The sequence below is a fragment of the Leptodactylus fuscus genome, chromosome 8 (genome assembly GCF_031893055.1).
Source record: "Leptodactylus fuscus isolate aLepFus1 chromosome 8, aLepFus1.hap2, whole genome shotgun sequence".
NCBI lineage: Eukaryota > Metazoa > Chordata > Amphibia > Anura > Leptodactylidae > Leptodactylus > Leptodactylus fuscus.
The window spans coordinates 16,921,012-17,065,190 of NC_134272.1; the positions used below are offsets into that span (position 1 = coordinate 16,921,012).

The 144,179-nt window shown below is 42.4% G+C and overlaps 15 protein-coding genes across 18 annotated transcripts; 4 read left to right on the top strand and 11 right to left on the bottom strand.

Annotated features, from left to right (window-relative positions):
• The first annotated feature begins 1,968 nt into the window (after positions 1 to 1,968).
• Positions 1,969 to 27,508, top strand: RHBDL1 (rhomboid like 1). The gene is made up of 8 exons (XM_075285422.1): positions 1,969 to 2,129; positions 9,174 to 9,332; positions 9,935 to 10,159; positions 13,550 to 13,698; positions 21,820 to 21,932; positions 24,279 to 24,379; positions 26,483 to 26,543; positions 26,750 to 27,508. Exons 1-8 carry the CDS (start codon positions 2,091 to 2,093, stop codon positions 27,019 to 27,021), a joined length of 1,119 nt encoding a protein of 372 aa, XP_075141523.1. The 5' UTR covers positions 1,969 to 2,090; the 3' UTR covers positions 27,022 to 27,508.
• LOC142216735 (uncharacterized) lies at positions 4,187 to 9,067 on the top strand. The gene is made up of 4 exons (XM_075284768.1): positions 4,187 to 4,202; positions 6,988 to 7,503; positions 7,788 to 8,281; positions 9,044 to 9,067. Exons 1-4 carry the CDS (start codon positions 4,187 to 4,189, stop codon positions 9,065 to 9,067), a joined length of 1,050 nt encoding a protein of 349 aa, XP_075140869.1.
• A 2,491-nt stretch (positions 27,509 to 29,999) lies between the features above and the next one.
• LOC142216398 (uncharacterized) lies at positions 30,000 to 34,850 on the bottom strand. Its single transcript, XM_075284197.1, has 6 exons — positions 34,769 to 34,850; positions 32,543 to 32,750; positions 32,218 to 32,311; positions 31,629 to 31,788; positions 31,338 to 31,490; positions 30,000 to 30,429 (listed from the first exon to the last, which is right to left on the bottom strand). The coding sequence occupies exons 2-6, from the start codon at positions 32,668 to 32,670 to the stop codon at positions 30,287 to 30,289; spliced, it is 678 nt and encodes a 225-aa protein (XP_075140298.1). The 5' UTR covers positions 32,671 to 32,750; positions 34,769 to 34,850; the 3' UTR covers positions 30,000 to 30,286.
• A 262-nt stretch (positions 34,851 to 35,112) lies between these two features.
• On the top strand, positions 35,113 to 45,710 carry STUB1 (STIP1 homology and U-box containing protein 1). 4 transcript variants are annotated; one of them, XM_075285532.1, is made up of 8 exons: positions 35,113 to 35,305; positions 36,448 to 36,803; positions 37,534 to 37,732; positions 40,420 to 40,585; positions 41,330 to 41,420; positions 41,936 to 41,992; positions 42,129 to 42,245; positions 44,432 to 45,710. In XM_075285532.1, exons 2-8 carry the CDS (start codon positions 36,627 to 36,629, stop codon positions 44,555 to 44,557), a joined length of 933 nt encoding a protein of 310 aa, XP_075141633.1. In that variant the 5' UTR covers positions 35,113 to 35,305; positions 36,448 to 36,626; the 3' UTR covers positions 44,558 to 45,710. The 4 variants fall into 4 exon arrangements, with proteins under 4 accessions (XP_075141633.1, XP_075141634.1, XP_075141637.1 ...); XM_075285533.1 differs by having other exon boundaries at positions 35,121 to 35,160; XM_075285536.1 differs by having other exon boundaries at positions 35,121 to 35,160; positions 36,548 to 36,803.
• Positions 45,711 to 46,614: 904 nt separating this feature from the next.
• Positions 46,615 to 49,976, bottom strand: JMJD8 (jumonji domain containing 8). The gene is made up of 10 exons (XM_075285683.1): positions 49,941 to 49,976; positions 49,317 to 49,459; positions 48,995 to 49,087; positions 48,862 to 48,910; positions 48,684 to 48,780; positions 48,222 to 48,290; positions 47,918 to 48,037; positions 47,667 to 47,734; positions 47,453 to 47,587; positions 46,615 to 46,995 (listed from the first exon to the last, which is right to left on the bottom strand). The coding sequence occupies exons 2-10, from the start codon at positions 49,409 to 49,411 to the stop codon at positions 46,915 to 46,917; spliced, it is 807 nt and encodes a 268-aa protein (XP_075141784.1). The 5' UTR covers positions 49,412 to 49,459; positions 49,941 to 49,976; the 3' UTR covers positions 46,615 to 46,914.
• A 7,358-nt stretch (positions 49,977 to 57,334) lies between these two features.
• Positions 57,335 to 58,918, bottom strand: LOC142217524 (E3 ubiquitin/ISG15 ligase TRIM25-like). Its single transcript, XM_075285807.1, has one exon. It carries the CDS (start codon positions 58,916 to 58,918, stop codon positions 57,335 to 57,337), a length of 1,584 nt encoding a protein of 527 aa, XP_075141908.1.
• An 8,528-nt stretch (positions 58,919 to 67,446) lies between these two features.
• LOC142216736 (tripartite motif-containing protein 75-like) lies at positions 67,447 to 69,066 on the top strand. Its single transcript, XM_075284769.1, has one exon. The coding sequence runs from the start codon at positions 67,447 to 67,449 to the stop codon at positions 69,064 to 69,066; it is 1,620 nt and encodes a 539-aa protein (XP_075140870.1).
• Positions 69,067 to 72,738: 3,672 nt separating this feature from the next.
• On the bottom strand, positions 72,739 to 73,671 carry LOC142216738 (olfactory receptor 1L4-like). Its single transcript, XM_075284770.1, has one exon. The coding sequence runs from the start codon at positions 73,669 to 73,671 to the stop codon at positions 72,739 to 72,741; it is 933 nt and encodes a 310-aa protein (XP_075140871.1).
• Positions 73,672 to 82,388: 8,717 nt separating this feature from the next.
• LOC142217116 (olfactory receptor 1L4-like) lies at positions 82,389 to 83,306 on the bottom strand. The gene has a single exon (XM_075285307.1). It carries the CDS (start codon positions 83,304 to 83,306, stop codon positions 82,389 to 82,391), a length of 918 nt encoding a protein of 305 aa, XP_075141408.1.
• A 5,153-nt stretch (positions 83,307 to 88,459) lies between these two features.
• Positions 88,460 to 89,416, bottom strand: LOC142217117 (olfactory receptor-like protein OLF4). Its single transcript, XM_075285308.1, has one exon. It carries the CDS (start codon positions 89,414 to 89,416, stop codon positions 88,460 to 88,462), a length of 957 nt encoding a protein of 318 aa, XP_075141409.1.
• Positions 89,417 to 100,166: 10,750 nt separating this feature from the next.
• On the bottom strand, positions 100,167 to 101,099 carry LOC142217042 (olfactory receptor-like protein OLF4). Its single transcript, XM_075285206.1, has one exon. The coding sequence runs from the start codon at positions 101,097 to 101,099 to the stop codon at positions 100,167 to 100,169; it is 933 nt and encodes a 310-aa protein (XP_075141307.1).
• A 6,059-nt stretch (positions 101,100 to 107,158) lies between these two features.
• LOC142217118 (olfactory receptor-like protein OLF4) lies at positions 107,159 to 108,082 on the bottom strand. The gene has a single exon (XM_075285309.1). It carries the CDS (start codon positions 108,080 to 108,082, stop codon positions 107,159 to 107,161), a length of 924 nt encoding a protein of 307 aa, XP_075141410.1.
• Positions 108,083 to 111,852: 3,770 nt separating this feature from the next.
• On the bottom strand, positions 111,853 to 112,782 carry LOC142217119 (olfactory receptor 2L3-like). Its single transcript, XM_075285310.1, has one exon. The coding sequence runs from the start codon at positions 112,780 to 112,782 to the stop codon at positions 111,853 to 111,855; it is 930 nt and encodes a 309-aa protein (XP_075141411.1).
• Positions 112,783 to 119,494: 6,712 nt separating this feature from the next.
• LOC142217120 (olfactory receptor 2A12-like) lies at positions 119,495 to 120,070 on the bottom strand. Its single transcript, XM_075285311.1, has one exon. The coding sequence runs from the start codon at positions 120,068 to 120,070 to the stop codon at positions 119,495 to 119,497; it is 576 nt and encodes a 191-aa protein (XP_075141412.1).
• A 5,856-nt stretch (positions 120,071 to 125,926) lies between these two features.
• LOC142217121 (olfactory receptor 2B6-like) lies at positions 125,927 to 126,679 on the bottom strand. Its single transcript, XM_075285312.1, has one exon. It carries the CDS (start codon positions 126,677 to 126,679, stop codon positions 125,927 to 125,929), a length of 753 nt encoding a protein of 250 aa, XP_075141413.1.
• Positions 126,680 to 144,179: the final 17,500 nt, after the last annotated feature.

Below are 144,179 nucleotides of genomic sequence, written 5' to 3' on the forward strand. Positions count from 1 at the left end.
CTACTACCCCCATCAGATATAGCATGGCAAGGCCAGGAGGCAAGTCTGACACTCTCTACGGATGTATAAAGATGGCGGTCAGCCATGACACCCCTTCTATATACCCTCTACATCACTGTCCCTGCTGGAGCATCTGACAGACATGATATAGTAAATGAACATTTGTATTGTGCATAGCAGTAACTAAAACATTGTGCACCATGCCCAGAAAAGCGATGGCACAGATGGCGATGGTTGGATATCACTTTGACACTTTACTTGTATGTGACATAAAAGATAAAGGTACAGAATTTATAAGGGGAGAAATAATATACAGAGAACTATGAGAGGAGCACCCCAATATCCAGGCCAGATTTCTACCATATATTATGTATACGCACCATGATGTTTGAGCAGAACCCCCTGAAGACCACTTTTCAATGGCAATTCTCAGTGTTGCCCTCAGAGTTTCAGCAAAATCGAAACATTGTAATTTATGAAGCTTGTATGGAATGGAGAGGATACATTGTTAATAAAACATACATTGTTGTAGTGACATGGATACATTGTTTTTCAGGGGTCACATGCTAAGAGGAGAGAATACAAGGTTCCTGATGACTGATATATTATTGTAGTGACATTAATACATTGTATTTCAAGGGTCACGTACTGAGCGGACAGGATACATTGTGGATGACTGATACAGTGTTGCAGGGCATGTATACACTGTATTTCAGGGGTCACATACTGAAAGGACAGGATACATTGTTGATGATTTATACACTGTTTCAGGGACATTGATACACTGTATTTCTCAGGTCACGTGCTTTAGGGACAAGATACATTGATGATTGATACAGTGTTGGCATGACATGGATACACTGTATTTCAGGGATCACGTGCTGAAGGAACAGGATACATTTTTCATGATTGATACATTGTTGCAGTGACATGGATACAATGTATTTCAGGGGTCAGATACTGAGAGGACAGGATACAATAATGATTGATACAGTGTTGCAGTGACATGGATACAATGTATTTCAGGGGTCAGATGCTGAGGACAGGATACAGTAATGATTGATACAGTATTGCAGTGACATGGATACAATATATTTCAGGTGTCACGTGCTGAAGGGACAGGATATATTATTGTTGATGATTGATACAGTATTGCAGTGACATGGATACACTGTATTTCAGGGGTCAGATACTGAGAGGACAGGATACAGTAATGATTGATACAGTGTTGCAGTGGCATGGATACAATGTATTTCAGGTGTCACGTGCTGAAGGGACAGGATACATTATTGCTGATGATTGATACAGTGTTGCAGTGACATGGATACAATGTATTTCAGGGGTCAGAGTCTGAGAGCACAGGATGCATTGTTGATGATTGATAGTGTTGCAGTGACATGGATACAATGTATTTCAGGGGTCAGATTCTGAGAGCACAGGATGCAGTGTTGATGATTGATACAGTGTTGCAGTGACATGGATACAATGTATTTCAGGGGTCAGATACTGAGAGGACAGGATACATTGTTGATGATTGATACACTGTTGCAGTGACATGGATACACTGTATTTCTCGGGTCACGTGCTGCTGTGAGATGGAGGGCACGGTGCTGGGGTGTTCAGGTGATTAGGGGGCTGCATCTCCCCCTCCCTCCAGGCTTGGCCCCCGATTCCCCGGCCTGTCATTGGCTGCTGGCTGCCACACACCCCCGTTCTGCCTCATTGGCATTCGCAGGCGGTGCCCGGGCCTGTGTGTGAGGGGATGTGACAGCTCTCCGCCGTGTGTAGACGCGTGCATTGGGTGGGCATCACCTGGCTCTCCGCTGGCCTCAGTGTGCTAGTGCCTGCCTCCTGCTAGCAGTGCCCGCATCCTCCATCACCCGCCTCACCTGCTATCTGCACTGGGCAGGAGGGGGAGCTGTCAATCATCCTCCAGCCTCTCCTGCCCTCCTCTCCGGTGCATGTCCCCCCTTCCTCTCCCGGAGCTCCCCACTCTTTCCCTGTCACCCTGGAGTGGGGGGCTGCTCTGCAGGTAGAGATCCCCCTCCACCACAGTGCAGTGCCCCCCACAACAGCCCCTCTGCGGGTATATGGACAGGAGCTCCCTGCTGCGCCTCATCCAGGGGCAGGTAAGACTGGGGGTGTGGGGGAAGGGACTAAGAGAGGGCAGGGGGTAAGAAGGGGAGAGGGACAGGTAGAGAGTGACAGCATCTACTGAGTGCATGAGAGACAGCTAAAGAGTGACAGCATCTACTGAGTGTATGAGAGACAGCTAAAGAGTGACAGCATCTACTGAGTGTATGAGAGACAGCTAAAGAGTGACAGCATCTACTGAGAGTATGAGAGACAGCTAAAGAGTGACAGCATCTACTGAGAGTATGAGAGACAGCTAAAGAGTGACAGCATCTACTGAGTGTATGAGAGACAGCTAAAGAGTGACAGCATCTACTGAGTGTATAAGAGACAGCTAAAGAGTGACAGCATCTACTGAGTGCATAAGAGACAGCATGTACTGAGTGTATAAGAGACAGGAAGAGAGTGACAGCATCTATTGACAGTATGAGAGACAGCTAAAGAGTGACAGCATCTACTGAGAGTATGAGAGACAGCATGTACTGAGTGTATAGGAGACAGGCAGTGAGTGTCAGCATCTACTGAGAGTATAAGAGACAGGAAGAGAGTGACAGCATCTACTGAGTGTATGAGAGACAGCTAAAGAGTGACAGTATCTAATGAGTGTATGAGAGACAGCTAAAGAGTGACAGCATCTACTGAGTGTATAAGAGACAGGAAGAGAGTGACAGCATCTACTGAGTGTATGAGAGACAGCTAAAGAGTGACAGCATCTAATGAGTGTATGAGAGACAGCTAAGGAGTGACAGCATTTACTGAGAGTATAAGAGACAGCTAAGGAATGACAGCATCTACTGAGTGTATGAGAGACAGCTAAAGAGTGACAGCATCTACTGAGTGTATAAGAGACAGGAAGAGAGTGACAGCATCTACTGAGAGTATGAGAGACAGGCAGAGAGTGACAGCATCTAATGAGTGTATGAGAGACAGGAAGAGAGTGACAGCATCTACTGAGTGTAAGAGAGACAGCTAAAGAGTGACAGCATCTACTGAGTGTATGAGAGACAGCTAAAGAGTGACAGCATCTAAGGAGTGTATAAGAGACATGAAGAGAGTGACAGCATCTACTGAGTGTATGAGAAAGACAGGAAGAGAGTGACAGCATCTACTGAGAGTATGAGAGACAGCTAAAGAGTGACAGCATCTACTGAGTGTATGAGAGACAGCTAAAGAGTGACAGCATCTACTGAGTGTATAAGAGACAGGAAGAGAGTGACAGCATCTACTGAGAGTATGAGAGACAGGCAGAGAGTGACAGCATCTAATGAGTGTATGAGAGACAGGAAGAGAGTGACAGCATCTACTGAGTGTAAGAGAGACAGCTAAAGAGTGACAGCATCTACTGAGTGTATGAGAGACAGCTAAAGAGTTACAGCTTCTACTAAGAGTATAAGAGACGGCTAAAGAGAGACAGAATCTACTGAGAGTATGAGAGACAGCTAAAAAGAGACAGAATCTACTGAAAGTATGAGAGAAACAGAGTGACATTATCTACTGAGTGTATGAAAGGGACAGGAAGAGAGTATGGGCGACAGGAGAAAAGAGACAGCATCTACTGAATGTATGACAGAGAGAGGAGAAGAGAGAGAGCATCTATTGTGTATGAGAGAAAAGAGGAGAGTGACAGCATCTACTGAGTGTATGAGGAGGACAACAAAAGATTGACAGCACCTACTAAGTGTATGAGAGACAAGAAGAGAGTGACAGTATCTGAGTGTATGAGAGAGGAACCCGGAGGAAAGTGACAGCATCTTCTGAGTGTATGAGAGGAGAGTGACAGCATCTACTGAGTGTATGAGAGAGAGAGCGGAAAAGCGTGAGCGCATCTATTGTGTATGAGAGAAAAGAGGACCAGTGACAACATCTACTGAGTGTATGAAAGACAGGAGGAGAGTGACCAGAATTTACGGAGTGTGTGGGTGACAGGAGGAGAGTGACAGCCTCTATTGGGTGTATGAGACAGACAGGAAAAGAGTGACAGAGGTGAGCACTGTGTAAGGTGACTTGAGGAGAGAGATGAGGCCACTGATGAATGTAATACTATGTATTAATGATGAGAGCGATCACTGGTGAGATGACAGGGAGAGCAGCAATACATGTGACAGTAAGGACATGATGAGACAGGTATAATCCCAGAGCTCGTCAGTTTAAAAATAAATTAGATTTTTTAATTTTTCATTATAATATTTTATCTTAGCTATTTTGACTTTGTTTAGTGTGCATTAGTTGTTATTGAAAGTGTCAGCCCAGGGGTGCGAACAGGTATAGCGCAAGGAAATAATCCGGTAATTATGACCTCAGATCTTTTATCTATGAGAAGAACTGAAGAAGTCATCACTGAGAATATGACAATGTGTCTGCATGTAGAAGAACATAACTATTATAATACTGCCCCCAAAGTACTAGAATATAACTACTATAATACTAATCCTATATACTAGAATATAACTACTATAATACTATTCCTATATACAAGAATATAACTACTATAATACTAATCCTATATACAAGAATATAACTACTATAATACTGCTCCTATGTACAAGAATATAACTACTATAATACTGCTCCTATGTACAAGAATATAACTACTATAATACTGCTCCTATGTACAAGAATATAACTACTATAATACTACTCCTATGTACAAGAATATAACTACTATAATACTGCTCCTATGTACAAGAATATAACTACTATAATACTACTCCTATGTACAAGAATCTAACTACTATAATACTACTACTATATACAAGAATATAAGTACTATAATACTGCTCCTATGTACAAGAATATAACTAGTATAATACTTCTCCTATGTACAAGAATATAACTACTATAATACTGCTCCTATGTACAAGAATATAACTACTATAATACTGCCTCCTATGTACAAGAATATAACTACAATAATACTGCCTCCTATGTACAAGAATATAACTACTATAATACTACTCCTATGTACAAGAATATAACTACTATAATACTGCTCCTACGTACAAGAATATAACTACTATAATACTGCTCCTATGTACAAGAATATAACTACTATAATACTGCTCCTATATACAAGAATATAACTACTATAATACTGCTCCTATGTACAAGAATATAACTACTATAATACTGCTCCTATATACAAGAATATAACTACTATAATACTAATCCTATGTACAAGAATATAACTACTATAATACTACCTCCTATGTACAAGAATATAACTACTATAATACTGCTCCCTATGTACAAGAATATAACTACTATAATACTGCTCCTATGTACAAGAATATAACTACTATAATACTGCTCCTATGTACAAGAATATAACTACTATAATACTGCTCCTATATACAAGAATATAACTACTATAATACTGCTCCTATGTACAAGAATATAACTACTATAATACTACCTCCTATGTACAAGAATATAACTACTATAATACTGCTCCCTATGTACAAGAATATCACTACTATAATACTACCTCCTATGTACAAGAATATAACTACTATAATACTGCTCCTATGTACAAGAATATAACTACTATAATACTACACCTATGTACAAGGATATAACTACTATAATACTGCCTCCTATGTACAAGAATATAACTACTATAATACTGCTCCCTATGTACAAGAATATAACTACTATAATACTGCTCCTATGTACAAGAATATAACTACTATAATACTGCCTCCTATGTACAAGAATATAACTACTATAATACTGCTCCCTATGTACAAGGCTATAACTACAAGAACATAAATATATGAATTCTGTTCCCTGTATACAAGTAGATTACAATCATCCCATTTTCTATGACTGCAGATGTGAATAAGTAGGATAATATGTGGTTATAGATTATGAGGGTAAGTACCAGTTATGAGAAGTAGATATAGAAAAGGTCTTGTAGTTGATGTGATAATTTATGGATCCTGCTGGATGTGTCGGGGATATGCAGGCAGTATTGTAATGCGTCTGTATATAGAGGACATGTGGGTGTGTGGTGAATAGAGGCCGGTAGGACTGGGTGAATACAATATCCTTCCATTGAGAAGGTGAACAGATATGAGTGGGAGACTCAGTGCTGGGAGAACAGGTCATGGAGCAGGATGTTGTGTGTGGGGGCGATTTGTAATAGGAATATAAACTTCAAGATGGAGTCAATAGAAGATTCAATCGGAGAAAACAAGAATAGAAAGTCTGCAGCTAAGGAAATAGGAGACAGCAGAACGGTGCTGGAGGGCCACGTATGGCGCTGTAGGGTATACAGAAATGTTTGGCTAAATAATGTATAGGGGTTCTACTGTGTGTAAACTTGCTTCTATTCTACATCGTACACAAGAGCCGACAGATCTTTTATACTATTAATTCTCAGTCTTTACAAGCGAAGTGTCACCTAGTGAGAAAATGTCCCAACTGAGCACCCCCAAAATAGCGACTGACAAATGGTAATAAGAAGGCTTCAATCGGAGCCTTAGTTAATAATCAGGTAATGGCCCTCTCGTTGTCCCCCCATGTAATATAATAGCCCATAGCCCCCTCAGTACTGCCACACACAGGAGTGTCCCTGTCACTGCCTCCACATGTAATATAATGGCTTCCACATGTCCCATAGTGGCCCTTCACACAATATAATATCCCATAGTGGCCCCTAATCAAATAAAAAAAATCCACATACCCAGTATACAGCTGACAGATCCTCTATATACTACACCACACAGGACAGATCCTCTATATACTACACCACACAGGAGAGATACTCTATATACTGCACCACACAGGACAGATCCTCTATATACTACACCACACAGGAAAGAGCACAGGTCCTCTATATACTACACCACACAGGAAAGAGCACAGGTCCTCTATATACTACACCACACAGGAAAGAGCACAGGTCCTCTATATACTACACCACACAGGAGAGAGGACAGGTCCTCTATATACTACACCACACAGGAGAGAGGACAGGTCCTCTATATACTACACCGCACAGGACAGATCCTCTATATACTACACCACACAGGAGAGAGGACAGGTCCTCTATATACTACACCACACAGGAAAGAGCACAGGTCCTCTATATACTACACCACACAGGAGAGAGGACAGGTCCTCTATATACTACACCACACAGGAAAGAGCACAGGTCCTCTATATACTACACCACACAGGAAAGAGCACAGGTCCTCTATATACTACACCACACAGGAGAGAGGACAGGTCCTCTATATACTACACCACACAGGAGAGAGGACAGGTCCTCTATATACTACACCGCACAGGACAGATCCTCTATATACTACACCACACAGGAGAGAGGACAGGTCCTCTATATACTACACCACACAGGAAAGAGCACAGGTCCTCTATATACTACACCACACAGGAGAGAGGACAGGTCCTCTATATACTACACCACACAGGAAAGAGCACAGGTCCTCTATATACTACACCACACAGGACAGGTCCTCTATATACTACACCACACAGGACAGGTCCTCTATATACTACACCACACAGGACAGGTCCTCTATATACTACACCACACAGGACAGGTCCTCTATATACTACATCACAAAGGACAGATCCTCTATATACTACACCACACAGGACAGGTCCTCTATATACTACACCACACAGGACAGATCCTCTATATACTACACCACACAGGACAGATCCTCTATATACTACACCACACAGGAAAGATCCTCTATATACTACACCACACAGAACAGGTCCTCTATATACTACACTGCACAGGAGAGAGGACAGATCCTCTATATACTACACCACACAGGAGAGATCCTCTATATACTACACCACACAGGAGAGATCCTCTATATACTACACCACACAGGACAGATCCTCTATATACTACACCACACAGGACAGATCCTCTATATGCTACACCACACAGGACAGATCCTCTATATACTACACCACACAGAACAGGTCCTCTATATACTACACTGCACAGGAGAGAGGACAGATCCTCTATATACTACACCACACAGGAGAGATCCTCTATATACTACACCACACAGGACAGATCCTCTATATACTACACCACACAGGACAGATCCTCTATATACTACACCACACAGGACAGATCTTCTATATACTACACCACACAGGACAGGTCCTCTATATACTACACCACACAGGACAGGTCCTCTATATACTACATCACAAAGGACAGATCCTCTATATACTACACCACATAGGACAGATCCTCTATATACTACACCACATAGGACAGATCTTCTATATACTACACCACACAGGACAGGTCCTCTATATACTATACCACACAGGACAGGTCCTCTATATACTATACCACACAGGACAGATCTTCTATATACTACACCACACAGGACAGGTCCTCTATATACTACACCACACAGGAGAGAGGACAGGTCCTCTATATACTACACCACACAGGACAGATATTCTATATACTACACCACACAGGACAGGTCCTCTATATACTACACCACACAGGAGAGAGGACAGGTCCTCTATATACTACACCACACAGGACAGATCTTCTATATACTACACCACACAGGACAGATCCTCTATATACTACACCACACAGGACAGATCCTCTATATACTACACCACACAGGAGAGAGGACAGGTCCTCTATATACTACACCACACAGGACAGATCCTCTATATACTACACCACACAGGACAGGTCCTCTATATACTACACCACACAGGAGAGGGGACAGATCCTCTATATACTACACCACACAGGACAGGTCCTCTATATACTACACCACACAGGAGAGTTGTGTACAATGTATAAGGGACATTACTTTAGGGTTAAATGTGGAGCATGTCCTTGAATCTTCACCCCCATATCACACATATAGTAATTGTATTGCGATCACAGGGTCCATTTTCCATTTTTTTGTGATTAATGTTGTGATAGAAATTGGGGATATTTTGGCATAACAAAGCCGTATGTTTTGCTGTGTGCGTTGCGCTGGCTGTATGTTATGCCAGCTGCTTTCTCTTTACAGCTTGACCCAGATAACACGGGTTTTGTATGTGCTGAAACCTTTGCCGCTCTGGTGAACAACCATGAGCTGCCCCTGGACCCTGCCAAACTGGAGATGCTATTTGCCCTTTCACAGGGCAATGAAGAAGGACAGATCTGTTACCCCCAGCTTGTGGACCTGGTGAGTAACACATTGGATCTTCTTTATAAGAGGGCTCACAAACTCAGTCCCAGGAACAAAGTACCGCAACTTTAAGGGGGAAAAAAAGTGTAGTGACCACACAGTATCCTGACCTTAAGCTCAGTTTTACAATCTCACCTTGTGTGTACATGGAGTTCTCTCGGTTCTCTGCCATAGAGGAGAATCTGCTCCATTATCACTCAAACAGCCCTAGAAACATGCAGGACATATATAGAGATATACTGACATATAGTGATATGACTAAAGTACTTGGGCTGTGATAGAAACTTTCTAGTTAGCTTCAGCATAATTCTGTGCCTCAGTTCCTGCTCACTCCCTCCCCTCTCTGTAGACTTCTATAGACCTGTGTAATCTGATACATTTGACTTGCAAAACAATCTGAAACAGAGTGAATGTCAGCAGGGAGGGCAGGAAGAGTCCAATAAAAAGTGAAAAAGACATCTTTCTATTATAAGATATATTACAAAATTTCGTAATAACCAACTCACCTGTTGCTTGCTTGGTTATTGAGTAACATATAAGAACCATACATGTTTGCCGTATTATCTAACAAGGCCTCTGTTACTACCACCACTACACAGATAAGCAGCAAGAGGTCCAGTAGTTTCCGCAGAGCCATCAGCAGCGGCCAGAGAGCTCTACCCCGCGATGTGCTGCTGGATCAGGCTGGGCTGGGCGTCTATAAAAGATTTGTACGCTATGTGGCATATGAGATCCTGCCGGGGGAGATGGAGAGGCGGTGGTACTTCTACCAGCATCGCCCATGTCCACCACCTATATTCATGGCAGCCGTAACACTGACACAGGCAAGTAACCGAGCAGAACTATATATCTATCTCTCCATATCTCCTGCCTTTCTACACAAGGGGGGGGGGGGGAGGTAGATTTTTTATGCCTTGTACACCAGATTTCTTGCTACTTTACCCAAAATGGGGCAGGTTGAGAACATGACCCACCAAATTTATTATCATTTACACCAGAAATCTGATGTAAATAATGCAGGAAATCCACACCAACTATAAGCCAGCATAAATTTCTCTACAGTCACCCGGCCCGGCAGAGGGTACACCTCATTTTTGAGGAGACTTGCACCTCCTACTATATGAATGCACACCCTGTGCCATCAATAGGGTTATAATGCCAGACTTCATAAATCTTCCCCATGAAGTCAGACAGCACCTCCATAGTAAAATATATTGTACACACAACTCAAGTAACAGGACTCTATAAAAGGCGCTAAGACATATGAAACATTAAAGGGGGTTGTCCAGGATATTTGTATTTTTTTAATTAAGCCGGGGGAGGTGAAAAAACAACAACAAAAAAAAAACATTCACCCGTCCTAGGTGCTCTGGTGCTCCATTATGTGCAAGTCCCCACCGCGCGTGACTGCCGAGGCCAACCAGCGGCCTCAGCAAAGGGACAAAGGAGGTCACAGCCGGTGAGGAATTCTGGCAAAAGACGACAGAACATGGCAGCCTCCCATCCACCACAAGTGTGCAATGCAAAAGTCAGCCTCTCCATAGTCACATACACAATATATTACTGCATAGTAATGTACAGAAGTGCACTCTGCTCATTTTGGACTTGCGCTTCTCCCATCTGCCCAGGGCAGTTTTAGGGGCCATTTTTTCTGTATTAATTCGAAAATTAATTAGTACAGTGTTGGCCAAAAGTATTGGCCCCCCTGCAATTCTGTCAGATAATACCTGTGTTCTTCCAGAAAATGATCGCAAGCCCAAACTCTTTGGTAATATCTTCATTTATTTTGCTTGCAATGAAAAAACACAAAAGAGAATGAAAAAAGTCACATCATTGATCATTTTACACAAAACTCTGAAAATGGGCCGGACAGAAGTATTGGCGCCCTCAGCCTAATACTTGGTAGCACAACCTTTAGACACAATAACTGCGCACAACCGCTTCCGGTAACCAGCAATGAGTTTCTTACAAGGCGCTGCTGGAATTATAGACCATTCTTCTTCAGCAAACTGCTCCAGGTCCCCCCTGAGATGTGAAGGGGGCCTTCTCCAAACTGCCATCAAGAGATCTCTCCTCCCCCACAGGTGTTCTATGGGATTCAGGGCTGGACTCATTGGTGCCACTTTACAAGTCTCCAGGGCTTTCTCTCACCACCATTTTCTAGTGCTGACCTGAAGTGTGTTTTGGGTCATTTTCCTGCTGGAAGACCCCTGACCTCTGAGGGAGACCTCCGCTTTCTCACACTGGGCCCTACATTATGCTGCACAATGTGTTGGTCGTCTTCAGACTTCATAATGCCATGCACATGGTCAAGCAGTCCAGTGCCAGAGGCAGCAAAGCAACCCCAAAACATCAGGGAACCTCCGCCATGTCTGACTGTAGGGACCGTGTTCTTTTCTTTGGAGGCCTCTTTTTTCCCTGTAAACTCTATGTTGAGGCCTTTTCCTACTTTTGTCTCCTCTGACCAGAGAACATTCTTCCAGAACGTTTTTGGCTTTCTCAGGTAACTTTTGCAAACTCCAGCCTGGCTTTTTTATGTCTCTGGGTAAGAAGTGGGGTCTTCCTGGGTCTCCTACCATACAGTCCCTTCTCATTCAGACACTGATGGATAGTACGGGGTGACACTGTTGTACCCTCGGACTGCAGGGCAGCTTGGACTTGTTTGGATGTTAGTCGAGGTTCTTTATCCACCATCCGCACAATCTTGCGTTGAAATCTCTCGTCAATTTTTCTTTTCCGTCCACATCTAGGGAGGTTAGCCACAGTGCCATGGGCTTTACACTTCTTGATGACACTGCGCACGGTAGACACAGGAACATTCAGGTCTTTGGAGACGGACTTGTAGCCTTGAGATTGCTCAGGCTTCTTCACAATGTTGCTTCTCAAGTCCTCAGACAGTTCTTTGGTCTTCTTTCTTTTCTGCATGCTCAATGTGGTCACACAAGGACACAGGACAGAAGTTGAGTCAACTTTAATCCATTTCAACTGGCTGCAAGTGTGATTTAGTTATTGCCACCACCTGTTAGGTGCCTCAGGTAAGTAACAGGTGCTGTTAGTTACACAAATTAGAGAAGCATCACATGATTTTTGAAACAGTGCCAATACTTTTGTCCACCCCTTTTTTATGTTTGCTGTGGAATTATATCCAATTTGGCTTTTTGACAATTCTTTTTGTGGTTTTCCATTGAAGACAAATTAAATGAAGATAATAATACCAAAGAATTTGTGACTGTTATCATTTTCTGGAAGAAAATGAGTATTATCTGACAGAATTGCAGGGGTACCAATACTTTTGGCCAACACTGTATATACTTGCCCATAGTTCACTTTCTGGGCCCAGGCTCAAGAGAGGTAAGTCTTACATAATTTAGGTTCCCATGTAAATGAGGTTGCCTTGTTAGAGCAGATGGGCTCTGACATTGTTATCACATAGCGTACTGGGAACCTCACACTTATATACACAGAGGTGGAACTTAAAACTCCTTGGCCCCAATGAAAAATCTTTAACCATGTGCTGTCTAGAATACTGGAGTCTTGATATATTGTAGAGAGGTCTTTTGGCCTCCTGAAGCTCCAGGGCTACCTGTGCACCCCCTATGGCTACATCCCTGTACACCGATAATGACTAGGGCGGTAATTCAGTTTAACCTTTATATGCTTATTGTCTGTATATGTCTTAGCGCCCTCTACAGTACTGCTGCACGTTCCGTGTCTCTTTATCTACCTCTCTCTCTCACATCTCTAGGATGATGATAGCCCCAGACATAATGGGGTACCTTAATTCCTTATTTTGCTTTTTTGAAATGATTTTTCTACTGCTCATGGCACATTGTACAAAAAAAATTGGGTGGAACATTTGCGTAAGATGACCTGAATAGCCCAATACATGTGGCATGACTTATATCAGGACCTGGCAGAATTCACACTTGATCCGCTCCTACTCTAGCTCACCAATCCATGCCTCTTAATAATGGTGGGGCATCTGATGCCCGCAGACCATTGGTGTCCCTAGTAAGTCTCCTGTAAAGCTCTTGTCCGCGACTCCTTGCACATCGTTCTGAACAGATCTTATGTGGGTTTTTCAGGAGATCTATGGAATGACCGCAGGGATTGTATAGTATATGAAAGAGATACAAAAGTAGCCCTGCTACCTAAGGGGTTAATAGTCCACTGGCCTTCTTCTGCTGTTCTTAGGTCTGTCTCATCCACTCTAGATCATTGTGTTCCTGTGTTACGGGGTCAAACTGAACAAGTGGGTATTACAGACGTACCACCCGGAGTACATGAAGAGCCCCCTTGTCTACCACCCAGGACATCGGGCAAAGGCTTGGCGTTTCCTTACTTATATGTTTATGCATGTGGGGTAAGTGGCAGCCTCGGCTATCTTAGCATGTTGTTTTTGGTATTAGGAAATGTCCCAGGGGTGGGATGTAATAGAAAAGTGAAAACTACAACTCTACCATGGAATGTAGTCAGCAAAGTTATTATTTCCCTTCACCCACCTTGCAAAAACTGGGGGAGGCTTAAAAAGCTGAAATTGTTGCAAAGCATCATGGTCTCTTATTTTGTAACTATAAGAAATGGATATACGGGGATGAAATTCCCACAGTTCTGATATTGATGATGTATCCTAAAGATAGAACATAAATATAATGACCCAGAAAACCCTTATAATAATAATAATAAATGTTATTTATATAGCACCAACATATTCCGCAGCGCTGTACAATTGGTAGGGTTCAAATACAGACAGAAAGATACATTACGAAGTAATAGTCACTTCACACAATGGGACTGAGGGCCCTGCTCGCAAGAGCTTACAATCTATGAGGTAGAGGGGGTGACACGAGTTAGCAGGGGCGTCATTACTTATACAGAGGTCAGACAGTGTTGTAAAAGAGGTGACTGTCATTACACAAACATAAAACTTTATGAGCCGTCAACAGTCGTGTCCTGTAACATGTGGATGGAGCTTGGACAAATAAAGTTAGCCTGAAATGGCATCATATCATGTGGGGTAATGTGGGAGCAGGGACAGAGGAGGGTTAGATTTTGGGGATTCTAATGATGGTACGGAAGGGTTTACATTAAAAATTGTGATCGGCCTGTCTGATAAGATGCGTCTTTAATTTGAGCTTGAAACTGTAGAAATTTGGAGTTAATCTGATTGTCCGGGGTAGAGCATTCCAGAGAAGTGGTGCAGCTCGGGAGAAGTCTTGTATGCGGAGTGGGAGGTTCTGATAATAGAGGATGTAAGCGTTAGGTCATTGAGTTAACGGAGAGCACGGGTTGGGCGGTAGAGGAAATGTATGGAGGTGCGGCATTATGGAGAGCCTTGTGGATGAGAGTAATAACTTTATATTTTATTCTATAATGAATAGGCAGCCAATGTAGTGACTGGCACAGACCAGAGGCATCGCTGTAACGTCTAGCCCGTCTAGCGGGCCTGCTGCCTAGGAGTTATAGTAAGGCCTGAGACTGCAATGGATATATCAGGGACAGATCTATTAGATGGTGGAAACAGTAGTAGTTCAGTCTTAGAGAGATTTAGTTTCAGATAGAGTGAGGACATGATATTTGAGACAGCAGAGAGACAGTTGCTGGTGTTCTGTATGAGTGCAGGGGTGATGTCATGGGAAGATGTGTATAATTAGGTGTCATCAGCATAAAGATGATACCTGAAGCCAAATCTGGCGATGGTTTGTCCAATGAGGGCTGTGTAGAGAGAAAAGAGCAGGGGGCCGAGGACCGAGCCCCGAGGAACCCCAACAGCAAGGGAAAGCGGGGAGGAAACAGAGCCTGCAAATGATACACTGAAGGTGCGGTCTGAGAGATAAGAGGAGAACCAGGAGAGCGCAGTGTCATTGAGGCCAACTGAGCGGAGCATAGTGAGGAGGAGTTGATGGTCAACAGTGTGAAAAGCTGCAGAGAAGTCCAGAAGAATAAGAGGAGATAAGTCACCATTGGATTTAGCAATTAGGAGATCATTGGAAACTTTTGTGAGAGCTGTTTCAGTACAGTGCAGAGCGCGGAAACCAGATTGTAAGGGGTCAAGCAGAGAGTTGGCAGAGAGATAGCGGATTAAATGAGAATAGACCAGGCGTTCCAAGATTTTAGAGATGAAGGGGAGGTTAGAGACAGGTCGATAGTTAGCAGCACAGGATGGGTCCAGGGAGGGTTTTTTCAATAGCGGGGTTATAACAGCATGCTTGAAAGAGGATGGGAAGATTCCAGAAGAGAGGTTAAATATTTTAGTAAGGTAAGTCGTGACAGCAGGCGACAGAGACTGGAGAAGGTGTGAGGGGAAGGGGTCACTACTGCAGGTTGTAGGGCGAGATGAAGAAAGTAGCTGGGAGACTTCCTCTTCTGTAACAGGTTCAAAAGATGAGAATGGACAGTCTGAAGTGCGGTTGGTGAGGGGATCAGTACTATGGTAGTTGATGGGATCAATGCCACCTGGGGCTTGGGCAGTTATTTCCTGATGGATCTTATCAATTTTATCATGAAAATAAGTGGCCAGGTCATCAGCACTAAGGTCTGAGAATAAGTGGCCAGGTCATCAGCACTAAGGTCTGTGAATAACAAAAACTGCACACCAAGTCATAGCCACCAGCCAATCTCCAAACCCTGCATGTATTTGTACATTGTTATTAGGTCACCCCAATAACTCTCTAAAGTGAATAATCCCAGTTTGTTACCCTCTTTCTGTCCTCCAATCCACCCATTCCCCTAATTGTCTTGGTCACTCTTCTCCATTCTCTCTAGTTCAGTCATGTGTCTGTGATTTGTATAGACATAACCATGTTCTAGTCATGAGAATCTATATCTCTTTTGATGCATCCCATAATTTTATTTGCCTTGGCAGCAGCTGCCTGGCACTGATCACTATGGGTAAGCTTACAGTCTTTTTCAGTGGCAGTCTTACCCAGTATATTACTATTAAGTACATAAGCAAACATTTTATTTCTTCGACCACAATGCATAACCTTACATTTGTCTACTTTAAACTTGATTTGCCAAGTCTCGGCCCCCCATGCTTCCAGCTTCCTTAGATCTCCCTGTAATATTCTTCTATCTGCCTCGGTTCTGAGTTTAGTATCATCTGAAAATATGGACACCCTGCTCTGTAAACCTCTAGCAGGTCATAAATAAACATATTAAAACAGGAGAGGACCTAATACTGACCCCTGTGGCACCCCACTGGTGACTGTGACCCTTCTAATACTGACCCCTAAGACACCCAATGGTGACTGTGACCCCTCCAATACTGACCCCTGTGGCACCCCATGGTGACTGTGACCCCTCCAATACTGACCCCTGTGGCACCCCACTGGTGACTGTGACCCCTCCAATACTGACCCCTGTGGCACCCCACTGGTGACTGTGACCCCTCCAATACTGACCGCTGTGGAACCCCATGGTGACTGTGACCCCTTCAATACTGACTCCTGCAGCACCCCAATGGTGACCCCTCCAATACTGACTCATTTGGCACCCACCCATCCAGTCTGAGTCTTTACCATTAGAAAACACCCTATATTTCCTATCACTGAACCAGTTGTGATCCCAAAAGCCTATTTTTTCCCCCAGGCCTGGTACTTTAATATGATAAATTGTTAATACCGGTATCCCATTGGCGGGGGTCTGACACCTGTCACCCCCACAAATCAACTGCTAAGCAGCAGCACTTGGGTGAGGCCCACTTCCACTTCACAAGCCATGTAACCCCATGTTCCATGCACAGCCACCATACAATGTATACCACTCTGCTTGGTAACTAGTGAAAAGGCCTCAGTCTTTGTTGAAAGTCGCAGTCTCTATAAGCTGCTGACTGGTGGGGGTGCCGACTGTATGACCCCCAAATGATCCGATTACCATAGTCCTGGAATATTCCTGCTTTATAAGACGTTAACTAAGCTTAAACATATACAAGAATACAACCGTTACGAGCAGCCACCCTGCTTGCTGATGGCTTCCATATATCAGGTTTTTTTTGTTATTTTTAGAAAGCCACTCCCTAAAGTGTAAACCAGCGATATTGGTGTATGTAAAGGTGCTGGACCTGACGGGTAGCGTTACACGGTTCGGGTATCGTCTCCATCAGAATCTGGTTTCCTCTCCTGCAGCTTTTGCTGAGGGATGGATGTTTCATTAGGCAGAGATACGGCGTTAAATAAATCTGCTTGGAGATACAGGAGATATTTTTCTGTGTGATTTCTGCATCTCCTTGGTAACCAGGTACTTGAGATTGTACGTTCGGGCTCTATAGATGTGTTTTGATGGATTCTGGTGCATTAAACATCAATCCTATTCTATGAGAAATGTGGCGCTACCTCAGTAAATAATACAAAACATCAACAGCGGCAGTCGGAAATCTGCAGAGCAAAGTGGGTGGAAAAGAGATCGTAGTAATGGTCAGGACTCGACTAAAAAGTCACGATGGGGGTCACAGACAGGGGGTCACAGGTCACCTGGCCACGCTAGGGCTGGATAAACTTCTCTGGTCTCCTTTCTGATCCCCTTTGATGGCTGTCAGTCTGTGCACTGTATTGTATTCTCCCGGTCATCTGGTGGAGTGAGAGGAGTTATAATACACAGCCTTCCACTGTCAGAAAGGAGGAGATTAACCCTTTAACGGCTCAAATATCAATTGGTCAGCAGAAGATAGTCAAGGAGGGAGGATGTGGGGGCGTCTGTGGCACGAAAGGGGGCACAGACATGTGGTGAAGAAGTCTGCACGGTGGTCTGGGCTCAGAGAAGAAAGGGGAAACGCTAATGCGGATGGGAGTGAGCGATGCTTGTAAGGCACAGGAAGGTTCAAGCTGAGCTCAAGCACCAGGGCTTGGGAAACATGAATATGTTCATCTCCAGTATATAACCCACTGAATAGATAGCCCGCCACGGTTTACCGTGTGGGTGTAAGACCCTTAATAGAATCTTGCACAAACCTGGATTACACAACCTGAAGGTGACCCAGAGGAAGGCACCATGCACACAACTGAGTGTGCCTTATGGGGGAAGGTCTGACCACTGAGACCCCCACAGTCCTGAGAACGGGGATCTTTCACCCCCACTTCCCATTTAGCCTGACCTCACCCAAGCGCAACTGGTGGTGGACGGTGTGCGGCTATCTTCAGGGCTCGCAATGAAGTAAATGGAAGCACTGTCCGCCACCAATGTGCTTTTGGGATCTGTGGTGGTGTTAGCGGTCAGACCTCCACCAATCAGATATTTATCCTATAGATAGATGCAGATAGATAATGTCGCTGCAGTCTATATGGCGGTGAATTGTTCATACATCTCCTGTGTGTAATTCCCATTTCTCCTCGCTCCCATCATTCCCTTCTGCTTTACTGAACCACCCAGGGCCTGTTCTGCGCATTGATCCCAAGGCCGTAGTTGTGGTTGCCATGATAACAGAAGAGCATAACTGTGACATCCTAATTATAGGCCTCGCAGTGGTTCCTCCTCATCTCGGAGGTGCCAGCAGTCTTATTACAGTAGTATTATAATCATCACCACCGCTCCGATTGACCCGGTCACTCACTAGTCGCCATTATAAACACACAGAAATGGAGGCTTGTATACTGGGACCCAGTTCAGGACTACAATGCAGTTCAGCCTGGTAGGGTCTACCTGAGCAGGGGCAGACACAAGTACTCTCTTCTCTACTAGATGGCGCTCTGGAACGTTCTCTATTTTTAAAGGACTTTCTGACGGAGCTTGGAGATCAGCCATCAAGTAACACTGCTTCATTGTCCGATCACATGGCCATAAAGATGTCAGCCGCACATCGCCCCGCTAAAGTATCGCTGACAATATGGAAACTGTATTGAGTCAAGTCAATATATTGAAGGGTTTCTCCAGACAAAATGTGTTGGGGGGGCAGTAAAATATCAAAAGAAACAATATTCACCTTCAAAGACAGCAGTGCAAAGTGTCTTGTGCCTTATACGGATGACCCCTTTAATGAGATGGGTTGTAAAAAGCAATATGAGAATCAGATTGACAGCCAAAACATATGGGAAGAATATGCAAATCTGTCTTCCATGATGTAATTAGGAAATCAGGTGCCTCAGTGTTGCAAACCAATAGAGGGCGCTCACTGGAATGTGCAAGCCTGTCTTCCCTGATGTAATTAGGAAGACAGAATCTCAGTGATAAGGCCCAATAAAGGCTTCTCCCTTTAACATCATGCTCGACCTTCCAATAGTCTTCTCCACACCGGGCTGACGAGATGCAATAACATCGAAACGGCCGTCCTCGGTTGATAGACTATACCTGGTAATAATCCCAGCATCATTGCAAAACAAAGGCCTCTTGGAAGGCTGAGCATGATGTTATAGGGAGCAGCCTTTATTGGGGTATCTCACAGAGATTCTGTCTTCCTAATTACATCAGGGAAGACAGGCTTGCACATTCCAGTGAGCGCCCTCTATTGGTTTGTAACACTGAGGCACCGGACTTCCTAATTACATCATGGAAGACAGATTTGCATATTCTTCCCATAGTCCCTTGCAAAGTGGAGTGCTAAAGGCTTAATAAGTCTCCACACACCTAAATGGTGGTCTCTCCCTAAGGAGTGACGATACCCCCCTTAGCCAAAACATAGTAACAAAAACCGCATGATAACAATGGAAGATCTGTCAGTGGCAGCTTGCTGATGGTTTCCAGGTAGCAAGGGTTTTATTGTTACAAAACGATTGGAAAACAGCAGAAGAAGTAGAAATGACACAGTAGAATAATGATGGATTTTATACCAGCAGGTCCTTGGGTCGGTATTATTCTTAGGTGAAGCGTCCCTTTAAATTTCAGGCATTTTTCTCACTCTAAAAAGGCGATAGCGGTTTGCTACATCTTGTATTTAATGCAAATAATGCCGCCTTATTTTAGAAATACTACCACATGCCACAGTGAAAAGATATTTCCGAGGGAGCGATGGCGACGATTGTTCTGGGCACTGAGCCAGTAAATAAGCTTTAGTCTGACGCTTCGAGGCAACGCCAAGAGTCATTTTAATGGGGCGCGCTATAACAAAACTCCTGAACCTTAAAAGGGTTTTACTCAGCAAAGCCCTCGCCGCTCGCAGAGGATCAAACGGGCGCAGATCGACGATTAATAGAGGTTTCTGTGACTCGCAGCAGCTTCGCTTTCAAGGCATTTGTGTTTGTTATTTTGGTTTCAAACAAGCGCCGCATTAATCCGTGCGTTGGATCGTGGAGTCACGGAAAGTTCTAGAATATTCCATCTGGAAGTAATAAAACATTTTACATGGAAACGAGTGTTGAGAGAAACAGGGGTGCTAAATACACCAAAAATAGTACAGGCGGGCACCATATCTTGGTGGAATATTCTGACATGTATATATATCGTCCACATGATGTGCCTCGTCAATTACAGAACTGATTGAACAACCTGACTTTTGGTACATGGAGCGGCCATTTTAGTGTTTATAAGAGTTGTCTCAGTCTGTGATATTGATCTCCACTTTCACGTCACAGATTGGTGACATCACATCCATCAGTCACCTTGCCATGGTCCCCCTCAGTCCCATTCAAATGAATGGGGCTGAGCTGTAACACTAAGCACAGTAGTGAAGAGGCCGCAGTAATAGACATCACAGTCCCAGACAATCCCTTTAACACAAATGAATAGAAAGAGAAGAATTATCAAATTTGCTCATAGCAACCAACTGGCAGTCTTGGAAAGCAAAAATCTCATGGGTTGTTTTGGGCTTACATATCAGTATGCTCAACCCTTCGAGTAATGTCCAATTTCACTCTAGGACAATCAGAATTTGCTGGGATCATTACTGAAAATTAAGGACAGTTCCGGCAAATTTGGAACCGTTACCAGCTATGCGCAGGCATTGGCTACAATCGCTGCTCTAAAAGGGGAGGAGTTATTCTGACAAGTAATTCATATTTAAATTCCTGCTATGATTAGCACCGCCCTTTCATTTAGTATTTGCTTAGGAAAGACCATGATGCTTTGCACTGCTCGGCCACTTTCCAGTGATGCCCCCTTCTACTGCTCTATGGGGGCGCGGACAACCACTGTTTTCTGGATCAGAGTACTTGGGTTGTTGTCATATTGACCAGAGGTTACATTGTAGTGTCCAGTATAGTCGGTTCCATCGCCAGTAGTGTGTATTATCACAGGTACATCAATGAGGTTTCCTAGTAAACCGGATTGTGATAAAGTACGCTATGTATTTCATCAGCTTTAAATAGATCCCATTATTCACATTTTTCCTGTCCTCATTTGCCTTACATATAAAAGCCTTATAATGCAGACGTGGATGACTCTTTTTGCAAAACATTTTTAGTCACCGACTAAAACTGCAACAGAGACCCCTGCTGGCCGTATGTTATCAGCCACATTCATCAGGCATCTGAATCTACTCACTATAAACAGTGTATCTTACATATTCCTAATCCTGAACCTTTTCATATATATGTTTTCGGCTGTTTTGTTCTTGCAGTTTGGAGCAGCTTGGTTTTAACACCCTCCTACAGCTAATGATCGGCGTTCCTCTAGAGATGGTTCACGGGGTCCTGAGGATAAGTTTCTTATATCTGGCCGGAGTGCTGGCAGGCAAGTCTGTCATTCTACCAATATCAGTGTTTACACAAAGTAGCAATACTGTCTCCTATGTCCAAAAAGATAACTACTATAATACTGCCCCCTATGTACAAGAATATAACTACTATAATACTGCTCCTATGTACAAGAATATAACTACTATAATACTACCCTATGTACAAGAATATAACTACTATAATACTGCCCCCTATGTACAAGAATATAACTACTATAATACTGCCCCCTATGTACAAGAATATAACTACTATAATACTGCTCCTATGTACAATAATATAACTACTATAATACTACTCCTATGTACAAGAATATAACTACTATAATACTACCCTATGTACAAGAATATAACTACTATAATACTGCTCCTATGTACAAGAATATAACTACTATAATACTGCCCCCTATGTACAAGAATATAACTACTATAATACTGCCCCCTATGTACAAGACTATAACTACTATAATACTGCCCCCTATGTACAAGAATATAACTACTATAATACTGCCCCCTATGTACAAGAATATAACTACTATAATACTGCCCCCTATGTACAAGAATATAACTACTAGAATACTGCCCCCTATGTACAAGAATATAACTACTATAATACTGCTCCTATGTACAAGAATATAACTACTATAATACTGCTCCTATGTACAAGAATATAACTACTATAATACTACTCCTATGTACAAGAATATAACTACTATAATACTGCTCCTATGTACAAGAATATAACTACTATAATACTACTCCTATGTACAAGAATATAACTACTATAATACTACTCCTATGTATAAGAATATAACTACTATAATACTACTCCTATGTACAAGAATATAACTACTATAATACTACTCCTATGTACAAGAATATAACTACTATAATACTACCTCCTATGTACAAGAATATAACTACTATAATACTACCTCCTATGTACAAGAATATAACTACTATAATACTGCTCCTATATACAATAATATAACTACTATAATACTACTCCTATGTACAAGAATATAACTACTATAATACTGCTCCTATGTACAAGAATATAACTACTATAATACTGTCTCCTATGTCCAAAAAGATAACTATTATAATACTGCCCCCTATGTACAAGAATATAACTACTATAATACTACTCCTATGTACAAGAATATAACTACTATAATACTGCCCCTATGTACAAGGCTATAACTACTATAATACTGCCCCTATGTACAAGAATATAACTACTATAAATACTGCCCCTATGTACAAGAATATAACTACTATAATACTGCTCCTATGTACAAGAATATAACTACTATAATACTGCTCCTATGTACATATACTGCTCCTATGTACAAGAATATAACTACTATAATACTGCCCCCTATGTACAAGAATATAACTACTATAATACTGCTCCTATGTACAAGACTATAACTACTATAATACTGTCTCCTATGACCAAAAAGATAACTACTATAATAATGCCCTATGTACAAGAATATAACTACTATAATACTGCCCCCTATGTACAAGAATATGACTACTATAATACTGCCCCCTATGTACAAGAATATAACTACTATAATACTGTCTCCTATGTCCAAAAAGATAACTACTATAATACTGCCCTATGTATAAGAATATAACTACTATAATACTGCTCCTATGTACAAGAATATAACTACTATAATACTGTCTCCTATGTACAAGAATATAACTACTATAATACTGCTCCTATGTACAAGAATATGACTACTATAATACTGCCCCCTATGTACAAGAATATAACTACTATAATACTGTCTCCTATGTCCAAAAAGATAACTACTATAATACTGCCCTATGTATAAGACTATAACTACTATAATACTGCTCCTATGTACAAGAATATAACTACTATAATACTGTCTCCTATGTACAAGAATATAACTACTATAATACTGCTCCTATGTACAAGAATATGACTACTATAATACTGCCCCCTATGTACAAGAATATAACTACTATAATACTGTCTCCTATGTCCAAAAAGATAACTACTATAATACTGCCCTATGTATAAGAATATAACTACTATAATACTGCTCCTATGTACAAGAATATAACTACTATAATACTGCTCCTATGTACAAGAATATGACTACTATAATACTACTCCTATGTACAAGAATATAACTACTATAATACCGCTCCTATGTACAAGAATATAACTACTGTAATATTGATCTATATACAAGAATATAACTACTATAATACTACCTCCTATGTACAAGAATATAACTACTATTATACTTCTGCAAGGGACCAAAATATTTATTATAGCTTAAATGTTTTCTTTTTCCCAGGATCCCTTGCTGTTTCAGTCACAGACATGAGAGCGCCCTTAGTTGGAGGCTCAGGCGGTGTATATGCACTGTGTTCTGCCCATCTCGCTAATGTTGTTATGGTAAGTTAATCGGTGCCATTACTTCATCCGCCATATAAACATTTCTCAGATTCAAGCCGTATTTTGTCGTACAAAATGGCTGCCACCCTCCAATCCTGTAAGATATATCTAATAACATGACTGAATAGGTGGCCTTGAGGCAAATCAATGTGCTACGCTCGATATATGTGACCTCCATAAATATGGCCGTGTTCTTGTCAGATAGTTTAATGTAAACTAAAAAAAAAAAAAAATAGAATTGCAGGATGAATAAAAGGCTCGGCTTTCTCCTGCTGCTATCAAGTGTCCCGTGTCCCCGACTGTGACACTCTTGACAAGAGGGGAGGTGACAGCTTGACAGCAGAGAGACGAAGGGCGATGAGCAAAGCTGACAGTGCACAGAGCAGGGCCAGGGTTTTGTGGATTATTATCCTACACGGGAGTGGACCTGCAGCATACGGGATAGGGTTATGTCATTACTTGGAGGCTTCTCCGTCTCCTCACGAGATGTCACTCTCCATAGTAAGACGACCTAATAGCAGGACGTTTGACGATGGCAAATGATTGTGGCCTAGTCACAGTTGCCATAGCAACTACATCCTGACCTAAATTCAGTTAAAAGGGGCATTCTGGCTAAAAAATGACTTTCTGACATGTTATAGCGCTGTGTCAGGAAATATAAACAGCGACCCCAGATCGGACATCAAAGGGGCCAGTCCTGCGGTCAATGAGCTGTTGAGATTGGAATTGATGTGGATCTGAGGTGACAGATTCCCACTGACCTGCCACTATGACTACTGGCCATACATGGCAAAAAGTGCATGATGTGACTCCAGTAAGGCCCTCTTGTACTGACCTCTAAGTAGAAGAATATAACTACTATAATACTTCCCTCTATGTACAAGAATATAACTACTATAATACTGCTCCTATATACAAGAATATAACTACTATAATACTACTCCTATGTACAAGAATATAACTACTATAATACTGCCCCCTATATACAAGAATATAACTACTATAATACTGCCCCCTATATACAAGAATATAACTACTATAATACTGCCCCCTATGTACAAGAATATAACTACTATAATACTACCCTATGTACAAGAATATAACTAATATAATACTACTCCTATGTACAAGAATATAACTACTGTAATACTGCTCCTATGTACAAGAATATAACTACTATAATACTACTCCTATGTACAAGAATATAACTACTATAATACTGCCCCCTATATACAAGAATATAACTACTATAATACTGCCCCCTATATACAAGAATATAACTACTATAATACTGCCCCCTATGTACAAGAATATAACTACTATAATACTACCCTATGTACAAGAATATAACTAATATAATACTACTCCTATGTACAAGAATATAACTACTATAATACTGCCCCCTATGTACAAGAATATAACTACTATAATACTACCCTATGTACAAGAATATATCTACTATAATACTACTCCTATGTACAAGAATATAACTACTGTAATACTACTCCTATGTACAAGAATATAACTACTATAATACTACTCCTATGTACAAGAATATAACTACTATAATACTGCCCCCTATGTACAAGAATATAACTACTATAATACTACCCTATGTACAAGAATATATCTACTATAATACTACTCCTATGTACAAGAATATAACTACTATAATACTACTCCTATGTACAAGAATATAACTACTATAATACTGCCCCTATGTACAAGAATATAACTACTATAATACAGATTCCCACTGACCTGCCACTATGACTACTGGCCATACATGGCAAAAAGTGCATGATGTGACTCCAGTAAGGCCCTATTCACATGACAGTGTCAAAAAGCCCCCCAAACAGACATGTTATATCCTTGCTCGTTTTGACAGATACAGAAATAGACCTGTGAACTCACCCATGAACCTATATGGGTTTTAAAATGGCCACGTGACAATTCAAAAAAATTACATCATACAGTCATTTTTTAGGGTCATGTAAATACAGCTGTTGTGTGCATAGGGGCTTATTCTGTATGGGCGTGACCTTCATTTACTATATGATGGTGCGTTCGTTTCCAGTAACATGTCGCATTTCTCCCTGGTAGAATTGGGCTGGGATGCGCTGCCCTTACAAGGTTCTCCGAATGGTCCTGGCGTTGGTCTGCAGTAAGTATTGACTATTCTGGTAAATGTTTAACCCTACAGCATTGTGCACTGAACCACAAGAGACTGTCCTACCAGAAATACGGACAGTTAAAGGAAGTTGCACCGACTCATCCCTTAGCCTGCATTATTAATCAGATTTTAATAACATTTAGGCGGAGGACACCTTTAAGTCCAGGAATTAGTCACACTTTTCTTTTCCTTTACAGTGAGCTCGGAGGTGGGACGTGCGGTCTGGCTTCGTTTTTCCCCTCCATTACCAGCAGCTGGTCCCCAGCCCAGTTTCATGGCGCACCTGGCGGGCGCAGCTGTTGGGGTCAGCATGGGATTGACCATTTTGCGCAGTTACGAGGAGAATCTTCAGGATCAGTGCGGCTGGTGGGTGATCTTGCTTTGCTACGCCACCTTCCTGGCCTTTGCTATTTTTTGGAATGTGTTTGCTTATGACCTGCTTGGCGTCCAGATCCCGCATCCTCCATGACCTTCACCACCGTACACATCTTAACCTTGAAGGACTTATTTTGGTGCTGATTCAGAATGAACTTGCCTATAGACAAATGGCCGAAGCCTCCTCCAGTAGGATGGAGCTTGACAGGGGGAGAGTGGGATGATGGGGGACAAGAGTGACCTTCTTTCCTCTGTCAGTACAGCAGAGTGATGTGATGTTTGCTATGTATATACGTGGTCAGGTGATTTTTATAATCAGATTTTTTTTTCGTTGCCTGTAGATTAAGCTAAGCAGTAGATGGGTTGTCATCAGGTAAGTATGCGCCTAGATATTCATCTCCAATACCGAACTGTAGGGTGACTTCTACACTGTGAAATCATAGCGGATATGGGTTTACTGGCCCTTTAATGCAGCGAATGTGTAAAACGATGCAGCGGGCTTCAGTACAATTCACCTATGATGGTGGTTGTTGTGACGGTAGCATACACTGCCCACTAGTGTTTGATGGCAGTAATAAATATGGATCGCTTATTGGGTTGTAGGGTCGAATGGTCAGATCTCATACTAGACTTTTGAAAAGTTTTCCGCTCCTTTAAGAACAAATCCTCCTAAAAGTAAGAAAAAATCCTCGAGTTGCTTTTTTTTTGCATCACCGTGTGGTGACCATTTTCCATCCAGCTGGGGGTTGCAGTGGCGGTCATATTTATAGTCACCCGGCGCTAATATTTCTTGGGATTTTTTGATTTAAAGGGGGCATGCACTTTTAATAAATGCCTATAGTTCTGAACCACTTGCCTGGGGTCAGCCCGGGGCACTTAAAGGGGGTGGTTATTAACATGGAAGCTGATAAAGGCTTTTTGGAAGCAGTAACCATTGTAACGACAGCGTGTCTTAGAAGATTTTATCAGTTTTTCTATTGTTCTTTAATTAGAAGCCTTATTATGCTTCAATTTAAAGGAGAACACCACTTTTCGGCAAAGAAAATGACTTCGCTCATCTTATTTTGAGCAATCCTCTAGTCACATCCAGAGCTGTGATCAGAATTCTGCTCAGACTCAATCGGTAGGTCACCAAACCACTGTTTGTTGTCAAGGGGCAACAAAAAGACTCGAGAGCAGCTCTGGATGTGAATAGAGAACAAAATACTAAAAAACTCAAAAACCGTAAAGCCGGATAATTTTTTTTTTTTGCGGATTAATAGAAGTTGCGTTTCAAGGTACGGCCTGATGATAACCCATCTCTGCCATTTTGTAGCACTCACAAAGTTGCCTCAGTTTTCAGCCTCTCCTTATAACGACCCCACCAAAGAGGAAAATGGCGCCAATCTCTCTGCAACTTACCATTCTGACAGAAGACACTTGAATGTTCATTGGCTCTAAGAACTTTTCTCGATCTGCACGAAAAATCCTGTCACAGTAAGATTTTATCTCGTATCGGCCTAGAAAATGGGAAGAAATTCCAGTCATTCCATATCGTAACATAATACAGATAGGAGATAACGAATATATATATATATATATATATATATACCTTACCTTGCATTTTGATGTCTGTATGGAAATTAAGACTTCTGACGGCCATTTGCGATGGTGGCCATTTTGAGGAAAAAACAACCTCCGCTTTTTGTGCCTCACGCATGGAATTGTACTTGGAGCCCAAAGCAGCCAATCAGAACCTGCGTTTCATCTTTCCCACTGCAGGTCAGGAATGAAAGCTGAGCTTTTATTGGTTGTGACTGGAAACACATTCACAGCCTCAATTTTTTTTTTCTTTACAATTGCCTTGTTGCCCACAGCAACCAATCACAGTGCAGGTTTCATTACTCCTGAAATGAAAGCAGTTTCCTGATTGGTTGCTACAGGTAACAAAGGAGAGAGGCGCACAGAAGAGGAACTGGCGGCCATTTTAAACGAGACAACCAAAATAAGCTCTAGCGGCAGCCATTTTGAACACTATGACCATGTGCAAGATTTAAATTATACATAAATTATATGAAAATATACGTATTTAAGGAAAAAAATTTATTTATTTCAGAGTAGACAATTAATACAGATAATAAGACTAATTTACTGAGCAATATAGAGTAGAGAGATCGTTATAAATCCTACACATATATCTATTCTCTAGAGTATACTATAACAAAGGCGTATGGTGTCGCCATATAAACTGGCCCCGCTGCAGTCAACCCTTAATGTGTCTCAAGTGCCAAAATCCTATATACACTGCGGCCGAGGAAGTCCTGAGCACAGATGAACCCCCAGTACTTTCTACAATTGATGACGGCGATTGTGCCACCATGTTTTTTGGTTCTTTTTATATTGGAAAGATTGTACAAGGTAAATAAAGATGGCTTAAAAAAAAAAAAAAAGACTGAATAAAATCAACATGCTGTACATGACTGACCCGAGGCTTTCCAGTTATTCTCCAGTCACATCCAAAGCAGCATTTACAATTCTGCTACTTTTACTGCTCATGCACCTCACCACTGGTTCAGGGATATGTCTTGTTTGGCATCATCACTACATCTCCCACAATGCAAAGAAGCAGAATTACACAACTTCCAAGTAATCATATATAAGCTCAAAAGGGTTATCTGGATAGGTCAACGATATCAGATCAGTGCGGTCCAGTTCCTGGCACTTCCACGAATCAGTTTTTAAAGGGGCCACGGTGCTGTACATTGTGTAACTGCTAAGCCCCCCATTCACCTGAGTGGGACTGAGCCGCAGAAAGGCTATGTTACCGACGAACGTGACGTAAAAGGTGAAAAGAAACCGTAAGCTGTTTAATCAGCTGATCGTAAAGTGTTGCGGTAGTCAGACCTCCACCAATCTATTATCCTAAGGATATTTAAAGGGGTTATGTCATAGAAATTTTTATAGGATAGGGAATAAACACCTGATCTGTAGGGTCTGACTGATCCCTAGAACAGGGGAGTTTTGTTCCCCGCAGAATATTCAGTCTGACCACAACCAGGCTGAATGTAGATGTGATTGGTGGTGGATGGTGCTCCCATAGAAGAGTATGGAGGGGACAGAGATAGCCTAAGAGACCTCGTCACAGGTTGTGCACAGACCTAACTTAAGTGTAAATATCCAAGAAAAGATTGTACCGCTCTGCCAACCATCTACAACAGTTGTGTGTTATCATGTCTCACAGAATCCGCTAATGAAGCGGGGACCCCACTATTATAAAGACATGTTATAGGGGCCACAGGGAAAAACGCGTTTATAAACTGCAAGACAAACATAATGATGGTCAGTAGTGCACATTCTGCTCCTCAGTCCTGGTCCACATATCAGTGCCGTGTCTTCAGTTTCTTGACAGGTCTTTCATTGTCAAGTTCAATGGACTCCAGCAGTTGAGGGCACAGTTTCTGGCCTACTTTCCAGGTCCACAGGCACAGCTCCACACGGTGAGGAGTCCACTCTTCTTCAGAAGCTGCAAAATATAGCTTATTGATGGTACTGAGAAATAACGTACTAATATATATACCAATGTATTGAATAATAGCCTGCATTATACTCCAGAGCTGCACTCCCTAGCCTGCTGGTGCAGTCACTGTGTACATACATTACATTACTTATCCTGTACTGATCCTGAGTTACATCCTGTATTATACTCCACAGCTGCACTCACTATTCTGCTGGTACAGTTACTGCGTACATACATTACATTACTTATCCTGTATTATACTCCAGAGCTGCACTCACTATTCTGCTGGTACAGTCACTGTGTACATACATTACATTACTTATCCTGTATTATACTCCACAGCTGCACTCACTATTCTGCTGGTACAGTCACTGTGTACATACATTACATTACTTATCCTGTATTATACTCCAGAGCTGCGCTCACTATTCTGCTGGTACAGTCACTGTGTACATACATTACATTACTTATCCTGTATTATACTCCAGAGCTGCGCTCACTATTCTGCTGGTGCAGTCACTGTGTACAAACATTACATTACTTATCCTGTACTGATCCTGAGTTACATCCTGTATTATACTTCAGAGCTGCGCTCACTATTCTGCTGGTACAGTCACTGTGTACATACATTACATATACTGTACTGATCCCAAATTACACCCTGCATTATACTCCAGAGCTGCGCTCACATCTTGTACAGAATGAAAAATTGCAGAAACATAAGACTTTTTTTTTGTTTTGTGCCATCATATATGGGGTAGGGAAGATGTCAGTTTCATAAATCTGCCACATCAACCACACACATTACAATATATAATAGTGACTGCAGCTCTGGAATAAAATGCACAGTGTAACTCACTGGACTAAGCCTGGCACCTTGCTTTACACTGCAGCTCCTTTCGCCTCCTTCTCACCTATGGTCAGCGCTTTAGATTTCTTTTGTAGCTCCTCCAGGAACCTCAGATAGTGTTTCAGGTTATATTGTATAGGCGACATTCCAGGAACACTCTCCACAGCCTCATCTGCCATGAAAGCCGCCAACTCTGGGGCGCCAGCCGATAGGACCGCTAGATTGGAAGAAGACAGAAGTTGCCTGGGCACAGTGTTACATGCACATAAATCCTTAAAATTATTAGGTTGTGCTATTAATGGGTTAATGTTACCCTGGTGATCGATCCAGAATACCCGGCACGGTGTGGACTCACCAGAAGCTGTGGCTGGTCCGATACCCTTCAGCTGGCAGAGCTCATCAATGGCGGCAGATACACTGGGGAGAAGCTGGAAGGCCTTCTTGGTGGTGCTTTCTACCATACTCGCAGAGTTAGACGCCGCCAGCTGCTTTAAGCGCGGTCTGAACTTTCCTCTCTGTTCAAAAGATTTTTTTTTTTTTATAAGTTCAATCACAGTACTTAAGTTGCACAGTTGTCACTCATCTTTGCAAGGCTCCTGAATGGGGACCCTGGCACAGTGGAGATGAATCACTGAATTACAAAGACCACTCAGGAGCCCAGGAAAGCTGTAAATATGACTTGTAGCAGAACTGTATTGTGATATTTCCTTAGCACACCTCATTCACATGCCTCAGTGTTCAGCCCGAGGGGCTTCTGATTTTTAATGGATGACATCTATTCTGTTTCGTTCCTTTTTCACTGAGCTGCACAGGACATGGTGCCGTTTTTTAGAGCCCTCTCAGACTGAACAAGCAGTCATGTGCATGGAGCCTAACAACAATAGGCAGACTTGCTATATAGAAGTATTTGATGAAAACTGGATTGATTTGTTTTTATAGCTTACCATTAACTTCCACTCCATGAGTTTCACCAGTTCCTCCTGAGTTATGGACTTCTGCGGGCGTGTGGCGATGAGCGCAGGCAGCTCCTCCTGATACCTGGTGTCAAATAGATTATCATATATCATTTTACATCATGTCATGTGTTGCAACTAGAAAAATTCTACCTTGCCAGAATTGGCTGATAATAGGGAGCAATAGCTTGTTTTCCGTTACAAGGCAAACAGATGATACATTCTTATATATTGGTAACAAGGCTGCATCATGGCAGGAGCCTGAGCTGACAACATGGCCGCCTGTATCTGACACAGTCTTCGTTCTGTCACTCACCATTTGTCCAGCTCCAGTAACTGTTTCTGTTTTGTCCCTTTCGCGGCCACGACCTCCCAGTACATATCAGACACCTGCTTCCATGTTTGTGGATCGCTACTCTGGAACAGACTGGATGTGGACGCCATTTTACTTGCGATGTATATATATATATATATATATATATATATATATATATATAACTACGATATCCTTGAAAGGCAAAAATCTGGAAAAAAAAAAATCACAAGAGAGGTTACACCATATATACAGGAACACTAAAGGTAGTCACGACACTATGGCGGAGGGGGGGGGGGGGGGAAGCACGACACACTGTTAAGCAGAATACCAAACATTATCCTAGTTGCCGTTAATGGATCCAATGGCTTTAATCTTGTTTGACTACTGTGAATACTCAGGACGGCTTTAACCAAAGGTGACAACTTTTGGCAAAAAATATCGAGTCAATGAGAAGGCCACATCTTCTCACGTGAATGTGGCTCCATTACCATAAAGGACATTTACGGGTCTTATTAATGGATGATCTACTCTTAGGAAGATCAACATGGGACTAACACATCTTTGGATCGGCTGCTTAACAGGCATGTTGATGTCATTTTCACAAGCACATGAACTGTTCACAGCTCTGTCCCTTTCAAGTGAAAGCTGCAATACCAAGCACAGCCACTGTACAATGTACGGCGCTGTGCCTGGTAAGTAGTGAAGAGGCTGCAGCACTCGCCCAAACACTGCGGCTTCTTCATACAGGCGACTGTCAAGTATCAGGCGTCCACTGATTGTCCTAAGGACAGGTCATCTTTCAGGGTCTATCTACAGGACACTCCATAAATGGCTTATGTGGCTACCACCAGAGAACTGCCCCTATTTATGGAAATGACCCACCCCCCTCTAACATTGCACCCAGCCTCACCCAATCACATATCAGTTTACATTTTGGAAGATTTGTCACAATTGAATATTTTGTGGCTCCCCATTGACTTCAGTTAAAGGGATTTTTCAGGACTTACCTACTGATGACCTATCCTTAGGAGTGGGTCTGACAACCAGCACCCCATTGGTCACATGGTACAGCGGCAGCTCAGTCCTATTCAAGTGAATGGGGATGAGCTGCAAAACCAAGCAGAGCCATTATACCAGGGGTCCTCAAACTGTGACTTCTGTCTGGCCCCGCCGACAACACCGGCAGGTGTGCATTTATAATGAAGCTCATGTGGAGCTCAGGCCAGGCCATGGAGCGCACTTCACTTTACCTGTTGGAGGGCACCGCTCCTGATGTCTGTGCAACCTGCTCTGCCTCCAGCCCACTGTTTAAAAAGTTTGAGGACCCCTGCATTATACAATGTACAGCACTGTGACTGATATTCAGTGAAGTGGCTGCAGCTCTCACCCGAATACTGGAGTCTCTTCAACCAGCTGATTGGTGGGCATAGGTCACCAATATGTAAGTCCTGGAAAACCATGTTAGGTCGGGGCCCCACACAGCAGAAACGTCGCAATTTGGCAAAGTCGCTGCATTTTACAGTACCTGAAAGGACGGGATACTGGCTGATCTGGCTCGCTATGTGGGCCTTAGCCTCATAGTGCTAATGTGATGTTCACACTTACACTGCTGTCTGCTCTTTGGGTTCCCGTCATAATCCCCGGAAAAACTGCACAGGGGACGGCTTACCGCGGACAGTTTTAAAACCCATTCATTTGAATGGGCTTTTAAAGCAAATCGCCGGTGTCTGTACGCAGCCTCTCCGCAGAGAAACCATTTTTTATTTTTTTTGCACGGACGCAAAGTCCTGCATGTCTGACTTTATGTCACCTCGGGCGGACAGGGGCACACGTGTGACTGCCCCTTAAGGCCTGTTCAAATCTGCGTTTGGTATTCTGTTTTTGAAGTCCGCCTGGGGAATGGAATTAAATACTGAACACATTAAAACCACACAGACCTCATAGACTATATGTTTTCCGCACGGTGTCTGCAGGGCTGTTTCCCGCCTGTTTGTTACAGTGTATCAGTGCAGGTAAAAGAGGCTTGTCTAGACTGGACCAAACTGTAACAAACCATCAGCTGTGACAGCCTGAATGTCCTTATTCCCTGACAGCAAGCAGAGATCTTGCACAATGATGAAGAGCTGCAGCTCATCAATATACATGCAGCTATAGTCATTACACTGTATGTCACCAAAATAGCAAAGTCCCTTTCATTAGATAAATATGCGCTCCCCCCAATACAACCTGGAGACACGTGACTCTCCCAGCAGATTCCCTCTCCCGCTCTCCAGGTTTGGTCCGGTCACATGTTTGCGTTCCAGTTTAGATTTGCGTTCCACCCCAACTTCACCCAGAAGATATCTTATTGGTCATACAGATGCTCGTTTAGAAAACTGACCAATCAGAGACGGAGTCGTTATCATCACCAGAGGTAAAACTTCTCTGACACTTTTGTCACCGGTTTAGCAGCCATTTTGTCTAGGACATTCCCATACTCTTCCGTTATTTTCGCTCTACCACAAAAAGGAAGCAACTGCTACATACAGAGGACAAAAGCGAGAGGACATCAAGACTGCTCTGTCAATCGTCCCTTATGTCAGTGGACGGGACGGAAGTTCCGGTTGGCGGCTGTTGCTGTAGGTTCCCAAGGCTCCGGGGCTGTCTGGGCTAGAGCTGTGTCAGTGCTGGAGGTCCTTCCCGGGAAGAGTCTTGTAGGACGGCTGGGGAAGGCCTGCGGGGGTCAGGGAAGCCTGAATGTCCTGTTATTGTGGATCACCAGAGGTCAGGAGGTCTTATCCCTGCTGAATATGGAAGGGGGCAGTGCACACTACTGAGCTCCTCTATACAGGGCACTAACCTCTAATACACAGTACATAGGGGCACACCCTTTAGTACACAGTGTATAGACTTGGATATAGGGTATACTCCTCTACTACACAGTGTATAGGGTCCTGCCCTCTAGGACACAGTGTACAGGGTCTTATATAGAGACTGCTGCTGTATTACTCAGTGTATGGGGTGCTGTAAAGTCTCCTCCTATCTAATACACAGTGATTAGGCTCTAATGATAGAGTATAGGGTCATCTCCTGTAATACGCAGTATATAGGCTCTAATATACAGTGCACAGGGTCATCTCCTGTAAGACGCAGTATATAGGCTCTAATATACAGTGCACGGGGTCATCTCCTGTAAGACGCAGTATATAGGCTCTAATATACAGTGCACGGGGTCATCTCCTGTAATACGCAGTATATAGGCTCTAATATACAGTGCGCAGGGTCATCTCCTGTAAGACGCAGTATATAGGCTCTAATATACAGTGCACGGGGTCATCTCCTGTAATACGCAGTATATAGGCTCTAATATACAGTGCACGGGGTCATCTCCTGTAAGACGCAGTATATAGGCTCTAATATACAGTGCGCAGGGTCATCTCCTGTAAGACGCAGTATATAGGCTCTAATATACAGTGCACGGGGTCATCTCCTGTAATACGCAGTATATAGGCTCTAATATACAGTGCGCAGGGTCATCTCCTGTAAGACGCAGTATATAGGCTCTAATATACAGTGCACGGGGTCATCTCCTGTAATACGCAGTATAAAGGGTCTTCTCCTGCAATACAACCATATATCGGGTCCTCTCCCCCTAGTACACAGTACATACACCCTCATATAGTGTCCTGTCCTGTATTATAGGGGGCTGCCTTCTAATACACAGTATACAGACTCTTATATTTGGTGTTTTGAGCATTGACATCCTGCACTGATTCCTTAGTATTGATAGAGCTACCTGTCTATGAGGGGTTAATTCTTTGTATTCTTTTATGCGGCGTCGTGATTTGCCATCACTTGGGGTATTATGAGGTTTAGCGCCCCCTGCAGGGGTTGCAAGTATATATATTCTCCTCTCCCGTTGCTAGGTCATTATTAAGTCACCTAGAAGTAATTTGACGTTCCCTCTGGGAGGAGAGTCTGCAGTTGAGACACGCTACTAATAAAGGGGGTCCCCTCTGGATTTAGGGGTCCCGTCTCAGCAGTGACATTGGGGGTGACACCAAGCGTCCCGAGGTTTGGAGGGGTGACTCCTGGAGGCCCCGGAATGAAGGGGAAAGAAGAGAGCAGCGGAGGTCGCCCTTCTGGAGTCAGCGGTGGTCCGGGGGGTATCGGCGGTAGCCCAGAAAAAAGCGTCAGTGCCCAAGAATTGAAAGAACAGGGCAATAGACTGTTTGTGGCACGTAAATATCAGGAAGCCGTGTCCTGCTACAGCAAAGCCATTGTAAGTATCCACACGCTGAAATACTCTGTGCTGCTGACACCCTGCTCCTTACAGTACCTGTCATTCTCAGACCTTGAACATCACTTCCTCCCATCACAACACTGTCCTTGTCCCCACTAGCTCCACTTTCCTCTCCTGAAATGCTCTGTGCTCCTGGTAGGATAATGCTCCTTCCACCATGTATCTCTTAGCCTTTCGCCTCCAAGAATGCTAACACATTCCTTTCCTGAAATGCTCTGTGAGGCTGTGAGAAGATTATTCCCTCATTTATACAGTGCTGTTACCTTTTACAAGATCGGCACACTTCTCCTGTAATACTCTGTGCTGCTGGGAGGTCAGAGATCCCTGGTTTCCCTTCATATAGCACTGTATTACCTCTCACTTGATCAGCTTGCTCCTCTGTGCTGCTGGGAGAATCCCACTCCTTCCACTGTGTACATTTTTGTCTATCCTCCTTCCCTGAAATACTTTGTGCTGCGGGCAAGATCCTGCTTTCCCTTCATGTAATAGTCCCTTATCTATCACAAGATCATTACACTTGTCTCCTGAAATACTCTGTGCTGCTGGCATCCCCATTCTATCTAGATCCCGTGACTTCCCATTTGTCTCCATTCTCTTCACATCATGACCCTGCTTTTCGCACACATGGCCTCACTGTCAATATCATGGCACCCCTGAAACCCTCTGTACTGCTGTGTTCACACTGACTTCATCTTTCTTCACCCACCAGACTCGAAACCCCTCCATCGCAGTGTATTACACTAACCGGGCTCTGTGTTACCTGAAGATGCAGCAGCTGGACAAGGCGCTGGCTGACTGTAAGCACGCCCTGGAGCTGGACTGCCAGTCTGTCAAAGCCCACTTCTTCCTGGGGCAGTGCCAGATGGAAATGGAGAACTACGATGAGGCCATCGCCAACCTGCAGAGAGGTGAGTGCCCCTCTGTGTTCAGGCCGTGGCCACCTGTGAAGTGGAAAAAATTCCTCTAAAATGAATTCCTTTTTCAAGATCTCTGCTTGCTGTCACTGCCAGTGGATCTGTGTCTTGGTCATGTGACAGTGGCACGAGCCTCTTACCTATGTGTGCATCACATGACCAGAACCAAGGCTTTCCCTGAGAGGTAAAAGATGAAGATTTCCATTCACTGACAGCAAGCAGAAGGAATAGAAAGTATATTGGAAAGTTCTAGATATTTGCTGAGCTGTAATCCCACTTAAAGCCTATGATGTGCGGCCGTGACACAGGAATGTTCCATGACATGGGGGTGGATGGCGCCACACTGCTCTGTTTATATCCAGTTACCAACAACACGAGGACCAGAGCTGCGATATCACACACTACATGTCTCTGCTGAATCATTAATGCAGAGCTGACAGCGAGATGCAACCGCGTCGAGCCAAGTTCACAGATTTTTTTTTCTTTCAGACCGTAGATGCTCGGGGTCCTCAGTTAAGGGGGTGTGTTATCTGGACAAGTCGGATAGGGAATAAGGTCGCTCAGGCCCCTGTCAAGCAGGAGAACTGTATGGAGTGGTTGCTGGTTGCTCAGTGGTCAGGGAGTGCACGCATTGCTCCATTTCAATGGGAGTGCCCGAGATAGTGAAACTACAGTGCCATGTCCGGGCATCCCATTGTAATGAATGGTGCAAGGAATTCGCTGACAACGAGACTAAATCCACCCCATTCTCTTGATTGGTAAGGGTCTGAGCGGTCGGACCCCCACTGGTCTGCAAGTTATCCCTTATCCCCAGGGTCATCACCCTGCAGCACTCCTGCTCTTGTGGAACTGCAATTCCCAACATGCACTTGCTCTGCTATTCTCATCACTCCCACAAAAGTGAATGGAGTTTCTTAATAGCCGGAGTGTCAAAGGTTGTTGATCTCTTACCCCTTTAACCCACAATCTATCTTCCACATTTTTTTTAAATTTAAATGTAGATTGTGAGCCCCATATAGGGATCACAATGTACATTATTTATTTTTTTCCTATCAGTATGTCTTTGTAGAATGGGAGGAAATCCACGCAAACACGGGGAGAACATACAAACTCCTTGTAGATTGTGTTCCTGGCAGGATTCGACCCCAGGACTCCAGTGCTGCAAGGCTGCAGTGCTAACCACTGAGCCACGGTGTTGCCCCTATCTATGTTCCACATTTGCTGAGCAGCTTTTGCTCCCTGTTATCAGCCATTTCATGCTGAGCAGGTGCTTAGTAAGATAGATGAATGCAGTCTATTGCTCCCTGTTGTCAGCTATATCAGGCTGTTAAGAGGTTGACTGATAACAGGGAGCAATAGCCTGCAGCCATCATCTTCCCAGTATGAATGGCTGATAACAGGGAGCAATAGCCTGCAGCCATCATCTTCCCAGTATGAATGGCTGATAACAGGGAGCAATAGCCTGCAGCCATCAGCTTCCCAGTATGAATGGCTGATAACAGGGAGCAATAGCCTGCAGCCATCATCTTCCCAGTATGAATGGCTGATAACAGGGAGCAATAGCCTGCAGCCATCAGCTTCCCAGTGTGAATGGCTGATAACAGGGAACAATAGATTGTATTCACCTGCTCTGCAGTCATTTCAAGCCAAGGAGAGGTGATGGTTTAAGGATAGGGTGAATACAATCTATTGTTCTCTGTTATCAGTCTTTCCAGGTCAGGTAGCTGCAGACATGGGGTGTGATTTAACCCTTTGATGAGTCACCCTTTGCAGCCGGCGGGGCTCTACTGGTGCTGCTGCGTCCGCTGGTTTCTGCAGGATGATATATATTCTTGCAGTGTTGCCGCGAGTGCTCGCTCAGCACATGAATCTTGTGATCTGCCCAGTGATACCTCCCTATAAATAGCTGAGGGAAGAGATCGCACAGGAGGAGGATGATGATGATACAGCTCCGGGCACATACCTAGCATTATTCTGCTCGCTCAGGACGCTCCTTAGGGTGTATTCACACATAGCTTTTGAGGAATGTTTAAAAACTTTCTGCCTTTTTTTTTTTTTCAATGTGCATTTGATGTTGGTTTCCCAGCAGTCGGCCCCCCCACCGATCAGCTAGTTACCCCGTTCTTATTACAGCAATACCCCTTTATTAATCTCCTAATGTTCTGTTATCATGGGGAGGTGCCTGGTGGCCATCCATGGCTGTATACTACACAGATTTATGATTCGGCATCTTTCTAATACCTCTTCATGACATTTTTATTATTATTATTATTATTATTATTATTTTTTATTTTATTTATTTATTTATTTTTTTAACTATTTTGACATTACTTTTGAGTTTATTGTTCATTTCTTAATAAAAATCACCATTTGGAAACCATCATCAAGCAGGCTGGCTATTCCTTGATCTCTCTGGCTGGCTTCTGAGACTGACCATTTAATATATACGTTACTATGTAGCACCTGACTAAAAGGAATACCAGTAATGAGATCTGTCCCTGCTTGCTGACAGTTTCCGGCGATATGTTGACGTAGATTATGCATGAAAAGGGAGGCAGATGAGGAGTTGTATCTGGGATGGCTGGGGCACCTTCTAAATTCTCTGGATTATCCGAATATTAATGTAATATTACGCCCATGACCCCTTGGATCAGAATGTGACCTCATCTCCCCCTCCCCAGCCTATAATCTGGCCAAAGAGCAGAGACTGAACTTCGGAGACGACATCCCAAGCGCTCTGCGGATCGCCAAGAAGAAGCGATGGAACAGTATAGAGGAGCGGAGGATCAACCAGGAGAACGAGCTGCACGCCTATCTCACCAAACTCATCCTGGCCGAGAAGGAACGGTGAGGAGCGCGGACCCCCGTGTGGGGAGACGGGTGGGGCGAATCTAATTTACCAAAACCTGCCCATAGTAACCAATCAGCGCTCAGAGCTGTGCTCAGTTTAGGAAAGAAAAGCTGATTGGTTACAAGGGGCAACGGAGACATCTTACTGTATTGATATACTTATACGACTACTTCTTACATCTACCATTGAGGAGACTGAGAAAGCTGAGTGACCATGTCTGTGGTTGCTATATTCGGGTATATGGACCTCATAGAGGGGACGCCCTGCTTAAGCCTGCCCTCTATGAGCTGGGGTGTAACCATAAGAGATAAGATAATCCCACAGTGGGGGAAATACTACACTGCAGTAATTTGGTGAATGGAGTAGGGGCTTTACTTTAGCAAGCTTGTCCCTGTTGAGAAAACCCCTTTAATGGAATAGGCTCCTCACTTAGGACTACCCATAAATCAGGGGTAGGGAACCTTCGGCTCTCCAGCTGCTGTGAGACTACAACTCCCAGCATGCTCCATTCACTTCCATGGCAGTTCCAAGAACAGCAGAGCCAGTATGCATGCTGGGAATTGTAGTTTTGCAACAGCTGGAGAGCCGTACGTTCCCTACCCCTGCCATAGATGATGTACAGTCCCGCTGAGGGGCCTCTCTCTATAGTGAACTATGGGACATATGGAAAGGGGGTTGTCCATTAACTCTATATTTGCCACCTTGTGCGGCTCAGCATGTCGCCTGTTTCCACTTTACAGGGAACTAGAAGAGACAAAGAGAAAACATGAAGAGGAGAACATGGATGAGAACCGCAGCCGGGCCCAGCTCTCCTGTGTGGCCACCAAACATGTAAGTCCAGACGGGGGCGCAGGTTAGGAGCCAGATTGTCACGCACCAGGTTCATGACTTCAGTACGTGCAAATAACAATGATACGTGACTATGCAGAGCTATGTGTTTCCATGCTGTCATGCGTTACTCTGCCATTGTCCATATGCCATATACACATTCGTCTGTAGATTACAGATTACACAAAGCAGTTTCCGTCTCTTCGATGCATTGGAGCAGTGAATGTTTGCACATTTATGTTATCACTAGTGTTCGCTTCCTGTGCGAATCTCTCTCCTCTAGTACAGGATTGAAACCTGATGACATACACGAGGGTTAATCATTAATGAATGTTGCAGCAATGGCCTTGTGTCCAGCTGTATGTCAGCCTGTGAGATAGCGCCCTTAAAGGGACACTACACCTGTTCCCTGCGATCCGCCATTCAGACTGGGGTGACGTTACCTGTACTTCTCTGCCCTGGGTTGTTGCTGCCACACCCCGGCTGACATGCTGTTTTTTTTATTTCTTCATGCATAGGACAAATATTTGGCAGAGATGGACGAGCTCTTCTCTCAGGTGGACGAGAAGCGTAAGGTGAGTGCCCATAGCCTGCAAATACCGGATGACCAGCTGATGGGGCAGCCATATTGGTTGTTCTCTAACTAATTCAGTGTGCAGCTCTTTTACTTGCTCTTACGTTGTTAACCCCATGTTCCCCATGCTTGTGTAGAAACGAGACATCCCTGACTACTTATGTGGAAAGATCAGCTTTGAGCTTATGAGGGAGCCGTGTATAACCCCCAGCGGAATCACCTATGACAGGAAGGACATTGAGGAGCACCTGCAGGTAACAGATGATGAGTGGAGTGAACCGTACTAATGTCATCAGTTCTGTAATCCTAAGTGACTCCATCACTGTTTGTAAGATCTCTGCTTGCTGTCAGGAAATGGGGATATTCTTGTGTGCTGTGAACATTTTGGAAAATTCCTTGCCAACCTAGAACGTCTCACTTGAGGAGTTGTTGCAGTTGTATTCAGGGCACGGGTGGCTTAGTGGTTAGCATTGTAGCCTTGCAACGCTGGAGTCCTGGGTTCGAATCCCACCAGGAACAACATCTGCAAGGAGTTTGTATGTTCTCCCCATGTTTGCGTGGATTTCCTCCTATTCTACAAAGACATACTGATAGGAAAAAAAATGTACATTGAGATCCCTATATGGGGATCACAATCTACATTTAAAAAAAGAAAACAAATAAACAATTGTATCCAGTCTAGACAATTCTCTGCAGGCTTCTGACTACGTGTTACCTGCCCTGACACATTGTAACAAACTGTCAGGACACTATAGAGCAGTGATGGCTAACGCTTTGAGCTCAGTGTGCACTTTTCCCCTCTAGTGTTTTTTTTTCATGCGTCCGTCGCCTGAGGCCGTTGCTTCAGGTTGCCTCATGGCAGGTGCGACCATGCTGCTGCATCTTGGTTTGGATAATGTGTGTCACCCAAAATGTCTTGGCACGTCACCTTTGTCGTGTGTTTTAGGTTGGCATCACTGGTATAGAGATTGCTGCTGCTGATGTCTTTTGCTTACAGAGGATTGTCTAGACTGGATAAAACCGGAGCAAACCCTCATCTGTGAGAAGTTATTAGGTCTGTAGCCTTTCAGCCTCTGGATTTACCTGCAGAGATCCTGAAATTGGCCCCATTCAGTATTTGATTGCTTGGGGTCCAACACCCAGACCCTGCACTGATCAGCTGATCTGGTCACTTTTGGGTGCTGGATTCTATGGCTGAATAAGATAAGATAAGATAATCCTTTAATAGTCCCACAATGGGGAAATTTCAGTGATACAGTTTCATAGATGGTACAGTAGTATATAACAAGAGAGAAAACACATACAAGCTCATGGCAGATAGAGAAATCCTAGGAATCAGAGCAACTAAAAAGAAAGAAACACAGACACACTGCAGGATCATTTAGTTCTCTGTGCGGAGTGATGTTAATAATACAGCCTGACCGTGGTTTGAGGACACGAGGAGGGGTCACAGCATGTAGATATAACAAGCAGAAACGTTTTTTGCAGAGGTGGAGGACATAGGCAGCTATCATGATAACATGTGGTAGTTCCTTTGGTAGGTGATGAGATCTCCTGCTCACAGCTGATAGTTCGGTATCTTGTATCAGCACTATTGTCCATTAACCACAAAAAAAATGACCCAAATGTCCTTCATCACAAGCCCTCCTCCTCCTCCTTTCTTCTTACCACTGTGTTCTACTGCCCAAAGAAATCTGAAGCCATCCAGGTAGACAGGGTGCTGCTCTCTTGCCAAGCTTCCATAAACTCATGGGGTAGGTGGGTGATGGTTCCCAGGCTGTAACGGAGTCCCACGTGTCCACAGTAATAGAAAGAAATACCAGTCAGCTGTAGCATCTTCACACATCAGCAATAGACACCAAAAATCTTCTCCTTGAAAGAAGAAGTCCACACTTCCATGCAGCTTTGTCTGCCTCATGGTGACCATGCTGTCCTTAGCTCGTGGGGGGATGGTAACAGGCACATGTGCACATGACACTCCAGCTGATTAGGTCTTGTCCATGCTTTAACAATAGAAACAAAAGGGAAAAAAAACTCCACAGGGTCTTCCTTGCAATTTATAGTTGCTAATTCATAGTGCTAGTTTGCTTGGTTAGAGGATTCTTGAAGATACAGACAAAAAGAGTGAAAAGGAAAGATAAAGGTCACTCCCAGCTTGGAGCTCTGTATCGAGGCTGTCACTCATGCGGCGCCATCTTTGGCCTATAATATCCTCCTGTGCACAGAGCTGCATCACCCGGGGGCCGCAGCTATCGTAGTTTTTAATAGTACTTGAGTAATAACAGAACTGCTTCCGGAATGATTGATCTGTCATCCAGACCCCACACCTATCAGATACTGATGGTCTATGACATAGGTAGGTCATCTGTATAGAAAATGCTGTTGGAGCTAGAGTACTCCTTTAAGACGTTGACACTGGACATGCTTTCTTTTCCTGTAGAGAGTCGGACACTTTGATCCTGTGACCCGAAGCCCATTGACCCAAGATCAGCTGATCCCAAATCTAGCCATGAAAGAGGTGATTGACGCCTTCATATGCGAGAACGGCTGGGTGGAGGACTATTAGGATGACGCCACCAGCCTACCTAAGCACTTTTTTTTTTTTTTTTTAAACCATAATTTTGGTGGCGGATTGCACCGGTCGCGGAGTGACGTAACGTGCCTGTCTTGCCTTCATGCCTTACTTGTCTTGCTCACGTCCATCGCTACCCAGAGCCTTTCCTATCTCTAGAAGCCTCATAGATCACAATCTTGGATGTCCTCTCCAGCGCCGCTTTCGTCTTGTCTCTCCTCGCTGCCGGTGACGTCACGCAAACACCAATAGTCCAGCCGTCATACAGTGCGAGAGGTGAGCCACAGATTTAAGAATTTCTGTGTCTGAAGAGCCGCAAAGCCATATAGCATGAAACTTGCGGGGCATGAGGACTATTCACCACAGCAGTGTCGGATACGTAAACATGGCTGCTCACATACCCAGCGTGTTATCCACCTTCTGTTCAGTGTTATGCTTTTGAGTAAAGTTTCTAGGCCTCTCAGAGACTTCATAATACACATGGAGAGAGAAAAAAATGTCTCCACTAGATGGCGCCATAGATGGATACCTATTTACCATGCTGCTTTATACTATGGAGCGCTCCATGGAGCTGAATGTTCGCAGCGTGAACTTGAATTTCGTTCATCGACTCCTTCACTATTGTGACTTGTGCTGGTTTGACCCCTGTCGTAACATTCGGATGAGCTGCATGACTCTGTGTGCCACTAACCTCTATACCAGCGGCTCTTCCCTTGTGAAACTACAACTCCCATCCTGTTCTGCAGACATGCTGGGTTGCTGTAGCGTCACAAAAGGTCGAAGGTTATTGGCCTACACAGATGATACAGGCCGTAATAGACTAACCTGCTGGAGAACGGAGTACTGACAACTATAGACATTGCCCACCCCCCATTGTAACTGTAGACCCCACCTCTAACCTCCATCCACACCAAGTCTATATTACTGGTGATCAGGACAGACATCCCGGCCCATCGGATTTCCTCAGATGAACTTGTTATAGCTTCTTCCTTGTACATAGATGATGTAAATATGTTCTAGTGTCTTGTGTATTTGCGGCTGCAGGACGATACGCCTTTGCGATTGGTTGTTATTTGGACACGGGGAGGGGGAGAGTGTCTGCTTTTCCTGTGAATGCACAGTGCAAATATTAAAAAGGTTATGTGGTTGCTCTGTGGTTGGAGCTTTGTTGTTTAGAGTATTTGGCAGTGACCCCTCATTTACATCTGCGTTTGGTGATTCGCATGGCCCCCCTCCCTTCCCGAATGGAATACCAAACGCATTGACAAGTGGTGTGCAGCGAAAGCACACGGACCCCATAGACTATAATGGGGTCCGTGTGCTGCCCGCATGAATCACGCGGACATGAAAGTAGATCACAAAGTACTTTCCTGTCCACATGTTCCGTGCGGACACCACGCAGAAAGCACACGGACCCATTATAGTCTATGGGGTCCTTGTGCTTTCACTGCACACCGCTTGCCAATGCGTTTGGTATTCCGTTCGGGGGAGGGGGGTGTCCCATGCGGACTCCCTGAACGGATTATCAAACACAGATTTGAACGAGGGATAACTCTTGTGTATAGGGCAGAGTGCCCACTACAGGAAGCACCTGCAATGGATACATTTCTGTAGCAATGGAAATAGACAGCCTCAGGAATGGTAATGGGGTTTCCAGCCCTAAATCGACTTTTCATAAATCAGTCTGCGAACTGTGGGGTCGGACCCCCGGACACATCATTGGGTGCTATACTGGAAGCTGCTGGTGGGTGGGTGTTAATAATAGGAGCCCTGTTCATGGCATAGTGGTGGTTTCGGTGAACTGCAGCGAGGTGGCCATTACTTGTATGCTGCACAGATTGCAACTTCTATCCTCTCCAGGCTGCTAGAGTAGATGTGCAGGGTTCGGATCATATACCGATGGCCTAGCCTGTAAACAGGTCAGCAGTATGGAAATTCAGTTTGGTTGAAAACCCTATAATGCCGTCTCTGCAGGGAATCGGTATAAGAAAACCGAAGCCTACCTGTATCTTAAGCTGAAAATGACTGAAACTGCTTACTCTGCATTTTTATCCATTTTATTACAGAAGTAAAAGTAGTCGCCGTTGCAAACCTGCATAGAAAACGGAAGAATAAAACTGCGCATAAGGTGCACAGGGAATGTCAGTCAAATCCAGTACAATAAAATATACACTCGGCCCCCCCTCCCCAGTGGTCCGGTGGCAGTGCCTCAGTTGGGTATCATCAAGGTGTCCTTAGCAGTCTGTCAGGATTGGAGGTGATGCCGCTGATCAGAGGTTCAAGTCTCGCAGTTGTCAGCCTGTGCCCTGAGGTTTTTGCTAGTCATATAGCATAGATAACGTTCATCGTGCCTACCCCAGGAATGTGGAGATGAAGACGCTAGTGTCTAGGTTCAGGGTGGCGTGCCACCAGCGGTCTGGGAAGTACAGAACCTGAGGAAGGACAGAAGCAAAGACAATCAGTCACTGCCTAAAGGAAAAGACAGGACTCCCCCTCCCCACACCTAGGAAAGGGCTTCACATGCAAACCCGCCCTCTACATCTTTTCACTATTGTCCATCTCCACACATTATCCCAATCTTAGTCATCTTGTTCACTCTCTCTTGCTGACTCTATGACCCCCCCCCCTCCCTTGGTTCCAATCCAGCCATTATCATCACTATCTATGAACCCCCAAATTCTTACTATTACCACCTTCTGTGGACACTGCGACCCCCCCCCCCCACCTATTTTGTCGACATCCTGCTCAACCAGGCTTGCTCTGATATGCCAGCTGTATGTATCCCAAGTCCTTCCATCTGTCCCTCCCTAATACCTAACCACCACAATGCCCTCCCTTGCATTGTCTTCAACCCTGAATGTTTTCTGTCTGACGCTCTGCAGTTCTCACCTCGCCGGGTCTGATCGTGCACTCTATGGGACGCTCTTCGGCAGGTAATAGTGGGTATGTCTCTAGCATCCAGGATAGTGTGGTCCTGTTAGGGTTAAAATCTGGGTTCTTGTCGGGTGGATAAAGGAACCAGCGCTGATAGAAAAGAAAGAGGTTTATGTGAATACAATGTATGTAAATGTGACATAACAGGATGTATGTGGGGGTCACTCACCTTCCTGCCGTATATCACCTCCGAATAGCCAGGCCCGTGCCAGTGGAAGGGCACCCCTGTACCAGAACCTGCAGAACAATGGAGATGCTGGTTACAGATAACATGGACGCCATGGTTTCCCGTGGGGTCTCTTTGCAGGTTTTTGCTGTGCTAGAAAACTGCAAGAAAACACCACAGGATTTCTGGACTGGCAGGGGTATGGCTCTGGGCGCCCCTTGATTTTTAGGTAGAATTCTTAAAATATGACTTACCAGCTATGCCAAAACTATATACCCCGGTTGTGCCAGGCAGCTTGTATGGAGGAGGGATGTATTTCTGAAACAGAGACCCCCATTCTGTGAAGTTATTATCACCAAAGAAATACAAAGTATCTGCAGGTAAAGAGAGGAGTTCTCAAGTGATTTAGTGTCTGAGGACAGCAGTGCCCGCTCATCACCTGGCTATACCCCATGGCATCACTGCCCTCCCTCATACCCTACAGAAGTGACCTCGCCTCTGGCTGTGTCTACTCCGTTATGCAGGCGTCAAAATTTATTATAGTACAGTATCACTTACCCACACCCAGCGAGTCCAGGTCCTGGGGTCTCAGGAAGTGCTCTACGTATTCCTGGAAGGGGACGTCCACTATAGAGAAGGGAAACAAGAATTATCCAAACAGGTAAACATGGCAGTCCTGAATAGCCTGAGAGAAGCCCGGGGTCCACCTTCTTATAACCCTGGTCTTGTACACTGTGGCTCCCATTCACTGTCTTGTATACCGTGCCCCCACCTCCGTATATCCTACATCCTTGTATCTTGTGGCCCCTACGATTATATCTTAGCTCTTGTACACTACGGCCCCCTTCTCTATTAGATCTTTGATCTTGTTCATTCTGGTCCTTCTCTATATCTTTGGTCTTGTACACCACGGCCCCCTCCTCTATTACATCCCTACTGCCTTATGACCTTAATATTCTTCCTATGAAAGTGACCCGACTATTCTACATCTGGCTGTAGGTCATGTGATCAGCGTCTCACCTTTATCGTAAGAATATGTGTTTGCCGTGCTGAGTCGGACGGTGCGATCTCCGTACATCCGCAGCAGCTGTTCCCTCTTGCACAGTGACTGAAACTCCTGATGCAGAAAAGATGACGCGAGTTAGAATATTACAGGAGACGCTGTGCATGAAGCGGATGGGTGGTAAAGACGACGTACCGAATTATCAGTGAGTCCCTGAATAATGACCGGCCTCTTATAGGCATACCTGTGAAGAGGGAGAACAGGTGGGGTCAGCTCTGTGGGGGTGACGGGAGGACATGGTGGGGGGTCACTGACTGACAACACTTACCGCTCAATGAACTCTGAGTAGGTGATGGAGGCGTCTCTCCTCTCCACCGTGCAGCGCTCCTCCTCCTGGACCGGAGAGTAATTGTTCCACTGCCTGCAGACCGGAGCAGAGACATGTCATGTCACCGGCAGGGGGCCCGGACTTGTCACCATTAAAGGGGATGTGTCCTGGTACAAGAGACCATTCTAAATCCCTACTAATGGACAATGGGATGTATGGGGCTGATGACAAGGCATGCTGGGAGCGGTAGTTTACAGACCGTGATGACATCATAGGTCGGAATGACATCACAGTTATATTTACTAGTCCCGGTCAGACCTACCAGCCGCCATCACATTCTGTGTATTCAGTCTTCTCGGACAGTGCTGGCGCTGCCATAACATGTAGCAGGAGGTAGAAGCGGATAAAAAGTGCCATTTGGTCCCCCGGTGCCTGCAGGGCGCCCCCTAGGCACTAAGTCAGCACCTACAGCCGGAAGAGAAGGAATAATACATATAGGTGGTGATAGATGGGCTTATAGATAGAGCCCTGACATAGAAGTACATTGATTTATCGCCCACAGCAACCAATCACATCCTGTCTCCCATGTTGTAACTTGGATTCTGATTGGTTGCTGTGGGCATCCAAGAGGGAGGATTAGCCTTGTAGTCTCTAGCAACCAATCAAAATCCAGCTAAGGATGCTGCTTAGAAAATGAGAGCAGTGATCTGATTGGTGGCTGAGTGACCAATAAACTTTATTGACAACGGTGTGGAGAATCCACTGTCACTGCATATTAGGAGGATCGCTGGGCCTGCTGGGAGTTGTAGTTCTAGTTTTATATTCTCACTGCCCGTGGTACTGAACGTCACAGCGGTGGAGAAGTGTGTGTGTCTGTCTATCTAATATACACACACACACATATATATATATACATATATATACATAATATATATATGTAACGTACCTCACTGTGGCTGCGGCTCCCGGCCTGGGCTCTGCTGATGTGGACTAAGAATCGGAAGAAATCTCTGCAGCCAAAGCTCACACAGCGCCGGCCATTCACAGACAGCCGCACGTCCCTCGCCGCACTGCACGCCGGGAGATGTAGTCTTACACAAGGCTCCTAGTCCAGGGGGAGGAGCGCGGGGAGACTACACTACCCGGCATGCAGCGCGGCTCCAGAGTAATCTTAACTCCTTCTCTGTCACACTGATCACCGGCTCCTGGAGAACAGTCTGTATGAGCTCTATAACCACCCGGCTTTCCTAAATGTCTATGGGAAAGCTGGGTGACAGACATGGCTGCCATATAATTCCTCACTTGTGTTGGCAACCAGTTATTCCTAACTCCAGCAGAGCATGGGATACCCAAGTACCTATAAGAAAGGACAGCGCCACATTGTCCTCAGGCTGTGCCTGGTAGTGCAGCTGAGGGGAATTACACAGGCAGAGCTCACCCATACAGTCCATACCCCATCTTTGAGCCCCTGGTGATCAGACACACGAGCACAGAATTCTTCCATCTTGTAGTCCCATACAGTAGGTGCAGGAGCCCAATTCACCCCCACCAGAGCGCCCCCTTGTGTGAGGGTCTCGTGTACTCAGAACACCTGAAGGAGTAGAATGCGGCCATAAATCTATAGAAACAAACACGTGAATTAGGTGGGAAGAGACGCCCCCGGTATATAAGAGCCCTATACGTGGCTGTAAATGTTGGCATTATGTACAGATTCCTTACCAACCATCTAAGGGTTACCCCCATTTTTAAGCTTTTCCCATTTCCTGAGCCCCCTCCCCGATATTCCAGGTTTACTTCCTGACCTATACAGAAGACAAAAACATAAGCCTTGGCCTATGACCACTTGACTACTTCTCGAGGACGGTCAATGTATAAGATCACAAGGATCCCTAGGATCCGCCTTGTACTTACCTTTCATAGACTCTGAGCTCTTGTGAGCAGGGCCCTCAGTCCCATTGTGTGAATTGACTATTTCTTTATAATGTATCTTTTTTGTCTGTACTTGAACCCTACAGATTGTACAGCACTGCGGAATATGTTGGCACTATAGAAATAAAATGTATTATTATTATTATGGGTGCTCCTCATCCAATATGAAAAGAGAACCGATTAGGCCTGGATCACATCTATGAAACCTATACGCGTAAAAAAGCGGTTACCTAAGGAAAACCCCGGACCTCATAGACTATAATGGGGTCCATGTGGTTTCCGCAAGAAACATGCAGAGAGAAAAGTCCTGCTTGCATCAAACCACGGTCAGTAAAGAAAAGGTTTATATGAATGACTGGATCCATGTGTCATCCATGATAAATGAGATTACATTGTGCTGATTATATAAGGAGGGGTAAGGAAACATGGAGATGAGCGAACCCCAAAGGAAGATCTTCTATCGCTCACATGTTAGAGTGTTTGTTTCTTAGAAAGTAAAGAAGGAAAAAAACAAAGGCCCCTAAAAATGGCAAGTATCAGATCCCTTCCTATGTGGTCCTCAGGCTTACGCCCATACAATATGCCAAATTTGCCCCATTTTGTCTCTACCACCTTCACTTTTGTTTACTTTGCACCTTATTTTGCATTTGAAACCGCACCCCTTTCCTTATAAGATACACCCAGTCCTCTAGAAACATTTAAAGGGGTTGTCCCATTATGGAAATGTATCGCCAATCCACAGTGCAGGGCATAAGTGTCTGATCATTGAGGGTCCAGTGATCGGGAAGATGGGCAATAGCCCCCCTAAAGCCTCCTTGTGGATGAAGCGTCAGTGCACTTGTGTGACTGTAATAAGCCTGGTGTATGGAGCACTGGTCACACAAGTGCTCTGATGCTCCATTCACAAGGAGGCTTTTGGGGGACTCCTGCCGACCTACCTGATGACTACAGGACCAGGCGATCTGACCACCAATGGTCGGACACTTATCCCCTGTCTTGTGAATAGGGAATAAGTGTCCAAAATGGTATAAACTCTTTAAAAATGAAAATATGCCAGTTTTGACGCACAATTGGGGGAACTCATCAACATTTTATGCTTTTTGGCAAAAAACTCACTGAAATGTGGTTTGTACCATTTTAACTCCATTTGTGACTTAACTAGTAGGTGAGGGGTAGGGCAGGGGCTGCACCAGATTCACCATTATTTAACACATTTTTGTGTTGTAAATAATGGCCGAAATCTACTGCGGCAAGGAGCTGGCCTAGGTGATATATTCATGGTATGGCGTGCAGTGTTTATGAATACCCCTCCCCCCCCTGAATTCAGGTGCAGCCATAACAATAAATGTGGGATATGATATTCACCAGTTCGCTCAATGTTATTTCTGGGTTTTCTGAGGATTATTGAGTTCGGGGTACAGCTATGGGGCAGGTGTGAAATAATCCCTGTTGGCCTTAGTAACCAATCACAGCGCAGCTTTCATTTTTCAAGTGCAGAATATGAGATGAAAGTTCATGACCGCAGCGTGGGCCTGTATGCCAGCTATGTGGTGCAATCCTCTGTATAACAGTAGGCCATAGGATCGGCAGGGTCCAGGAGCCATAGACTGGAGGAGACCTTACTATACATGATGAAGTTTTGGAAGAGCTGATTCTACTTGGAGTTTGGGTCACCACAGGCCTTACCTCTCCTCTCTGGTACACATTCCCCATAATGGGGGTGCTGGTGGGGTGGTTCTCCTTACCCAGCGGCTGACTGGAACCTGAGGTGACCCTTCCTCTCACCTCCCCCTTACCCCTACTATTATGTTGTATACCCTTTCCCTCGCCCCTCTCTTCTATTTCTACCTTCATTCTTCTTGCTGTGTATTATAGTTTATTTTTGGGTGTTTCCTCCCCCTTTCTCTGTACCTTGTACATGACTTTACCCTGTTTTGTTTCTTGTCACCCTTTAAACAAAAAAATTGAGAACTGAAAATTGAAAAAAACAAAACAAGAATAATGGTCTGTGTTATGTGGGGGAGGGACGGTTGGGGCTACCCCTGGACCCCCTATTGCTCCGCCCCTGATCTCCGCCATGTTTAGTACTTATTGCGGGGTTTCTGTAATATTATGGGGCTACATTATCCCTGCCAGCCAATCAGATCAATCAATTTCAGCTCTCATTTTCCATGGCATTTTAGAGCGTGAAAGACGTGATCTGATTGGTTAACAGAAACCAATTTGTGAATTTCTTTGGGTTGCTAGACACAACTGTGCCATTGACTTGAGACCTCCATATTGACTTCTATCAGCCAACATTGAACCAGAAACAGTTTTTTACCTTGGCTATAGATTCAGTATTGAAAGTGTGTATACAAGACATTTGTGATATCTGCTGATCTCCTGGTGGGCACGCCAAATATATATATATGTGTGTGTGTATATAGAATACATTAGCCCGCTGGAGGTTTTTGTGGGCTAATTTACCAGTATACGCTGTTGCTCAATGGGCAACATCTCCCCCGTATGTTTGTACAGTGGGATACATTGTCTGCTTCTGTCACAGCATATATATGTCAAACATGAGCCAGTTACGTGATGTGAACAGCGCCTAAGTAGGTAGATATTCCTGGACCTCAGGACAAGTCACCAACATCAAGCCCAGAAAATCCCTTTAATAAAAACCTGACCTGTCCTGCTGTCTCTGTTATATAGGCTGGAATTCAATGCATCGTCACGACCCCTAAAACACAAATTTGCTTACCTACCTAGTAACATGGGAGCTGGGAACATCGGCCTACAGCTCCAGATCTGTGGTTGTAGTTGTGAGCCTTGTCCACTAGGTGTCAGCATTGTCACATGATTGTGAATATACTGGGATGCTATAGCGTCACTGGTTCTCCTATATAGCTAGAAACAACCTACAAAGAGACGCTCATAATATACAGTACGTACCATATCATAGTATATACCATATATGAGTCCAGCGCTAAGAGCCTTTCACCCATACACTAATCCATCTACCCAGTCCGAGGGGTGCACAAAATTCTCAGCAACAGGGGAAGGGGTAGAGAACATTTACTAAGGCCCACATTTAATAAAGACGATAAAGATCATTTGCTTCTATAAGGAACGTTTATTGTAATAACAGCTCTTACTGTACAACGAGGAAATGGGAGATTCACCCAATCAGATTTAAGCGTTTACTATACAGAAATGGCAAGTAACTGAGCGCAGTCATGTGACAGCGAGGGTATTACAAGACCCACCCCCGAGATACCAGCTATGTGCATGTCGTATAGGTGACTGCTGCTGTAAAGTAAGAAGCTGTAAAACAGATAACAGGTGCAGGCAGTGACTAACAGCAGTGGCGCCCTCTATGTATAGACTCCAGGATTACATGGCAGCCTGCGCTTCTTACACTGCAACAGATAAAACAAGTTATAAAACAGAAGAAAAAACTTTCACAAGTTTTCTAAAATGTAAAGGTTTTTCAGACAACATAAAACGTTTTCATACTAAAGACCTGTCCACAAGATCGGTCATCGCTTGGGATCTGTCAGGGTCTGACACCCAGACCCTGCATAGATCAGCTGTTCGGGAAGGTTCTCCTATACAAGTAATAGGGGCGCAACATGAGCCCCGTCTACTGTATAGTGGTGATTCATGTATTATACTCCAGTCACACCCAACGCTATCTCTACTCCACTATTCCTAACAGTCCATATACTGTAAATGCTGCTCTTCCTGTAATGCTGAATGAATATATATATGTTATACTGAATCACCAGGGGGTTCCAGTGAGATTATAAGGCTAAACTAAAACACAAAAATCTGAACTATAAATGCAGCTTTGGATGTGAATGGAGTATGTGAAAAACTACTCCTGCTAGAAGAGCAAAGAGTCCAATTCTGAACAGGAATGTTGGAGGAACATCTTAACACTAAGTAAAATGGATATAAAAACGACAAAATATTATCAACAACTGTAAAGTTCTTCCAACTCCTTATTATCTGGACTACAACCTCCAGTCTGACAACATATGGACTACACTCACAGCAAAACAACCTGGAAACCAGCAGATACAGCCCAAAACATGTACACTGGAACAAAAATCCCCAGCCATCTAGGTCTTCGCTGTAAATACAGCGGGGTATCACTAGGACTCTACCTAAAATTTCTCTGGATCCTTTGTCTTTTGCACTTGTCCAAGATGCCAAGTGAGAGCGGGTTCACACCTGCACCCGGTCTCTGCCTTGCACCAAGAAGCTGGACAGGAGACGGAAACCAGCGGTCACTTTTCAAACCCATTCATCTGAATGGGTTTGCAAAGTGTCTGCCCGTGTACGTCTTCTGTCTCTCCGCGGCGAAACAGGTTTTTTTTTTAACCGGACACAAAGTCGGACATGCAGGACTTTGTGTCCGGTTAAAAAAAAAACGGTTTCGCGGCAGAGACCAGAAGACGCTCACGGGCAGACACTGACTGCCGGGATTCCGTCTCATGTCTGGTTTCTCAGGTGCAGGTGTGAACCCGCCCTTAATGATTTAAGGCCTAAACTTTGGCTCTACTGACAGAACTTGTGACATTAATAAGTATTGTAATAGACTTTATTAACAAATTTTGTCTCCTTTTTGTGAAATCCTGCGTTGAAATCCACTCGTTTCTTCCGTATTCTTTTCTCACTTATATTGCAGGGAAGCTGAGGAAGGGGGGTGGGGTGGGGTGGGGGCTCACTCCAATCAGATATACCTGGGGCATTATAAAAGCTATAACAGTGTGTCACATGGAAGAGGAGATTCTCAGTATCACATATCTCCAGATATATCATCAGCTGAAAACTGTTTGGATTGGGAGGTGATATATATATATATATATATTATATATATATACAGTATAGATCTACATACATATATATGCCAATCCTGTACAGCTGGTGATATAAACCATACAGATAGAGCTGAGATCGTGTAATATTAATGGAGAGAATCTCCTCTCTCATACAACACCAGAACCTGTTCTCTGTTTAGTAATACCCAAGGTATACAGATGTAGCAGAGATGACCCGAAATTCTGCAATGGGTTAAACTGCTGCAGTGTGATATCTTATCAAAGTCAACAAAAACCAATGAAAAAAATCACCAAACCATTTTCCAATGACTTCCTTGGTTGTTGTTGTGTTCTGTGATAAGTTATCACTCTTTAGCAGTTGTGTATGACGTGTCCCCCAACAGCCTCCCTGTATTATACAAGGGCCCAGCCCTCTGTACTCCAGTAAGAAGAAGAAAAACAAAGGAAAAAATAAAGACAGAAGGGGCAGAAAGTGGATTTCACAGAAAGGAGCCAAAATCTGTTAATAAAGTATATTATAAACATGGTTAATGGCACAAAATCAAAACTTGTTCCAAAGTTTAGGTCCTCTTTACAGGGCTTGTCCCATGGGATCACCATGGGTCTAATATACTCAATGCTTTGCTCACCTTCCCCATACCTTGCTGCACACGGTTCCCACAGGCCTCTGCTCCCTGGTCCATCTGGACACCCGTAAATGACCTTTCACCAATCACTGATTGAGGCGGGTAATGCTACGACCAGTGATTGGATGAACGGTTACTTCCTGTGTAGAGACTGCTGGGAACCCTTTGAAGCAGTGGGACAGGAACCGCCTGGCATTGGTGAGGTGGGTACTTTTTTTTTTTTTTGAAAAACCCATTAAAGAGGACCTTTCACCTCATGGGGCACATGTGGTGTAATACACCGCTAGAGAGCCGACAGTGTGCTGAATTCAGTGCACTATTGGCTCTTCCGATCTGAGCCCCCGGTGAAGAGCTATCAGTGCCGGTACCGTAGCTCTTCACCATCAGAAGGGCGTTTCTGACAGTCAGGAATGCCATTCCTCACAGTAGTGCCTATAGCGCTGTACTGTAAGAGCGCTGAGGAACGTCCCCTCCCGATAGTACTCATCCGTAGATGAGTACTGGTACTAGGGGAGCGTTTCTTACCGCTCAGCGTCATGGCTGGGCGGTAAGCAACGCCCCCTCTCACAGTACAGCGCTATAGACGCTACTGTGAGGAAGTACGTTCCTGACTGTTAGAAACGTCCTTCTGACAGTGAAGAGCTACGGTACCGGCACAGATATCTCTTCACCGGGGGCACAGAACGGGAAAGCCGATAGTGCGCTGAATTCAGAGTATTACATTGCATGTGCCCCAGGAGGTGAAAGGTCTTCTTTAAAACCTTCACATCATTATTACTCCCTTGGCTGGTATAAGTTTCCCCTATAGCTCTGCTTCACATATGTCTCTGGCATCTGAATACCTTATTTTACCAATCTTTGAAATCTTTGCAATTTTTTTTGTTAATTCCAGACCTTCAGATTACAGCCCAAACAACAGATTGATATCACGGGCTGGTTTTAAGAGTTGTCTTTTAAGGGCTGATCTTAATCCAACTGTTGACCACATAAAATGCGGCGTGGAGCGGCTCGGTGAACTTGGTGCTGAAAGTGAAGAGGTGCTGAACCGGGGAGCAGGTCCTGTAGAAGGACACCAGCCCACCCTCATAATCCAGATACACTGCTACAGAAGACATGGTGGCCCCATCAGAAGAAATCTGCCAGCCCTGTGAGTTATGACAGGCTGCCATGTATCCGTGGCTCCAGGTCAGACACCAGGACTTCTTGTTGTATCCTAGAAATGCTTCTGGGCCTTCCTTCTTGATGGAGGGATAGGCCACGCCGATGCTCTTCACACCCTCCTTGCTGGTCTTCACTTCCCAATAGTGTTTTCCAGAAGAGAAGGCCAGTTCACTAAAAACATGGCTGCTTTTGAACTGTCCTGGCCTTGGTTTCTTGAGTCCAGTTTTAATGGTTCTATACACAGCAGCTTTGCGGTTTTGAGACACCACGAGGTAGCTGCTCGCCGTGGCGCTATTCAGCAGAACGTTGGCTTGGTACTTCAGGTGATGACACTGAGTGGATAACAGGGTTGGAACTAATTTTACAAACTTTTCAAAGTTCTTCTTAAATTTCAAGGAAATGAGGAGCAAATCGAGCTCAGCATATGGTAAGGACTGGATGGCTCGGAGCTCTGTCTTCAGCCTCTTACTGCGGAGTTTATGTTGTGTTGTGTCTTGCAGGATGAGGATGGGGTCCATTTTGCTACACAGATCCTCCACCTGTTTTATCTCCTGGATTAACTCTTGCTCCTTATCCTGTAGAGAAGCCATTTCATCCAATATTTCCCTAAAGATCTCCAATTCCTGATTACTAATATCAGCCTCCATTTTTGAGGCCACGTCTCGTATGTAGGTGAGGAGACCGGAGCACAAGCTTCTGATCTCACCTTTCACCACTTCTGCCTTATCTTTGTTCTCACTTATCACCTCCTGCAGAGCATTTCCCCTTCTCTTAAGAGCTTCCAGCTCCACATGCATTTGGTTCGCAACCTTCAGAAGCTCCTCTCTTTTATGACGGGAAGCGAACTCCAGCAGCTCCACCATGTGACCTTGGTGGCTGCCAGTTAAGAAGCATGACATGCAAATGGGAGTCTTATCACCTGTGCAGAAAAACTTCAAGATTTCACCATGGATGCCACAAATCCTGTTTTGCATAGAGCAAGTAATATCAGCCAGCGAGTGCTCTGGGTTCTTGCTGTGGGCCGCGAGGTGTTTCTCACACATAGATGATTCGCAGTGAAGGCAGATTTTCACGGCAGGAGTCGGGTCCTCCAGACAGTAGTTGCACGAGGCTTCACCGAGAGAGTAGCGCTTTTCCACTGACTTCCAGTTCTGGGCGATGCGCTGCAGCTTTGTGTTGATGTTCAGCGGGGCTTTGGACTTTGACATCTGCTTGCACTCCGGGCAGCTGTATATACTGCTCCAGCCCTGCTTACTGATGTGAGTCTTAATACAGTCGCTGCAAAAGTTATGTCCACAGTACAGCATCACAGGGTCATTGTAAATGGCCGAGCAGAGGGAGCAGATGATCTCCTTCTTTAGGAATATGCATTCCATTGTTGGCGTCTTCAGGCAGGAGGTGGTGAGAGCTAAGTGTCTGGAAGAAATAAAAAAAAAAATTTAGTCACAACACAAAAACAATGGATGTTATCTCTACCTGTATAACATAAAGTAACCGGCGTTATTACTACCTTTAGGCTAAGGCCCCATGGGCCGGAAACGCTGCACTAAAGCGCTGTGGGAACAACCGCGGCGTGAACGCATCATGGTTCTTCCTGCAGAGGTTTGAACAGAAAGTTCACAGAGTTTTCTTCCGCGGACTTTCTGTTACAATTATATGTACGGGAAAGCCGCCGCAGTTTCCGTAGATATAATTGACATGCTGCGACTTTCAAAACCACGACGGTTTTGGAAATTGCAGTGTGTCCGTGCTGCGATTTTTTTTTCACAAAGTAGGCATGGGATTTGCATGAATCCCATCCACTTCGCAAGTACTGTAAAACGCCGCGATTTTTACCATGGCACTTCTGGCCCTTGGCGCCCCGGCCTTACTGCTCAAAATGCTGTGTGTTATCATTTCTGACGGCATACCACGAAAACACCGGGCGTTATCACTACCTGTTCAGCACAAAATACCAGGCGTTATCACTATCTGTACACAACAAGGTGCCGGGTGTTATTAGGGCCCCTTCACACGGCGTAAGCGCGCCGCCCATTTAGACACGTATGCACGTGTCTGAGCGCGGTGCTTCAAAACAGAGCCCATTGATTTCAATGGGAAGTGTGCATATATCGGCATATACGCGCACTTCCCGTTTAAATCGATGAACTCTGTTTTGAAGCGCCGCGCTCGGACATGTGTATACATGAGCGGCGCGCTTACGCCGTGTGAAGGGGCCCTTAGGCTGAGTTCAGACAGGGTTTTTTGGTCCGTAATATGACGCCCGTGCTGGCTCAGATTCCGGACCAAAAAACGGCTAGCCGCGCCTGGATGCTGCATCAAAATCCTGACCAAAAACCCCCGTCTGAACCCCGCCTTACTACCTGTACTGCTCATAATGCTGGCTGCTATTATCTCTACCTGTATACCACAAAACACCCGACATTTCAGACACCATTCCGCTTAAAATCGGCTGAAACCGGGCGCACCCCATTACAGTCTATGGGGTCTGAGAGATTCCACATGTAACTGCCATTTTTCCCCAAAGAACTGTAACCTGAATGCGAGTGTAAGCTTAGTGGTAGATAGACAGATATTAGGGCTATAGATATATATGAGGCAGACTGATATGAGATAGATATGACATAGTAAAGGAGACTGATGTAGTTATATATCGGGATATGACATAAATACATAGCAGGTAGCTAGATATGTGATAGATATGACATAGTAAGGAGACTGATGTGAGATAGTTATATATTGGGATATGACATAGATAAATAGAAGGTAGATAGATATGTGATAGATAAACATGACATAGATATGACATAGTAAGGAGACTGATGTGAGGTAGACAGACAGAACTGATACGCAGGTGTGGATATACTAGACAGTGCACAGTCACATAGAGTGTAATGGCGGCCATGAGCACCTCACACGTCACCAGCTCCTATTCCTACTGTCACCTCGTCCCCCGACCACAGTCACACCGGACTGTACTGACCTACAACAGCCCCGACACTGAAGTCCGGCCAGACACTGCGCTAAGGCGTAGAAAAGAAGTGCGAAGAGTCCGATAGCCAATCAGCTGCAGGAATGAACAAATTAACCAATCAGGTCGGATCGCTGCTCGTTTAGCAGCCAATAACATTAACGCTCCATGTCTCCCGGCGCGGATTGGTCAGTCACAATCTAATGCATTATTCTCTCCTGATTGGCTATGTATAATCCCTGCGAGTTTTCTGCCAATAGGAGTAAAGCTTGATGTAGAGTCAACCAATCAGGAGGCTGTTCCTTATCTGAAGCCGCGACTTGCGGTATATTTGATTTTTAGCAGGGTGGGGTGCGCTGAAGTGGTTTTGGCGCCATAACCGTTGGTTAAAAGCTCAGTTACCTCGCACTTGACATACAGGTAGGTGGAGGACATGGCCGCTCCTCACCTGCTGTGTTATGGCTGCTCTGCCTTGGTTGACCTCTGAAGTCATCTGTGTCATAGTCATTGCCCTACCACAAAGTCTTCATTCCCTCAGTCACTGCCTTCATCCTACTCCTAGTAATAATAATAACAATAATATATAATAATAATAATATTATAAATGTGAGAGTTTGTGTGTTTGGATGTTTGTTCCTCAATGACAACCAAACGGCTGAACGGCTTGAGGAATTACACATACCTAGATGGCCACCGGGAAGGAGAGATAGGCTATGTCATATATCCCGAACGTTACGGCAAAAGTCTGCTCCTGCCCCGCTGCAGGATCTGAGATGACGTAAGCCTGGCCATTTCGGCTGGTTTGCGTCACGTGCGAGGCGATGGACAATGTGCGCTAGATAGGGGGCGGAGCTATAGAGGCTCAAGCCGGCCGCTGAGCGACAGAAAGAACATGGTGTCGCATATGCGGAGTACACAGCAGGCAGCCATCGATCGAGCCCGCCACCGGCCTGGAGATATAAGTCTGCCGGGGCCCCAGGTTGGGAAAAGGAAGGAGTGACTGGGACACACTTTCCCAAACCGCCGTCTTCCTCCAGCACGCCATACATGGCCTCCAGACTGAAGACTCTATGCACACCAGGGGTTGCGAGGGGTGGTGGAAAGGAGACGCTGCAGGTGGGTCGCACAAAGCGGGAATGCTGCCATGGACGAAGTCGCGGATATTGCTAGTAATAATATAAATGTGAAAGTTTGTGTGTGTGGATGTTTGTTCCGCTTTCACGCCGCAACACCTGAACGGATTTCAATGAAATAGCGCACATGCCTATAATGGCACCCGGAAAAGAACATAGGTGCCTCACAATCCCCGTATGTTGCCGGTTTGGCCGTCTGCGAGCACCGCATTCATGGTCCGTGTAGGCTGCAGAACCTGAGCTGACGTCATCACGTCAGGCGCGGGGCTCCGATTGGACCAGGCCACTGCGGGGGCGGAGCTATAGAACTACAATCCGGCTGCACGCTGACATGAAGAACATGGCGTCCTGCATGCCGGCAGCCAAGAGCTGCACATGCCGGTATCGCTGGAGCCCAGCGCGCGGCGTGGACTGGTGAGTCCGCTGGGGCCCCAGGGGGTGGGGTAGACGTAACTGTGACGAACTCCCACAACTACCTGTGCCATGCGCCGTGCATGGCTGCAGCAGCTGCGCAGCACGGTCTGCTAACCCTCTGCACACGGGGAGCCCGGGGTAGCAGGTTTGGGTGGGGGGGTTGTTTAGGGAGGGCAAAAATGGGGCACAGGGTGGGGGCAGTGTGTAGGGGGGGCAGGGGGCCCGGGGTGGTGGGGCTAGGGGCCCTGGGGTCGGAGGGAGCGAGGGAATGGAGGAGCGGGTAGGGAAAAAAGTTGGGGGGCCAGGGGCGAGAGGAGAGGAAGTGGGCCGGAGGCAGAACGCACAAGGCAGAGGCGTGGGGCCCAGGGTGGTCCTGCAGATGAGGCACGCAGGGGGTGAGGGGGCTGCGGATGAAGTCATGGATATAGCTAGTACATTATAATGCTGACAAGGATTACCTCAGCCCACCCATACTGTATGTTCTCTGACAGGGAAAAGGAGTAAACTGAATGAATTTATCATCTCACAAAAGTTTCCACACAAAATTTCATCCTGGTCAATATTTTTCCATCACATTGTACACAACATGGCCGCTCCTCCAGCAAGAGCGACAACACGGTGGTGTGTACTAGTAGTAATGGAGAAAAACTTGTACTCCATGAAATTCAGAAGGATGGAGAAAATTACAGCCACAAATTATCATTAATATAAGATGAAACTTCCTTTTACTTATATGACCTGTTCATTGGATAGTTTGTTTTAACCCCTTAAGGACCAGGCCATTTTTTGGTTTCGCATTTTCGTTTTTCCCTCCTCACATTTCAAGAGCCATAACTTTTTCATTTTTCAGTTCACAGAGTCACATGATGGCTTATTGTTTGCGGGACAAATTGTACTTTGTAATGGCACCATTCAATATGCTGTGCAATGTACTGGGAAGCTGGAAAAAAATTCAGAATGAGGTGCAATTGGAGAAAAAATGCATTTGCGCCATTTTCTTATGGGTTTAATTTTTACAGCGTTCACTGTTTGGTACAAATGACATGTTACCTGTGTTCTACATGTCAGTACGAACGCGGTGATACCAAATTTATATAGTATTTGAAATGTTTTGATACTTTTAAAAAAATGATAAACTTTGCAAAATAGAAAAAAATTTTTGTGTCATCATGTTCTAACACCTGTAACTTTTTCATATTTCCATGTATGGAGCTGGTTGTGGTGTCTTTTTATGCGGGACAAGATGACGTTTCTATTGATACCATTTGGGGAAAGATCTGATGGTTTGATCACTTTTTATTCAATTTTTTATAGGAGGCAAAGTGTTGAAAAAAACGCTTTTTGGCTGTTTTTATTTTTTTTGCCGCTACGCCGTTCGCAGTACGGGATAAATGTTTTAATATTCTAATAGTTCGGGCATTTTGGAGCGCGGGGATACCTAATATGTTTATGTTTAATGTTCTTTAATTACTTTTATAGCTGATCTAGGGAAAGGGGGGTGATTTGAACTTTTATATTTTTTTTATTTTTTTAATACTTTTAAAAACTTTTTTTTTTCTTCTGTTACATTTATGATCAGACCCCTTAGGTACCTTGAAACCTAGGGGGTCTGATCGCTCATACTATTCACTGCAATACTACAGTATTGCAGTGAATAGGAAAATCGCAGCACTTCTATTAGACGATGCCTCTGGCCTCTGGCATCATCTAATAGATCTAGTGCAGAGACAAGCCTGGAAGCCTTCAATAGGCTTCCGGCTGTCATAGCAACCGATCACCGCCCTCATGTGACGTTCAGGAGGGCGGCGATCGGGGAAACATGGCGGCGCCCGTGCCGCCGGCGCCGTTTACACACTGCGGTCACGTTTGACCGCAGTGTGTAAAGGGTTAACAGCAGCGATCGGCTCGGGCACCGACCGCTGCTGTTAGTGGCAGGTCCTGGCTGTATTATACAGCCGGCATCTGCCGTGTATGGAGCGAGCTCAGCGTGTGAGCTCGCTCCATACATCCCCATGCGACCCATGACGTACAGTTACGTCAAGGGTCGCTAAGGGGTTAAAGGGATACGCCATTAATAGCAAGTTACCCTCACCCTTGCTGATCGGTGGGGGTCTGAACACTGAGACCCCTACCGATCATGAAAACGCAGCACGCGGCTATCTCCGGCAAGCCCATTAAGGTAAATAGAGTAGGGGATACTGTCCGTAAAGTTGCTGCATTCACAACAGGGGTGCAAGAATCACCTCACTTCTCATGATAAGTGGGGTCCCAGAAGTCAGACCCTATCAGTCGGCATGTTACAATAGGTAATAACTTGCTTTGACCAGAACACTCCATTAAAGGGGTTGCCTGGTGGTGGAAAAATTTTGACAAAGGGCTTAGCAAAAATAATAAAGAAGGAATAAAATGTACCAATCCCCCTACAATCCTCCTACTTAACCCCTTAGCGACCCTTGACGTAACTGTACGTCATGGGTCGCATGGGGATGTATGGAGCGAGCTCACACGCTGAGCTCGCTCCATACACGGCAGATGCCGGCTGTATAATACAGCCAGGACCTGCCAATAACAGCAGCGGTCGGTGCCCGAGCCGATCGCTGCTGTTAACCCTTTACACACTGCGGTCAAACTCGACCGCAGCGTGTAAACAGCGCAGGCGGCATGGGCGCCGCCATGTTTCCCCGATCGCCGCCCTCCTGAACGTCACATGAGGGCGGTGATCGGTTGCTATGACAGCCGGAAGCCTATTGAAGGCTTCCAGGCTTGTCTCTGCACTAGATCTATTAGACGATGCCAGAGGCATCGTCTAATAGAAGTGCTGCGATTCTGCTATTCACTGCAGTACTGTAGTATTGCAGTGAATAGTATGAGCGATCAGACTCCCTAGGTTTCAAGGTACCTAAGGGGTCTGATCATAAATGTAACAGAAGAAAAAAAAAGTTTTTAAAAGTATTAAAAAAATAAAAAAAATATAAAAGTTCAAATCACCCCCCTTTCCCTAGATCAGCTATAAAAGTAATTAAAGAACATTAAACATAAACATATTAGGTATCCCCGCGCTCCAAAATGCCTGAACTATTAGAATATTAAAACATTTATCCCGTACTGCCAATGGCGTAGCGGCAAAAAAAATAAAAACAGCCAAAAAGCGTTTTTTTCAACACTTTGCCTCCTATAAAAAATTGAATAAAAAGTGATCAAACCATCAGATCTTTCCCCAAATGGTATCAATAGAAACGTCATCTTGTCCCGCATAAAAAGACACCACAACCAGCTCCATACATGGAAATATGAAAAAGTTACAGGTGTTAGAACATGATGACACAAAATTTTTTTTCTATTTTGCAAAGTTTATCATTTTTTTAAAAGTATCAAAACATTTCAAATACTATATAAATTTGGTATCACCGCGTTCGTACTGACACGTAGAACACAGGTAACATGTCATTTGTACCAAACAGTGAACGCTGTAAAAATTAAACCCATATGAAAATGGCGCAAATGCATTTTTTCTCCAATTGCACCTCATTCTGAATTTTTTTCCAGCTTCCCAGTACATTGCACAGCATATTGAATGGTGCCATTACAAAGTACAATTTGTCCCGCAAACAATAAGCCATCATGTGACTCTGTGAACTGAAAAATGAAAAAGTTATGGCTCTTGAAATGTGAGGAGGGAAAAACGAAAATGCGAAACCAAAAAATGGCCTGGTCCTTAAGGGGTTAAAATCCTTCCCCAGACCTCCCAACAGTCTACAATTCTTGGTCCAACTTGACACACAGGAAATGCTGCTCAGCCAATCACCGACGGAGGCGGGTACTATGGCCAGTGATTGGCTCAGGGGTTACTTCCTGTTTGTCAAGACGGACCAGGAAGTAGAAAATTGAAAACCCAGGGATTGGTTGGATGAGTAGGACTATTTTTTAGTATTTTGTCATGATTTTACTATGACCCAGTCTCAAGATCATATTGTAATTGAAGTACAGCTACTACAGCTGATATGGTATATCCTAGGCACAAATAAGAGCCATGTTTCTGACATGTGCCACTGCTATGACAGCTTTCAGGCGTGTTAGTACATTCCCCCCATCATCACTAGTGTGCAGGAGTAGGCGCCGGAGCGGTGATATTGACAGTATCCCAGTGCTGCTACGAGTCTTTCCGATGCATTCAAAACTGTATTGTGGCTTCCATATATAAGAGAAGACATAATGTTGTTCCATATACTGTACGTCACACAATGGACATCATTGGCATCTGATCCATCCAGTTTCGCTGATAGGCTCTGACATAGCTGGAAACAGAACGTAATAGGGTTTATTTACCCTGAAATTGCCTGTGTGTTCCATAAGTGTGCACGTCCATAAGGGCCCAGTGAAGGAATATATGTAGCAAAAATAATTGCAAACAAGTTTGTGGTCATTCAGACAAGACCATTATTAACCCCTTACCGCTGCAGTCAGTTTTGCCCTTGTTTTTATTTATTTTTTTCTACTTTTAACAGGCCGCTGTATTACATGTGGTGATACCCAGTGAGGTGTCAGCCCCACCGGTCACAAAGTGATAGTTGGAAAGTCCCAGAAAACTCATTTACATGGTAAATCTCTGGCTTCCTACGATCATCAATAGGGGGATTTTATGGGTTCTCTAGGAAAAGCAACAACATATATAAACAAGGGGGAAAAAGGGGGTTAGATTATAGGGTTAAAATAAAATGGCTGCCATACCATGTGTGTTGCTCAGTAGGATGGGTTGTGTAAGGAGCAGAAACATTTTCAATGCCAAAGTGATAGATAGATAGATAGATAGATAGATAGATAGATAGATAGATAGATAGGAGATAGATGATAGATAGATAGATCGATAGATCAGAGATAGAGAGATAGATAGATAGATAGATAGATAGATAGATAGATAGATAGATAGGAGATAGATAGATAGATAGATAGATAGATAGGAGATAGCTAGATAGATAGATACAAGATAGATAGACAGATAGATAGATAGATAGATAGATAGATAGATAGATAGATAGGAGATAGATAGATAGATAGATAGATAGATAAATAGGAGATAGATAGATAAATAGGAGATAGCTAGATAGAGAGATAGATATGAGATAGATAGACAGACAGATAGATAGGAGATAGATAGATAGGAGATAGATAGATAGATAGATAGATAGATAGATAGATAGATAGATAGAGCCTTGTAGATCCATTCAATGGCACCAGTCAAGCCCCGAGTAAAGGAATTTTACTTTTTGCTTCTTTGATATTGGCCTTATATCTCATTTTTTACATTATCTTTAGAGCAGATACTGGACTCTACATTTTGACACTGGACCTAATTGAAAGGGAGAATTTGGTTTTGGAGTCTGCAGAGATGACAACCATGACGCTGAAATATGAGCTCACATGCTCCATCTGTTTAGATGTTTACACTTGCCCCGTAATGTTAGGCTGCGGACACAATTTCTGCAGGGACTGCATACTACAGTTGATCATGCAGGAGCCAGAGGTTAGATATAAATCTTGTCCCGAGTGCAGGAATCCATGTTCACCTGAAGATTTATATCGAGCCAACTTTAAACTGAGCAATATAGCAGAGTATTATAAATCCTTGCAGGACTGCCATACCACCGTGAAGGTACCTTGTACTTACTGTATTCACTTTCCTGGCACTGCTGTGAGGACATGTTTGCATTGTGAGGCTTCTTTTTGCAACAAACACCTGGATGTCCACAGCAAAAGCAAAGAACATGTTTTAGTTGACCCCACAACATCACCGCGGAGCAGAAAATGCCGCATCCACAACGAAGTCTTCAAGTATTTCTGCTTACAGGACCAGGCATGTATTTGCACATCCTGCAGCTTGGTCGGGGAACACCAAGAACACCAGGTGGAGTTCTTGGAGAAAGCCTCTTTGAGTAAAAAAGGGCAATTAAAAGAGGTTCTCGAAAGCTTAAGATCAGAGCTTGATATTTGTAGGGGTAGAAGAGATGTTTTGCGTAGCACTCTTAAACAAAAGAAAGAAAATGTAGCAGGACTTAAAAAAGACTTAGAAGCCATGTTTTGTAACTTCCGAGAGCATCTAGTAAACACTCATGTCAGTGTGACGAATGAGATTGGACGACAATTGGGACAGGTCTCAAAACAGATTTCTAGTGAAATATCTTTTGTGGATAAAAGATCATCCAGACTGTCCCTGGACCTATTACATGTTCAGGATGTTTGCAGCAGAATGGAGCCACTCATTGTTTTACAGGACCGAGTATGCCGTGCCTATTGTGATAAGAGGCTTAGTGTAGAGCCCAATGTAGATCATATACTGACTGCACCAGTCTGGGACTTGGATATGTTACTGATTTCCATAATCTCACAGAAAAGCCTTGAAGGGGTTGTGGACCACCTACCGATCTTCCTATCCAGTAAATTGGTCTATTTAAAGTACAGCATAAATGTATTACTAAATAAAGCCACGGCTAATAATTATCTTACAGTTTCCACCGACCTCAGAAGCGTGACATACTCCAGGGGAAAACTTATTCGAGAACCCAGGCCAGACCAGTTTAAAACCAGTCAGGTCCTCAGTATCACATCGTTCTCCTCTGGAAAATACTTCTGGGAAGTGAAGACTAGTAATACTGGAGTGAAAGCCATTGGCGTGGCCTATCCCACCATAGAGAGAACAGGTCTGAAGGCTTTTATAGGATACAATGAGAAGTCCTGGTGCCTGATCTGGGGTCATGATCACATCGAAGTATGCCACAACTCCGATTCTAAGCAGATTGCATCTAATGATCCTGCCATGCGTGCTGTTGGAGTATTTTTAGATTACAAGGCAGGGCTGCTATCCTTCTACAGACTTTGTGCACAAGTTGAGCACCTGTATACCTTCACAACTAAGTTTCAAGAGCCTCTTCATGCAGCCTTTTATGTTGTTGACAGCTGGATCAAGATCACCCCTCCCCCTAAAAAAAACCCCATTGTAAATAAGATATAATCGTAGTAGGTTAAGGCCCCGCATTGCGGAGAATGTTTTTGAAAAACATAGCATGTCAGTTTTAACTGTGGAAACGCATTCTCCCTATAGATTTAATAAGGGAAGAAAACCAGATACTGGAGAGATCAGCAGTTTATATAAAAACACCTTGGGTCTTGAAAACTCCATTAAAATGCAATACTTTAGAGATGCGGCCATGTTTACAGTTTAAGGTTAAAGTAACCTTCACAATTGTTAGAATTGTACAATCTAGGTTACAATAAGACATGGCGGATATTCCCAGTTTAATATAACTTTAAGAAATAAGATGCTCATAGAGAGGATGTTGTTATTTCCATGTTATTGGAGGTTAGTGGAATGTTACAGAAAGGTTTAAGAAAGGCTGAACCCACCCCTAGTAGGAAAAAAAACGGCCCAAATGAGCGGTTCCTAAGTTGCTTGTAGAAGTGAATTTCAGAAAAGAAGGACAACTTATGTGAACATCTTGTTGTCCTTAAGAACCTGTTCAAGAGGGTCTTGAACAGGTACCTGATGAAGAGTTGTGTTCTCGGTAGAGATGTATTGTTTTCCTCTTCCCAGTACCACATTGAGATGATTTCTTTTGCTTCCTTTCCTTTCCTTTTGTTTCCTTTCTTGTAAAGCTGAGTTTGGCTTTCCTGTTAGTAAAGTAGATTATAGTAGATAGAAACTAATATTGTAAGGATGACTGCTGGTGAGAAGACCGGTCTCCCTGTAAGTTACAGAGAATGTTTTATTTTAGATTCTGTTTATGAAGGTTATACTACCTGTTGTAGTTTCAGTTGTCTTAGGACCTGGATGGTTTAAAGGGATCCTATCTTTCAAACACTTTTTTTTCTGAGTAACACGTCAGAATAGCCTTAAGAAAGGCTATTCTCCAACCTTTCTTTGTCTTCTCTGCGCCGCCGTTCCATAGGAATCCTGTTTTTTGTCCGTATGCACACGAGTTCTCTCGCAGCACTGGGGGCGGACCCCAGCGCTCAGACAGCACTGGGGGCGTCCCCAATGCTGCGAGAGAACTCTCTTCAGCGCTGCCTCCATCTTTGTCAGCAGCGTTCTCTTCATCCTCTTCTTCCGGCGCAGGTTTCAGACTTCTAGGCCTTGGGCAGAGCAGACTGCGCATGCCCACAGGCCCCGAGAAAATGGCCGCTTACAATACTGTGTAAGAAGGCGAAGGCGCGGAGAAGACAACGAAAGGTAGAAGATGAATAGCCTTTCTTAAGACTATTCTGACGTGTTACTCAGAAAAAAAAGTGTTTGAAAGATAGGGTCCCTTTAAGGCGAGGTTCTGCTTGTTATATTCAGCAGGCCTTTCCCTGTTTTGGGTATTCACATTTTTCATTGGGACCAGTTTTTGATTCTGTTTCAATTGCCCACTTTGTTTCTGTATCACAGCGGGTTTTACTGGGGTAGCATAAGGGTTAAAATTGCTGTTTGTTGTATCTGAAGATAGAGCGCCCTACACCAAACTTATTCATTGAAGCTGCGCTCAGACTCTCAATGTATTCCTATGAGAGCCTTGCTCTGAATTCCATAGGCAAATATTGAGTGACCTCCAGCAACTCGAAAGCAGGTCACATGGGTCAGCACCAGGCACTATATCTGCTGGATAATGCCCAGTGAACCAACTATGTAGCATTAAGCGGGCAGTAAAATCAGATTGGACCTTTACCTTAAATGGAGGTTTACTGCAGGATAGAGGAATACGTGTCTAAGCAGCAGGGTCTGAACGCTGATACCTCACTGGTCACAAAAATAGGGGTACCTTACACCTCCATCTGTACAAAGTGGCGATCACATAGACACTGCTCTGGTCATCACTATGGGACTGCTGGAATTAGCCAAGTACAGTGCTTGGTGATACTCAGTCCCAGGGGTGTAATGGAGTGGCAGTGTGCCTGTGTGACCAGATGGGGATAGAAAGGACGTCCATTCTCGTGATTAGTTTCCATTAGTCAGATTCCCATCAACAAGTCGTTCCCTATTCTGTGGAAAACCCCTTTAAATGACAGATCTATAATATGATGTTACTGGAAATGCTCTAATGTTGTGAATATTTACCTGCTTTATGACTAGATGCATGCCTTAATTTATCTATATTTGGATTCAGTTTTCTGTTAATTGAATTATTATTAAACTATTGCCAATGTTTACCTTGCCTGCTCATATAGTGATTTATCCTAATTATTCATGTTAGGTTGTGAATAGCACTTGCTAGATAATGACCAGATTCAGCCAACAGCTATGCAGTGTCCATAGACAAACATGGAGGACAGTGCGGTGAGCTCTGAAGCTTCTTCAAAGCTTCTTCAATACGGTCATTTATCAAACATTTCTGTCTTGTCAGACCTGCCCTTATTTACTTCTGACGAAAGGTGTAGAAGAAATTGCCTTCCCAAAATCCTGACCACAACCTCATTCATACATTTTGCAGCAAACAGGAACATTTAACTGCAAGTCACGTGATATCACCTTAGATTTTTCCATCATTTAGCGAAAGCTTCCGTCAGAAGAGTCGGATTAGAGGTATCTGGTCCACATTTTGTAGTGCCCAACAAACACACAAGAAGGACATATTCAGGACTTGGCATACTTGTATTTATTGAGTGTATCAGCCATAACATTAAATCCAATGATAGATAAAGTGATGAATTGACCTTGGGACAGTGATACCCATCATGGGATAAGCTAGGATAGGTCAGTCAGTACTTGAGTTGAGGTGCAGGAATCTGAGCTCAAGGTCCAAATGAGAACGGCTGGATGACTGGGTCAGAGCATCTCTAAAAAGGCAGGACTTATTGGGTGTTTCTGGTGAGCATTGGTTAGTACCTACCAAAAATAGTGCAAGAAAGGACAACCAGATAACAGGATCATGGGTGCTCAATCTTCAGTGGTGTGTATAGGGATCAAAGGTGAGCCCGACTGGTCTGATCCCACTGAAGAGCTAGTGTAGCAAACAATTGGTGCAATGAAAGAAAGACACCAGGTCTGAGTTACATCTAAAAGTAGAAAATTACTGTGAAACACATACACATTAGGTATCCCTGTGTCTGACAGTGCCTGGTCTACTGAATATAGGGGATCTGCAGTGCTCCTGTTCCGTCGGGAAGGGGTTAATAGGAGCACTGCAGATACCCTATATTCAGCCAGACTGAATGCCAAGTGGGGGAAAAAAAACAGTCCTCAGGTTCATGAAAGGGGCAGACAGACAACCAAAACACCCCCTCCCCTTCCCCACCATCTACTGCACCCAAAAACTCCGACCTTTTTAATTTTTGAAAAATTACCAATAGCTGCTGCATTCCCCCCCCCCCCTCAGCTTATACTCGAGTCAATAAGTTTTCCCAGTATTTTGTGGTAAAATTAGGGGCCTCGGCTTATATTTGGGTCGGTTTATACTCGAGTATATATGGTAAATATTGATTAAAATCCAGAACTATTTAGACAGTGACACAATCTTCATTCATTTACCTACAATGTGCCACAACATGAAACAAAGCCATCCAGGTCAGTAGACTAAACCAGTGACTCGACTCCATGGTCAGGCAGACACAATAAAGCCAGTCATTGCCTTTCTATGAAGGTAAATATGTAACAAATTGTATATTAAAATTTAAAATAATTCATTGTTTTGTTCTGAGTCCTCATCTGGAGTTATTTGCTTCTGTTATTTTTAGGCCTCAACAATCTCAGCAGAGCCCTCTGGACGTCTTTATTTCGTAGACTATATAGTAGAGGATTTAGTATGGGAGTAATTGTAGAATATAATGCAGTAAAAATCTGATGGAGAAGATGGGATTGTTCTGAGGGCATCAAAAACGCAGAGGTTGCTGTGCCATAATACAGAAGAAGGATGGCAAGGTGGGATGAGCATGTGGAGAAGACTTTCATCCTTCCATCCTCGGATTTCATTCTTAAAATAACACCAATAATTTTTACATAAGATGTCAAACTGCACAAGAATGGCCCAAGTCCCAATACAAGTATTTCAAGATATACGGCTATATAGAAGAGCTCAGTGCCCGCACAGGCGATCTTCGTCAGAGCTTTGGAATCGCAGTAGATTTGTTGGATTGTGTTGGACCGACAGAAGGACATGTTTGAGGCTGACATGGTAAAAAATACAGAATTCAGACCACCGGCTATCCATAGGCCTACGGTTATGAGGAGACAGTTTGTCTTGTTTAAGATTTGGCTGTAGTGTAAAGGACTACAAATGGCGACATATCTGTCATATGCCATGATAAACAGAAGGATATCCTCCGATCCAGAAGCCATGAAGAAGAAGAACATCTGTGTAAAGCATTGTCTCAGCGATACTTTGTTATTCATAGACAGCAGCATGTCCAGGAGCCTCGGGATAATAACCGTTGTATAACAGATGTCTACAATAGACAGCATAGAAAGGAATAGGTACATTGGGTTATGTAAGCGCCGCTCCAGGTAGATCACAGTAATGCTGGTAACATTCACTAAAATCCCTAAGACATAGATCAATAGAAATATACTGAAGATGAAGAGCCTATCCTGAGGTCTAGAGGCAAATGGCAGTATGTATAATTCACCGAAGTACGATATGTTCTCCATGGACATTAATATACTGCTAAACAAATAAGAAAGGTCACCATTAATTTATATTCTGCCTGCCAAAAATGTCAAGAGGAAGTGAATTCAATAGACTCATTGACTTAGGCTGAAGCCCAACCTTGTGGATTTTGTCTAATCTCATCCACACATTGAGAAAAAAAGAAGAAGAGAGAAATGTAAATCACATCAATGTTTGGTGTGAGCAGCCTTTGTCTTACATCAGTTCTTCTCGGTACTTGCAGACAGTTTTTGGCAGAACTCGATAAGGAGGTGGTTTCCACCATCTTGGAGAACTAAGCCCAGATCTTCTGCAGATGTAGGCTTGCTCCAATACTTCTGTCTCTTCATGTCATCCCAGACAGACTGGATGATGTTGAGATCAGGGTTATATCTGTATCATCACTTCCAGGACTCCTGCTCCAAGGGGCAAAGGTCACACCAAATATTGATAGGATTTTAAATTTCTCTTTTCTTCATTCAGTTCATTTTACTGATTGGCAAAAATAATCTATTACCCCTTCTATTTCTGAAAGCATTCTTCTTTTGCAGTATTTTTTCCGAACCTGCCTTACACTTTTGCACAATACTATATATAAAACTGCAGGCAGTTACCAGTCCAATCATTTTTGCTTAGAACTAAAAGCAAAGTAAACTATAGAGATATAAAATAAACGCATATAAGTAATATTGTGTGCTGAAAAAAAATATTAAATGTTACTCCTGAAAGTTGGATTAGCAGACAATCCAGGAATGAAAGGAAATAATATGCACCGATGTAAATGTCAGATGAAGAACACAATGCGGCATGTTATACTGTAGCTGCCAGTGTACGATAGATGAAGTACAGGGAATATTTATAGGTGTTTGCCCCTCTGAGGGTATATAAAAGACATATTCATAGTTTCCCTCTAGAGATGGCTTTGGCTGCGTCCTAATTATAATAATTACTCTTGTTTGATAAATTAACCTTCACATTTCCATTACCATTTTATCTTCTTAATTAGAGATGAAGGAAGTTTTGAAAAATTCGATTCGGCCGCTTCTCCGGATTTCCCAAAAAGATTTGATTCTATCCGAATTAATTCACAGCAAATAGAGTTTATAGAATAGAATTTAATTTAATAAATTTCTGAAAAGATAATATAGTTTTCCATGTACCGTCTATACTCGAGTATAAGCCGAGGCCCCTAATTTTACCACAAAAAACTGGAAGGAATATGCAAATCTGTCTTCCAAGATGTAAATAGGGAGACAGTGCCTCTGTTATGCTGCCCTCTATAGGAAGCACCCTGAACATCATGCCCGACTTTCCCAGAAGCCTTTACTGCATTTTTTTTTTTTTTTTAAATCCCACACTATGCAGTAAAGGCTTCTGGGAAAGTCGGGCATGATGTTCAGGGTGCTGCCTATAGAGGGCAGCATAACAGAGGCACTGCCTCCCTATTTACATCTTGGGAGACAGATTTGCATATTCCTCCCATGATCCCTTACAGTGGAGCGACTATGGCTCCACACACCTAATAGGTGGTCTCTCCTTAAGGAGTGACATTATCCCCACAAAAAACTGGGAAAACTTATTGACTCGAGTATAAGCGGAGGAGGGAGGAGGGAGGAGGGAGGAGGGAGGAGGGAGGAGGGAGGAGCTACTGGAAAATTTCAAAAATTAAAATGGTCGGAGTTTTTGGGTGCAGTAGTTGCTGGGTGCTGGGGAAGGGGAGGGGGTGTTTTGGTTGTCTGTCTGTCCCTTCCCTGAGATTGAGGACTGGGTCCCCCCCCCCCCCGGCTAAATATAGCGTATCTACAGTGCTCCTATTAACCCCTTCCCTACGGAACAGGAGCACTGCAGATCCCCTATATTCAGTAGACCGGGCACTCTCAGACACAGGGATACCTAATGTGTATGTGTTTCACAGTATTTTTCTACTTTTATATGTATTCTAGGGAAAGGAGGGATTTAGAACTTTCATTTATTTTATTTTTTTATTTTATTATATAGCTTCTCTTTTTCCCACTATTTTATGGGAGATTCTATACATTACTATTGTGGCTGGTCATAGACCCCCCCTCCCCCCCAATCACAATTTTTTTTTTGTGCTTGACTCAAATATAAGCCGAGGGAGGCTTTTTCAGCACAAAAACTTTGCTGAAAAACTCGGCTTATACTCGAGTATACGAGTATATTATATACTCGAGTATATTTCCCAGCTTTTCACTGCACCACGAAAAATCCCACGTGGGGAGCCATTTTTTTTTCTACAGTCACAAATGAATTGATATAACTAGTTCCACCCTGCACAGCATTGACTGGAGAGATAGCAACCTCATGCAGAAAACGCTGATAAGACAGGGAGGCCAACAGAAGTGTTAATATAACCGGAGTGCGGACTCGCCCTAGTACATATCATTATTATGATTATGGCCTCTTTACTCTTTTTAATGGGACAAAAAACATTGACTATAAAAAAAAACTCATTGAAGTGGATTTTGTCTGGATCACTTATAAAATGGGAAACAAATTTGTAAAAAACGAGAAATTTACTTTTTTAAATTTAACATCTAATGACAAGTAAAGTTAGGGAATTAGGCTACATTTACACACTCAGTTTTTGCAAGAAGTTTTCTGAATCTAGGTTTGGATCATTCCTAGTTTTAGCTTCAAATACTGCAAAAATCTGATTGTGAAAATAGAATTTCTTGTGCTAAGTAATTAAAATAAAGTCTGTCATTTTCAGATCTAGGACACCACTCAGAATCATAACCCCCACCGGAAAAACCTCGGCCTGCACACTTGGTCACGTTCATGAAGTCGTAGTGTTATATTGTTACGGTAACCAGTCTTTAGCTTTCTTCATTTTATGGTGACATCAAATGTAGATGATTGGATTTAATATGGGTTTCAAAGATATGTGACGAGGTCTAACAACCGGTTTGGTCTGACGGTGGAAGGAAATAGACAGCTGAGTCATAGTAAAATATGACAGTGATGTGGGATGAAGTGGTGGAAAGGTTTTCCTTCTTACATCTGCATTCTTTATTAGAGAAGGTAGCTCAGTGTTTAAGACTGTGTCCTGGGTTCTAATCCAGCCACGTACATCATCTGCATGGAGTTTATTTCTTTGTCCTCCCACACTCCAAGCCCTATCTGGGACAGTGAGTGATGACAATATTTGTAAAGTGTTGCAGAATATGTTGCCACTATATAAGTAAATGACAAAAATAAGAATTAGGTACATAGAGCTGTGTGCTTGACTCTACCTATACCACGTTTATCGCTTTTTTATGCTAAACGTATTTTTTAAGATGGGCTCTGCCCAATAACCCACCACAGGTAACACACAAGTAAATCCACCCCAGGCCTTGTTGCAGAAAAGCAGTGAGAAAATTGCTGCGTATTACATTCCCAGCAGAGTGACTGAGATTTTATTTGTTCTAAGGACACATTGCCACACATTTATTACATGGGAAGAATATGCAAATCTGACTTCCATGATGTAATTAGGATGTCAGTGCCTCAAGTATGCACACCAATAGAGGGCGCTCACTGAGAATGTGCAGGTCTATCTTCCATGATGTAATTAGGAAGACAGAGTCTCAGTCAAACAATCCAATAGAGGGCGCTCCCTTTAACATCATGCCGACCTTCTCAGAGGCCTTTATTTGCAATGATGTTGGGATTTTACCAGATACAGTCTCTCAGCCAAGGACAGCTTTTTCGATGTATTTGTATCTCATCAGCTTAGCGCAGAGAGGACTGATCTGGCAGAGGTGAGAGGCTTAGACAGGGTTGAGGGTCTTCCTAATTACATCATGGAAGACAGACTTGCACATTCTCAGTCAGCGCCCTCTATTGGTGTGCATACTTGAGGCACTGACATCCTAATTACATCATGGAAGTCAGATTTGCATATTCTTCCCATGTTCCTTTGCACATTGGAGCACTCATGGCTTAATAAGACTCCACCAGTGGCGTAACTACCACCATAGCAGCGGTAGCAGCTGCCACAGGGCCCGGGACATCAGGGGCCCGGTGACAGCTGCTACCGCTGCTATCATTATTCTCGGAGGTCTTTTCGGACCCCCGAGTATAATGATCGGGGCCCCCTGTTGGTGGAATACTTTCCACCAACAGGGGGCCCCGAAGCTGCAACAACGGCTGAGACACAGGAGCTGCAGGTCTGGCTCCTGTCAGCGCTTCAGCACGCTCCCCCTCTCTCCCCCCTCCCTTTCTCTGCCTGTCCTCTGCCCACCAATGAGAGGAGGAGGCGGGGCTTATCCCTGCCGAGCTCCTGCCGTCCGTCCTGCACTGGAGGAAGAAGGAAAATGAAACTAAAGCTACACAGGTACGTACTGGGGTTACTTATTAATGTCAGGCATATGGGGGGATTACTTGTGTTTTAGTAACTCCATGTGCCTCATATTAATAGCAGTTAACCCCATCATCTCCCTCACATTAACCCCTGTTTGCCTCACCATAAGAGTTACTGATATGTGAGACATATGGGGGTAATAGTAATGAAGATACTTTATTATTACCTCCATGTCTCTCACATATCAGTAACTCTTATGGTGAGGCAAACAGGGGTTAATGTGAGGGAGATGATGGGGTTAACTGCTATTAATATGAGGCACATGGAGTTACTAAATTGTAATGCACAGGGCCAGATTTTTTATCCACAATTTGTCCTGGTATAGTGGTCAGCGGGTGACGTGACAGTATTTAGTCCTGTAGGGGCCACTAAGGGACATAATAGTGTGTGCAGGGGCCACTATGGGACATAATACTGTGTGCAGGGGCCACTATGGGACATAATACTGTGTGCAGTGGCCACTATTGGGTATAATACTGTGTGCAGGGGCCACTATGGGACATAATAGTGTGTGCAGGGGCCACTATTGGGTATAATACTGTGTGCAGGGGCCACTATTGGGTATAATACTGTGTGCAGGGGCCACTATGGAACATAATAGAGCGCGCAGGAATGCGTAGGAGGGACTCGGTCGAGATCTTCGGTGTCGGGGGGCCCCATGTCAAAAGTTCGCCACGGGGCCCCGCCATTCCTAGTTACGCCACTGGACTCCACACACCTAAATGGTGGTTCTCTCCTTATTATTTATTAATAATTAAGAATAACGCTTTACAAGGAAAAAAATATTTTATTGGGGAAATTTAGTATCATGATGCTTCTACATATCTTATGGTACTGGCTCACAGTATTTTGTGTCAAATAAGATATAAGTAAAAACCATATTTTATTAAAACATCATCATGGTATCCCCTATTAGGTAATTAGGTATGCCTTAAAAACTTTAGTATCTCAGACATACAACCTTAGGAATATAAGGCCTCAGGAGCCTATGGTTTCAGAAACATGGTGAATCAGGAACATATTACTGAAAGAACATTGAGCTGGAAGAAGATGGATTTTCAGAAACACAGAAGCTCACATTTACAAAGGCTGTTGCACCTGGAAAGTGGCCAAAAATGTGTCTCAACATGGTCCATTTTTGATGCACTGTGGCAACTATAAGCCCCACATGCCACAGTGGGAAGGCTCCTGTACACAAAATTTACCATAGCTGCCTTAATTGGCCTAGATTTGAGATCAGGTTCACCTACTTGCATTAGAGTTATTTAGAGGCCAGAACCTCAGTAATTCTGGCAAGTTGTGCACCTGTTGAGTAATCCATGAAGACTGGCTTGAAGAGATTGTCCAGGCTATTTTTTATTTTAAATATGCCAGGGGAGGTGAAAAAAACCGACTCCCTCCTATGCATTCCTGTGCGCTCTATTACCGTGTTTCCCCGAAAGTAAGACAGTGTCTTACATTCATTTTACCCCCAAAAGTCCCACTATGTCTTACTTTCGGGGTATGTCTTATATTGGGAAAACCAACCACCCTCTCCCCCCCCCATCATCATCAATCATATGGATTGAAGCGGCGGCACACGAGGAGTTAAGCGGCGGCCGCTGGCAAAGTCTGCCTGCCGCTTCCATACATTGCAATGGGAGCGCGCTATTCAAATAGTATTCGTTCATCTCTAACTTCAATTGTAACTTCTTACAATTGAAGTTAGAGATGCGCGATTACTATTTGAATAGCGCTCTCCCATTGCAATGTATGGAAGCGGCAGGCAGACTTTGCCGGCGGCCGCCGCTTAACGGGATTCTACCATTAAAAGAAGTTCTTTCCACTGACCACGTCGGAATAGCCTTAAAAAAGGCTATTCGTCTCTTACCTGTTGCCATAGCCAGCGCCGCCTTCTTCCTCAGCTGCGTCCGCCCCGACTATGTCCCCGTCGGGCCTCATGGATGACGCATGAGCAGTCGGCTCTGGCTGCGAGAGCCTGTTAGAGCCGACTGCGCATGCGTCATCCATGAGGCCCGACGGGGACATAGACGGGGCGGACGCAGCTGAGGAAGAAGGCGGCGCTGGCTATGGGAACAGGTAGGAGACGAATAGCCTTTTTTAAGGCTATTCCGACGTGGTCAGTGGAAAGAACTTCTTTTAATGGAAGAATCCCTTTAACTCCTCGCGTGCCGAGCGCTTCCATTCATTTCAATGGAAGCGTGCCATTGAAATGAATAGAAGCGGCTGGCACGCGGGGGGTTAAACGGCCGCCGGCAAAGTCCTTCTTCACAGTGCTGTGCTGTGAGAGCCGGGAGGAACGCCCCCTCCCTCTGCTCGCAGTACTCGTCCATAGACGGGCATTATCAGGGAGGGAGGGGGAGTTCCTCCCGGCTCTCACAGCACAGCGGAGCCCCATGTTTCCCCGATACAGTAGTAACACCCCCCCGAAAGTAAGACAGTGTCTTACATTATTTTTACCCCGAAAGTCCCACTATGTCTTACTTTCGGGGTATGTCTTACATTAGCTGACCTCCCTAAAACCCCCGCTACGTCTTACTATCGGGGGTGGCTTACTATCGGGGAAACACGGTATGCCCCATAGTGGCTCTTCCACACAGTATTATCCCCCATAGTGGCCCTGCACACAGTATTATCCCCCATAGTGGCCCCTCCACACAGTATTATCCCCCATAGTGGCCCTTCCACACAGTATTATCCCCCATAGTGGCCCCTGCACACAGTATTATCCCCCATAGTGGCCCCTGCACACAGTATTGTCCCTAATAGTGTCCCCTGCACACAGTATTATCCCCCATAGTGGCCCCTGCACACAGTATTATCCCCCATAGTGGCTCCTGCACACAGTATTGTCCCTAATAGTGTCCCCTGCACACAGTATTATCCCCCATAGTGGCCCCTGCACACAGTATTGTCCCTAATAGTGTCCCCTGCACACAGTATTATCCCCCATAGTGGCCCCTGCACACAGTATTGTACCCCATAGTGGCCCCTGCACACAGTATTATGTCCCACTGTGGACACCCATAAACAATTATTATACTCTGGGGTCTTTTCAGACCCCAGAGTATAATAATCGGAGACCCAAGGGGAGAAAAACATAAAAAACCCCTCTGTTACTCACCTATCTCCCGGCTCCTACGCTGTTGGCCTCCAAAGTAGTCCATCTTCAATGACATCAGACATCACATGACCCGGGACACAGGCCGGGGTCATGAGACGTCAGACGACTAGGCCGAAGCCTGCCCAGATTGCAGAGAAGTAAGTAACAGTGTTTTTTATGTTTCTTACCTCTCCGGGGCCGCTGATCACTATACTCGGGGGTCCGAAAAGACCCCCGAGTATAATGATAGCAGCGGTAGCGGCTGTCACCGGGCCCCTAATGTCCCGGGCCCTGTGGCAGCTGCCTCTGCTGCTACGGTGGTAGTTATGCCACTGCTCCGGTGTCCTCTCCGCATGGTCCAGTCCTTCTGCTTTGGCGTCTTCTCAAAGTGAAACTGTTTACTGGCTGTGATGTCACGGATCACTTCCGCTAAGCCGTGATTGGCCTCGGCAATCATGTTATGTGACCATTGAGGCCAATAAGCAGCCTCAGCAGGCCTCAGGAAGAGACCCGTGATGTCACAGGTAGTGACATTGCCTGCTCTTCACTGAGGTTGCTGATTGGCCTCAGCGGTCAGGTCTGGCTGAGCCCTCTACCATACGTCTACACTGGACCGAGAAGACTGGACTGTGCTGGGAGGCACTGGAGCATCCAGGAAAGATGAGTATGATTTTTTAAATTTTTTTTAACTTACCCTGGCCTATTTAAACAATAAAGTCAATGTCCATTTTTGTCTGGACAACCCCTTTAAGAATCAGTGGTCTCAATAAATTACCCCCAGATTATAAGGAACATGGAGCTGAAGGAAGATGAAACTTCAGAAAAATGGATCTGTAATTCAGTGGAGCTTCAAAAGCATGAATCTTCAGGAACATGAAACAGCAGGACCATCTAGCTTCAGGATGGTGGAGTTTAACGTGGAACTTTGGCAATATGGGGCTTCACAAAGATGTAGCTGAAGAACCCAAATCAGCAGGAACATCTAGATTCAGGAGCTTCATAAAGATTATCTTCACATGGGACCTTAGGAGGATGGAACTTCAGGAACATTAAACATCATGGATACTTATCTTCAGAAGAATCCATGGATTGGGGCAGATTTAATAAGTCAAATGGACCAGAATTTTGGCTTAATTTGCGCTAAAAATTCCATACCGGCTGTCCAATGATGAGAAACACCTATCCAGTTTATGTATGTTCATACAACCACTTGGAGATGACATGCAATACTGAAGTATTAGACTTGACTATAACCCAAGAAGCCTCCAGAGAGCCCTCCTAACTTCTTTGTTCCTAAGACTGTATATTAGTGGATTTATCATGGGGGCAACTATGGCATACAGCAACGTAAAGACCTGTTCTAGGAGGGACGCGTACTGCGACGATGGCATCACTATCACCACAGCCACTGTGACGTAGTAGATTAAGAGGACAGTGAGGTGGGATGAGCAGGTGGAGAAGGCTTTTTTCCTCCCGTTCATAGATTTAATACACAGGATGACATTGATAATTTTCACATATGAGGCCACAGTGCATGCAAAGGGGCAAACGCCAAGCAAAACAAATTCTATGCACATGGTGATAGAAAATAAGTTGGTCCCTCGGCAGGAGATCTTCGTGAGTGCCTTAGAGTCACAGAAAAAATGCTGAAGGGTATCTGAATGGCAAAAGGACAAGCCCATGAACGAAGATAAAAGAAATAATCCATTTAGACCTCCACATACCCAGATGGTGGTGATCATGAAGATGCAAGCATTGCGATTCAAGATAAGCTGATAGTGTAAGGGGTTACAGATGGCAACATAGCGGTCATAGGCCATGGCCAATAAGAGCAGATCCTCCGTACTTCCAGTCCAGAAGAAGAAGTACATCTGAGTGAAGCATTCAGGTAAGGACATTGCGTTGTTTCCAGATAATACCATGTCCAGCAGTTTGGGAATAATGACTGACGTGTAGCAGATGTCTACTATGGATAGGTTACACAGGAGTAAATACATAGGCGTGTGCAAGTGCCTGTCTCTGTATATCACTGCAATAGTAACAGCATTCACAAGTCCTCCGAATAGATAGAACAAGGTAAACACGGTGGAAATGAGCAGCTTATCCTCTGCTGTACTCGAAAAGGGCACAATGTGGAAATATTGAGGCGAGGTGACGTTTGCCATTACATCTCTGAGTCTCACTACAAGAAAGAACAGAGTTAATCTTGGGGTGACTTTCAAGTTGAGATGAGTCAACTGGTTCATTTCAAACTTTCTAGAATTTTTTTTGGTTTGAATGTATCCAAACATTTTGTGATTTTGATTCACACAAACCAGACCCTATGAAAGTATTGAGAAACAGAGAAGAATCACATGACCTCTGGGACGGGACAGGCTTTGCTGTAATGCGTCTTAGCAATCCTAATGATGGGACAGCCGGTCATGTAGTTATGGAGGACTGAGGTCACTGATGACGTATAGTCCACGGCTGATGGAGATGGTGTCCATTGTGTGAGCAGAGATTAGAGAGATAGGGTTTCTGACGGACTGTCAGAGATAGTGAAATAGTACATGGATAATACAGTGTGGGGATACTGGAGTAGTGTATTGTGAGGGCTGGAGAAGACAATTGTGATTTAATTAACAGAGAGAGATGAGATAAGAGACTGAATCACTCTGTCTGACTGTCTAAAAATATATGCAAATCTATTCTCCAGGATGTAATTAGGAGAACAGTGCACTCTGTACGCCGCCCTCTAGAGGGCAGCATCCTTAACATCATGCATGACTCAGTTAAAAAGTCTAATATCATGATGCGGATTTAATTGCCAAATTAGTATTTCTATTCCAAAAGGAACAGATTCCCAGCTATGGACGGCGCTGTTTCGGCCTTTTGGGCCTCCTCAGCATAGCGTAGGGATACTGATTTGGCAGAGTGAGTCAGTCTGTCTGTCAGTGAAATGCTAGTGCATATTTACTGTCACATTGACATGTCTAAGGCTGTGTTTGCCTTCGGAGGCTAGAAAGAGCTAGATAGAGTCCTAGGAGCCTTCAGAGTGCCATACACAACTTTTAACAGTATTTTACTATACCCAGACGTAACGCTAAACATAATAGCATCAATCCATTAAGTAAGTTCTGGTAGAACGTTTGGAAAATGCTTATTCCAAGCAGCAACGGGAAGGAACACGTAAGCATGCAGAATCAGTTTTCCAGTATACTCTAATACTTTATTGTTGCTTCTAGTGCCTACTAAAGGGGACCCTCTTGTAGGAGATACCAGTCAACCAATTCATCTGGATAACTCAGGAGTGAACGTTCCCGAAAATGTTATTTCATGGTTCCATATCAGATGGTTAATACATCCTAAGGCCTAACTTTACCTGCCTGAGGCTTCATGAAGTCGTCTGGTCCTTGTAGATATAGTCACGATACGTTCCAGTGAGTCATACGTCACAAATTTTATTAAAAAATTCAAGAAAATTGTCTAAAAAGATTTAATGGGTTTTCAACTTTAAGTAAATATACGTCAGGCGTAGAACTAACTGTGATAATGAATATCTCTATTGTGCAATTCAGTATTTCAGCAAATCCAGTATATATATAGATATATAGTGTATCAGGAGTAGACAAACCATAGGTGCAACCAAAATGGTGGGCTCACTGTGACCCTAAAAGGACAGTAAGCCAATCTTCCTGGAATAAGTTGTCATGAGATACTCATTTCTACTGCAGCACCTACTACAGGGCAAATGCATTATTACATGTGGTAGTCGAATAAAGGACCGTCCATGTAGTATGAGCTAGGACCAAGTGGGTCTGCCCGATTAAAAAAGTGCTACGTCTTTAACTCATACAGGGACTCCCAAGTATGACATTCGTAGATCCTGATAGATAGCTAAGACGTCCCTTTTAATTACATGATGGGGCCTGAGACTGAGATCTGTGTGGCATCTTCCAATAGGAGTTTTTGCGCCGAATGGCCCCATACGTTCAACCATGTCATAAGTATGAGCTAAAAAATCCATTCCCATTTTCACTGCCCTGCCCCATTATTGACATCACCGACTAGTAATACAGTCCAGTGTTCTCACCAATATGTAGATATAATGCAGATGTCCTTGAAGTGGAATCATATTTGATACACATAGGATTTTACTCACAGGATCCTGCATTAAAGACCTGGAAGAGTCCACATGTGCTAGAGACACTATATACTGTATACACACAGGAGGATAACTGATCACCCACCTGCAGATTGTCAGCAAAGGCAGAAGGAGAGAGCAGAATTTATAATGTGATCCGTCAATTCTATGGGAAGTGTTAAGACAGGACAATCCTATTGGGAATTGCTAAGATTATAACATCTATTTACATCGCTCCGCGTTATGGGATTCATCGTATTCTCAGCGTCCTCTCCCCGGTTTACAATTTGTTATTCTCTGAGGATCTTATTATTTCTTTAACAGCGTTTTGTCATCTTATTTGAAAGGGTTTACATGTTCTCCCTAAGAAGTGATGTAAATCCTGACTTACTTCTTGTGATAGGGAGTTCACATGGGTTGGAGACTCTAATGCAGACTCCATTAAAAAGAGCAGATAAAATAATACACCATGATGTTCTATTTTGTTTGGTATAATGTTGGAGGACTTGACGGTAACCTGATGGATTACATAGTATCAATTCATGGTGTCCATTCTTTATTGAAGCAGCAGAATGGAAAAGACAATACTGGTGTAACTCCAACATTATATTCGACTGGTAGTTCAGGCATTGCCACTCTGGGTCCTAATGTCATCGAACCTCAAGATGTAGTGCGTGGTGCCATACATACCACTGGGGCAAGTACTATTGTATCTTGGACATAGTTAACTGTTCCATGCAGAGTGGGATCTTCTCTGTTCTACTGAAGGCATCATCAAGTCCCTTCTACAGAAGCCCTCCATGGACCTCAGATGCCTTGAGTATCTACAGACCTGTCTCTAAACTACCTTTCTTAGGGAAAGTTACAGAAAAGACTGATGCTATCCATCTAGATAGAGGACAATCTGATGATAACATCTATGACCCCTTTCAGTCAGGCTTCAGGGAAAAATAGAGAACTGAATCAGCTCTCACTCGAGTACTTAATCTTCTGCCCATGGCCAGAGACAGAGGCAAATGCACCATCCTAATTCTTTTAGACCTATCTGCATTTGACACAGTTGACCATGACATCCTAATACATAGATTCAAGGAGGTTGAAATGTTCTTCAGTGGTTTAGCTCATTTCTGGCTGACAGACCACAAAGAATATTTCTTGGCTCATCATCACCAATTGTCTCAAAATATGAAGTTCCACAGGGCTCGGTGCTATACCCTGTGCTGTTGGAAGTTTACTCTCAATAGGCAAATGAACCCAGAGCCATGGCTTGGCCTATCATTGCTATGTAGATAATACACAACTATATGTAAAACTGATATTCTCATGGTTTAGAAGTCAGTGCCTAATGGTAAATTGTAAACTTGTACATCCACCACCTCTATCTGTAGGATCACAACTCTTTAAAGGGATTCTACCACTAAAGCAACATTTTTCTAATTACCACGTCTGAATAGCCTTAAGAAAGGCTATACGTCTCTTACCTTTAGCCGTGGTCTCTGTGACGCTGTTCCTTAGAAATACCAGTTTTAACCGGTATGCAAATGAGTTCTCAGCAATGAGGGTGGGCCCCAGCGCTCAAACGGCGATGGGGGCGTCCCCACTGCTGCCCGCGAGCTATCTCCAGTGACGCCTCCATCTTCAGCTGCAAACCTGCCTCTTCTGTCTTCTTCTGTTGGTCCAACTTCCAACACCTGCGCAGTACGCTCCTGTATTGAACTACAAGAGCAAGAGCGGCCTCCCAAAAATGGCCGTCAGCCGGCGCCCATTTTTGGGAGGCCACTCTTGCTCTTGTAGTTCAATACAGGAGCGCACTGCGGCCGACCGGCGCCCATTTTTGGGAGGCCGCTCTTGCTCTTGTAGCTCAATACAGGAGCGTATTGCGTAGTCGTTGGAAGTTGGACCGAGATGGAAGACAGAAGAGGCGAGGTTGCAGCTGAAGATAGAGGTGTCGCTGGAAAGAGCTCTTGGGCAGCAGTGGGGACGCCCCCATTACCGTTTGAGCGCTGGGGCCCACCATCATTGCTGTGGAGAACTCATTTGCATACTGGTTAAAACCGGTATTTCTGAGGAACGGTGCCGCGGAGACCACGTCTAAAGGTAAGAGACGAATAGCCTTTCTTAAGGCTATTCCGACGTGGTAATTAGAAAAAATGTTGGTTTAGTGGTAGAATCCCTTTAAAGCTCAGACTTATATATAGTTATTGATGTGGAACTGTCTCTCAGGAACCAGCTCTCCTTCGCTATCAAATCTTTGTATTTCCAAATGAGGAACATCGTGAAATTTAAACACCTTATTCCCACAGAAGACGTCTGCACTCTGGTCCATGCCTGGGGTCAGAACTAGGTTCTCAATTTACATAGTTTGGGTTTTGAAATTATTTAGGAATCTGATAGTGGGTCTGAGCTGGTTTAGCAGTTTAGTCCATGGTCTACATTAATTTAGGGGACTGCTCTCTTGGGTGTTAAACTACTTTTAGTCTGGTCCGGGATCTGGATTTATTAGTGTTACTATAGTGCAGGGGTTCTCAACTACTTTTAGTAAAGGTCCACTTACCCAGGTCTACTGAGCTGACATCCAAGCTGAACACTAACAGAAACTAAAGTGAGCAACAATAGGACAACAATGTTTTCGGGAGTGTTTCTTTAAGCCACACTAGGGGTTCACATGACCTATAGGGACATGAGCCTCTTAGATAGGTTTTAAGAAAGGATTGATCCCCAACTTCTGGGCTCAGGCTGACAAACATAAAATGTGGAGATGAATGAATTGATTTGGCAAAAATTCTGAATTTCCTCCAAAATTTGGATTCTGTCAAATACATTTTTTTTGGATTTTTAATTAAATGCTTATAACGGCGGAGTTAATGTCATTGAACATAAGTCTTTGGCCTACTTTCGGTGACCGAGTAACTGATCTAAACCAGCCAATGCCAGTTGTAACCTGATTATAGATGTCATTGCCGGGTTAGATCAGGTCAGATTGTGTCATATAGTTTTTTTTTACCTTCCTTTTAAACAATATGGAAGACAAATTGTAGAATTTTACCAACCCCTTTCCCTTCACCATCATATCACGATGCACACACAGTATTTTGTTTACTATGTACTATGTTAATAACATGTAATTATGGTTATACATGCTCTGTATCACAAAAATGAAGTTACAACTACCAAGATATACAAAAAAATTGATCAGGACAAAAATGTTGAACGTAAAAACATGATGGGATTAAACTGCAATAATTTCATCACAGCCGTCTTCACTTCTTTATTCCTAAGACTATAAATCAGTGGGTTTACCATTGGGGTGACTGTGGCGTATAACAAGGTGAAGAACTGATCTAGAATATCAGAGTATTTAGAAGATGGCAATAAATAAACTAATGCGGCCGTGCTATAGTAGAGCAGGATGACGGTTAGATGGGACGAGCAGGTGGAGAAGGCTTTTTTCCTCCCATCCCTGGATTTTATTTGGTATATAACCTGTAATATTTTTGCATAGGACGTAAAACTGCATAACAATGGGCAAAGCCCGAAAAAAAATAACTCAAAATAAATCACTAAATAAAATAATTCTTTCCCGGCACATGAGATCTTGGTCAGAGCTTTCGCATCACAATAGAAATGGTGGATTGTGGTGGAATGACAAAAGGACATCTTCATGGTTGGGACTGTAATTGCAAATGAGTTTAATGCTGCACAAAACCATATGGTGGCCATACAGATGGAGCAGACTTTATTACTCAGTATAGAGCGATAGTGTAGGGGCTTACAGATGGCGACGTACCGGTCATAGGCCATTATGAATAAAAGAAGATCTTCTGTCCCAGCAGCCAAGAAGAAGAAGAAGATCTGGGTGAAGCATTGTCTGAAGGACACTTTGTGGTTTCCAGATGAAAGCATATGTAAGAGTTTTGGGATGACGGTTGTTGTATAACAGATGTCCACGAAAGACAAGTTACAGAGGAACAGATACATGGGGCTGTGCAGCTGCTTATCCAGATAGATGAGAGTAACAATCAGCACGTTCAGGAGGACTCCGAGCAGGTAGATCACCGTGAACAGGGCCAAGATGAAGGCTGGACTTTGAGTACTAAAAGAAAACGGCCAAATGTGGAATTCTTTAGGAACAGACGTGGAGTTCTCCATGGTACAATGTCCTTATCCTGGAAGAAAACATAAAATCACTTCAGCTTGATTTGCCTCTGTAACAATAAATTATAATGCAAAAAAAAATTCTCATATAGATTCACATAATTTTTTTTTTTAAATGATTACTTTTTCCCCAACTATACTAGTAGATATAAGTTCTGTTAGATTTATTTATTGTCATAACTTCATCAATAAGGAAGAAAACTTCTGGTTATTGAAATAATGAGAGGAGAAAAAAAACACAAAAACAGTTACCAGTGGAAAGAAAAACTATAAATAAAAATATAATACTATAAAAGCAATGCATGTGTTCATTGAAAGATGAAATTTGTGCAAGGTTTTGCTGGTCAGTCTTTTCTATGATTGTATAAGCCTTCATACATGGTGTCCTATCAGTTTTTCTGCTACTAATAATCCCATCGTGGCTACAGCACATTTTGCATTTTCCTCTCTGGTTTTGGGGAAGTATTATAAGGATCAGTCTGCCCCATCCTCGATCCATTACTAATACTACTGGTTTCTGGAGATGCAAGAATACTGAACCTCTAATGCAGGGCAAATACAAAGCCATCCACAACCTGTCCCCTCCATATATCTCTGAGCTAATCTCCCGCTACCTGCCCACACGTAACCTCAGATCCTCCATTGACCTCCTACTCCGCTCTGCTCTCATCCACTCCTCACACAACCGTCTCCAAGATTTCTCCTGTGCATCCCCCAGACTCTGGAACTCCTTACCACGACACATAAGACTGATCCCCACAATCACAGGCTTCAAGAAGACCCTGAAGACTCACCTATTCAGGAAGGCCTACAACCTCCAATAACACTATCACCGCACCGCCATCTGTACAGTCTCCCCCTCTCCTTCTGTCTCTACCCCCTTCCCTCATAGATTGTAAGCCCTCGCGGGCAGGGCCCTCTACCCCACTGTGCCAGCCGATCACTGTTAGTATTATATCTACCTGTATATTTTGTGTATTGTATGTAACCCCCAAATGTAAAGCACCATGGAATTAATGGTGCTATATAAATAATAATAATAATAATAATAATAATACTCACAGGCAAGCAGCTAAGACACAGGGAATCTATGAGCCCAGTCAGTAAAACAGTTTTTTTTGTCTGTGAATAATATATATAATACCACAAACAGACAGAAGTAGATTCAAGTGCACAGAAGACCTTTCTTACATTGAAAGCTGTGAGATGTGCAGAATTTTCATTCCTTTGCACAAAGGAAGCAGTTTGCAGACATATATGTTCAGGCTGTGAGGAGAATCAACCCCTCCCATCTGCATTTACTGCATGAAGATAGAACAGAATGTCCCCCTCCAGAAGTCTTGCTTATCTAATGTATCTCTGGACAGACATTGGCTAGTAACAGGGAGTGAATTACAAATTAGCTAGAAGTGAGACACCTGGTACCAAGAACTTTAGAGAGGATTTTCAGGTAGAAAGTCATCACATTTTTAATTAAAGTGCAATGGTCCAGAATCACATGCAGTGTGCTCTATGTTGCCTGAAAAGTTAGTAACCATTGAAAAGGGAGTCTGTCAGCAGTAAATTCTAAACCTAATTGTAATACTTTGGTAATGCTACAGTTTCCAAATATGCCTCTGTTATTGAGGTCCCATTTCCGTATAAATTGTAATTGTATTCCCATGCAATTGAAAATAAACGTGCTTTGGGGCATATATTAGTTTGCCTGGACTTTGGTCTCAGCTGTAGCTACCTAGACCAAGTATGTTTACCCTCATTTGCATATCAATAAAACTGCGATTTACCAACAGACTTCCTTTAAATACACAAAATTGCAGTCTTTTTTTTTGTTCCTCTTGCCTTTGAAAAAATGAAATAAAAATTAGCCAAAAGTTGTAATCTGCAGCTCACCCCACAAAAAAACAAACCCTCAAACAGTTCTGTTTACAGAAGGATATAGCTGGGTTTTTGATTGAAGCAAAAGAAAAAAATGGTGACATTGAAATGTACAAGTTGTCTTGCAAAAAACAAGCTCTGATATGGCTACGATAACTTCAAGAGAACCTTTCTCTACCTCCACCAACTCCAACTTTTTTCATCCTTCATCGGCCCACTTATTCTTATGCCGTTGTAATTTTTTTTCTCTAGCTTCCCCCATTCCTGAGAAATCAGTGCTGTCATTTTCAGCAGTTAGTGAAACCACCCACCTAAAAGTAGAAACCTATTTACTATATTGTGTACTGAAACTAATAGCACCGATTGCTCAGGAACGGTGCGGCTAAAGAAGAAATTCCAGTTGTGCTGTGGGGCGGTGTATATCGAAGGATGGAAAGAGTTGGAATTAGAGGAGGTAAAAACAAAGTTACTACTTTCAGAATACAGAGGTGTAAAGTTGTGACAAATTGCTGTACAGTTGAGTCCCCAAAAAGCCATTCCCTTGATGGGTTAACTACATGTTGCGACCAGAAACGCAATATCACTCATAACTGGAACTACACTGAAACGTTGCAACTACTTCCAATCTGAATTTTGTGCTCAACGTGAACTGCATTGATCCGTATCTGTTTTGCCTCTGCGCGCCCCATTATGGACATCACTGAAAAATAATACAGTGTTTAGACCCATAATAAAATATAATGGCCAGAAAATCAAATAAAACACCACGAAAATTGGATTATACTCACAGGGTCCTGCATTAGAGGGATTGAAGAGTCCACCACAAGTGTTGGAGGTGGAGATGATGTAGACATATAGACAGAGGAGAAGAAGTTATCTCCCATCTGCTGATTGTCAAGGCAGGTAGCGAGAGCCGAATATATAATGTGATCTGTCTATTCCCATAGGAGAATTCTCACATTATGTCTTCTATTTACATCGCTTCTCTTTATTGTTATTCTTAGAATTTATTCTTTCTTCTACATCTCCCCCATGGTTGATCATTTGTTACTCTCTTAGGATCTTATTTCTTCAACAATTATTTTTAATAATTTGTAGGGCAAAGTATTACATTTTTCTTCCTGAGTTACAGCTTATATTATACTGAAGAGCTGCACTCACTATTCTGCTAGTAGGGTTGTAATGTGTGATGACTAGAGATGGGTGACCCTCCCAAGATTTGCTTTGTTTCATGTTCAGGTGGCTTGGGTCTGTGATTCATTTCAGGTCAAACAAGTTCATTATGAACCGGAAATTAAATTATTATACTCTGGGGTCTCTTCAGAGACTACTATGCAAACCCACTAAGGTGTATTTTAACCATTACTGGTCGCAAATGTTTATTTGCACACCGCTGTCTACTGGGAATCCGGTCCATAGCGCCTAGACTAATACCTTTCCAGGAATTTATCTTCCCTATGTTGTAGGGTGTTGGAGACCGTGGCGTTATTTTTCTGAACTGTGTCTTAGGGGCTCAAGACCCCTGGGTTATGTTGTCGTCAGGTTCCTAAATAGAGTCAGCGATGTCCTGACTGTGTTCAGGGATGTGATGTGGGACACATGGGATCCCTGGAGGGTAGAAGGGGAGCAGGAATCAGCAAGATTATCTGCTGGAGTGATTCAGGAGGTAATGGCCTGCAAAACTATGGCATCAGGCAGTTGCAGGCCCCGTAATAATGCTATGGCATTAGTCCCACCACTGTGTCACTCCCATTATTTAGGAAAGGAGCCAATCCAGCTAATTAATTTCCTGAACCCCTTAAGGCATTTTGTGCTCTGAAGGCTCCTTGAGACATCCTTATTTTCAAGTGTAAAGGCTCACAGACCCATGTTCAAAAGCTTAGCTTTTTCTACCCATGCCACGTCTGATGCCCATCAGTAACTTCCATTTGTATGTTTTAGCAGTATTTGTATTTCCTTTCCTTCTGTATCTGGGCCTAGGTTGGGCAGGGGTGATGCATTTGCAATGCCCAGACTGTGGTCAAAGCAAATCAGAACAGAGATCAAAGTTTAAGCGTGTTTTGTATTTCGAGGGTTATTTGTGGGCACCTGGCTACAACCAGTGCAAACCCTATAGTTACATTTATGCACCTCTCAGGATACTAGTGGCTCCAGGTGCGACTGTATCCTCTGCACCCCCTCTATTATACACCTGATGATAAATTTACAGTTTGCTGTTGTGGTAGATTCCTCTGATGTGGGAGCAGGAGATATTTGTAAAAGAGAATCCTCAGTGTAACACAGTGGGTGTGATGATACGTTGTCACTAAGATTTTGGTCTGATACCGGGGCATTGCCTAAGTGATGTCCCAGTATTCACCCTAAATACGGGGGCTTGGAATTTGCTGCAGGAGACCACCAGATCACTACCTTTAGGAGTAGTCCCAGTGTTAGTGACAGCTGAGCCAGAATGGTTAAGAAATAGCAATGCATGCAGCTTAGGGGGTTGGTAGAAATGTGGTCAAATGTCATTGTCAAAAGTCATTTGTCATTGTAATCGGGGTAGAAGACAGGGCAGGCACACAGAATCAGGTGTGAGAAACAGTCTGAGGTTAGAAACCAGGTAGATAGGCAGGGTACACAGAAACCTCTTTGCAGCTCACTAGAATACTAGGAACCTTTTTTGCTCAGGCATCTTCATACAGAGAAACTGCCTTAAAGGGAGTCAATTACCATTTACTTCCTCTGGGATTTTATATGTGATGAGTCCAGACCAGACCAAGAGTCACTCTGCCAGCCACCATGATACAGGTAACTAGCTAAGAACATGGGACTAGAGGAAGGAGGCAAAGTGACTCTGGGGCTGCATGCTTGTTCCAATCATGTGATGGGGTCAGAACCAGCCTGGAATCCCTTGGTTTCTTAAATACAAAATCCCATATGAAGTATGTCGTGATAGATTCCCTGGACTCCATGGAGACTCCTTGCATCCCACAAATGCAGTAGATTACCTGGGAGAAAACTGCAAGGTTAAGAGTCTCTTAAAAAGACAACTGTAGTGTCAGTTGTAGGTTATTCTATGTAAGGACGCCCCACATCTTAAGAGGTCCAGCAGAACGCTGTTAAATGTTAAAGCAACTGGCTGGAGCAGCTCCACATAATACCACATACACCTCACATACTTCTTACTGTCCTACTGTCTTTGGATTACTGATTCACTAGGAGGGCTGACAAAAAACTTGCCAAGGTTTCCGCTGGTTGAAAAGGACACTGATCTACATAGAGTCCTGTTTGTAATGTCCAGTTATAAGTAGGCACTAGGGGTACAGGGTATATAAAAGGTATATTGGAGCCTGTAAAGGATATGTCATTTAGTTTTTAACATCAGTACAGTTTAATAATCAGTATTCAGAATGTATATGAAGTTAGATTCTTGTCCATAGATGGAAGAATTACATTTGCTAGAAAAAGTAAAAGTAAAATGTTTGTCTTTGTACCGTGTTAGCCAGTGGGTAGGAAATATATATATATATATATATATATATATATATATATATATATATATATAAACTTGATAGCCTTCAGTAGTTGATACCTTTGTAATGGCTAGCTAACTAATAATGATGACAGATTACAACGTTTCGGACCTCTCGGCTCCTTTCTCAAGTAAATTTAAAACCATTTCTGAAGGATGCATATTTATATACAAAAGGGCACATAGGGATAGAATTCCAGGAGAAGAGGGGGGGGGGGGGGGGTTGTTAGTAATTGGAACAATCAATGTAAACATTCTAGGTTCTTATCAGTTCTCAGGGTCTCAGGTCAGTGATTTCTGTAAAATGACATAAAACCTTGTGACAGATTTAGCCCCTTCTCCAGTGTTTGAAGCAGGGTCATAAATTTACACTCATGAATGCGTCGTTCTTTCTTTGATTTGAAATTCCCTCTTAAAACCAAAAGTTTCATGTGATCGGTGATATTATGATCCTCATTGCAGAAATGTTTTGATACGGGAAGGTCCAGTCTTCGTTCTCTAATTGTATGGCGATGTGAGCTCATCCGCATTCTAAGCTGCTGACGGTCTCTCCAACATACAGATTTTTAGTGGAACATTTGGTGCACATTATCAAATACACTACATTGGGTGTGCTACAGGTGAACGTACCTGGGATTTTGTATTCCTTGTTAGAGTTTGGTATCTCTATCCTGTCAGTGGTCAGTATGTGCGGGCAGGTTTTGCACCTTTTCCTGTGTTAGTTGGAGGTGACAGTGAGCTCTAACCACCATATTCCTGAGGTTTGGTGGCTGTCTGTAGCACAGGAGAGGCAAGTGAACCTCTGTGTAAAACACTTCTCCAATATCTAATTGGCAATAGGTGTTTCAATTAAGGAGAAAAGAGAGTGGAGAAGAAAGTTTCACAGGTGCTTTTCTTATTAACCCTTTCATGCATAATCACATTAATTTACGTTATTATACACAAAGGAGTGTATGGAGAGAGCTCAGGAGCTGAGATCATTCTATACACAGCGGGTATCGGCTGTATAATACAGCCAGGACCCGCTGCTATCGGCTGTGATCAGTGCCAAACGCGACCACAGCATCTAAAATGCACAGCCGCTATGCACACAAGACATCCCAGAAATACCAATGAACTGAAACATATCTGCAGGGATGAATGATCCAAAACTCCTTCTGCAAATCTCTGGGGCAGAATCCACCTCTAAAAGAGGAGACGTTTTCACGCTGATTCTGTCCCTCATTGTTTTCAAAATTGTTCATCAACATTCAGCAAATCTTACTTGAAGCTACAGGATACTTTTGGTGCAATTGTTAGTTACTAAAGCTGTTAAATTCAAGGGTTCACTTACTTCTTTTCCCTGCATTGTGGATTGTTATGTAATGTGCTAAAAAAGGTCTGATCAGTTTATTTGGTTGTTTTTGTCTGCATAAGCAACAAACAGCAGGACATATAAGACCGCACCTGACACCTGTAATACAGCTCCGACTGCTTTATACATATATTGGGATATTGTTCAGCACAGAATGCTCGAGCTAAAATGACATAAGGTGAACAAGTGTAGATTCCCTTCAGTTATTATTCTTTAGCCCCAATAATCTTATCACAGCCATCTTCACATCTTTATTCCTAAGACTATAAATCAGTGGGTTTAACATTGGGGTGACTACAGTATATAACAAGCTGCAGACCTGATCCAGAATGTCGGAGTATCTAGACGACGGCAAAAAATACTCTAAGGCAGCCGTGCCGTAGTAGAGGATGATGACAGTAAGATGGGACGAGCAGGTGGAGAAGGCTTTTGTTCTTCCATCTCCAGATTTTATGTGAAGTATAACCTGTAACATTTTTGTATAGGACGCAAAACTGCACAAAAATGGGCAAAGTCCAAAAACAATTGACTCAAAATAAATCACTGAATAAAATAATTCTTTCCCGGCACATGAGATCTTTATCAGAGCTTTCGCATCACAATGGAAATGGTGGATTGTGGTGGAATGACAGAAGGACATCTTCATGGTTGGGAATGTAAACAGACATGAGTTTAATGCTGCACAAAACCAAGATCACTCACAAGACACTATCTCCTCACCTAATCAATGGAAGGCCATGAAATATTTCCTGGGAGGAGGCCAGTCTGAATCTAAAGTCCCTCCTCTAGTCTCTCAAAATCCTGGAGGTCCAACATAAACAAACCCTTCAAAGTTCCACACCTGCTACCTTGACAATGACATTCCATGTGATCAGGTCTCTCTCACCACCCCTGAGTATCTCTAATGGTACCCACCAAGGTTGTTCCCTCTCCCCAATCTTCTACGCCCTAGTAATGGAGGACCTGTTGGTTGCCTTCTGACATAATTATAAAGACATAAAAGGAATGAGTGTTGGGAATATACATCTAAAAATATTGCCGTTTGCTGATGAAGTCCTGCTCTTCATAACTCAACCATTGGTGACTCTCCCCTCCCTCTTTTGTGAAATTGCCTATTTTAGCATCTATAAAATCAACCTCTCCAAAAGCACCAATCTAAACATTTCTCTACAACTCCCTTGTCCACTCACTCCACTCTGCGTTCCTCTTCACTTGGTCCCCAAAGGCCAATTAATATTTAGGCGTACACCTTGTGATCTCCCTTGGTGATACCTGTTCATTGAATTTCCTTCACATGCTATGTGCCCTTCAATCTTACCTTACTCGCTGGGACACAAGGCTTCTTGTGGCTTGGGTGCATAAACCTATTAAAAATGAACATCCTGCTTAGACTACTCTACCTCTTTCAAGCGATCCATGTTGGTTCCCCAAAGTGTTTATTTTTTACATGGTCCAAAGGTCCTTTCCAATTTCATCTGGGCCTCAAACTCCACCAGAATCACCAAGTAAACTATGATAAGTTCTAAACAGAGAGGGGGTTTGGCTGTACCGGACTCTTACATGATACTACTTGGCTCCGAGCACTGCATGCATTCGGGACTGACACCACTCTGTTCACTCCAGTTTCTGGGTTACCATAGAGAGGACTTTGTGCTCTCTTCCTCTTAATACCCTTCAGTGGCTTCTTAAATGCCACTGGTAGGACAAAGCTACCCACGATCTCCCCCTTTGCAACAAGCCCAGTCCTTGGCACGTGTAAAGCATATTGCACCTATCATGCACCTATTCACAATTGATGGTCCAATGACCCCGTCTCATGCTACCCAGATTTCCTGGCAGCTCTCCGCTCTTCTTTTCTTTCCCATTTTTCTAGCCAACAGCACTTTAGTTTCTACTAGGTAATGTCCAGGTCCTCACTATTCCCCTACATTGGCCTGGCCCCACTAGAGATCAGAAGACTCGCCAAGCATTGGCAATACATGCAGCTACAAACCATGCAAAACCTTTGCACCCTCCCTTCAATACTAACCCACACCTTATCATTTATATACATGTTATCATTTATATCCGCAACCTCATCAGGAGCATTCTCAGGCATTGTAGGGAGGTCATACAGGCACGTGGAGGCCACACACACTACTCAGCCTCATTTTGACATGTTTTAAGGACATTACATCAAAGATGGATCAGCCTGTAGTGTGTTTTTCCACTTTAATTTTGGGGGTGACTCCAAATCCAGGCCTCCATTGGTTAATAAATTTGATCTCCATTGATGATTTTTGTGTGATTTTGTTGTTATTACATTCAACTTTGTACAGAACAAAGTATTCAATGAGAATATTTCATTGCTTCAGATATAGGAGGTGTTATTTGAGTGTTCCCTTTATTTTTGTTATGAAGTGTATAACTTGTTTACAGATGCAGCTCAGGACCCGAAACTGGGAATCGAAGTTGGGGGTCTCCTTGTCATACACTATGTTTTAAACTCAGATTCAGAATGAAGCAAATTTTTGGTTTAAAATGGCTGGGCATGAAATGAACAAAACTTGTGAGGTCCGACCACTGGCAGGACTCAATACTAACGTAGCAGTGGCAGATTTGGGAATCTTAAAAGGGTTGTCTGGCTGTCATGTCTACAGAACAGCTCTGGGAATCTCACTGGGTTGAAGCTGCTCAAGTGCTAGGATCAAAAGTCACAACACTGAGATACTGCAGCCTGAAAGTCAATGTGAACTACTGCAAAGACACTGCAGCGCGGTACTTAATGTGAACAGCTGCAAAGACACTGTGCGACATTCCATGTGAACAAGGTGCAACTAAAACCCTGTGTTAGGATCGGGTCCCGCAGGCTTCCTTTCCAGCACATAGCGCCACCTGCGGGCCAATCCAACCCTCGCCCTCGGCGTCGTGCAGTGAGGTGTCTGGAACCTAAGTCCAACTTTCGGCCCACTGAGGATGCTCGGACCTTTTGGAGCCGGTCGGCAAGACCGGTCCCAGACACCTTCACCAGAGCTCCTCACAAGTGGAGATGGACTTTAGCTGTATCTAAAGACCAAAATTGCACCTAAACAGAAAAGTGTACTACAAATAAGTGCACTGCAGCAGAAACCAAACACCAAAACCAGACACATACTCAGGGGGACGGAGAACACAGAATGGTCATCAAATCTCTGAAAAGGGCAACAAGAACCAAATCATGGGATGAAGTCAAGTCTGGAAAACAAGCCAATGGTCAAATCCAATCAGGAATGCCAGAACAAAATCACAAGACAGAGAGGCATCCAAGAACGCAGCCAAAGGTCAGTAGAGGAGTAGCAATGCAAATCCAGACACAAACTGGGAGTAACAAACTAACAGATAGCAAACAGAGCTAGTCCGCACTTGAGTCATAAGGCCATGGTCGTATATAGGCCTCCTATAACTGGACCAAGCCAGGAAGCCTCTGGAACTGCAAAAGTTTCCCAAGTTTTCAAGGTAACAATAAAGGTGCAGCAGCCGGATAAAGAAACCTGACAGGAAGAAAATGTGCTCCGCACACCAAAATTAAAAACCTAATCACAACCATGAAGCTTGTTGGTGGTGAGGGGGCATTATGGTTTGAGGCTGCTTTGGTGGCTCATGTACTTGATGCTTTGCAATAATTCAGAACAATTAATTCTATTTTGTAGGAAAACATTTTCCATGTGTATATGAAACAGCCATCCATGACCTCACACTGAACGACGTAATAAGACCATGACCCAAAACATACAAGTAAATCCACTAGAGAATGGTGGAGAAGGAGAAGTATTTTTTACTATATATAAATATATATTTATTTCAACAATTATAAAGAATATATTTGGCATTTTTCATAATAAAACAAATTTGCATCTTACTTGTTATCTGTGGATTATTAATATTTCACTACAATATAAAACGAGATAATATTTTTACTTTTATGGGTGGAATGAAGATGTCGAGGAGAAGACGATAGGACACATAAAAGATGGAGGTTTCCTCTAGTTCTGATGCTTTATCCACAACAATCTCCTCACAGCCGTCTTCACATCTTTATTCCTAAGACTATAAATCAGTGGGTTTACAATTGGGGTGACTGTGGCAAATAACAAGGTGCAGACCTGATCCAGAATATCAGAGTATCTATGAGACGGAGATAAATACACTGAGATGGCGGTGCTGTAATACAACATGATGACGGTAAGATGGGACGAGCAGGTGGAGAAGGCTTTTTTTCTTCCATCTCCAGATTTGATGCGAAATATAACTTGTAATATTTTTACATAGGATGTCAAACTACATAAAAATGGACAAAATCCAAGAATTATAGACTCGAAATAAATCACTGAGTAAAATAATTCATTTCCGGCACATGAGATCTTGGTCAGAGTCTTCGCATCACAATAGAAATGGTGGATTGTGGTGGAATGACAGAAGGACATCTTCAAAGTTGGGAGTGTAACAAAACACGAGTTGAATACCGCAGAAATCCACATGGCGCCCATACAGATGGAGCAGACTTTATTACTCAGTATGGTGTGATAGTACAGCGGCTTACAGATGGCGACGTACCGGTCGTAGGCCATTATGAATAAAAGAAGATCTTCTGTCCCAGCAGCCACGAAGAAGAAGAAGATCTGGGTGAAACATTGTCTGAAGGACACTCTGTGGTTTCTAGATGAAAGCATATATAGGAGTTTTGGGATGACGGTTGTCGTATAAAACATGTCCACGAAGGACAAGTTACAGAGGAACAGATACATGGGGCTGTGCAGCTGCTTATCCAGATAGATGAGAGTAACAATCAGCACATTCAGGAGGACTCCGAGCAAGTAGATCCCCGTGAACAGGGCGAAGATGAACGCCGGACTGTCAGAAGTATAGGAAAAGGGCAAAATGTAGAATTCTGTAGGAAAAGACGTGAAGTTCTTCATAGTACAATATTCGTATCCTGGAAGAACAGAATATTATCTCAGTGGGATGATTCTGAAACGCTTACCATAGATTAATAGATTCATGAAAAAAATTCCATGTTCCAAACAGATTTTATTAATATTACTACTTTATATGTTACATGTCTCTTCCCATTTTGGTCACACATATAAATAAGTTTTTGCATGGAATATAGATAAATAAGTATATAATGTACTGTGCAGGAGTTATATAGTTAATTTTAATGTTCATTTTTAGCAATTAAAATGCAAAGTGAAATCTAAATCAGACCCGTATTTGGTGTGACCTGCCTATTACCATCGTTTGTCTTCTAAACAGCATCAATTTTTGGCAGAACTCGTCAGGGAGGTCGTTCCTATCATCTTGGAGAACTAAGTACAGCTCAGACTGGATGATATTGAGATCAGGGCTATATCAGCGGGGGCCATATAATCACCTCCAGGACTCCTTGTCCTTCTTAGTCTAATGATAGTTCTTAATGACATTGGCTGGATGTTTGGGGTTGTTTTTCTGCTGCAGAATAAATTTGGAACCAGTCAGACATGTCCCTGTATCTACATGTATTTCTCAGCATTGAGGGCACAAATAGTCCTGACCAAATCCCCAGATCTGACTGCTGAAATATAGTCCCAAACATTTAAGGAATCCTGGAAGTGATGATATGGACCCCGCAGATACAACCTGATATCAACATCATAACGTCTTGGATGACATGAAGAGACAGAAGGATAAGGAGTAGGCAACATCCACAGAAGATCTGAGCTAAGTTCTCCAAGATGGCGGGAACAACCTCCCTGGCCACTTCAAAAACTGTCTACAAGAAGTATTGCTTTACAGTAATGATGTACATATATATATATATATATATATATATATATATATATATATATATATATATATATATATAGTACATCCTATCATCACCTACCTGCTGTTTGTCAGTGAGGGCAGAGAGAGCAGAATTTATAATGTCATCCCTCTATCTAGTCTATGGGAAGTGTTCACACAGGGCAGTCCCATAGGGGAATGATCACATTATAACATCTATTTCAATCACTTCTTCATTATTAGTATTAAGTTTTATTGTATCATTTCTCTGGTTTATATTTTTTTATCCTCTCAGGGTTTTATTTCTTTAACAGCTTTTTATTGGTCTAAAGTAAAGTCTTACAGAGTTTCCATTCTCAATGTTTTAAAGTTTAGAACAAAATCTCCATAAAAAGTTGTGTCACCTATATATGTACATATATACATTGTCTTACTTGCCCCAACGTTATCACAACTTTATTAATAAGTCATCCCACCCTTTAACTTAAATAAAATGGTGGCGTGGCCTGACCCTGATCCTGGCCAGACGCTGTTTCTATGAGCTCTGTCACCTGACTTGTGTTATATTGGTTTTTGGGTCGTCCAAACCTGATCCTCAGTGCTACCATCCTCTCTCCTCTGTCTCTGGTCTGCCCTGGTCCTCGTGAGAAAAGTTTGGGGGCTCCATAGCTTGTATATCACTGCTGCTGATTCCCGCTGTGTCCAACATGTTTTGCCAGCCACCATCTTCCTGCTTCAGTGTTCCTTGGGAGCAAGATCTAGCCCTTGCTCCCACCACGGTGCCTATGTAGCACCACTGACGCCCGTAGCTCTCTTCCTTACTAGGGTAGAGTCCCATCTCCCTGCTACATGCTGGGACATCCTGAGCAACTTACACCATAGACACTTGCAGGTCCTGCTCATAGTCTGCACCAGCACAAGCAGCCTGCACTAGCACAACCATGCTGGAAGGCATAGGACTATGTGCCCCATAACCATGGCGCTTCAAAAAGCCAAAATACGCCACCACTGGGGCTTTACTTTCCACATAACCTTCACTCCCAATGCCAAAGACTTTCTTATACAAACTCTGAAAGAGGGTCTACAAGTTCTATGGCGTGAAGTGGAGGAGCCTGACCCAGTCTTTCGCCTACCACAAAGATTTTCATGTTCCAGGATGCCAAAACTCAAGAGACTCCTGCTCCATCAGTGGCTATCACTACAGTTTCCTCCTGGTGAATATATGACTTGCTTACTCTGTTTACCTTGCTATTATATGGTGGTTGACTCACCCTGGAGTGTACCCTGACACTGAGTGTTTTGGTTTTGTTACCTATTTTAATGTTCCTTTTTCCCTGTAGAGCTACTCATATGACTACTATCACCATCGTGGAGTCTGTTTCTGACAGGTTGAGCTGACACATGGATGTTATTGGCCTGTTGGAGGTCTTTTTGCCGTGCTCCTCCTGTTTCTCCTTGCACAAGGGAGGAGATAGTGGTCCTAATGCTTGGTTGTTGCCCTCCTACAGCCCCCTCCACCTCTCTTGGTGTATTTTCCGGTCTTCTGGTATCTGGTCCATGCTCTGGACACTACTGACAGATACAACTACTCTTCTTGCCATAGTTCGCATTCATGTGCCATCCTGGATGAGCTGCACTACTAGAGCAACTTCTGTGGGTTGTAAACACCTCCTCATCTCTAGGGGTGAAAGGAATGACTTCCGCCTTCCAAACCACATAACTTTTTTATTTTTCCATTCACATAGTCTTGTGGTGCACAGTTGGCTCTTCCATTGGGCCTGGGCAGAGCCGACTGCTCATGCCTAGAAGTTTAAAACCTAAGACGGAAGAAGACACAGGGAGAGGCGTTCCAGATGAAGATACACTGATGCTGCCGTGCTATAGTAGAGCAAGATGTCAGTAAGATGGGACGAGCAGGTGGAGAAGGCTTTTTTCCTCCCATCTCCAGATTGTATGCGGGATAATGCCTGTAATATTGTCACATAGGATGTCAAACTGCATAAAAACGGGAAAATCTTAGAAGAAATGATTCCACATATATCGCTAAATTAAAGAATTCTTTCCCGGCACATCAGATCTTAGTCAAGGCTTTCGCATCACAGTAGAAATGGTGGATTGTGGTGGAATGACAGAAGGACATCTTCATGGTCGAAACTGTAACCAGACATGAGTTTAAAGCTGCCCCAAACCATATGGCAGCCATGAAGATGGAGCAGACATGTTTACTCAGCATAGAGTGATAGTGAAGTTTTATTATCTCCTTGTTACCTCACCTTTGTCTTACCTAGTTGCTGATTTTGGATGTACATCGCTATCTTTGACATACATCGGCATCCCTTTATCAACGCTACCTATATTTTATGTACTTTGCTGTCTACAATGTTTTCTTTTGTTGCGATAATTCAATAATTATCTTTGAAATAAACTTTAATAAAACCACAGACGCCAGAGATTATTATTTTATAGATAAGGGTCGGACACAGCATTTATATAATATTAAAATAACAGTGGTTGGTAACTGGTGGACAAACTGGTTTATATTGACCTAGATTCGACCCAAATTTCTCGAATGTTTAGGTTACTAGCAATTTTTTTAGTCAAATTAGCCTTGGCCACGTGAAACATCAGGTAGAAGCAGAGGAGGAGGAGGATCACTCGAGAAGGATCACATAAGGAGGATCACATGAGGAGGATCACATGATCTGGAACCAAGGTGGGTTTTTGCCATCATCATCCTCTCAACCAATCATGACAAGCTATGAGTAGAGAGGTCACTGATGATGTCATAGGTAAAGCACAAGGACAGTGGGAAAGAGGACAAAAAATTGATTTATTACAGAAAATACAGGAAAGGAAAGATCTAAAAGGTATACTTAATGTAGACATATATAGGAAGAGATCATAAGAGTCTGGGACAAGTTATGTGTATGTACAAAAATGTGACAGACACTTTTAGATACATAGTTTAAGGTCATATGTTGTGAATTGTTGCCTCAATTGATGAGATATAGCTATTCTTGTCAATATACAAATCAGCTCTTTGGAGCAATGCATTACATTATATGCTGGGTTGTGGTTACACACTCCCTCTAAGGCTGGGTTCATATCATCTTTCAAACTATGTTTGGGGTTTCCATTCCTGAATCCACTTGAAAAACGCGAAGAGAAAAGTCCCCATTTTTCGGGCAGAAACCCGGAGGACCCCATTAAAGTTCAAGGGGTCTGAGTTCTTCCGTGGGTAACAGCTTTTTAAGCAGATTAGCTTTCTATTTTTTGGGTCCCCAAGTAATATTGTATTTCTTTTGCTTGTTCAAATTATTATTTTGTTTGAAAATGTCTGAACTAACATGAACACATATAGTCCTGACACCTGTTCAGAAACAGAACAAGGGTACGTTTGTACTAAGAGGAATATTTTACAAGACCCATGTCTCCTACACTTTAATGAAAATATTAGTAAATTGACTAGACTACCTACCACTGCAGGCCATATTATGGTAGAGATGGGTCGAAAGTTTGTTTGTATAGTCACAGATGACGAACCAACTCTGTCGCCCCTGAACCTTACAGCACCATTTGCTGGGGGCCTTAGAAACGTCTCTAATCTTGTTTGGAAAAATGAGACATTTGTGCTAGATAGTGAGCTTGAACTATACTTAACCACAGAAATTCATGTAGATGTATCTAGCACTAGTGATTTTATAGTTTACATGGGTAAATTACAAAACTTGTTGAATCAGTCAGCTATTATTAAAAAGTATATTAATGAATTTAATCACACCTTGCAAAATAACTAAAAGCAGTCTTATCCAAAGATAATGTTATGCATTTAGCCTCTGATATTGAAGAACTAACACGGTATCATTGTTATCCGATTATTATACTCGTTGTATTGTTTTTCTTTATAACTTGTTTTAACCTTTATGTGTATTCTGTAAAATGAAGCAGAACTGGAATAACCTGGACAAATATATCAGGCAAACATGATAATGAACTCCATTTAGGGAATCCAGCAGGCCTGGCACTCAAGTTTGGGTGAATGTACCTGATGGAGAGATTCATCATATGTCCAAAATGGGGGAAATGTGAGGGGTTAATTCCAGTTCCTAAACTGTAACTTAGAAAAATAGAGAAAAATACGCTAACCACTAACCCTGAGCGTATAGCCAGAAGTAACAGATAAGATGCTTCCCCAGTAAGCCTGAGGCTTATATTTTGACTAAATGTGCTGATCTTTGTGTCTATGTGCGTATTAAAATATATCTAGTTAAAAACAGTTTTTCGATGCCCCTCTGTGCTACATGCTGGCGGATGAAAGTTACCATATTTGTACATCGCAATACGTGATGGCCATAACAAGACGCATAAAGTTCACAAGATATGAAGTCAGTTCTAATCTCTTGTTTTGTCTGTCATCCATTAGCATGAAACCTGGAAGGTCATGGCATCCATTTCATCAGACTGTGCTAACATAATTACACACTAAAATGGGTGACACGGACAACCATGTGTTAACTCATGTATTGCTTATACATGTATTCATAGTTTGTAAATGCCCATTTTGTACTTTGACCAATGATAATTCATATTTCTATATGATGTAGTTTGTTATGCCTAAATTAGCATACAGCCATTATTTCTCTATAAAAGCTAAGTAATATGTAATAAACTTTGGAACATTCTGATTACGATACTTGAGTGTCTGTCTGTTTTACGAGTACTCGTGATTACGTCATCAATTTAGCCTACGACAACATATCCAGGGCTGATTGCCCCTAATAGATACAAATTCCAAATCTTCGTCCATCCTTTCATTATCCTGGTCAGGCCATAGTTCTGCCTTGCTAATGTTTCCGCACTAATGTGCTAAACAGGCATATCCTTAGTGCTGTACAGCAGTGAATAGGTTAATGGTTGCATACCTGGTGTCAAGTGGTTTACTAACATCTCTAGACTTACAAGATGTCTGGTGTCTAGACCGCTGATATACAAAAAGGCTGGAAGGAGTTTAGAAAGTAGGGAGCGCACAACAGACTAGCCGGACTAAGCTTTTACTATTTATTTGTTATTTTCCCCTCAATAATTTGTGGGTTGTGTCATCTTGGCAAGGTATCCCCTACCCGTAGGGTTTGACCACTCACGTGCCCAGTGAAAAGAAGATAATGGGACAAAAACATTAAGTTTCTCCCAAGTGGTTGCAACAATATGATTATTACTTGGTCCACAACAATCTCCTCACAGCCGTCTTCACATCTTTATTCCTAAGACTATAAATCAGTGGGTTTAACATTGGGGTGACTGTGGCGTATAACAAGGTGCAGACCTGATCCAGAAGGTCGGAGTATCTAGAAGATGGCAATAAATACACTGACGCAGCTGTACTGTAGTAGAGCAAGATGACGAATAGATGGGACGAGCAGGTGGAGAAGGCTTTTTTTCTCCCATCTCCAGATTTTATGAGAAATATAACCTTTAATATTTTTGTGTAGGATGTCAAACTGAATATAAATGGGCAAAGTCCAAAGAAAATTGACTCAAAATACATAACTAAGTAAAATATTCCTTTCCCGGCACATGAGATCTCGGTCAGAGCTTTCGCATCACAATAGAAATGGTGGATTGTGGTGGAATGACAGAAGGACATCTTCAATGCTGAGCCTGTAAGCAGACATGAGTTTAAAGAAGCACAAAACCATATAGCGGCCATACAGATGGAGCAGACTTTATTACTCAGTATGGTGTGATAGTGTAGGGGCTTACAGATGGCAACGTACCGGTCATAGGCCATTGTGAATAAAAGAAGATCTTCTGTTCCAGCAGCCAAGAAGAAGAAGAAGATCTGGGTGAAGCATTGTCTGAAGGACACTTTGTGATCTCCAGATGAAAGCATATCTAAGAGCTTTGGGATGACGGTTGTTGTATAACAGATGTCCACAAAAGACAAGTTACAGAGGAACAGATACATGGGGCTGTGCAGCTGCTTATCCAGATAGATGAGAGTAACAATCAGCACATTCAGGAGGACTCCGAGCAAGTAGATCCCCGTGAACAGGGCCAAGATGAGCGCCGGACTGTCAGAATTATAGGAAAAGGGCAAAATGTAGAAATCTTTAGGTACCGAAGTGAAGTTCTTCATAGTAAGATATTCTTATGCTGGAAGAAAATAATTTCAACTAAACTATATTTTTTTCCTGTGAAATGCACCAAAAATAATACAAAAATGTTTTCTATAGATTCATAATCACAAATAAATCAAAAAATAATTTCCGATTTTAGAAAACCTTATTCATATCATTTTACCTTACACTGCTGTTTCCTTCTTGTTCCTGAATATTGCCACAGCTCACCCCAGTATGGATATCACTAAAACTGGAAGGGTCATATACACAGGTGCAGGATGTCCTATCATCCTCCAGCTGTTTGTCAGGGCAGGCAGAGAGGCAAAAGAGAATTTATAATCATCATCCATCCATAATTATCTATCTATCTATCTATCTATCTATCTATCTATCTATCTATCAAGTATATGGGACATTTTAAGGTAGTCTCATAGGGAAAATATCACATAACACCTGTTCCCACACATTGTCTCTTCTTCATCATCATCATCATCATCATCATCATTAGGATTTATTACATATACTCTGCATATGCACAGATACAGGATATCATATCACCTTCCTACTGTATCAAAGGGTAGTTAGAGAAAGGTGAATTTATAATGTGTTCCATCTGTCTAGTCTATGGGCAGCCCCATAGGGGAATCATCACATCATAACATCTATTTTAATCACTTCTCCATTATTATTATTAGGATTTATTGTATCATTTCCCTGGTCTATAATTAAATATTCTCTCAGGATTTTATTTCTTTAACAAGTTTTTATTGGTACAAAGTAAAGTCTTTAAGAGTTTTCATCCTCAGCCATTGTTTTACATTTTAGAAACAGAATCTGCATAAGTTACATCATGAGCGACCTAAATACATTGAGTTATACTACACAAAAAACAAGGTAACTTCTATGACATGTTGTGAATTAGTCATTGAGATGACGTTGCCTGGATTACATCATGAGAGGACGCAAAGCTGGTCCAGGATGGATATAATAATCATATTATTTATTAAGGTTTTATTAAGTTTTTTTGTTTTGTTTTTCTTTCTCTACTTCTTTTAGATCCTCTATATGGACTCTCTTTTATTTGGTAGACTATGTTGACAATTATTGGTGGCTATTTTTTTTAACTTTTAATTAGAGATGAGCGAGTAGTGTTCGTTCGAGTAGGTGTTCGATCGAATACCACGGTATTCAAAATACTCGTACTCGATCCAACACTACTAGCTGTTCGAAGTTTAAGGTTCGATGCAGAACCAGCATTGATTGGCAGAATGCTATACATTCTGCCAATCAACGCTGGTTCTTCTCTTACCTTTCCGAAGTCTTCTCCGTGCTGCGTCCCCGCGTCTTCTTCCAGGTGGAATTCACTCTGCCTAGGCACCCGGCCTAGGCAGAGCCGACTGCGCATGCGCGGGCATGCCCTCGCAGTCGGCTCTGCTCAGGCGTCGGGCCGGGCAGAGCCAACCGCGCATGCGCAGTCGGCTCTGCCTAGGCCCCGATGCCTAGGCAGAGTGAATTCCAGCCGGAAGACGCCGCAGGGGCGCTGCGCCGGGAGAAGACTTCAAGGGGAATGCAGCCCGACCGTCACTCGTGGACTTGGTAAGTATAATTCTATCTTTTGCCTACCCCTGAAATGAGCATTTCCACCCATAGACTATAATGGGGTTCGAAATCCATTCGAACAGCCGAACAGTGTGCGGCTGTTCAAATCGGATTTTGAACCTCGGACATTTTAGTGTTCGCTCATCTCTACTTTTAATAAAATGATCAATGACCAATCATGAATTTTATTTTAATAAAATTAATTTTTAATAAATCAAAATCCCATTATTAACTTCTTACTCACCATCACCAGAAGTACTGGGAAAAGTTAGGTATGTTCCATTTAATAATTATGTAATGAGAATTCGACATTTTGACGGTTGCAGGCTGGTATGTTTTTTAACTAGGAAAGTCCAAAACACATGGGTTTCCCCATCTTGATAATGTAAGGATACTGACGCTTTATTGTATCTGAATGTTTATGAGGGGAACTCTGCATCCGTTTTTTAAAATTAACAAATAATTGAAAAGAAAAAGAAGTGGGATCTCTTTCTTTTTTCAGCAGCAACAGTCTGGCCTTACCAGGCTGGGAAAACCATAAGTTCCTGGGCTTTCCCAATCTAATAATGCCAGCCTGTTACCACCCTAGCACCCTAACATCACTAGATGGATGCATAATGGACTGCACCTGGCCCCTTCCAGCAGATAACTAACAATATTTCTGTCCATTATTTGTATTAGATTTTGAAATTTGTAGTGTCTTTCCTCTGCAGGCTCTATCTGTAATTTGGAATTCTGGCTAACGTAGGTCACATCACCTATGTTAATAAATATTATCTACCGTATTGCTGATTCTTGTTGGCATTATCTTTTACTTGTCCTTGAATTTATTTTAGAAAGCTTCCAAGTGTAGTGGCAATTTTCCAAATTGTTTTCCAATTTTTTATTTTTTCAAATAAATTTTTATTGAATTTTTCAAGAATACAAAACACATTAGAACAAAAGGTCACATGAAGGACAGCCATAGTAGAAGTGTTGTAAAAATTTGTTATTAGTAAGCGTTGCTAGATACAGGCTACATCAATGTAGAGATAACAATATATTTATCATGCGGTCAGGAGAAACGGGGAAAAAACACATGGAGAAAGTGATCGGGTGGGGGAGAGTCTGAGGGAAAAAAGAAGAAAGGAAAAACAACAACAACAAAAAAAAAAACAGAAGAACCGGCTCAACTGCACCCCTCAAAGAATTTAAAACAGTATTTGAATGGAATTATGGAAATATGGAATTATTTTATTTCATTTTTTTCAAATAATACATTTACTTACTCCTAAACAAGGGGTTGACAGAGAAAACACATCACACATTTTGTTATGAAATTTCTCCCAATCACAGAATTACTCCAGATGTGGATCTATACTACTGGTTATGCATATGGCATGGTGCCGAAGGGAAGGAGCACCACTGGGCTTTTGAAGGGCAGATTTTGCTGGAAACGTTTTCAGGTGCCATGATGTATTTGCAGAACGTTAAAGGTACCAGAACTGTGAAAACCCTCAACAAATGATGACATTTTGTAAGCTAAACCCAGGAATTGGTCATGGAGTACGAATGTGGAAATTTTAATTTTTAGACAAATATAGAATTTCAGTGCCATATATGTTGTGCCCACTTTGTGCCAACAGAGACAGACACTTCTAAACCTTTTAAATGGTTTGTCCTGTGTACAAAGGGAAGGAAAGCAGCACTGTGCTTTTTACCTTTTGGTGTGTAGGTTTAAAGGGACTTGTTTTTGGACTCAATGTTGCTTTTGTGGAACCTTAAAGGCACCAATAAAGCGGAATTTCCCCAGAAGTGACTGCATTTTGTAAACTGTACACCTCTAAAGAAATTTGTCAAGGAGCAAAACAGGCATTTTCACCCCTCAAGTGTTGTATTAATGTAGTTTCCAAAAGTGAATGTGCAGCTGATTCAAAAAAGTGAAAATTGTAATTTTTCCCGAGATAAGGTTATTGGGAGTTGAGTTCTGGTGTCTTTGCTCTTTTAAATGGTAAGTTTGGGGCACAGCCTATACCTTAAATTCCTGCCCTAACAATGTTGCTATTTTGGGGTTTTTTGCTGTTGCATTCCTGCAGTTTTTAATTTTTTTTTAGGTAATGTAGCCATATAGGGGCTTGTTTTTTGGAGGATGAGGTGCGTTTTAATTCTAATAAGACATTAACAAAAAATTCCTGGCCAAGCCATTGAACTATTTATACTTTATCCACAACAATCTCCTCACAGCCGCCTTCACATCTTTATTCCTAAGACTATAAATCAGTGGGTTTAACATTGGGGTGACTGTGGCGTATAACAAGCTGCAGACCTGTTCTTGAATATCAGAATATCTAGAAGAAGGCAAAAAATAGACGGAGGCAGCCGTGCTATAGTAGAACATTATTACAATAAGATGGGACGAGCAGGTGGAGAAGGCTTTTTTCCTTCCATCCCCAGATTTTATGAGCAATATAACCTTTAATATTTTTGTGTAAGATGTCAAACTGCACAAAAAAGGGAAAAGTCCAAAAACAAATCCATCAAAATAAATCACATAATAAAGTATTTCTTTTCCGGCACATGAGATCTTCATCAGAGTTATCATATCACAATAGAAATGGTGGATTGTGGTGGAATGACAGAAGGACATGTTCATGGTTGAGACTGTAAGCAGACATGAGTTTAAAGCTGAACAGGACCACAAGGAGACTATACAGATGGAGCAGACTTTATTACTCAGTATGGTGTGATAGTGTAGAGGCTTACAGATGGCGACGTACCGGTCATAGGCCATTGTGAACAACAGAAGATCTTCTGATCCTGCAGCCACGAAGAAGAAGAAGATCTGGGTGAAGCATTGTCTGAAGGACACTTTGTAGTTTCCAGATGAAAGCATATACAAGAGTCTTGGGATGACGGTTGTTGTATAAGACATGTCCACGAAGGACAAGTTACAGAGGAACAGATACATGGGGCTGTGCAGCTGCTTATCCAGATAGATGAGAGTAACAATCAGCGCATTCAGGAGGACTCCGAGCAAGTAGATCCCCGTGAACAGGGCCAAGATGAAGGCTGGACTTTGAGCGATGAAGGAGAATGGCAAAATGTGGAATCCTGTAGGAAGAGACGTGAAGTTCTCCATAGAGAAATATCATTATCCTGAAAGATATATTTTATTATGTATTATATATATATATTATTTATGTAGCTGCAGTTTATTCCACTGGGCTTTACATTTCTATAATTATTGGAAAGTTCCTGGAGATGAGGATGTCGGGGGTTTGCACCCACCTTGCATAGAGATTTAATGTGCTTTTATTTGCACACCTTTCTGTGTCTTATATTTTATGCCTCTATATTTAGACAGGTTCTGGCTGCCGGGCTGAGGCCGGTAATGTAAGTAGAAGGATATTAGGACCACGGAGCAGCTATTGTGTGGCTATACATACATTACGATTCAGGGGCGCTACACAATGTGTCACCCACAGATGTGGATTATATTGGTACGAGCAGCTCCTGTACATTCACATCAGAGCACTGATAAACATGCATGGAAAAAACCTCTAGGTCTATTACATAGATAACTAAATGGTGTTACAAGCCAAAAAATAGGTGAAACGACGGGTACACATGTCAGAATAGAATCCCTACATACTACATAGAAAATGACATAAACCATGAAAACAAGGCTCAGAACCCAACATCAGAAGTAACTGGGGACAGCACTATCAGGAAAGACACGTAACGCTATAGGAAATAGTGCGGTAAGGTGATCGATGGTGTGATTCATGAAGAATGCTGGGACTGGGACTGATGAGATATAGTAGTAGATCAGATGGTGGGAGGATGGAGGCAACTTATTGGCCACAATGTTATCTTGTGATGTCAGGCCGAGTATCATTCAGGTTAGTGCACTTAGTATGGGCTCTCACATGTCTGATCTCTGCTGACAGGAAGCTTCATTTATCATTATGGACATCACTAAAAAATAAAATATCATTATCCATAAAGGGAAATAACTGATGTGCACTTGAAACAGAATAATAGTTGATATAAAATGTATCTTACAGGGTCCGACATTAAGAAGCAGAAGATATCAGCCAGTGATCGATGACAAATGTATATAATGATGTATATATCTAATACGCTCTCTCTACATATATATATATATATATATATATATATATATACACACAGATATCCTATCACCCACCGTCTGTTTGTCAGGGATGGCAGAGAGAGCAGAATTTATAATGCAATCCTTCTATCTAGTCTATGGGAAGTGTTCACACAGGGCAGTCCCATAGGGGGATGATCACATTATAACATCTGTTTACATCACTTCTTTTTTCTTTATTATTAGGGCTTGTTGTGATTTTTACATCTCCCTCCGGTTTCTCATTCCTTATTCTCTCTGGATCTTATTACTATTTACATGTCTAAAGTATAGTCAGTTCTTACAGTATTAGACAGCCATAGCCATTATTGGAAAGAGAATTATAAAGCATAACCAAGAGTGTTTCTGTAGCTCCATTCGAGTAGTATATAGGCTGCAGAAGTCAAGAGACACATGACCACTGAGACCAATCAGTGGCCTCACTGGAAAGGGACTGATGATGTCACTCACATACATCACCTATTGCACTGATTGGTCTAGGCCGCCATGTGAGCCTCACAGCTTCCGGCAAGGCGAGCCCCACTATGTGTCCTCCAACATTTATGTTCTCAGCTGTTTCTATATCTGAAATAGAGTAGCAGGGGGAATGAAGAAGAACGGCCAAATTAAGTTGTGTGTAACATAAGCACCTTCATTTCCCTGACAGATACACACTTGTTCCAAAGATAGGGAGGGGTACAAAAAATTAATGGGTTGCTTCTACAAGTCGGGGAACATGACTGATCCACAAGCAGACTGGAAGGAAAATTCCAGTCATCAATATTTTTACCTCTTCTATGTCCACACATGATGGTGACCATTCCCTACAGATGTGACCTTCCTCACACTTCTTCTACACTGGTTGTGTGTCAGGAGATAATTAACTTATCGAGAAATTATTCTTATGGGCTATTGTATCACACGGTGATATGCTATATGTGTCTTTGTCTGAATAATACTATTATCAAGTCCTGGTGAATTTGGGGATTTTTTTTAACTAAAATACTGATTATTTTAGAATTTGTGTCTCAATTTATTAACACTTAACAAAATTTAAAAAAAGTTTCATTTAAGCCATTTTCTTCTTTTTCCAAGCACTATTGATTTTGATTATTAACATTGGATAGTAAAATTTTTAAATTAAAATTTTAATTATGACAATTTTAATTAATAGCAACAAAAGTCCTAAGAAAGGATGACTTGATGTTTCGATTTTCTTATCCTCATTATTTGACAAATATGACACTCGTATTTAATTTGATCTTCAAAAATTTCTTACAAGCTTTCAGGATTTCACGATTGCGTAGACTGTATATGAGCGGGTTGACCATGGGCACTACGATGCTATAAAAAACTGATAAGATCTGCTTGAGGATCACTGTATGGTTTGAGGATGGTATCATGTAGGCCATTGAACCGGCAGAGTAGTAAGTTATCATGACAATGAGGTGGGACAAACAGTTGGAGAAGGTTTTTCTTCTTCCTTCCTTTGACTTAATGCGTAAAATCACCCGGATTATTTTTACATAGGACAAAAAATTGCAAGTGATCGGGCAAAGGCCAAACAATACAAACTCAACATAAAGTATAATGGTGAACTGTTGCGAACCACCAGATGATCCATTGAATACCTCTATGGCATCGCAGAAAAAATTATTAATACTAATAACATTAAAGAATGGCAATGTTAAGAGTGAATTTAGGAATAGCAAAGAATTTAGGAAGGCGCAAACCCAGATGGTGGCTATAATCAGGATGCATTTTTCTTTGTTCAAGATTCGGTGATAGGACAAAGGATGACAAATCGCAACGTATCGGTCAAATCCCATTACAAATAGGAGAAGTACCTCAGCACTACCAAATACAGCAAAGAAGTAAATCTGGGTGAAGCACTGGGTGAGTGATAACATGTCATCCCCAGAAAACAGTATATAGAGAAAGTTAGGGATAGTGACTGTGGTGTAGCAGATATCTATGGTGGATAAGTTACAGAAGAACAGATACATTGGGGTGTGTAGATGAACATCGAGACAGATCACTGCAATAACAACTGGGTTCAGAATCATATCAGTCAAATACATGGAGGAAAAAACTCCAGCAATGAGCAGCTTATCATTGGCTTTTGATGAAAATGGCAGAATGTGAAATTTTTTATGTGTGGTTGTCCATGACAGACTGACCGAGGAATTCTGCAGGGAAAGAAAAATTAAGATTTATAAAGATAAGAAATTGATATAAGAAGATTAAAGGTGTTATTTGTTTTCTATTAGAGATGAGCCAACACTGTTCGGATCAGCCGATCCGAACAGCACGCACCCATAGAAATGAATGGAAGCACCTGTGACGCCGGCCAGCCGCCGGCAAAGTCAGCGTCACAGGTGCTTCCATTCATTTCTATGGGTGCCTGCTGGATTCTGATCGGCAATCAAGAAAATTTCACGATTGCGATCAGAATTCCAAACACGATCTTTTTAGGTGGGATCGAGATCGGTAGTATTTCCCACAATGCCTTCACACTGAGTATATAGTGCATACTCAGTGTGAAGGCTCCGCTGCAATTCCATAAGAATGAATGGAAGCAGCCGGCACACAGCCTTAACCCCCTGTGTGCCGGCTGCCTCCATTCATTGGAATGGGAGGCTAAACTAACATCTCTAGCAGCTACTTACCTCTAGAGATGGCTGCTCCGGTGCCCTCCTTCTTCTTGCCTCGCTGCCCCGCCTCCCAGGTTAGTGTTTAAAGCACTAGGTAGGCGGGGCTTGTGGCTTAAGAGAGTGTGGGCGGGTACAGGGCGGGGAGACATGATGTCTCCCCTCCCAGTACCCGCCCACACTCTCCTAACCCGCCCACACTCTCCTAACCTGGCAGGGAGGGGGCAGGGAGCAGCAGTGAAGCAAAGAAGAAGGAAGGACCAGGCACTGGACCAGCCATCTCTGCAGGTAAGTGGACACCAGGGGGGTCTAAGTAGCCAGAGGATTAAAAAAAAAAATCCTCTGGCTATTTAGTGATTCCCTACACAGCGTGGATTCTAACAATTGTTAGATTCCATGCTGTATAATGAATTGCTTTTAAAATCCAATCTCCGATTAATTAAAAAATCCCATTGACTTGCATTGGGATCGGAATTGGGATCGAGATCGGGTTAGAATGAAAAATGATCGGAAATCGGATTTTAAAATCGATCCTGAAAAGTCAAGATCGGCTCAACCCTACACATATTGCTTTGCAGTCACGCTCAATAGGAAGTCTCACTACAGAACTATTCACACCGCACTTTACTACCCGCTTATACTAATACTAGGACAGTCCTCATTGTAGGACTAGGGATGAGTGAATCAGGTTTGTACTGAGTTTTTCCAAAATTTATGTTTTGGGCCAACTGAAGATTCTGTGGCTTCCCTCATACTCTGGAATTTCTTTTATCCTTTCTCCAAAGTGACGTCTATGAAGGGCTTGGCCAGGATTTCAGACTCTTATCAGTAGAGTAACAGGAAGGAGCTGATATTTCCGATGATATAATTATGTGTAAATCTTTAAAACTTTTCAAATATTTTAATTATTTATATCTACAAAATAGTTACATTTTTAATTGTCTACAAATATTATTCTAAATATGTTCATTGGAAACCCCTGGTGTCCAGTGTATACTGTCACCTCCACGAACTCTAGAGATGAAAGAAGGGAGACGTTACAGCTCCAAGCAGTTCAGACATTTGTTCATACTAGATGTATAAGAAAAAAATATATCTTTGTACCGTGTTAGCCAGTGGATATAAAATGAAATTTTTTTTGAGAGAAGTCCTCAGTAGTTGATACCTTTTTTAATGGCTAACTTAAAAAAATTATATTGATGACATATTTCCAGCTCTAAAAATAACAATAATTCCCCTCCCCCCCGAAGGACAAAATAACACAAGACATGCAGATACACTTCCAATGAATAGTCAATAAGATGATTCAATTATATTCCCATTAATGAACTGTAGTATCACTATTATTAACCCCAAAAAGGAATACGATAAAAATAATTTAGGTGACCTGAAATTAGAGGGTGTAATAGATAGCAACTGCCTTGGGACTCTCAAAATGGGAAAATATAACTAAAGTATAACTAAATAGTACACCTGGTCCCTCAAAAATATACTCCCTAGAGAATAGTAAAATGTTCTTTAACCCCTTCCCGCCGATGGCATTTTTTGATTTTCGTTTTTGACTCCCCTCCTTCTAAACCCCATAACTTTTTTATTTCTCCGCTCTCAGAGCCATATGAGGTCTTAATTTTTGCGGGACAAATTTTTCTTCATGATGCCACCATTAATTATTCTATATAATGTACTGGGAAGCAGGAAAAAAATTCAGAATGGGGTGGATTTGAAGAAAAAATGCATTTCTGCCACTTTCTTACGGGCTTTGGTTTTACGGCGTTCACTGTGCAGCCAAAATGACATGTCCCCTGTATTATGTGTTTCGGTACGGTTCCAGGAATACCAAATTTATATGGTTTTATTTACATTTTGACCCCTTAAAAAAAATCCAAAACTGTGTTAAAATTTTTTTTTTCTAAAAGTCGCCATATTCCGACGGCCGTAACTTTTTTATACTTCAGTGTACGGGGATGCATAGGGCGTCTTTTTTTGCGGGGCCAGGTGTACTTTTTAGTTCTACCATTTTCAGGAAATGCTATAGCTTTGATCACTTTTTATTCAAATTTTTATCAGAATCAAAACAGTGAAAAAACGGCGGTTTGGCACTTTTGACTATTTTTCCTGCTACGGCATTTACCGAACAGGAAAAATATTTTTATAGATTTGTAGAGCGGGCGATTTCAGATACGGGGATACCTAACATGTATATGTTTCACAGTTTTTAACTACTTTTATATGTGTTCTAGGGAAAGGGGGGTGATTTGAACTTTTAATACTTTTTATATTTTTTTATATTTTTTTTTACTTTTTTTTTTTTTTTTTGCATTTATTAGACCCCCTATGGGTGTTGAACCCCAGGGGGTCTGATTACTAATGCAATGAGAGCAGGGATTGTGGGAAAACAATAAGCAAGACACAACAATAGAGTGTGGGTATGATAACTCTTCCCCAAAGTTTATTGTAAGTTTTTATACATATTCTTATTGATATTGCACAGAATCGGTGAGTACAAACCAACTATAAGAAATAAACTATGTTTCAAAAATTATCTGAATGTGGTGTGATGCCATTAAGATACCAAGACACCTTGAGATGGAACGTTGTGGTTAGTGAGACATTCTCTAAACCATGAAAAGATACACTTGAAAGAACACTTGAGTAGTAGTCATAGGTGCACAGATAAGACATTGGTGTCGAGCTACCAAATTTTATAATCTGTATCAAGCTCCTACATGTTATAATATTTAAGCAGATCAGCATTAAAGGCACATTTGTCTCTTAAGAGGTCCACATATATTTTAACAATTCTTTTTGATACATTTTATTGACTATATTAAAATTACTCAAAGATTGAAAAAAATTATAACTATATTCATTCAAGACACATGAACCCTTCCCTTTAAACCTCCATTATAAAACTTGAAAATTGATAGAGTCCAATTGCTCAGAACTAATGGCTTACATGAAGAGAGCCAAAATGTTCACCTAGTAAATGAATTCCTCGATCCTCAATTTTATATTAGAACTATGCCAATCAACTATGCCAATGTCAATCATTTGATCTTTAATAATTTCTGACAAGCGGTCATGATTTCCCGGTTGCGCAAACTGTATATGAGCGGATTCATCATTGGCACCACTGCAATATAGAAGACGGATAAGATCTGCTTCATGATCACCATTTGATCTGAAAATGGCACCATGTAAACCAAACCAATAGCAGAGTAGTATATTGTCATTACAACAAGATGGGACAAGCAGGTAGAGAAGCTTTTTTTCCTTCCCTCCTTCGACTTAATGTGTAAAATCACCCGGATTATTTTGACATAGGACCAAATGTTGCAAAAGAATGGACAAAGTCCAAGCATCACAAGTTCTACAAAGACCAGGATATTAAACTCATGGGAGCTGCTACGAGATGCGTGGAATATGTCCATGGCGTCACAGAAGAAATTGTGAATACTTACAACTTCATCAAATGGTAATTTAATCAGCAAAGTTACAAATAGGGAAGAATTGACAAAGGATGAGATCCAGATGACGACCACGATCAGGGTGCAGATTTTCTTGTTCAATATTTGGTGATAGGTCAATGGATGACAAATGGCAACGTAACGGTCAAACCCCATAATAAAGAGAAGTATTGGCTCAGCACTGCAAGATATAAAGAAGAAGTAAACCTGGGTGAAGCACTGGGTGAAAGATATCAGGTCATTCCCAGATAATAATATATATAGAGATTTAGGGACAACAACCGTGGTGAACCAGATATCTATTGTGGATAGGTTACAGAAGAACAGATACATCGGGCTATGTAGACGCATGTCTAGACTTATCAGTGAGATAACAACTGAGTTTAACATTATTCCAGTCAAATACAGGACGGAAAAAATCCCAACAATCAGCGGCGTATCATTGGCATCGGAGTAGAATGGCAGAATGTGGAATTTTATAAATGTGTGGTTGTCCATGAGATTTTAGAGAATTCTACAACAAAACAAAATTCAGAAATTTAGTTGATTTTATAAATCTAATCATTCCAATCATCAACAATTATTTCCACTTTAAATCTATTAAAAAAAATTGATATACGAGACCCAACATTATCCATTGGCTTAGAGTAACCCACAATTCTACAATTCAAAAAGACTCTACGCAACTAAAAAATAATGAAATTCCAAACATTATTCTTTGTATGTCCAAGAGGTTTTCCAAAATTATAGCAAGTCAACCAGACGTAAAAATATCGAATTCACGGAGGGTTCTTGATGCAAATTTTTTTTAAAAAGAGATCCCATGTAAAAAATCCCTTTTTAAATACAATAGTATTAAGAATTTTTGTTTCTAATTATCAGTTAAACTAGCAAAAAAGTGAAATACAGATATGGAGATCAACTTACCGGCATAATAGAAGGCAGCGCTGTGCTGTAGTATACGTCCCCCCCCCCCTTTATAACGGGGCTGTTACTCTCAGCTTATATAGTATAGAACTGTAACACATCAAAACAAAAAGATTATTATATCCCTTAAGGAATTTTCCCCATGGCTATAATTATAGTAATTACTCTGCTTTATCAAAAACATTATTTTTATTTGGATGTTATTTTTTTTATGTCTCAGATTTTATACTTTCTGTCCAATGGTTGATTTTTTAAAAAAATATATTAGTGAGGTCAAAAATTGGGGCAAGCGATGGTCCAGAAACCTCTAAATTGATAGACAAATTGCAGTTGTAATTCGAGATGATTTGAATACTAGATTGGAATAGTTTCGAATACCTCTGTTCCCATAGAATGCATGGGGGCGGCCATACCGCAAGGGGCTAAGTGCCGGACGTCAGCGAGTTATTCGAATCTAGTATTCGAATCAACTCTAGTTGTAATCAGTACTACTTGGGGGGTACACAGAAATTGTAAATTGCTTGCTTTTTTCGTATTATTTTGTATGGTACGGTGACCAAAATAATTTTTTTAGTTTTTGAACCATTTCTGTGCAGTGTTAGCACAAAATCATATAGACAAAAAGTTGCAAAAGAATGGACAAAGTCCAAGCATCACAAACTCTACATAAACATAAACTGGAGTCATGGGATACATAAGATGCGTGGAATATGTCGATAACATCAGAGAATACATTTTTAATGCTTAAAATTTCATTAAAAGGCAATTTAATAAGCAAAATCATAAACAGTAAAGAATTTAGAATAAAGATCCAGATGACGACTATGGCCTGGTTCACACCTGCATTCGGTATTCCGTTTGGGGAGTCCGCTTGGGGACCTTGAACGAAATACCAAATGCATTGACAAGCAGTGAGCATAAACTATAATAGGGTCTGTGTGTTTTCCATGCGGTGTCTGTATGAGTCTTGTGGAGAAAAAATACTTCATGAACTACATTCCTCTGCACACGACTTATGCGGACACCGCGCGGAAAACACACAGACCCCATTATAGTCTAGGGCAGGGGTGCCCAATATGACGATTGCGATCTACCGGTCGATCGCGAAGGACGTATGGGTTGATCGCGGGATGCAAACGGAATATCAAATGCAGTTGTAAACCAGGCCTATCAACTATGATCAGGGTGCAAATTTTTTTGTTCAATATTTGGTGGTAGGTCAATGGATGACAAATGACAACGTATCAATCAAACTCCATTATAAAGAGAAGTATCACCTCAGCACTGGATGATATAAATAAGAAGTAGACTTGGTCGGATTGGTCCATCATCTGTCAGTCTCTACACTGATAACAGGAATTGCATTTGTGTATGCCCCCAAATTCAAAATCCCCCACTTCCTGACTCCATACCTTTTACATTGCAGATTGGCTCCCATGCGGCAATATTATGGGAACAGTCCTTTTCCGAGGTGTTTCCTAGTAATATAACTATTGAGGCTCATCTGTGAACACCCTCAATAGTTATGCAGTGAATCTCTCATAGACTACAATTCAGTTGTGTTGCAATCTGTGGGACTTGCAATCAAAATCTAATAAAATAGTTTAAAAAAATGTAAATATAAAAAAAACAATAAAAAAAACTATAAATTCAAATTACTCCCATTTCTCTAGATATAAAAAAAATAAATAAACAAGACCAAACATGAATAAATGTAATTTTTTGTTATACCATTGTAGCCAATAGCTATTGCTTTGATAGTTGTTTATTGAAATTTTATATCAGAGGTAAAAGGGGGGGAAAAAAAGGAGTTCAGCTCTTTTGATTTTTTCCCACTTGAATGTTTACCACATGGGAATAATATTTTAAGGTTTCAGACATGGTTTCAGACATGTCTGAAACCTTAAAATATTATTCCCATGTGGTAAACATTCAAGTGGGAAAAAAATCAAAAGAGCTGAACTCCTTTCCCCCCCCCCCTTTTACCTCTGATATAAAATTTCAATAAACAACTATCAAAGCAATAGCTATTGGCTACAATGGTATAACAAAAAAATTACATCTGGCTCTGCTAAAAAAGACATCCTTTGCATTCATATGCACAGAAATATAATAAAAGGTGCAGATGGCAGAATATGGGAACGCCAACTAAATTTTTTTTTCAAAGTTTAGAATTTTTATATTTTTAATGGGTCAAAACTTAAAGGGGTATTCCCATAACCCTTATTCTGCAGCCTGAAGGCTCTGTACTCTCTTCACTTCCTGTATTTCTCGCATATTGGTGGGCGGGGTTTCACTTGCTCTATCTGCTATGATCCACAGTATGATGCTGATGTGGAAACTGATGTAGCAGAGCTGGATTTGAGTCAGATTGCATTACATACAGAAGTAACCGACTCCTTATCTCAGCCCTTATCTGCCAAATTCAATTAAAACGGCTGATAAGTGGAAAAGCTGAAGATAGACAGTACAGTAATCTCGGAGCTCTCACCTCCCCCTCCCCTATATGAGGAGTTCCGTTGCTTGTCAGCCCCTCCCTTCCCCCCTGAGAGCAGGCAGCTGCATCACTTGACAAATGAGCAGATAATCCCAAGGGCCAGTGTCAACAATGAAGTGAATAAATTAAGATAGCAGTTTTGATAAACCAATGTATTTAGGAAAAGTCTTATAGCCTCATAAACTAGCAGTATAGATAGGATCCTTGTTATGGGACAACCCCTTTATATAGAACTATAAAAATTTGGTGTCCCCAGAATGGTACCGACCTATAGAATACAGGTGACATTTAATTTTGGCTGCATAGTGAATGCCAATAAGAAAGTTGCACAAACAGAGTTTTTCTCCAATTCCACTCCATTCATTCTGAATTTTTTCCAGCTTCCCAATACATCTTACAGAAAAAAAATTGTAGTACCAATAAATAGTCATGGTTGTTATAACTTTATTCAGTAGGTCAGAGCAAATTCATTGATACCCAATTTATAGTTTTAATAACGTTGCATTACTTAAAGAAACAAACAGATAGCATTTTTTTTTCTGTTTTTTTTGTGATGGTCGTAACTTTTTTAAAATGTTTCATTAACAAAGCTTTGTTACTTTTTTTTGTTTCATACATTGTAGTTTAAGTCTTATTAAAATTATTCTTATTTTTATTATTCTGGGGTCCATCTGATACTTGGTAATTCTTTGATCTCCTCTATGGTAGGTTTAATACCAAGAAATAAGCTATATTTCTGAAAAATATTTTAGGTTTTTAGACCATATCAACTGATGTACGATGCCTCTTTTGGAGTAACCTTAACATCCTATCTGTCTGGATAGAAAAAAAATTGTGTCCTTCCATCTTCTCAATTATGGGCGCTTCTCCCTGGCTGACAGAGCTAAGAGGGTCCTAGTCCTAGTAGCCAAGAAAGTATATCTAATAGAACTTCAGGACACAAGGGCAAGGCAGCAAGGTACTACTGAAAAAAATTGTTTAGGTGATTTTTTAGGAAGTTGGAGATGTGTGATAGGTAATATTTGCATGTAACTGTATAGTGGGCTCCAGAACAGCCCTAGTGCCAGACCATGGAAAGTTCCTGCATTTATGGCCATATCCATTGGCAATTGAACAAGAGAAAAGACTTTCACCACTAAGATGAATAGAGGAAAACTTTAAAATTCTACCAAATTTTTAATTATTGATATTTTCTAAAATATAAATATACATGACAAATAAATCACTGCTGTCTTATTTGATCTTCAGTAACCTATGACAAGCTTTCATGATTTCACTGCTCCGTAGACTGTATATGAGCGGGTTGACCATGGGCACCACTGTGATATAGAACACTGAAACAATCTGCTTGATGATCATTGTTTGGTCGGACAATGACATCATGTAGGCCACTGAGCCAGCAGAGTAATAAGTTACCATGACCATGAGGTGGGACAAGCAGGTGGAAAAGGTTTTTCTCCTTCCATCCTTTGACTTAATACGTAAAATCACCCGGATTATTCTTACATAGGACAAAATGTTGCAAAAAAGAGGGCAAACTCCAATGAAGACAATCTCAGCATTGACTAGGTTATAAAACTCTTGGGAACTACCACAAGATACATGAAATACATCTAGGGCATCACAGAAGAAATTCTGAATACTTTGAACCTTATTGAATGGCAATTTAAGGAGTACAAGTAAAAATAGTGAAGAATTTAGAAAGGCGGTGATCCAGATGGCGACCACGATCAGGATACAGATTTTCTTGTTCAAGATTTGGTGGTAGGTCAAAGGGTGACAAATGGCAACGTAACGGTCAAATCCCATTACAAAGAAAAGTATTGGCTCAGCACTGGCATAAATATAGAAGAAATACATCTGGGTGAAGCACTGGGTGTAGGTTACCAGGTCATTCCCAGATAATAATACATGGAGAAGTTTAGGGATTACGACTGTGGTGTAGCAGATATCTATGGTGGATAGGTTAGAGAAGAACAGATACATTGGGGTGTGAAGATGAACATCGAGACATATCACTGCAATAAAAACCGAATTCAAAATGATTCCTATCAAGTAAATAGTCAAAAAAATCCCAAAAATTATTGGCTTATCATTGGTTTTTGAGGAGAATGGCAGAATGTGGAATGTTATATGTGTGTGGTTTTCCATGAGAATTTGACAAAAATCTGCAAGAAAAAAATTTCACAGATTAAATTGCTCTATAAAGAGAGTGACTCAATTGAAATTAATTAAAATGTGATTCAGTTGTAGATTTTTTTTTTTTTTTAAGGCCAATGGACATGCACAGTCGGCACTTTTTTAAAAAAATGTAGATTGTGAACCTCACATAGAGCCCACAATTTACATTTTTTCCCTATCAGTATGTCTTTGGAATATGGGATGGAAATCCATGCAAACATGGGGAGAACATACAAACTCCTTGCAGATGTTTTTTTGCCCTTGGCAGGATTTGAACACCAGGACTCCCGCACTGCAAGGCTGCAGTGCTAACCACTGAGCCACCATGTGGCCTCTGCTCTACAAAAAGTTGACCTGAAAGGAACTTCTTGATCGTGACTTCCTATGAAGAATGCACCACTGATGTCTTATTTGATCTTTAATAGCCTATTAAAAGCACTAATAATTTCATAGTTGCGTAGACTATATATGAGCGGGTTGATCATTGGCACTACCATGGTATAAAACACTGATATGATCTGATTGGCGATCACTGTGTGGTCAGAGAATGGCATCATGTAGGCCAGTCCACCTGCAGAATAATAAATTATCATGACAATGAGGTGGGACAAGCAGGTGGAGAAGGTTTTTCTTCGTCCTTCCTTCGACTTAATGTGTAAAATCACCCGGATTATTCTTACATAGGACAACAAGTTGCAAAATAGCGGTAAAATTCCAAGCAACACAATCTCTACATAGATTAGGACATAAAACTCTTGGGAGCTTCCACTAGATGCACGTAGTATGTCTTTGGCATCACAGAAGAAATTCTGAATACTAACAACCTCATTGAATGGCAATTTAAGGAGAGAATGTAAAAATAAGAAGGAATTTAGAAAGGCGGAGATCCAGATGGCAACCACGATCAGGATACAAACATTCTTATTCAAGATTTGGTGGTAGGTCAAAGGTTGACAAATGGCAACGTAACGGTCAAATCCCATTACAAACAGAAGTAATGGCTCAACACAAGCAGATAAAAAGAAGAAGTAAATCTGGGCGAAGCACTGGGTGAAGGATACCAGGTCATTCCCAGATGATAATATATAGAGAAGTTTAGGGACAATGACTGTGGTGTAGAAGCTATCTATGGTGGATAGGTTACAGAAGAACAGGTACATTGGGGTGTGAAGGTGAACATCGAGATATATCACTGCAATAACAGCCGAATTAAAACTGATTCCGATCAAGTAAATGGCTAAAAATATCCCAAAAATGAGCAGCCTAAGATCAGCTTTTGAGGAGAATGGCAGAATGCGGAATGTTATATACGTGTGGTTGGCCATGCAATTTGGACTGAATTCTGCAAGGAGGACACAACATGTCAGAGAAGAGAATAACTCACATCAACCATTATTTCTACCTTATACCCATTTAAAAATTTTATTTGTGAAGGTCAATGGTATATTCCATGGTCCTAGTGTAGCTCACAAAACTCTACAGAATCAAAGGATATACCCTATAGGGTCAATGCTTGTTTTTCCAACGTATAACCCTTTATGACAAGTCTATCACGACAAGTCTATCAGCCATACGAAGATCTGTTTAAGGGGGGCGGAGCTCCCGCTCTAAGACCTGGCTAAACACCTCTTAGACGGATCTTTTTTAGCCTGAAATGGTCAAAATAGGTAGGGGAACCGACAGTGCTCCTACCCAGCACCAGAAACCTGCTCAACTAGCGGACCAACACAAGCGGCAGATGAAGAAAACCCCTCCGGGACTCCCGGCCTTACCCTCCAAGATGGCGACGGCGAGTACTGAGGGAGCGCTCTCCATAGACATAGATGCTTCCCGGATTGACCAGCTTTCGGAGGTATCTAAGACTTTTTTCAAAACTGCACTTTCTGAGGCAATAGCGCCTGTAATGGCTGAACTAGCCGAATTAAAAGCAAGTATGCTTAAAATTGGGAATAGAGTCGATGCCCTAGAAGAAGCCCAGAGAGAACACAAAGCTACACAAGATGGCTTCTCTAAAGATTTAGCACAGCATGCCGACCACCTTAATCGCACATATCTGATGCTGGAAGATCTTGAAAATAGAAATCGCAGACGTAATATACGAATTAAGGGTCTTCCAGAATGTTGTGGTCCAGATACTTTACGCCAAGTAGTTAACTCTATCTTCAGTAACCTACTCGGGGGTGAAGGAGGTGAAATTCAGATGGAACGTGTGCATAGGGCCTTAAGGCCAAAACCCCCTGACTCAGACCCTCCTCGAGACGTCATATGCGGCCTCCTTTCCTCCATAGACACTACCAAAATTTTACGAGCTGCCAGAGATAAAGCAGGTTTAACCTATGAAGGGACAGATATTCAATTTTACCAAGATCTTGCCCCATCCACATTACAAAAACGCAGAACTCTGAAACCTCTACTTGATATCTTAAGGGCCAACCGCATACCTTACGCCTGGCTCTTTCCGTTTGGCCTATCGATCCAGAAGAATGGCCGCCGTATTCAAATACATACGCCACAAGACCTGGACGCAGCTTGGCATCTCCTGGACATTCCTCCCGTCCACATCCCTTCCTGGCTCCCAGTGACGGTAGATACCGACCCGACCTCCCCGAACCCGCGGAATATCACTCCAAAGAGACTTGCTCGATACAAATCTCCACGAAACAGGAGACCGATGAGACAACTTGAATATACCCCGAACTCTCACCGCGAGTATTAAGGTTTTTCAGATCTATGTTTATAATGCTTTAGACTCTGCACTCCCTGATCACACTGCCCTTGGTGTTGTGATGTGGGGGCTTATGGTCTAAATTCCTGCCCCCCCCATTATGACTCTGATGGTAAGAGATCTTACTTTACACCGCTAACAAGACATGTATGCTTCATTAATGTTTTCTGCAATGTTCATATACCACTGGAGATACGCCTCCATTTTGATCTGTTCTCACACTTTACCTTTCTCTAATACTTATTTGTATTGATATTTTATGAGTTTTTGTAGGCGCTGTTTCTATAATTGTGTATTTGAAGATCACACTCCCCTTGGTTATGTGTTTGGGAGGCTTGGACATTAGTTCCACCTCCCTCACCATTCCTGAGAGATCGGTCCCTATCCTTTTCCCCCTCCCCTCCCCCCCCCCCCCGTTTCTTAAGGCCTACTCTGCTATTTTTATACGTTATTGACATGACCATCAACGTACTCTTAATTTAGTAATGATCCAAATATTTCTTGTCCTATAAGACAGATATTTCTATTTAGCTACCTGAGGTGTTGGCTAGAGTCCAGACCCGATCAGGAACTTCTCCGTTACCCCACCTCTCTATTGGTTTTGTGGCTCCTCGTGGCATTGCAGGTTACTGCCACTGAGCCTTTAATAGTTTCCTTGTCGTTTCTCTCATTGAGAATTCACCCCCACCTGGTTATCCCTAACCCCTGATTCTATACTCTTCCCATCTTACTAACTCATAAACTTCCTGTTACCCCTACCCCTGTATTTCCTACACCCCCCCACCCCACACCAAGGTCATACTATTCCATTCTTTCCTTGCTACCAAGCTGTATATTAGATTCTCATCCTGCTTACACGGTAAGCAGTTGAAATGTCCGATTTAATATGCACATCCTTTAATGTCAAAGGAATGAACACTCCTAACAAACGTCATCATATTCTGCATCTACTACATAAGATGCGAACTGGAATAGCATTTATACAAGAAACCCATTTCAAGAGTTCTAAAATCCCTGCTCTCCCGGCTAAACAATTTGACCAATGGTATCATTCTACCAACCCTACTTCGAAATCAGGGGGAGTCTCAATTTTAATACATAAATCTATACCCTTTATTCTCCAGAAGCAATACCAGGATTCTACTGGGAGGGCTCTATTTGTAACTGGCACTATAGCCTCAGTTAAATATACGTTAGCAAACCTATACGCTCCAAATAGAAACCAAGTCACCTGGTTAATTGAAACACTTCAACTCCTCAGATCGTTTGCTGAAGGTCTTATTGTTATTGGAGGTGATCTTAACATTGCTTTTAATCCCTTCCTAGACACCACTTCTTCTAACATACCTCATTCGCAGAAATCACTTGCTAGACTTGCTTCGGAATTGAGAGAACTCGCTCTTATTGATACCTGGCGAACCCTGCACCCGAATTCGAAGGACTATTCCTTTTATTCAACAACTGGTAAGACTTACCATAGATTGGACTATATTTTATTCTCCACCTCTCTTATTGACAATTTACAAGATTCCAAAATTGACGTAATATCAATTTCAGATCACGCACCAGTCACAACAGTGTTCAAGCTTAGACAATTGCCGGTGAAAATTTGGAACTGGAGGCTTAATGAATCCTTACTAGACTCAGACTTACATACCAAATCTCTACAAACTCACCTTGAAGAATATTTCGAGATAAATCAGACTCCGGACATGTGCCCAACGATAGTGTGGGAGGCACACAAATCCTTTATTAGAGGTCATTTCATAGCGCTAGGTACCAAAGTAGGAAAGGAGAGACAGAAACAGATAGACGAACTCATGAAGAACATTGCCAAATTGGAAAGAGCGCAAAAACGCTCACATGCAGCTGAAACACAGACAGAACTTATCTCTCTCAGACAAAAGCTAGTCACAATACTGGAAGCTAAAGCAGCGAAAAAGTACTTGAGATATCAGCATTTATTATATGCCCATGGCAATAAGGGCAGCCGTTTAATGACCAACATGATCAAAAAGGCTAAAGCTAAATCTTATATCAATAGAATACAACTAGCATCTGGCACCACAGTTTCTGACACTAAAAGTATTGCTTCGGCCTTTGTTGATTACTACTCAAATCTTTACAATATCCCCCAAGACACTGATGGAACCATTGAATGTGTCAAACAATTTCTGGACAAACTCTCCTTGCCCACGGTCCCAAAAACGTTAGAAGCAACTCTTGTCGCCCCAGTCAACCTGTCCGAACTAAAAGAGATTATAAACAGCTTTCACCCAGGGAAGAGCCCAGGGCCAGATGGCCTTTCCCTACTTTATTACAAAAAATTTATTGATGTCCTTGCCCCGCAATTAGCGAACATGTGTAATGCTTTATTAGAAGGAGCCCATTTACCTAGACAGGCGCTAGAGGCCCATATCTCTATCATCCCCAAAGAAGGGAAAAATCCGCTACAGTGCTCGAGTTACCGCCCAATATCCTTGTTAAATGTTGACATAAAAATATGGGCTAAACTCTTGGCCAGACGAATTGGCCAAATAATTCCAACCCTTATACATCACGAGCAATCTGGCTTCATTCCAGAACGTGAAGGGAGGGATAATACTGCCAAACTTCTACCTATCCTGGCTCATATTAAACGTACCAAACAAAAGTTGGTTTTCCTTTGCATCGACGACGAAAAGGCGTTCGACCATCTTAATTGGAACTTCCTGAGAGCAACTTTAGAAAAATTCCAGTTCCCTGCACACCTTATTCATGCAATATTCACCCTCTACTCCTCCCCACATGCCTCCATTAAAGTTAACGGCACATTCTCTCCCACCTTTAATATAAGTAATGGTACACGCCAGGGCTGCCCCCTCTCCCCATCCTTATTCGTGCTAGCACTTGAACCCTTCCTCCAGGCTGTAAGAACCCACCCTCGAATTCATGGAATAACCATTAATGACCAGACAATTCATGCCACTGCCTTCGCAGACGATATCCTCTTCACGCTGACCAACCCTAACGTCAGTCTACCAGAATTAATCTCCTTGATAGAAACCTACGGCCACCTGTCCAATTACAAAATTAATTATGACAAATCAGAGATTCTCCCAATAAACTTGAACAACAAAGACATCTCTCACCTGAAACAATCCACCCCTTTCGCCTGGGCCTCCACCCACATAAAATACCTTGGGATCTTTCTCACGAAAGACACAAACGATATTTACAACCTTAACTTCCCACCCCTTTTAAAAAGCATAAAATCCCTCCTAATATCTTACGCCTCCTTACCCATCTCATGGCTTGGGAGGAAAAACTTGATACTTTCTTATGTACTTCCCAAATTACTCTATAGAATGACAATGCTCCCTGTCTATCTTCCTCCACAATTCTTTAAATCCATCCGTACTATATTCTCTAAATTTATTTGGAGAAATGGAAGACCTAGGATAGCATGGACCCAATTAACTCGACATAAGCAACTTGGAGGTATTGGCTTACCAGACCTCAAAAACTACTACAAAGCAATTCAACTTGCCTGGTGGATTAAGCTTACCTCAACCTACTCCAGACCTGGCAGGCTTATCCCACCACTTACGAAACTGGCATTATGGTCACCTACATTGCCAACCTTCCGACCTTTGTTACGTGACCCAATCCTCAAAGGATGTGCGACTATATGGCAAGACATGGCGGAGGAACTAGCTCCTTTCCCCTCTCCCCTAATGCCAGCAAGTCTGCCTCCCCATCTCATTAATCTCAAACACCCACCACCAAGATATATCTGGTCTCCTTTAGATGGTCTAACACTGAGAGATATCTCTCTTCCAGACACTCCCAAACAACCTAAAGATATAATGGAACTTGCACCTGCTCTTGACTCTAACCCGCTTCACCTACATCACCTTCAATTTTGTCTAACGAAATTTTGGAACTAAACTGTGGTCAGACGCCAACTCACCGACTTTGAAAAACACTGTTTAACTGTCAACACCAAGAAATTGTTCAGTACATCAGTTCTCAAGAAATTTATTATGCCTCTAGATGTAGAAAAAACTAAAGCTTTAGCTGCCTGGGAAAAAGAACTACAATATTCTTTCACTGAACCAGAAATCGCTAACATACTGAGATACAGTCACGGACTCTCTACTTGTATTAGGATACAAGAAAATCACTTCAAATTGGTATCTAGATGGTACCATACGCCTGATTGGCTATTCGACAGAAATCTAGCATCCAATAATTTATGCTGGAGGTGCAAACAAGAAGCAGGCACTTACTCCCATATCTGGTGGTCATGCCCATTGATAAAACCTTTCTGGACACACGTTGAAAAACGAATTCAGCAAATTTGCGATGCAGCCTTCAAGCTGACTCCCGAAATCATATTCTTTGCAAAATCTACCGCATATTACAAGCCACAGAGGGATGTTCTGATAAACCACTTGCTTGCTTCTGCAAAACTCTTAATTCCACAACATTGGCTGCAAACTTCACCTCCCTCCACCCAGGAATGGGAAAACAAAACGCAACAAATAAGGCGCTTCGAAGAACTGTTGAGCTGGTCTAGGAGAACCCACAGCAATTTTCTCAAAATCTGGTCCCCCTGGATCGAATCATTTGACTCATCTGAATAGTTTATGTATTGCGGACTTCCTCAACTGCAAAACCCCTTCACTCACGCAGCATACGACCCTTTATTATCCCCTCCCGTCCTTCCCTCCCCACCCCCCTTCTTTCCACCCCCTCCTTTTTCTCGCCCCTACCTTCCCTCCCCCCCCTTTTTTGTTCTTAATTTGTGTAGTTATTGTATTCATTAGAGCTTTGTGTTATTTTAGAAATGAGACCATCATACCCATAAGATATGAAGCCAAAGTGAGATGCTGTTATTTACAAGATGTTTTGTATTTAAAGAGATTATCTTGACAACTTTGTAGAAACTTCATACATTGTATCTTTCGCTTTTTCTACATCTCTATTTGATAACTCACTGTACCCTGGAATTCATGTTCAATTTTACATTCCATCATTTGTTACATTGTTACTATACAAAAACTTTAATAAAAATGTTAAAAAAAAAAAAAAAAAAAAAAAATCTGTTTAACCCCAGATGTAAGAACAAGCACCGATTTTTTTTTTTTTTTTTTACATTTTTATTAGTTTTTAAGTTGTGTTTTGGCGACATCATCCAAACCTCCTTCTACAGCTAAGGTCAAAAATGCCAAATACAGATAATAATAATTATATGAAGGTCAACTTACCAGTACGATGGAAAGCAGCCCTGTGTGTCCCACCCCTTGTGTGTTATGAATGGCTTCTATATACTGGCTTATATACTCTATTCTAGTATGGTGTATGACTTCAATACAACACAAAAAAAAATCCCTTCTGTACGTCCCATAAGGACCTCTCCCTGCGGTTCTGATTACAGTGATTTCACTACCAAATACATCTTTTGTGTTATTATCTCTCTTTGTCCTAGAATGAACTTTACATTTATTGTCCAATAGATGTTTTTTTTGAAGATATATCAATGTACTCAAGTCCAATTTAAGAGGCCCTTTCACCACTCCTACCAAATACAACTTTTTGCATTCTTTAATAGGCACCACTCCACCGACTCCAGTGCCGTTGAAATTTTCTTCCTAGCCCCCACCATACCAGAGGAACCAATTCTGTAAGTGTCAGTATCCCATATGCTAATTGGGCTTTCTATCTGAAAGTGGGCAGTTCCACGCTATTTGCCTCCAGGCCAGGACCACCCACCTACTAGAGAGCCTAATTATCATATTGGGTGATGAAACTAACTGCATTGATTGCTCAGGACTGGTGGGGGCTACAGAAAAAATTCCAACTGTGCTAGAATCTGAGGAAGCGCCTCAGAGAAAAATGACTGTTTTTTTTATTACTGTTTTGTTCATTTTTTTGAATTGAGGGTGGTTTGTTGTATTTTGTGGCAACAGTCTCATAAAACAACAGTTGAGACTGTTGTACAGTTGTACATTCATTTCAAGGGTTAAAAATGCTCGCTACACCGCTTGATGAATACCTTCAGTGGTATAGTTTCCAAAATAGGGTCATTTGTTTGCAGATTCTACTTTACTGGCAATTCAGGGGCTCTGCAAAAGGGGCATGGTGTCCAAAAACCTTCCCTTCTGTACCCAGTTGTGCCCAAAAGCAGTTTGTACTCATGTATGGCATTGTTAAATTTAGGCATACAGCAGAGTACAAATGTGAAAGAGCGCTATGTGCTTTTGGAATTAGATTAGGTTTTTAGACACCATGTCACATTTGTAGAGACTAGAAAATGGGGTCACATCTTGGGGAATTCTAATTTACAGGAGCTTCCAGGACTCTGCAAAAACTAATGTATTATTGAAAAAAATGAAATGTCTAATGTTTCTAATATATACAATCCCCTTCATAACTGAAGTGGTCCCTAAAAAATTAGTTTGGGAAATTTTCTAGTAAATCTTTTTTTAATTTAGATTGTGAGCCCCATACAGGGATCATAATGTAAATTTATTTTCCTATCAGTATTTCTTTGTAGAATGGGAAGAAATTCACACAAACACAGGGAGAACATACAAACTCCTTGAAGATGTAGTTCCTGGCAGTATTCAAACCAAGGACTCCAGCGTTGCAAAGCTGCAGTACTAACCACTGAGACACTGTGTTGCACCAGAAATTTTCTTGTAAATCTGTAAAATCGCTGTTACACTTGTAAGCCTTGTAACGTTCAAAATAAATTAAAGGATGATTAAAAGATAATGCTGATATAAAACAGATATGGTAGATAATATTTATTAATATATTTGGGTGGTATGACTATCATCCCGAAAAGCAGAGAATTTCACATTTTGAAATTTTTTTCCATTTTTTTCATAAATAAATTCAAAAATATTAATCAATCTTTACCACTACCATAAAGGTCAATGTGTCATGAAAAAACAATCTCAAAATCACTTGTGTAAGTTTAAAGAGGACCTTTCATCAGATTGGGCACAGGCAGTTCTATATACTGCTGGAAAGCCGACAGTGCACTGAATTCAGCGCACTATTGGCTCACCCAAATTGCGGCCCCGGGTAAAGCGCTATCAGTCCCGGTACCGTAGCTCTTTACAGTCAGAAGGGTGTTTCTGACAGTCAGTCAAGAACGTCCTTCCCCACAGCAGCGCCTATCGCACTGCACAGTGTGAGTGGGGAGGACTATGAGCGTCTATGGATGAGCACTGTGAGCAGAGGGAGGGGGCGTTCCTCCCCGCTAACACTGTACAGCGTGATAGGCGCTGCTATGGAGAAGGACATACCTGACTGACTGTCAGGAACTCCCTTCTAACTGTAAAGCGCTACGGTACCGGGACCAATAGCGCTTTACCCAGGGCACAGATCGGGAAAGCCGATAGTGCGCTGAATTCAGCGCACTGTCGGCTTTCCAGCAGTATATAGAACTGCCTGTGCCCAATCTGATGAAAGGTCCTCTTTAAACGTCTCAAAGTCATTGCACATAATTTGAAAAATGAGGCCAGCTCCTTAAGGTATTTATATTCTATGTTTTTAATAGGTTATAAGGAACGTGTCATCAGAATCTAGCACAACAACTCAGCCCCACAGATAGATAGGTTCGGGTCACATGAATAGAATAATGTTTTCACTTTGTGTATCACTGCTTCCTTTGCCAAGATATTCCTGTTTCTGTGAAAGAAACACAATTTCAGTGTTTTGTTTTTCCACTTTTTTTAATTGAGATTTGTGGAGTTTCCTGGTCATGGCCCAAATATTTCGATGTTTTGTTAGCTGAGCTACTTAGTTACCACCTTTTCATTGTGACATGGTGCCCATCATGCTGAAAAGAGTATTGTTCATCTCCAAATTGTTCCTTGATGGTTGGGTGAAGTTGTCGTGGTGGATATTTTAGATTCCATTCTTTATTTATGGCAATGCGATAAAAACCCACCCCACACATGAAGGATCTTAGGATATGTTACTGTTAGCATGACACAGGACGCATAGTAGCGCTCACCTTTTGTTTTTGAGACAATCATTGTTCTAGATGTCACAAACAATTTGAAGGGGGGCTTCAGCAGAGAAAATAACTTTAACTTCCTGAAGAATGTCCTTGATGTTTTACTTGGAGAGAAGTGGCTTCTGGAATAAGGAATGCCTTACCTAAGGATAGTTCACTAAATTTAACCCTCCCAGACCCCCTTTAAACTATATATGGCCAACATGAAGAGAACTTTTCTTAAGTAACTAAACGTTCACCTAATGAATTAAGTTCACCATCAATTTCATATGAAAGTAATAGACTGATGTTTCATTTGGTCTTCACTAACTTCTGACATGCACTTATGAGTTCACTGTTCCGTAGACTATATATGAGCGGGTTGATCATTGGTACTACTGTAATGTAAAAGACTGATAAGATCTGCTTGAAGATCACTGTGTGGTCTGAGAATGGCATCATGTAGACAACTGAACCTGCAGAATAGTAAATTATCATGACGATGAGGTGGGACAAGCAGGTGGAGAAGGTTTTTCTTCTTCCTTCCTTTGACTTAATGCATAAAATCACACAGATTATTTTTACATATGACAAAATATTGCAAAAGAAAGGGCATAGTCCAATTATCACAAAATCTACAAAGACCAGAATATAAAACTCCCGGGAGCCACCGTAAGATGCATGGAATATGTCCATGGCGTCACAGAAAAAGTTTTTAATACTTACAACCTCATTGAATGGTAATTTAAGGAGTAAAGTTAAGAATAGTGAAGAATTTAGAAAGGCATAGATCCAGATGGCGATCACGATCAGGGCGCAGATCTTCTTGTTCAACATTTGGTGGTAGGTCAAAGGATGACAAATGGCAAGGTAACGGTCTAATCCCATTATAAAGAGAACCATTGCCTCGGCACAGGCACATATGACAAAGAAGTACATCTGGGTGAAGCACTGGGTGAAAGATACCAGGTCATTCCCCGATAACAATATATAGAGAAGTTTAGGGATCGTGACTGTGGTGTAGCAGATATCTATTGTGGATAGGTTACAGAAGAACAGATACATCGGGGCGTGTAGATGAGCATCAAGACAAACCACTATAATAACAAATAAATTCAACAAGATTCCAATCAAATAAAGGGTTAAAAATATTCCAAAAAAAGTCAGCTTATCTTTGGGTTTTGATGAGAATGGCAGAATGTGGAATTTTATATACGTGCCATTGGCCATGACAGAATTCTACAAAACAAACTTCAGATTCATTTGTTTTATCAAGAGAATAAATTTCATTATCAACAATTTTTCCACTTTTAATCTAATAAAATATGTAATACAAGGGATTCAATTAAAGTTGGTCAAAACGGGTTCATTACAAATGTTACAAAACTTTCAGGGTTCACCATCCACAAATTCACCAAAGTTGTTTAATATATACCGAGGTCTCTTCAGGTCTCAGAGTATAATAATCAGAGGACGGGGTAGGTAGTTACAAATAACACTTACTCACCTTTCTTGAGCTCCACCATCTAGGCACGGACTAGCTCACTAGGGTGCCCTAATGGCCAAAGATATAATAAAGCAATGGTCGTGGGTATACGATGCCTAAAAAAAATGCAAAAAGTGGCTTTGTTGTTAAAGCCCAAAACAGGCTGTCACTAAAGGGTTAAAGTAGAAACAAAGAAATACAGAGGTTAATAATTATGAGAACATAGAAACTTACCTGTAATATAGAAGCAGTGCTTTGCTGTTGTGTATGTCACCCCTCTTGTATAAATGGGCTCTTATTCTTCGCTTATATAGAACACAGCTCTGATACATTTAAAGAAAATAACTATTCTATACCATTAGGAAATGCTGTAATTGGGATTACCCTGATTACCTTAATTACTCTGATTACTCTACTTTAACGAAGATATTATTTTTAGCTTCTTGTATATCTTACAATACTTCATGTCCTACGGGTTGATTTTTTGAAAATACATTTCAACGTGCTCAAGCCATATTTGGGGCAAGCGATCATCCATGAAACTTTAGTAATAGTAGTAGTCGTTGTGGTAAAAGATAAATTATATTTATAGTAAGGCAGCGGAAGTGACTTAAAGGGATCATTAAAACTCAATTTTTTTTCACAAACACGTTGGAATAGCCTTAAGAAAGGCTATTCTGCTCCTACCCTTAGATGTCTTCTCCGTGCCGCTGTTGGGTATAAATCCTGGTTTTCGTCGGTGTACAAATGAGTTCTCTTGCAGCACTTGGGCGGGCCCCAGCGCTCAAACAGCACTGGGGCATCCCCAATGCTGTGAGAGAACTCTCCAGCGCCGCCTCCATCTTCTTCAGGAACGTCCTCTTCACGTGTCTTCCTCCGGCGCTGGCTTCAAACTTCTAGGCCTCGGGCCTAGGACAAAGCCGACTGCACATGCCCACCGGCATGCAGCTTACATCTATTATGCTAAGGGATCCGAGCCCCTTTGAGGGCTCACCCATTACGGAAATAGTCGGGCAGCAGAGGCACCAGGATGGTTTATTTTTCACTTCCCCTTCTCAAAAGAGATTATGGAACAAAAAGTGTGGCTATACTAAGGTTAGGTCATTTATTTTAGTCTTGGAGAACCCCCTTTAATATAAACATGACTTACATGAAGAAATTCTTTCCTGTTTAACAAAATGTTCACCTAATAATTTACCTCCTTCATCTTGAATTTCGTATAAAAATTCCATCACTGATGTTTTATTTTATCTTCAGTAACTTCTGACAAGCTCCCATAATGTTTTGGTTGCGTAGACTATATATGAGCGGGTTGACCATGGGCACCACTATGATGTAAAACACTGTTACAATCTGCTTGAGGATCACTGTGTGGTCGGAGAATGGCACCATGTACTCTATTAAACCTGCAGAATAGTAAATGCTCATGACAATGAGGTGGGACAAGCAGGTGGAGAAGGTTTTTCTTCTTCCTGTCTTTGATCTAATGTGTAAAATCACTCGGATTATTTTCCCATACGACAATACGTTGCAAAAGATCGGACAAACTGCGAATATTACTATTTCTGCATAGACTAGGATAAAAAACTTTTGGGAGCTTCCACAAGATGCTAGGAATATGTCATAGGGGTCACAGAAAACATTTTGAATACTTACAACCTCATAGAATAGCAAATTAAAGACTGAAGTTAAGAACACTGAAGAATTTGTAAGGGCAGAGACCCAGATGAGGCCCATGATCAGGATACAGACTTTCTTGGTCAAGATTTGATGGTAGGTCAAAGGGTGACAAATGGCAACGTAACGGTCAAATCCCATTATAAAAAGAATCAGCACTTCAGAACTGGCACATATAAGAAAGAAGTAAATCTGGGTGAAGCACTGGGTGGAAGATAGCAGGTCATTCCCCGAAAATAATATATGTAGAAGTTTAGGGGTAACAACTGTGGTGTAGAAAATATCTATAGTGGATAGGCTACAGAAGAACAGATACATGGGGCTGTGTAGATGAGAATCGAGACAGATCACTGCAATAACAACTGAATTAAAAAATATTCCAAACAAGTAAAGGGCCAAAAAGATCCCGACAATGAGCAGCTTGTTATTAGCGCTTGCGGAGAATGGCAATATATGAAAATTTACATACGTGTGGCTGTCCATGAGATTTTGACATAATTCTGCAATGAAAGATAAATCACAGATTTAATTAATATAATGAAGAACTTCAATCATAAACAATTATTTCCACTTTCAATTCCTTAAATATCTGATTTATAATCCATTGGGTGAGTGTCCCCACAAAGCAAAAACTCTACAACAGAACTAATAACAAAAGCATTGTGCTCTGTAGGGTCAATGGGTTTTTCCAAATTCTAGACCTTAATGACAAGTTAGTCGGGGGTCTGCCAGCAGGTCCTGGTGCTATAATTTCCCTACATGATCTTGTGAGATGAAGGTTTTCTTTCCATTGATCAGACCTGTATCATTTCTTTTTTTAAAGTTGTGTCTTGGAGACGACATCATTGAGAGCAGCGATCGATGTCCCACACCACGTGTGTTACAAATGGCTTCTCTATACTCAGTTGATATATATATATATATATAAAAAAAAACCTCACTGAACATCCCATAGTGACATTTCCCTGAGGGTCTGATTACAGAAATTTCTCCAAACTAACAAAGAAGCTTTTTAATGAGAAATATTTTTATCTATATACAAATTTGAAAAAACTTTAACTGTAAGTTTAACTGGATTTGAAAACTATTAAAAACAATTGGAAAGTTAAGTTAAAGTTTGCAGAAACCCTTTTATTTTATGTTTTATGTATAAAATTTTACCTTGATACACTTCTTGTCTAATGGCTTGTTTCTTGAAGATAAAAATATTGACTTGGCCAAGTCAAGTTAAGGGGGAGTTGTCTATAAAGTGAAGGTAGTCTCATGTTCATAGCATGTAGTGGATGGTGAGATATGGTGCATGAAAGTCAAAATTTCAAAACATTGTTACCCTTTTGGGGATAATACAGATCACAGAAGCCACTGTCTTGGAAGCCTCCAAGAGACTCTTATTAGCTCAATTTAAAGCGTCTTTACAACACGGCCTGTACAAAGCCCTGGGAATGGTGCAAATGGAGGTGACACCCTTAGTGGACCACACGTCCTGGAAATCAAAATAAAAGGGGAGAATTGTGGCAGCCCATAATTAACTTGTTGACATTGTTAATTATTGGAGGATGAGCTACAGGAGCTCAAAATTGAAGCTTGTAGATATGGAAAGTGGAATAATATGCATTTCAGAGGAATATTTGAGTGAGTTACACCTGATGAACTACATGACTTTCTTATTGTGTTGTTTTGTTTTTTTTTTGCTGCACTACTGCTACTATTACTAATTGACTAAGGCTGGTCTTACACGACCGTATTGGTTTTACGATCCGTAAGTTGCCAACTAAGGGTTGTGTTTGACGAACCCACCAACTTCCGGCTGGGCGTCTGATGTGACTTGGGATGAAGTGGATGACTGAGTCAACCAGTATACAACCGTTGGGTTGCTTGTCAAGAAACTTGACACTAGGAGGTGAGACCTCTGAGTTACTCCTTCTGCCAAGGCCCCTTACTCTGCTGCGACCTGTGCCAGAAACATTTAGTCCTATAGTTTTCTACTTTGAAGAGAATGGAGAATAAGCCCCTTATTTCTTTCCCCAATAATGAACACCTTTGAAAAAAAGCGCGATAAAGGCAGATTATGGGATTTTTGGGCAGTGATGTACTTTGATTTTAAATGGCCTGTAATTTTAGACTTGGAACAGAACAGCGAATATGCCCCTTGTCTGTTTCCCAGCTAATAAACACTTTTAATGCTGCAACCACCCCAAATTCTTCTTTCAGTTCCTTCCTATACTTTCTCTGCATGTTATGGTTCTGGATATATATACAAAAATAATATTTTGAAACCGCAGAACCTCTTGGGCTGCAAAGGCACTGCAGCGAGGTCCACAGGCCCTATGGGCGGCTGTATGTCTGTGTGCAACAGTACAGCACAGTGTAAACTGGGAGCAACACAAGTTCACCAGTTAATTTCACTGAGTGAATGACAGTGCAGCTCCCAATGTGAACGGACTGTAAACAAACACAAAACAGCTGCCCAGGGTTAACACTCACCCCAGGTCAGCGACAAACATAATCCCCTGCAGTAGCTAGGGGTGCTCCTGCACACAGCTAGGAGTGGGCAAACACCTAGGTCCTTGCAGTAGCTAGGAGATCTCCTGCACACAGCTAGGAACTTCCAACAGAGCCAGACAGGGCGAGCACGGCTACCTGGGAAACCACACCTGCTGCAGCTCCACAGGCTGGAACAATGTCTATTGCTCCGGGCCTTGGTGTAGAGCTGTCAGTCATTCAGGATTTACAGGTCTATCTGATAGCACCCTACACTGCAACCTGCCTAGACCCTGGAGACTCTCCCTGGGACCACTGTCATCAAGACTAGGAATTTCAGACAAAGTGTGAGCGCCGGGCGGGCGTCAACTCACTCTTTTTAAATGGAAGTCCCCGCCCAATAGGGGCGGTGGCCATGACCTCACCGCTCATGCTCAGTCGGGGAGAACTGGCACTTAGGCTGTGAGTGGCTCCAAAAGGTCCGAGCATGCTCAGTTGGGGAGAAATGGCACTTAGACTCCAGTCGCCTCACTGCATGAGGCCGAGGGCAAGAGTCGGATTGACCCGCAGGTGGCGCTGTGCGCCATGATGGAACCCTGCGAGACCCGATCCTAACACTGCACTAGCAATCCTCTTTCTCTGAACTTCTATCCATTTTCTATCACTGTCCCTTGCTACTGCTGTTGTCTGTCCATGAAATGACTTTACCTAAAATGGCCGCTGGTTTTTATAGGGCTGTGACATCACAGGGGTGGCTGGCTGCTGATTAGCTGGACGCCTGGCATTGTGGGTGATTTCGCATTACCAGGGTTCCCTGTTCCTTGTCCTAACATGTGCAGTGTCCATTCATTTTATTAAAAAATGCAATTTTATGCATCAAAGCTTGAAGAAATCTGGATTCTAGGAAAATCAAAGATTTCCTGAAATTTGGATGGAATTCCATGTCTCCAGAATAGATTCACTCATCCCTACTTATTTCCTTTTACCATGTGTTTTCTTTCTGGTCATTTTACGTACTGTCATGATGGATACCTGACCTCCTCACCTACTATATACTGCTGCCAAATATTATCTCTGCAGAATCATGGTGTTTAATATTACCTTCCTCAATGTGAAGGGACTGAATTCACCCTTTAAGAGATCTATGTTGTGGAAGAAAACTTGCATCTCCGATGCTGAAATATTTTGTGTCCAGGAGAGGACACTTTCAGATTCCCTCACAAACGGTTTCCCCATATATATTTTGTCTCAATAGACTGTTAGGGAGTTGGGTGTCCATTGCTATCAAATGGGGAGTTCACACGGAGTTACGTGCCGCGAGATTTGGCACGTAGACGCCGCGGGACCCTTTGCGTGCCGTACACGCTCCCATTGAGTTCAATGGGAGCGGGGATCGTATGCGCCGCGCTATTTTGCGGCTGTGCATTTATTCACGGCCGCAAACTAGCACGGCGCATACAATCCCCGCTCCTATTGAAATGTGTACGGCACGCAAAGGGTCACGCGGTGTACACGTGCCAAATCTTGCGGGACGTAACTCCGTGTGAACCCGGCCAAAGACTCAGCTGCCTTCTCTCTGGTTAAGCATCTTCTAGTGACATCCCATGTCCTTTCCTGAGGCCGCTGATTGGCCTCAGGATGAAAACACCGGAACGTCAGGATTGGACCTCCTTGGGAGACATCGGAAAAGGTGAGCATAGATTTTTTTTTACATTTTTTTCACCTTTCCCTGCCTCATATTAAAAAAGTGGTTATCCTGGACAACCTCTTTAATAATGTGTTGTATACCTTAGTAGCACTTTATGCACCTAACTCTAAACAGGTCCAATTTATATGTAAGACCCTTGATTGAAAGTTATAGCCCTCTGAAAATGGTGAGGCATAAACAGCTTTTAAGTTTTAAGTTTTTTTTAAAAAAAAAATAGATGTGTGATCTAAAACAGCAAACCATACATATAACATGCATATTAGTGTGCTCATACTGACCTGCTGAAGTTAAGTAATCTCGTCACACTTAGGGAAAGGCTAAACCCAATAAATAATTGACACCACTCCTCATAAATAAATAAATAAATAAATAGTGTTCATAAAGTTATTGTTCTATTATGAGTTATGTTCTTCATAATGGCCCCAATAAAATCTTGTAATCATTCCACAAAATTTTTTCCATCAAGCAGGTTTGTCAGAATGAAGGTTATGTCCCTTAGGCAATGGTGATGCAAAATTATATTTTTAGAAAGAATTGATTATGTGAAGGTAGTAAAACACCAATAAAAGTATAATAATTGGGTAAGG

Excerpts from the sequence above, each read along its gene's own strand:
- LOC142217524 (XM_075285807.1), bottom strand. The coding sequence starts at position 58,918 with ATGGAATGCATATTCCTAAAGAAGGAGATCATCTGCTCCCTCTGCTCG.
- LOC142217121 (XM_075285312.1), bottom strand. The coding sequence starts at position 126,679 with ATGTACCTGTTCTTCTGTAACCTATCCACCATAGATAGCTTCTACACC.
- LOC142217119 (XM_075285310.1), bottom strand. The coding sequence starts at position 112,782 with ATGGAGAACTTCACGTCTCTTCCTACAGGATTCCACATTTTGCCATTC.
- LOC142216735 (XM_075284768.1), top strand. Across the intron at positions 7,504-7,787 it reads CCACACAGGAAAGAGCACAG|ATCCTCTATATACTACACCA; the intron begins GTCCTCTATATA and ends CACACAGGACAG. Across the intron at positions 8,282-9,043 it reads TACTACACCACACAGGACAG|GGTCCATTTTCCATTTTTTT; the intron begins GTCCTCTATATA and ends TTGCGATCACAG.
- LOC142217116 (XM_075285307.1), bottom strand. The coding sequence starts at position 83,306 with ATGGCAAACGTCACCTCGCCTCAATATTTCCACATTGTGCCCTTTTCG.
- LOC142216738 (XM_075284770.1), bottom strand. The coding sequence starts at position 73,671 with ATGGAGAACATATCGTACTTCGGTGAATTATACATACTGCCATTTGCC.
- LOC142217118 (XM_075285309.1), bottom strand. The coding sequence starts at position 108,082 with ATGAAGAACTTCACTTCGGTACCTAAAGATTTCTACATTTTGCCCTTT.
- RHBDL1 (XM_075285422.1), top strand. The coding sequence starts at position 2,091 with ATGGACAGGAGCTCCCTGCTGCGCCTCATCCAGGGGCAG. Across the intron at positions 2,130-9,173 it reads TGCGCCTCATCCAGGGGCAG|CTTGACCCAGATAACACGGG; the intron begins GTAAGACTGGGG and ends TTCTCTTTACAG. Across the intron at positions 9,333-9,934 it reads ACCCCCAGCTTGTGGACCTG|ATAAGCAGCAAGAGGTCCAG; the intron begins GTGAGTAACACA and ends ACCACTACACAG.
- LOC142216736 (XM_075284769.1), top strand. The coding sequence starts at position 67,447 with ATGACAACCATGACGCTGAAATATGAGCTCACATGCTCCATCTGTTTA.
- STUB1 (XM_075285532.1), top strand. The coding sequence starts at position 36,627 with ATGAAGGGGAAAGAAGAGAGCAGCGGAGGTCGCCCTTCTGGAGTCAGC. Across the intron at positions 36,804-37,533 it reads CCTGCTACAGCAAAGCCATT|ACTCGAAACCCCTCCATCGC; the intron begins GTAAGTATCCAC and ends TTCACCCACCAG. Across the intron at positions 40,586-41,329 it reads ATCCTGGCCGAGAAGGAACG|GGAACTAGAAGAGACAAAGA; the intron begins GTGAGGAGCGCG and ends TCCACTTTACAG.
- LOC142217117 (XM_075285308.1), bottom strand. The coding sequence starts at position 89,416 with ATGGAGAACTCCACGTCTGTTCCTAAAGAATTCCACATTTGGCCGTTT.
- LOC142216398 (XM_075284197.1), bottom strand. The coding sequence starts at position 32,670 with ATGGCGTCCACATCCAGTCTGTTCCAGAGTAGCGATCCACAAACATGG. Across the intron at positions 31,789-32,217 it reads TCATGGAGTGGAAGTTAATG|AGAGGAAAGTTCAGACCGCG; the intron begins GTAAGCTATAAA and ends TCTTTTGAACAG. Across the intron at positions 31,491-31,628 it reads CGGACCAGCCACAGCTTCTG|CGGTCCTATCGGCTGGCGCC; the intron begins GTGAGTCCACAC and ends CTTCCAATCTAG.
- LOC142217042 (XM_075285206.1), bottom strand. The coding sequence starts at position 101,099 with ATGAAGAACTTCACGTCTTTTCCTACAGAATTCTACATTTTGCCCTTT.
- JMJD8 (XM_075285683.1), bottom strand. The coding sequence starts at position 49,411 with ATGGCACTTTTTATCCGCTTCTACCTCCTGCTACATGTTATGGCAGCG. Across the intron at positions 48,038-48,221 it reads CCTGGACTCGCTGGGTGTGG|ATACTTTGTATTTCTTTGGT; the intron begins GTAAGTGATACT and ends CTTTACCTGCAG. Across the intron at positions 47,735-47,917 it reads ATATAGTTTTGGCATAGCTG|GTTCTGGTACAGGGGTGCCC; the intron begins GTAAGTCATATT and ends ATTGTTCTGCAG.
- LOC142217120 (XM_075285311.1), bottom strand. The coding sequence starts at position 120,070 with ATGGGGTTTGACCGTTACGTTGCCATTTGTCATCCATTGACCTATCAC.